Below are 144,179 nucleotides of genomic sequence, written 5' to 3' on the forward strand. Positions count from 1 at the left end.
GGGTGTGTTTAAATATTTGGGTACCATTGTCTACATGGAAAATATTGGATTGGTTAGGCAACAAATTCCAGCTACAGTTTTTAACTAAAGTCATTATCCTAATTATACAGTACAAGACACAGACTTGATGGACCCTGAGTTATAAACTGGTACCTTCAGGTGATTAAATACTGGCAAAGGTTTGAGGACACATCCCCTGGACATTGCCCTAAAACCCTACCCCACTCTGAATACTCGGTTTTTTGGGGTTTTTTTTGCTAGTCTTAACCCCTTTTAAGTACTTCCAAGATGCTGGGAGGCAGATGCAGGCATTTGGATCATGTGACCGCTATGATTGGCTGTCACATGATCGGAAAGCTCCCAATCACAAGTATGCATTGGGAGCTTTCCCGTCTCCATCGGTGACTGTGCTGGGACCATGCAGCGCGCGCACTCTCAGCACAGTTCTGTGTTAAAGCACACCCGCTGAGAGGTCGCATATAGGTGTATGTCTGGTGGGAAGAGGTTAACATAATGGACTTCTTCCCCCTTCGGGGGAAATCACTCCTGGCTTAACTAGTTTATTTTTTTAATTTCACTTCGATCAACTCTATACTGTCTTCATAATACAACAGAAGCGGTGCATCTGAATCGATTAAACCCTGGGAGCTGTATTCCAACCACAAACCGCGAAGACAGCGTGAAATGTTGCTTGAAGTGATGCATCCAGCATGGATGCTCACCTTGGCACCTGGTGCAATGCGTGTAGTTAACATAGGGAGCTATACAGGTCCATCACTATGGAACACAGACCCTGAAGACCCTTTCAGGGGTATACCCACTGTTATAGGCGAAGCCTGTAAGTCAGGGTCACCCTGTTCTGTGACCATTACTGTAGTCACACAGCAAGTATTAGGCATAATACTTCTTGTTGCCTGCTTTACACTATATATATATATATATATATATATATATATATATATATATATATATATATATATATATATATATATATATATATATATATATATATATATATATGTGTGTGTGTGTGTATCCTTTTTCATATGCATTAGAACTATCAGGAACCTAGAGCGGGGGTTGGCAACCAGCTGATTGCGATCTAACGGGTAGATTGTAACCCGACATTCTGATTGCACCTGCCAACTGTAGATACAACAGCCGAGCCGTGCTGCTGCCCTGATCACATCACACACCCCATAGCACACATGCAAAACTGCAGCGGGGTGCCGAGTGCGCTCCTGCACTACTGTGGGAAGTTATACATTCTGACAGGTGATCTCTACAGGCCAGATGATTTCTAGTCCTGGCTTCTGACTGGCTGTCATTCAGAGGCCGGGAGAGGAAGAGAGCGTGGCACTGGCACCCTCAATACAAATATGTTCACTATATCTGATCTCCCACAGTACACAGAACATGGAAATGCAATTATTTTAGTAAATATAAACTGCTAAATATGTTTTCCCATCATAAGTCACAAGACTGCTATATACTGCTATCAGTGTCTGGTTAAAGCTTATAAGAGGAGTTTTCATTCTCCTCTGATTTTCCTATGAGGCTGCGGGGCCCCTCTGTCTGGACAGTGCTGATTGGGCACCAACAATATTCTCCTGCACATTGGTGTGAAAGAACTTTGTAGTCAGAAGTGGATATTACTTTAAAGCCTTGCTGCCCTCTAGGACTGGGGTTGTCCTCAGAACACTGGGGGAAATAGATAAAAACAGAGGCCCCAATGGCCTAGTGCATTATCCAACAACAAATGTAGTGAAGATAAAATATAACTTATCACAAATGTAGGTAGTAAAAGTGTTCATAAAGCCACTATCTGCCTCTAGCTCAAGAATGACCTCACCAGGGTCCTTTCTGGCTTTCTTCTTGCTGCCACTGGCCACTAATGCAGCATAAAGGGGTAATATACACTGCCACTGGTGCCACTATTGCAGCACAAACAGGTTAATTAACCGCAACTGGTCACTAATGCGTCAGTGACCAGTAGCAGCACATTAACCCCTTCATGCTGGATTAGTGGCACCAGTGTCAGTGTTAATAAACCCCTTTATTCTGCAGCATAAGGGTGTTATTAAACATTGCCAGTGGCCACTAATGCAGCATAAAGGGGTGAATAACACTGACACATGCCATTATTATTAAAGTGTTACTATACCTACAACAGAAAAATTAGTCTGTATATGCAGGAAAGCACTGGTGCCACTCATGCAACACAAAGGAGTTAATTACTGCCCCTGCTCACCAATAGGGAGGGTAGTTTGAAATAACACTGGCCATCAGTGCAGAGAGGCATCGCAGAGGGGGAGGGACCCCCTTCCGCCACCTATAAAAGCAATCCAACGGCTAATAAGGCTTGCTTTTCCAAAAAACAGCATTGCCTGCCCAAAAAAAACCATACTGGGTGATGCCTAGAGCTGCAGGCATCATCCCGGTATACCACTTTAAACTGGTAAGCTAAATGTACATTAGCCATCAGTGTTAAAGAATGTTAACCTTTTAGAAAAAAAATTTAAAAATGCAAATTTTTTTGCATGTAAAAAAAAAAATGTGCATTTATTTTTCTTTTGGAGTCTGTAAGGCATTGCATCGGCAATCAGAAGATCGCTGGTGCCATGTAGGTCACCTGCAGGCCTATCAGTATATTTGTATGTCCCTACATCCTGTACTGAACTACAAGCCAACAGCCGCAAAGGATGCCGGGTCGTTCATTCACACAGAGCGGTCTGAATGTATGACGTGGCTGTGTGGGCGGAGGCCTGCACGGCCACACTGATTTTAAAAAGTAACATCTAGTACGGGAAACTTCTTCCTATACTGCTGCCACAGGGAGGGAACATGTGACATGTTCCACCCTAGAAAGGGGTGGAACATGTCACACGTTCCCAAAGGTGAACATGTCCTTTTTAAAGTAGAATTCCAGCCTAAACCCAACTAGCATTAAAGTGATTGTTATAAAAAAAAAAAAAAAAACACACCACACGAGATTTTACAGAGTGGCCCAGGCCCTCCTTCTCGGGTGCCTCTTCAGTGCTCCTGGCCCCTCCCTCCTGCGCACAGCTTCCTACGGGGGCACCCGAGCTGAGTCACAGCTCCCTGTGTGCATTCAGACATGAAGACGCAACCCTGCCCGCCCCCTTTCTCTCCTGATTGGCTGACTGACTGGCTCCCACTGCTGTCAAAATCTCGTCGCACTGCTGTCTTAGCCAATGGGGGGGGGGTCCCAGGCAGCTAAGACACTTCAGCAACATCGCTGGATAAAGATGGGCTCAGGTAAGTATGAGGGGGGCTGCTGTCTAATGTATCAATGCATTAAGATTAAAAAAAAAATTCTGCCTTTAAAACGCCTTTAAAAATGCCCCTTCCCCTCCTAACACCTATGTTGAACCTATTTTCAGGCCACTCCACTGGTCCATGTTATCTTACCTGTGTGATCCAGTGGTGTATGTAGGAGAGAGGAGGGAGTGCCAACAACAGCTGGGACCCTATGGGTGACATCGCTCCAGGTTTTAACAGCCGTTATCGGGCGCTGTCTCCTCTGCAGCCACTGCTGGCTGACATAGGGAAGATCACATGACTGGACTGGGGTAGGCTGACAATAGATAAGTATATACAATTTTTTTTTTTACATTGACATTTGTTTATTTATATTGTTGTATGTTTTCTTTGTGCTGTCCTCTTATTGAGGCCTTCCTAGTTAATATCTTTAAAAAAAAAAGGGTGCTGCACTCTGGTAATCCTTGATCTCTTCCATGTTGCTTAGGTAGATCTCTACTTCTCAAAAGTTGTCTACCCCTGCTTTAAAGTGACTTGTTTTGAAATGTTATACACAGGTTTTAGTGGGAGTGCTGCTAGTAGGCTTCAGCAGGCTTTCAACAACCTTTAAGTAATGCTGAAACCTGCTAGCAGCTTGTTTGAAGAGCCAATCATCACTCTCATTAGCATCTGTGTTCAACATTTACAAAGTGGAGCTGAAGGATGCTTTACGGGCTCTGAGGTGAGCATAGCAGCTGGACCTGATATATATATATATATATATATGTGTGTGTGTGTGTGTGTGTGTGTGTATATGTATGTATGTGTGTGTGTGTGTATATATATATATATATATCTATCTCCAGGAGGCTTGGGACTGAATTTTTTTTCCCCAAGCTTTTCTTTGGGCTTTATAGTATAAGTTCCCTTTACTAAAAAAAAATAATAAATGCACATCTTTTTTTACAGCAGATCGTGAGTGCAATGCCTGGATCCTGCAGATATGTAGCTGTCTGCCCATACCTTATGGTATGGACAGCCAGTTAATGAATGGCAGGAAGAATCAATGGAATATGAGAGCGCTCACCAGCACCCTCGCAGTCCATTGAGAACTACAAGCCATCAGCCGCAATGTCTGATGGTACTTGTAGGCATTCATTTACAGGAAACTGACTGAATGATGGCTGTGTGGGCAAAGTCTTGCACTGCTGCTTGCTTTTTTTTCTCAATTGTGATAGTGCGTGTGGGGAGCAGATCCCCTGCGTGGCATGTCGACTTCTTTCAGCCCGTTATCTAGGTCTATAGCACTCAGAACAGAGGGATCCCGGACAAGCCCTCACATGTAGCGTTAACCCCCTCCCCAGGAGCCACTGAATGGGATGGGTCCTCTGTTCTTTGCATCAACCTTACAAGTACTTCAGCCCCTCTGACACACTAGGTTGCGTGAACAGAGTTTTCAGTATCACAGTTTTTACTGAATGCAATACCAGGCATGCAATTGTCATACTACACCAGGAAGCAGACATCAAACAAATTGGTAGAAGAAAATCATGATACATTGGAACCCAGTATGAATGTCAATGGCAAAGGCATAAAATGAAGCAAGCAATAATAGTTGAACAATCCAGTGGATATAAAAAAGTTATATTTGGTATTCCAATAAGCCCCTGCCACCCATGCAACCAATTGATGTTTCCTTATTTGTTTGCAAGATTTTGCTTGGGGCTGGGTACAGAAGCAATTTCCGAACACATTTCTGTGTCACAAACCAGTGTATAATAAATTCAAGTAAATATTTGATAACATGTATCAGAACCAGCATAAACTATAGCAAAGTCACTTTAAGTACTCTATAGGACAGTAAAGATGTTAGATTTGCTGCATTCAGGAGGCTATACTGCCAAAGTGTATTAAGGGTGACTATGCTAAGCCTGGGCTTACTGAACAGAGGCACCCATTAAATGAGTAGGGGCTAGTAGAATGGCTTTGTAGGGGAAGTCCTTCATGATGTGCTTCTGCTGGCTATAGTTGGGGCCCTTGACAAGAGTCTTGATGGACCAGTGTGCAGTATATGTGTGGTACGAGTACAGTAAAGGGAATCCCATGTTAGGTGTCCTGCTCTCAGCAACTCTGTTCCTGCTAGCCAGTACACAAATGGTGGGCAATCTTCCCTATCACTGGTCCTCACAATGCAACAGTAGAGTTCCTGCTGTAGCTAGGGGCCCTTGTTGTCACAGGTGGTTCCAGCCATCAAGGGAGTGGAGGGTGAATGAATGCTCTGAACTCCCTGCAAGAAGAGCAGCACTGTGTGCCACGGTCCCCACTGCGCCTTCCCTGATGCTGCTGCACTTAAGCCTCAGGCACTGGTCCCCACTGGCTTGGCCTCCTGATGATGTGTGTACCACCATTCCTCTTCCTTCTCAGTGTAATATGGGAACTGTAGTGTGAGGTCCATGAGTTCCTTTTTTTTTTTTTTTTTTTTTTGCTTTTGACAAAATTTTGTTATTTTAACCACTTGCTGACCGCCCTATAGCAGTTTTACTGCTACAGAGCGGCAGCTGTGCGCCAGATCACGTATATACTGTATACATGATCCGGCTCTTCTGGGTAGCGGGAGAAAATGTGTGCCGCTGGCAGCTCACTACCACTATGATTATACCCAGCGGGAGCTGATCAGCGGGAACTGTGGACTCAATGTCTGCCGGCACCTGCGGATAATCCTGCAGAGACGCTGAACAGCGCTCTGCCTATGTAAACAAGGCAGATCGCTGTTCTGACAGGAGGAAAGGCATGGATCTTGTATCTCTGCAAACCAGGGACTAGGATCCATGTCTTCCCCTAGTAAAAGCACCTCCCACACATCGCCCCAGATGTTTACCCCTTCCCAGCCACTGATCACTGTATTGGTGACACTGGTCCCCAAAACAGTGTCAGTTAATGTCTGAATGTTTGCCGCTGTTTCTGTTCGCCTCCATTACTAGGGGAAAAAAAAATATATATATCCCATATTTTGTAGACGCAAGCCAATCAATATACACTTATTTTACCAAAAATATGTATCCGAATACACATTGGCCTAAATTGAAGAAGAAATTAGATTTTTTTTTTTTTTGGCGCTATAACTTTTGTGCAAACTAATCAATGTAGTTTTTTTTTACCAAAAATATGTACAATACATATTGGCCTAAACTAATGAAGAAATTTGTTTTTTGTTTTTTTTGTTTTTTATTATAGCAAAAAGTAAAAAATATTGTTTTCTTTCTCAAAATTGTCGCTCTTCTTTTGTTTATAGCGCACAAAAAAAAAAAAAAAACACAGAGGTGATCAAATACCACCAAAAGAAAGCTCTATTTGTGGGGACATTCATTTTATTTGGGTACAGCATCGCACGACCGCACAATTGTCAGTTAAAGCGACGCAGTGCCGTAACGCAAAAAATGGCCTTGTGATTAAAGGGGCAAATCCTTCCGGCCTGTAAATGGTTAATCAGGGCTTGGCAAGGCAAGTCCCTCTCAGGCTCTCATGTCTCATACAACTTGTGATGTGTGTTTGTACTTAGTCTTGATTTGGACTTCATCATTAGATATGGATTGTCACCTGCCGCACGTTGCGGATTGTCACACGTTGCGGTTTGTCACTTGCCACGTCACCAGCCACATGTTGCGGATTGTCACTTGCCACGTCACCAGTCACACGTTGCGGATTGTCACTTGCCACGTCACCTACTACAGGTGGATTGTCACTTGCCACATCACCTGCCACACGTTGCAGATTGTCCCTTGCTACGTCACCTGCCACACTTTGCGGATTGTCCCTTGCCAAGTCACCTGCCACACGTTGCGAATTGTCACCTGACACGTTGAGGATTTCCATTGCCACAACGTCACCTGCCACATGTTGCGGATTATCACTTGCTGTGTCCCAGAGTGAAGGCAGGCAGCAGAGAGATGATGTAATCCCTCTGCTGCCTGCGGCTGCATAGTGCGGGCAGAACTGCAGTGATGCAGGGTGGGCAGGGAGAAAAGAGGGCATCTCTCTGCTCCCCGCCCGCCGGTGTTTCGTCAGATTAGGCCACCCTTCAGAATGTGTAACGGAAGTGACGATCCGTCGCCGCCATCTTGCTACACCCCACACTCCTCCACAGTAAGGATACACTGAGAAGGGGGAAAGCGAACATCTTGTTACACCCACCGGAGTTTTGCATCTTACATTTATTTTTAACAGTTAAGTGAGTTTATATAGTGAAATACAGTACTTAGAACGCCATCTGACTAGTTAGATGTTGAATTTTAAAAGCAGCGGCAAGCCTGCTCATCTTATAGGTTTGCTAATCTGACAGAAGTTCGCTGCTTTTAAAATTTGAACACTTGATAGCTGTAAACAGTTCAGACTGTGGATGGGAGGTTGCTAAAGGCTGTATCTGTGCAATGATGCACTATATTAGCAAAAGTATTGGGACGCCTGCCTTTACTTGCACATGAACTTGAATAGCATCCCAGTCTTATGCCGCGTACACACGATCGCACATTCCGACACCAAAATTCTTGTTTTTTTCCGACAGATGTTGGCTCAAACTTGTCTTGCATACACACGGTCACACAAATGTTGGAAATTACGAGCGTCAAGAACGCGGTGACGTACGACGGCACTATAAAAGGGAAGTTCAATACCAAGTGCGCCACCCTTTGGGCTCCTTCTGCTAATCTTGTGTTAGTAGAAGTTTGGTGAGAGACGATTCGCGCTTTTCAGCCTCGTGCTTTTCAGATCGTTACTGCTCTTCAGTTTGTGCTTGTATGTTTGTATCTGGTTTTCATTGCGTGTAGTCAGTTCACATTTGTTTTTCATTGCGTATTTTATAATACGTATTTGTGGATATTAGTGGGGGAGATTTTTTTTTTGTTGATCTGAAAATGATCCGAACCGTGACTCCTGATCCGAGGAACGATCCGAACCGTGAGTTTTTTGATCCATTGCACCCCTAGAAGAAACCCTGACGGCGCTTGAAGCTGGCCGTCCTGGCTTGCCCCCCCAAAAAGCCCTGTGAAAGCCAAATTTTGAAGAGTCAAAATGGGGATTTCCCTCCTGATCCCATGCTTAATGTCAATATAAGCTAGCTCCCATCATGGGGGATCAATGGACGTGTTTCGGGGGTGCAACCCCTTCCTCTCAGCTACTTAATTTGCGAGGAAGGGGTTACACCCACAAAACGTGTACATTTATATCCCGTGATGGCAGATAGCACATGTTGACACACTGTGTGCACCTTCAAAATTTGGCTTTTTAATATACTTTAAAAAAGATTCAAAAATGTAAAAAATATCAACAAATGGAAGAATTTAGGTATGTTTTAGTTTCTGTCTAAAACATCAATGATGTCTTCCTGATGTCTGACAAAAGACGCAGGCTGTTGTAAGACCACAGCCTGGGGACAGATATGTCATCTGCTGCTGTTCCTGATCTCTTGTAGTCCTGGACCGGATTGTGCTCACTATTATAAGGACTACTTAGGCCACCAATTTTGACTGTAAAATAATTGATGTCTGCCCTGGGGTACAAAGGCTTCGCAAATTTCACCAGTTTCTCCAGAGTTGCCTTCCTCTTTTATTTTATTATGACCCATAATAAATGGCTATTTATTTTTCACAAATACTTGCCTATGTGCTTTACTTCAAAAAGGACAGTTTGTTTGTGAGTAGGCAGGTACATTTGAAATGTAGCGCTAATAATATGTGCACTGAATATACACACAAGGTGAGTAATCAAATATATATATATATATATATATATATATATATATATATATATATACACAAATCAATCATAATACATGAATATATACAAGTCCAATATGATGATAAAATCCTGTGGAGGAAAAAAAAAACCACATCCAAAAGTCCACAATGTGCATATGATGGTTCACAGATGTAAACGACTGATGGGAGAGAACGTATGGAACCTTCAAGATGGGGAGACATCCATCCATAGAAAAGAATGCATACGCTTACCAGAACCGGTGGACCCGAATGTCAGCGACAACGAGTCATTAGGGCATAGATATTCAAATCGACCAAACGACCAGAACTTTCAGATGATCCAAAGGGTCCGGATGATACGTCCAAATGGGCTAGTAGATAGCAGCTGGACTGAAGAGAGGACAACTAGAGCGGAAGAACCCAAACAGCTCTCATCAAAGGAGTATATGACAAAAAGAGAAGAAGGGGGCTTCCAATGGTGTAGGTCAAAAAGATGAGGTTTTTATTTAAAAACCGGCATACATATGATAAAATAGTGATCACATAAAAGCAATGTAGGGAGCGGAGAAGTGTAGCCCGACGCGTCTCATCCAACTAGGACATCTACAGGGGCATCCATGTAGATGAGCTGATCAGAGATTGGGGTAAAGGGCCAATCACAGTGAGCCCTTTATCACGTGATCAGCTGTCAGCCAATGACAACTGATCACAGAAGTAAGCAGAAGCCGGTTATCGATTCTTTTTTTTCCTCACACTGTCAGTGTAAAGGAAAGAAGAAAGCCGTTAACCATCAGTCCCCTTAGTGCCTACCAGTGCTACTAATTAGTGTCCATGCCACCTATCAGTGCCCATCAGTGCCACCTATCAGTGCCAGTGCATACTTATCAGCGCACATCAGTGAAGGAGAAAAATTACCTGTTTGCAAAATTTTATAACAAAATATGAAAAACTTTTTTTTTTTTTCAAAAGTTTCGGTCTTTTTTTTGTTTAGCAAAAAAAAAAAAAAAAAAAAACTGGTGGTGATTAAATACCACCAAAAGAAAGCTCTATTTGTGTGAAAAAAATTATAAAAATTTAAGTTGGGGAACAGTGTTGCATGACCGCGCAATTTTCGTTCAAAGTGTAAAAGAGCTGAAAGCTGAAAATTGGCCTGGTCAGGAAGGGGGTGAAAGTGCCCAGTAAGCAAGTGGTTAAAACAAACTGTGCAGCTCTGACTAAAGCTGAAAAAAGCCCTTGCTATAAGTGTAGGCCATTTACATACCTTATAAAGCCTGACTGGAATACTCCCAGGACATTGCTAAGTACTCCCAGGACATTGATACGTGAGGCCTAGTCATCACTGCTTACCTCTACCATCACAGGAGTGAGCTCTTTCTCGGATTCAATCCCCTGATACAATAGCACTGAGCTCAGCATTTAAGAGCTCACTCCTGTGATGGTGGAGGTGAGCAGTGATGACTAGGCCTCACTTAGTAACATCCTGGGAGTACTTAGTAACGTCCTGGTAGTACTTAACAACATCCTGGGAGTACCTAGCAATGTCCTGGGAGTATTCCAGTCAGGCTTCATAAGGTATGTAAATGGCCTACACCTTTTGCAAGGGTTTTATTCAACTTTAGTCAGAGATGCACAGTTTGCTTTTATCTACAGAATTCCCTTATCTGGCTGCATAGTCAGTTTTGTGGTAAAGGTGAACAATCCCTTTAAGCATGTTTTACACACATTTGGGTGCACTCACATTGACCTCTAAAAGAACATGTATTTTTATGAAAACACAATAAAGATGCAGAATGCAGAACTTTTGATGTGCTATTATGAAAATGTTTGTTCTAATAGAGTTCAATGGGAGCGTACTTAAACACGCGTTAAAAACACAGAGGCAGAAAAGCCATGTACACATGTGAGCCTGGCCTTACAGCACATTACAGGGTTTACTATTTTTCTTTTTGAACTATATTGAATTGCCACAAATTTACAATTCGTTCAACTCTATGCCCAACAGCGCATTGTGACTGAGTTGACATGTTTTTGTGCTGTGTAGAAATGAAGACATGCTGTATTTATACGCAAAGCACACTAATGCACATGTATGATGTGAACAGGGCACATAGGAAACAATTGTTTTCTATGTGCCTTTGCTTTGCGCCTGCGTTGATCAACGCAACTCGCTGCACCTCATGTGAACGAACCCTTAAAGTCTTTGTTGGGATCTTTGAGGGTCATTACAGAATAAGGTCACATTAACAACAGCTATAGAGTTCAGGGATGGCTTGTTATAAAGCTTTTTTGCTTCTTGTTAATAAAATGTAAATAGTTTATTGGTCATAATCTGATAATCTTACCAGCTCTCTGAGCCCAGGGTGAACAAGCCCCCCCCACGATGTATGGCCAGTATGTGTCAGCAAAGATCCCCCTCCCCATTAATAATCAAGCAGTAATCTGTATATACTAACCCCCTAAGCATAAATTCATCCTCATCCCAGCACAAATCTGCCCCCCTACTGAAATTCCCTTCTTCCCAGCACAAATCTTTGACCCACCCCGCCAGCTAAAATCCTATCTCCACCTATGTCCCCAGCACAAATAACCCCCCACAAATGTCCTCTCTGAGCACCCCCCCACTCCAAATCTCCCCTTAGCACAAGTTCCCCTCCCCCAAATCCCCATCCTAGCACAACCCCCCCCCCCCCCAAAGTTCCCCTCCTAGCATAAATGCCCCCAATCATCCATAATAGCACAAACCCCCCCCCCCCCCAAAACAAAATCCCCACTCATAGCACAATGTCAGAAACCATGAACCAGACTGAGACAGAAGTACAGTAAAATCACACTTGTTTATTAATAAAAATAAAAAGGTAAATAGAGTAATCATAGTCAAAGCATAGCCAGAGTCCAGTAACCGGATCGGGTAGTCAGCCAAGCCAGAGTTCAGTAACCAGATTGGGTAATAAGCCAGGCCAGAAGTCAGGGATCCAAGTAAAGGAACAGCAAGCAGGATAAGGAGCCAGAAGGGATGTCAGCAAAGCCAGTCTTTAACCCCTTCCCGCCGACCGTACGCAGATATGCGTACTCGGCTTTCCGGGGTTATACTGGGATGACGCCCGGGCGATCGGCTACCCGAGTATAACAACCGATGCGGCTAAAAGCCGCTCGGTTGTTATACCGGAGGAGCGGGAGGGGACATCCCCCCCTCCCGCCGCTGTTACCGGGCCTCCCGTGCGATCGGGAGGCCCGGTGTCTAATCGTGTGCCTTCAGCGGCTGGGGGTGGGCTGGAACGAAGCTGTGGGCGGCTTCGTTCCAGCCTTCTCATTGTAAATGCGGAAGCGACGTCACGACGTCACTTCCCGTTTACTCGGCTGCCAATGGCGCCGAATTTAAAAAAGTACACAGTATTCAGAATCGCCGTTTTTGGCGATCTGAATACTTTGAAGTGCAGAGGAGGGATCGGGGGTCTTTTAGACCCCCGATCCCTCCATAAAGAGTACCTGTCACCACCTATTACTGTCACAAGGGATGTTTACATTCCTTGTGACAGCAATAAAAGTAAAAAAAAAAAATTTATAAAGTAAAAAAAAAAATTAAAAAAAAAAAAAAAATTTTAAAGTGCCCCTGACCCCGCGAGCTCGCGCAGCGAAGAAAACGCATACGGAAGTCGCGCCCGCATATGTAAACGGTGTTCAAATCACACATGTGAGGTATCGCCGCGATCGTCAGAGCGAGAGCAATAATTCTAGCCCTAGACCTCCTCTCTAACTCAAACCTGGTAACCGTAAAAAAATTTTAAAACGTCGCCTATGGAAATTCATAGGTACCGTAGTTTGTCGCCATTCCACGAGTGCGTGCAATTATAAAGGGTGACATGTTTGGTATCTATTTACTCGGCGTAACATCATCTTTCACATTATACAAAAAAATTGGGGTAACTTTACTGTTTGGACTTTTTAAAATTCATGAAAGTGTCCCTTTTCCAAAAATTTGCGTTTAAAACACAGCTGCACAAATATCGTGTGATAAAAAATATTGCAACAATCGCCATTTTATTCTCTAGATTCTCTGCTAAAAAAATATAATATTTATATATATATATAATATATATATGTATATATATATATATATATATATATATATATATAAAATATAATGTTTGGGAACTCTAAGTAATTTTCTAGCAAAAAATACGGATTTTAACTTGTAAACACCAAATTTCAAAAATAGGCTTAGTAATGAAAGGGTTTAAACACGAACGCACCAAGGCGAAGGCAGGAATGAAGTGAGCTGGAGGTCTTTAAGTAGGCGGGACTGACGAGCAGATGCACAACATCTGGTTAACTGTGAAGAGAGATGAGAGCTGGCAATTAGCCGACAGCTGAGCGGCCAGCTCAGAGAAGGAAGGGCTGAGCCAGCCCTGACAGTACCCCCCTCCTCAACGACCTCAGGGGACCTCCGGGCTTGAGGGGAAAACGTCTATGGAAATCACGGAGGAGGGCAGGAGCATGTACGTCCGAGGATGAGACCCAGGAGCGTTCCTCCGGACCGTAGCCCTTCCAATGCACCAGGTACTGTATGCGCCCACTGAACCTACGGGAGTCAACAATGGATTGTACCTCATACTCCTCATGGTTCTCAACCTGTATAGGGTGAAGACGTAACACTGAGGTGGTAAAGCGGTTGCAGACCAAAAGTTTCAATAAGGAGACATGAAACACATTAAGATGTGCATACTAAGAGGAAGGTCCAACTCATAAGCCACTGGGTTAATTTCAAGTAAATATTTGATAACATGTATCAGAACCAGCATAAACTATAGCAAAGTCACTTTAAGTACTCTATAGGACAGTAAAGATGTTAGATTTGCTGCATTCAGGAGGCTATACTGCCAAAGTGTATTAAGGGTGACTATGCTAAGCCTGGGCTTACTGAACAGAGGCGCCCATTAAATGAGTAGGGGCTAGTAGAATGGCTTTGTAGGGGAAGTCCTTCATGATGTGCTTCTGCTGGCTATAGTTGGGGCCCTTGACAAGAGTCTTGATGGACCAGTGTGCAGTATATGTGTGGTACGAGTACAGTAAAGGGAATCCCATGTTAGGTGTCCTGCTCTCAGCAACTCTGTTCCTGCTAGCCAGTACACAAATGGTGGGCAATCTTCCCTATCACTGGTCCTCACAATGCAACAGTAGAGTTCCTGCTGTAGCTAGGGGCCCTTGTTGTCACAGGTGGTTCCAGCCATCAAGGGAGTGGAGGGTGAATGAATGCTCTGAACTCCCTGCAAGAAGAGCAGCACTGTGTGCCACGGTCCCCACTGCGCCTTCCCTGATGCTGCTGCACTTAAGCCTCAGGCACTGGTCCCCACTGGCTTGGCCTCCTGATGATGTGTGTACCACCATTCCTCTTCCTTCTCAGTGTAATATGGGAACTGTAGTGTGAGGTCCATGAGTTCCTTTTTTTTTTTTTTTTGCTTTTGACAAAATTTTGTTATTTTAACCACTTGCTGACCGCCCTATAGCAGTTTTACTGCTACAGAGCGGCAGCTGTGCGCCAGATCACGTATATACTGTATACATGATCCGGCTCTTCTGGGTAGCGGGAGAAAATGTGTGCCGCTGGCAGCTCACTACCACTATGATTATACCCAGCGGGAGCTGATCAGCGGGAACTGTGGACTCAATGTCTGCCGGCACCTGCGGATAATCCTGCAGAGACGCTGAACAGCGCTCTGCCTATGTAAACAAGGCAGATCGCTGTTCTGACAGGAGGAAAGGCATGGATCTTGTATCTCTGCAAACCAGGGACTAGGATCCATGTCTTCCCCTAGTAAAAGCACCTCCCACACATCGCCCCAGATGTTTACCCCTTCCCAGCCACTGATCACTGTATTGGTGACACTGGTCCCCAAAACAGTGTCAGTTAATGTCTGAATGTTTGCCGCTGTTTCTGTTCGCCTCCATTACTAGGGAAAAAAAATATATATATATCCCATATTTTGTAGACGCAAGCCAATCAATATACACTTATTTTACCAAAAATATGTATCCGAATACACATTGGCCTAAATTGAAGAAGAAATTAGATTTTTTTTTTTTTTGGCGCTATAACTTTTGTGCAAACTAATCAATGTAGTTTTTTTTTACCAAAAATATGTACAATACATATTGGCCTAAACTAAACTAATGAAGAAATTTGTTTTTTGTTTTTTTTGTTTTTTATTATAGCAAAAAGTAAAAAATATTGTTTTCTTTCTCAAAATTGTCGCTCTTCTTTTGTTTATAGCGCACAAAAAAAAACACAGAGGTGATCAAATACCACCAAAAGAAAGCTCTATTTGTGGGGACATTCATTTTATTTGGGTACAGCATCGCACGACCGCACAATTGTCAGTTAAAGCGACGCAGTGCCGTAACGCAAAAAATGGCCTTGTGATTAAAGGGGCAAATCCTTCCGGCCTGTAAATGGTTAATCAGGGCTTGGCAAGGCAAGTCCCTCTCAGGCTCTCATGTCTCATACAACTTGTGATGTGTGTTTGTACTTAGTCTTGATTTGGACTTCATCATTAGATATGGATTGTCACCTGCCGCACGTTGCGGATTGTCACACGTTGCGGTTTGTCACTTGCCACGTCACCAGCCACATGTTGCGGATTGTCACTTGCCACGTCACCAGTCACACGTTGCGGATTGTCACTTGCCACGTCACCTACTACAGGTGGATTGTCACTTGCCACATCACCTGCCACACGTTGCAGATTGTCCCTTGCTACGTCACCTGCCACACTTTGCGGATTGTCCCTTGCCAAGTCACCTGCCACACGTTGCGAATTGTCACCTGACACGTTGAGGATTTCCATTGCCACAACGTCACCTGCCACATGTTGCGGATTATCACTTGCTGTGTCCCAGAGTGAAGGCAGGCAGCAGAGAGATGATGTAATCCCTCTGCTGCCTGCGGCTGCATAGTGCGGGCAGAACTGCAGTGATGCAGGGTGGGCAGGGAGAAAAGAGGGCATCTCTCTGCTCCCCGCCCGCCGGTGTTTCGTCAGATTAGGCCACCCTTCAGAATGTGTAACGGAAGTGACGATCCGTCGCCGCCATCTTGCTACACCCCACACTCCTCCACAGTAAGGATACACTGAGAAGGGGGAAAGCGAACATCTTGTTACACCCACCGGAGTTTTGCATTTTACATTTATTTTTAACAGTTAAGTGAGTTTATATAGTGAAATACAGTACTTAGAACGCCATCTGACTAGTTAGATGTTGAATTTTAAAAGCAGCGGCAAGCCTGCTCATCTTATAGGTTTGCTAATCTAACAGAAGTTCGCTGCTTTTAAAATTTGAACACTTGATAGCTGTAAACAGTTCAGACTGTGGATGGGAGGTTGCTAAAGGCTGTATCTGTGCAATGATGCACTATATTAGCAAAAGTATTGGGACGCCTGCCTTTACTTGCACATGAACTTGAATAGCATCCCAGTCTTATGCCGCGTACACACGATCGCACATTCCGACACCAAAATTCTTGTTTTTTTCCGACAGATGTTGGCTCAAACTTGTCTTGCATACACACGGTCACACAAATGTTGGAAATTACGAGCGTCAAGAACGCGGTGACGTACGACGGCACTATAAAAGGGAAGTTCAATACCAAGTGCGCCACCCTTTGGGCTCCTTCTGCTAATCTTGTGTTAGTAGAAGTTTGGTGAGAGACGATTCGCGCTTTTCAGCCTCGTGCTTTTCAGATCGTTACTGCTCTTCAGTTTGTGCTTGTATGTTTGTATCTGGTTTTCATTGCGTGTAGTCAGTTCACATTTGTTTTTCATTGCGTATTTTATAATACGTATTTGTGGATATTAGTGGGGGAGATTTTTTTTTTGTTGATCTGAAAATGATCCGAACCGTGACTCCTGATCCGAGGAACGATCCGAACCGTGAGTTTTTTGATCCATTGCACCCCTAGAAGAAACCCTGACGGCGCTTGAAGCTGGCCGTCCTGGCTTGCCCCCTCAAAAAGCCCTGTGAAAGCCAAATTTTGAAGAGTCAAAATGGGGATTTCCCTCCTGATCCCATGCTTAATGTCAATATAAGCTAGCTCCCATCATGGGGGATCAATGGACGTGTTTCGGGGGTGCAACCCCTTCCTCTCAGCTACTTAATTTGCGAGGAAGGGGTTACATCCACAAAACGTGTACATTTATATCCCGTGATGGCAGATAGCACATGTTGACACACTGTGTGCACCTTCAAAATTTGGCTTTTTAATATACTTTAAAAAAGATTAAAAAATGTAAAAAATATCAACAAATGGAAGAATTTAGGTATGTTTTAGTTTCTGTCTAAAACATCAATGATGTCTTCCTGATGTCTGACAAAAGACGCAGGCTGTTGTAAGACCACAGCCTGGGGACAGATATGTCATCTGCTGCTGTTCCTGATCTCTTGTAGTCCTGGACCGGATTGTGCTCACTATTATAAGGACTACTTAGGCCACCAATTTTGACTGTAAAATAATTGATGTCTGCCCTGGGGTACAAAGGCTTCGCAAATTTCACCAGTTTCTCCAGAGTTGCCTTCCTCTTTTATTTTATTATGACCCATAATAAATGGCTATTTATTTTTCACAAATACTTGCCTATGTGCTTTACTTCAAAAAGGACAGTTTGTTTGTGAGTAGGCAGGTACATTTGAAATGTAGCGCTAATAATATGTGCACTGAATATACACACAAGGTGAGTAATCAAATATATATATATATATATATATATATATATATATATACACAAATCAATCATAATACATGAATATATACAAGTCCAATATGATGATAAAATCCTGTGGAGGAAAAAAAAAACCACATCCAAAAGTCCACAATGTGCATATGATGGTTCACAGATGTAAACGACTGATGGGAGAGAACGTATGGAACCTTCAAGATGGGGAGACATCCATCCATAGAAAAGAATGCATACGCTTACCAGAACCGGTGGACCCGAATGTCAGCGACAACGAGTCATTAGGGCATAGATATTCAAATCGACCAAACGACCAGAACTTTCAGATGATCCAAAGGGTCCGGATGATACGTCCAAATGGGCTAGTAGATAGCAGCTGGACTGAAGAGAGGACAACTAGAGCGGAAGAACCCAAACAGCTCTCATCAAAGGAGTATATGACAAAAAGAGAAGAAGGGGGCTTCCAATGGTGTAGGTCAAAAAGATGAGGTTTTTATTTAAAAACCGGCATACATATGATAAAATAGTGATCACATAAAAGCAATGTAGGGAGCGGAGAAGTGTAGCCCGACGCGTCTCATCCAACTAGGACATCTACAGGGGCATCCATGTAGATGAGCTGATCAGAGATTGGGGTAAAGGGCCAATCACAGTGAGCCCTTTATCACGTGATCAGCTGTCAGCCAATGACAACTGATCACAGAAGTAAGCAGAAGCCGGTTATCGATTCTTTTTTTTCCTCACACTGTCAGTGTAAAGGAAAGAAGAAAGCCGTTAACCATCAGTCCCCTTAGTGCCTACCAGTGCTACTAATTAGTGTCCATGCCACCTATCAGTGCCCATCAGTGCCACCTATCAGTGCCAGTGCATACTTATCAGCGCACATCAGTGAAGGAGAAAAATTACCTGTTTGCAAAATTTTATAACAAAATATGAAAAACTTTTTTTTTTTTTCAAAAGTTTCGGTCTTTTTTTTGTTTAGCAAAAAAAAAAAAAAAAAAAAACTGGTGGTGATTAAATACCACCAAAAGAAAGCTCTATTTGTGTGAAAAAAATTATAAAAATTTAAGTTGGGGAACAGTGTTGCATGACCGCGCAATTTTCGTTCAAAGTGTAAAAGAGCTGAAAGCTGAAAATTGGCCTGGTCAGGAAGGGGGTGAAAGTGCCCAGTAAGCAAGTGGTTAAAACAAACTGTGCAGCTCTGACTAAAGCTGAAAAAAGCCCTTGCTATAAGTGTAGGCCATTTACATACCTTATAAAGCCTGACTGGAATACTCCCAGGACATTGCTAAGTACTCCCAGGACATTGATACGTGAGGCCTAGTCATCACTGCTTACCTCTACCATCACAGGAGTGAGCTCTTTCTCGGATTCAATCCCCTGATACAATAGCACTGAGCTCAGCATTTAAGAGCTCACTCCTGTGATGGTGGAGGTGAGCAGTGATGACTAGGCCTCACTTAGTAACATCCTGGGAGTACTTAGTAACGTCCTGGTAGTACTTAACAACATCCTGGGAGTACCTAGCAATGTCCTGGGAGTATTCCAGTCAGGCTTCATAAGGTATGTAAATGGCCTACACCTTTTGCAAGGGTTTTATTCAACTTTAGTCAGAGATGCACAGTTTGCTTTTATCTACAGAATTCCCTTATCTGGCTGCATAGTCAGTTTTGTGGTAAAGGTGAACAATCCCTTTAAGCATGTTTTACACACATTTGGGTGCACTCACATTGACCTCTAAAAGAACATGTATTTTTATGAAAACACAATAAAGATGCAGAATGCAGAACTTTTGATGTGCTATTATGAAAATGTTTGTTCTAATAGAGTTCAATGGGAGCGTACTTAAACACGCGTTAAAAACACAGAGGCAGAAAAGCCATGTACACATGTGAGCCTGGCCTTACAGCACATTACAGGGTTTACTATTTTTCTTTTTGAACTATATTGAATTGCCACAAATTTACAATTCGTTCAACTCTATGCCCAACAGCGCATTGTGACTGAGTTGACATGTTTTTGTGCTGTGTAGAAATGAAGACATGCTGTATTTATACGCAAAGCACACTAATGCACATGTATGATGTGAACAGGGCACATAGGAAACAATTGTTTTCTATGTGCCTTTGCTTTGCGCCTGCGTTGATCAACGCAACTCGCTGCACCTCATGTGAACGAACCCTTAAAGTCTTTGTTGGGATCTTTGAGGGTCATTACAGAATAAGGTCACATTAACAACAGCTATAGAGTTCAGGGATGGCTTGTTATAAAGCTTTTTTGCTTCTTGTTAATAAAATGTAAATAGTTTATTGGTCATAATCTGATAATCTTACCAGCTCTCTGAGCCCAGGGTGAACAAGCCCCCCCCACGATGTATGGCCAGTATGTGTCAGCAAAGATCCCCCTCCCCATTAATAATCAAGCAGTAATCTGTATATACTAACCCCCTAAGCATAAATTCATCCTCATCCCAGCACAAATCTGCCCCCCTACTGAAATTCCCTTCTTCCCAGCACAAATCTTTGACCCACCCCGCCAGCTAAAATCCTATCTCCACCTAAGTCCCCAGCACAAATAACCCCCCACAAATGTCCTCTCTGAGCACCCCCCCACTCCAAATCTCCCCTTAGCACAAGTTCCCCTCCCCCAAATCCCCATCCTAGCACAACCCCCCCCCCCCCCCAAAGTTCCCCTCCTAGCATAAATGCCCCCAATCATCCATAATAGCACAAACCCCCCCCCCCCCCAAAACAAAATCCCCACTCATAGCACAATGTCAGAAACCATGAACCAGACTGAGACAGAAGTACAGTAAAATCACACTTGTTTATTAATAAAAATAAAAAGGTAAATAGAGTAATCATAGTCAAAGCATAGCCAGAGTCCAGTAACCGGATCGGGTAGTCAGCCAAGCCAGAGTTCAGTAACCAGATTGGGTAATAAGCCAGGCCAGAAGTCAGGGATCCAAGTAGAGGAACAGCAAGCAGGATAAGGAGCCAGAAGGGATGTCAGCAAAGCCAGTCTTTAACCCCTTCCCGCCGACCGTACGCAGATATGCGTACTCGGCTTTCCGGGGTTATACTGGGATGACGCCCGGGCGATCGGCTACCCGAGTATAACAACCGATGCGGCTAAAAGCCGCTCGGTTGTTATACCGGAGGAGCGGGAGGGGACATCCCCCCCTCCCGCCGCCTCCCGCCGCTGTTACCGGGCCTCCCGTGCGATCGGGAGGCCCGGTGTCTAATCGTGTGCCTTCAGCGGCTGGGGGTGGGCTGGAACGAAGCTGTGGGCGGCTTCGTTCCAGCCTTCTCATTGTAAATGCGGAAGCGACGTCACGACGTCACTTCCCATTTACTCGGCTGCCAATGGCGCCGAATTTAAAAAAGTACACAGTATTCAGAATCGCCGTTTTTGGCGATCTGAATACTTTGAAGTGCAGAGGAGGGATCGGGGGTCTTTTAGACCCCCGATCCCTCCATAAAGAGTACCTGTCACCACCTATTACTGTCACAAGGGATGTTTACATTCCTTGTGACAGCAATAAAAGTAAAAAAAAAAAAATTTATAAAGTAAAAAAAAAAATTAAAAAAAAAAAAAAAATTTTAAAGTGCCCCTGACCCCGCGAGCTCGCGCAGCGAAGAAAACGCATACGGAAGTCGCGCCCGCATATGTAAACGGTGTTCAAATCACACATGTGAGGTATCGCCGCGATCGTCAGAGCGAGAGCAATAATTCTAGCCCTAGACCTCCTCTGTAACTCAAACCTGGTAACCGTAAAAAAATTTTAAAACGTCGCCTATGGAAATTCATAGGTACCGTAGTTTGTCGCCATTCCACGAGTGCGTGCAATTATAAAGGGTGACATGTTTGGTATCTATTTACTCGGCGTAACATCATCTTTCACATTATACAAAAAAATTGGGGTAACTTTACTGTTTGGACTTTTTAAAATTCATGAAAAAAATTCCAAAAATTTGCGTTTAAAACACAGCTGCACAAATATCGTGTGATAAAAAATATTGCAACAATCGCCATTTTATTCTCTAGATTCTCTGCTAAAAAAATATAATATTTATATATATATATATATATATATATATATATATATATATATATATAAAATATAATGTTTGGGAACTCTAAGTAATTTTCTAGCAAAAAATACGGATTTTAACTTGTAAACACCAAATTTCAAAAATAGGCTTAGTAATGAAAGGGTTTAAACAGGAACGCACCAAGGCGAAGGCAGGAATGAAGTGAGCTGGAGGTCTTTAAGTAGGCGGGACTGACGAGCAGATGCACAACATCTGGTTAACTGTGAAGAGAGATGAGAGCTGGCAATTAGCCGACAGCTGAGCGGCCAGCTCAGAGAAGGAAGGGCTGAGCCAGCCCTGACAGTACCCCCCTCCTCAACGACCTCAGGGGACCTCCGGGCTTGAGGGGAAAACGTCTATGGAAATCACGGAGGAGGGCAGGAGCATGTACGTCCGAGGATGAGACCCAGGAGCGTTCCTCCGGACCGTAGCCCTTCCAATGCACCAGGTACTGTATGCGCCCACTGAACCTACGGGAGTCAACAATGGATTGTACCTCATACTCCTCATGGTTCTCAACCTGTATAGGGTGAAGACGTAACACTGAGGTGGTAAAGCGGTTGCAGACCAAAAGTTTCAATAAGGAGACATGAAACACATTGAGATGTGCATACTAAGAGGAAGGTCCAACTCATAAGCCACTGGGTTAATTCTGCGAAGGATACGGAAAGGCCCAATAAACTGAGGTTCGAACTTCAGTGAGGGAACACGAAGTCAGAGGTTGCGAGATGACAGCCAGACCCTGTCCCCAACCTGGTAGGAAGGCGCAGGCAGGCGTCTGCAGTTAGCATGGAGTCTGTACCTATCATTAGCATGACGCAAAGCCTCCTGGACTTGTGCCCAAGTGGAACGAAGACCACGGAGATGCTCCTCTAGCGCAGGTATACTCTGCGGAACAAATGAGTCAGGTAACATGGAAGGTTGGAAACCATAATTCGCCGTAAATGGAGACAATCGGGAAGCAGAATTCAAGGCACTGTTGTGAGCAAACTCTGCCCATGGTAATAGGTCTGACCAGTTGTTGTGATGGTCAGATATATAGCAACATTAGAATTTCTCCAAGGACTGATTGGCTTGTTCTGCGGCCCCATTAGACTGTGGGTGAGACGCAGAGGAGAAAGCAAGCTGAATTCTAAGCTGTGCACAAAAGGCTCGCCAGAACTGGGACACAAACTGATTACCCCTGTCTCAGACAATCACCTTGGGTAGCCCATGTAAGCGAGAGATCTCCCGAGCAAAAATGGAAGCCAGTTCCTTAGAAGTGGGTAACTTCTTAAGTGGAATACAATGACACATCTTTGAGAACCGGTCAACCACCATAAGGATAACTGTGTTGCCTTGGGAGTTGGGCAACTCCACAATGAAATCCATAGACAGGTGGTTCCAGGGCCTCTCTATTGGGTATGGGTTGTAGGAGGCCCACTGGAAGGTGTCGTGGAATCTTACTCTGAGCACACACGGAACAGGCAGCTACGAAGGCAGTTACATCAGCACGTAGACTAGGCCACCAGAGTTGATTCTTACCAGGGAGGTCAGCTGCCTTGGGAGAATGGTAAGTCTGGAGCATGGCAGTATGGAGACACTCTGGGACAAAGCAATGGTCACAAGGTTTCTCAGGAGGAGCATCGATCTGAGCAGCAAGAATTTTGTCACTCAAAGAAGAAGTAAGACTGGTGAGAACCGTAGCCAGAATACGATCAGCAGCAATCATAGGAACTGGAACCAACTCCAACTTGGAAGTGGAGGAAAATTGTCGTGACAAGGAGTAAAGGGTAAGAATAAGACAATGTAATTTCTTGACAAGAAAAGAGCCCATCGCGCCTTCTGGGAGAGAGGCGTTTAGCCTCAGACAAGAATGTGAGATTCTTATGGTCAGTAAGAATGAGAACCGGCACAGTGGTACCTTCGAGGAGATGTCTCCATTCTTTCAGGGCTAAAATGATAGCTAACAGCTCTCTGTCACCAATCTCGTAATTGCACTCGGCAGGTGAGAATTTCTTGGAAAAGTAGCCACAAGGATGCATAGCACTCTCAGAGGTAGGACGTTGAGACAGAAGAGCGCCAACACCAGTCTCAGAAGCATCAACCTCAAGGATAAAAGGTAAAGTAGGATCAGGATGTGCCAACATAGAAGCAGAAACAAAGGCAGCCTTGAGACTTTCAAAGGCCTTAATCGACTCCGGAGACCAACTCTGTGGGTTATCGTTCTTTCTGGTCATATCGGTCAGGGCCTTGACCAGTGACGAGAAGTTACGAATAAACTTCCGATTATAGTTGGCAAAACCCAGGAAATGCTGCAGAAGACATAACCCCACGGGTCGAGGCCACTGTAGGACTGTCGAAAGTTTCTCTGGGTCCATTGAAAAACCAGCAGTGGAAACGACATAGCCCAGGAATTGAACCTGTTCCCGATGGAACTCACACTTCTCCAGTTTACAATAGAGATTGTTCTCTCTTAATTTCTGAAGCACCCGACAGACATCTGTGTGGTGGCTCTCCAGGGACTTGGAAAATATGAGGATATCATCGAGATAAACCACCACACATAACTGTAACAAATCTCGGATGTTATTGTTAATAAATTCCTGGAAAACTGCTGGGGTGTTACAAAGGCCAAAAGGCGTTACGAGATACTCATAATGGCTTGTTCTGGTATTGAACGCAGTTTTCCACTCATCGCCCTCCTTAATCCTCACGAGATTGTAAGCCCCTCTCAGATCAAGCTTAGTGAAAACCGTTACTTTCTTGAGGCAGTCAAATAACTCTGTAATCAACGGGATCAGGTAGGCACTCTTAATCATGAAACGATTGAGACCCCTATAATCAATACAAGGGGTCTCAGTTCACCGCTCCTCTTCTTCACAAAGAAGAAACCAGCACCAGCAGAAGACGAGGATTTGCGGATGAAACCCAGAGAAATTATGTCTGCAACATACTCCTCCATGGCTTTATCCTCCAAGACCGACAAAGGGTAAACCCGGCCACGTGGAGGAGTGGCACCAGGTTGAAGGTCAATTGCGCAATCATACGGCCGGTGTGGAGGCAAACTACCGGCTTGACCTTTGTCAAAGACATCGCTAAAATCACGGTAGTCCTCTGGCAGGGAGGAGAGTGAAGAGGTACACAGGACCTTGGCTACCTTCCGGAAGCATGTTTCACTGCATTGTGGTGACCAGGAGAGAACCTCAGCATGGAGCCAATCAAAAGAGGGGTTGTGCCTCTGTAACCAAGGATAACCAATAACCAGCGGAAACTTAGGAGAGGAAATCACTTGGAATTGGATTATCTCATGGTGAAGAGCCCCTACGGCCATGAACAACGGAACCGTCTCATGAGTCACATGGGCAGGCTGTAGAGGTCTCCCGTCAAGAGCCTCAATGGCAAGTGGAGTGTCACGCAGCTGCAGTGGAATCGAGTGCTTTGATACAAAGGCAGCATCAATGAACAGGCCTGCAGCCCCAGAGTCGATTAGAGCCTGTATCTCGATAGACGACTTAGCCCAAGAAAGGGTGACCGAAACCAGGGGCTTATCCTTCTGGATAACTGGGGATGACACAACACCACCTAAGGTCTGTCCATGACAGGACCTCAAGGTTCGGGTGTTCCCAGGACGGTTAGGACAAGACTTCAAACAGTGACCTGCCTGGCAACAATAAAGGCACAATCTCTCCCTCCTCCTAAAGGCTCTCTCATCCACAGAGAGATGCATGAAGCCCAAGTGCAGGGGTTCATCTTCACTGGCCGACTCGTACCAGGAGGCATGGGAGGTGAGGGAGGCACGGGTGGGACTGCAAAGCTCGGAGGCAAACGTACAGGAGGCTTCCGCAAGCGATTCTTAAAAGAAAGTCTTTCTCTGAGTCTGGAGTCAATGAGGATGGTAAACGAGATCAAGCTCTCCAGCTCAATGGGTATATCTCGGGCTGCTATCTCATGCTTGATGGAATCTGAGAGACCATGAGAAAAAGCAGCCACGAGGGCCTCATTGTTCCAAGCAACCTCTGCTGCCAGAGTACGGAACTCAATGGCATAGTTGGCAACAGTTCTCGTACTCTGTTTGATGGACATGAGGCACTTGGCAGCAGAAGCGGAGCATGCAGGAACGTCAAATACCCTTTTAAAGGAGGCCACAAACTCAGGGTAACTTAAGACAACAGGTTTTTGCGTCTCCCATAGAGGGTTAGCCCAGGCCAAGGCTCTCTCAGAAAGCAAAGATATCACAAACCCTACTTTGCTTCTGTCCGTGGGAAACGCCTGGGGTAGCATCTCAAAGTATATCTCAACTTGGTTGAGAAACCCTTTACATTGAACTGGATCGCCCCCAAATCGCTGGGGAAGCGGGGCGGAACCAGACATACCTTTTATAGAGGTAATACTCAAGGCGGGTGCCTGCACAGAGACTGGCACAGCAGCAGGGACAGCCTGCAACTCAGGTTGTACCGAAGCAGCCACAATAGGGGATTCCAGGTGAGCCGTGCGACTCAGGAGCATCTGTAACACCATGGCAAACTGATCCATGCGGTGATCTTGCTCATCCAATCTGGAAAAAGTATTACCAACAAGTGGATTGACTGTATCTTCTGAATTCATGGCCTTCGCCTACTGTCAGAAACCATGAACCAGACCGAGACAGAAGTACAGTAAAATCACACTTGTTTATTAATAAAAATAAAAAGGTAAATAGAGTAATCATAGTCAAAGCATAGCCAGAGTCCAGTAACCGGATTGCATAGTCAGCCAAGCCAGAGTTCAGTAACCAGATCGGGTAATCAGCCAAGCCAGAGTTCAGTAACCAGATCGGGTAATAAGCCAGGCCAGAAGTCAGGGATCCAAGTAGAGGAACAGCAAGCAGGATAAGGAGCCAGAAGGGATGTCAGCAAAGCCAGTCTTTAAACAGGAATGCAGGAGATGGTTTCTCGTGATGTGACCAAGGCGAAGGCAGGAATGAAGTGAGCTGGAGATCTTTAAGTAGGCGGGACTGATGAGCAGATACACAACAGCTGGTTAACTGTGGAGAGAGATGAGAGCTGGCAGTTAGCCGACAGCTGAGCGGCCAGCTCAGAGAAGAAAGGGCTGAGCCAGCCCTGACACACAAATCCTGCCCCCCCCCCCAATCTCCTTGTGGTGCCCCGCCCCCACTTCACATGACACCACAGTGCCTAGGGCAATCGCCCCTCCTGCCCACCCCTTGTCCCGGCCCTGGGTACTGTGGCTGCCTGAATACAATGGTGCTGCCAAACAACATCTGATAGGATGCAGTCTCTATTCGGCTGATAATTTTTCTGCCTGGCTCAGCTGATTTTTAACTACTTCCCACCCAGCCACTGTACATAAATGGCCGGGTGGGCGCTCTTTCCTTCTGAGTGGACGTTCAGGAAGGTCCCTCAGAAGGAGAGGGACTGCGCGCGTGCCTGCGCAGTGGCGCGATCCTGATGCGCTTGTGTCACCCGGACACGGCACATCTCCGATCGGCAGGAGGGCTCTGTGATTGGCCCTCCTGATCACTTGATGGCCGTGTCCAATCACAGCCGTCATGTGATGTAAATACAGAGCCGGCTGCTAGGCAATCGGCTCTCCTCTCCTCACACAGAAGTTGTCAGTGAGGAGAGGAGAGCGGATCGCTGCAGCCGGCTGGTGATCAGTGAGTATGAGCTGTTTTTTACAGCTTTTTACTCACTGATCACCAGTCTAGTGTCCCCACAGTGTAAACACACAAAGTTAACACAAATGTCCCCAAAACACATGTCCCCACATAGTAAAAACACCTGTCCCCCACATATGTAACAGTAAAATCACATGTCCCAATGATTATCTGCACACATATGTCCGTGATCACCTGCGCACATCTGTACATGATCATTTGCGTACATCTGTCCGTGATCACACAAACCAATTATTATACACTTAACGGGATTTTTTTTACTAAGAACATGTAGCAGAATACATTTTGGCTTAAATTTATGACATAATTCGATTTTATTGGATTTCTTTTAAAATAGAAAGAAAATATTGTTTTTTTTCCAAATTTCCGCTCTTTTTTCACTTATATCGCAAAAAAATAAAAAACAGAGTCGTGAATAAATACCACCAAAAGAAAGCTCTATTTGTGTGAACAAAATGATATAAATTTCATTTGGGTACAGCAAATTGCGAGAGAAATTGCGAGAGCACTGAAAATTGGTCTGGGAAGGAAGAGGGTGAAAGTGCCCAGTATTGATGTGGTTAAATTGCATAGAAACATGGAAAAGTGATGGCAGAAAAAGACTGAGTAGTCCATCGAGTCTGCCATATATATTTTTTATGTTTTTTTTCGTTTGTATGAGTATAGATCAATGTTTGTCCCAAGCTTGTTTCAAACCACTTACTGTTGACTGGCTCACTACCTCTGCTGGAAGTTTATTCGAAGCATAAACTACAACTACCCTTTTAGTAAAACAATACTGTAACGGAACGTCCCACACTCCGCTTGAGTGCTTCTGTCATATACTACTTCCTCCAGTCTGACTATAGATATTAGATATTATAGCCGCATATTACAACCAGGAACTAGGCAGGACTCGTTTGGCTGCAGAGCTGGAACTGTTTATTGGAACAAGAATACAGGCTTTTATACACTTGAGAAGGAGGTCACTCACCACATTAACAATGACCCAAATATTTACCCAAAACATCACACAATGGTTTAGCTAACGAGGTACAGCTGACTCATGGCTAATCCCATCACAGAGGATCCTTAATTAACCACCTGGATGACTCAGATGTCTCATTGCAGGTCAGACTTGCCGGCTCCAAGGTCAGAAGGTACAATACACATTATCATAAGTATAAACACAGAACACCTTCAGACAATAGCTGAGTTAATTAGCACAAATAACAATGGATGAAAGACCCTTAGGAGACACACTAGATCACTGAAGAAATGACACTTTGCTTCAATGTAAAGTAGTGAGTGTACAGCTTGTATAACAGTGTAAATTTGCTGTCCCCTCAAAATAACTCAACACACAGCCATTAATGTCTAAACCACTGGCATCAAAAGTGAGTACACCCCTAAGTCAAAATGTCTAAATTGGGCCCAATTAGCCATTTTCTCCTTCCCGATCCCATGTGACTTGTTAGTGTTACAAGATCTCAGGTGTCAATGGGGAACAGGTGTGTTAAACTTGGTGTTATCGCTCTCACTCTCTCATACTTGTCACTGGAAGTTTAACATGGCTATAAGAAGTTTGCCAAGACCCTTAAATTGAGCTGCAGCACGGTGGCCAAGACCATACAGCGGTTTAAGAGGACAGGTTCTTCTCAGAATAGGCCTTGCCATGGTCGACCAAAGAAGTTGAGTGCGCGTGCTCAGAGTCATATCCAGAGGTTGTCTTTGGGAAAAGACATATGAGTGCTGCCAGCATTGCTGCAGAGGTTGAAGGGGTGGGGGTCAACCTGTCAGTGCTCAGACCATACGCTGCACACTGCATTAAATTGGTCTGCATGGCTTTTGTCCCAGAAGGAAGCATCTTCTAAAGATGATGCACAAGAAAGCCTGCAAACAGTTTGCTGAAGACAAGCAGACTAAGGACATGGATTACTGGAACCATGTCCTGTGGTCTGATGAGACCAAGATAAACTTATTTGGTTCAGATGGTGTCAAGCGTGTGTGTGGCGGCAACCAGGTGAGGAGTACAAAGAGAAGTGTGTCTTGCCTACAGTCAAGCACGGTGGTGGAAGTGTTATGGTCTGGGACTGCATGAGTGCTGCTGGCACCGGGGAGCTACAGTTCCTTGAGGGAACCATAAATGCCAACATGTACTGTGACATACTGAAGCAGAGCTTGATCTCCTCCCTTTGGAGACTGGGCCACAGGGCAGTATTCCAACATAATAACAACCCCAAACACACCTCCAAGATGACCACTGCCTTGCTAAAGAAGCTCAGGGTAAAGGTGATGGACTTGCCAAGCATGTCTCCAGACCTAAACCCTTTTGAGCATCTGTGTGGCATTCTCAAATGGAAGGTAGAAGAGCACAAGGTCTCTAACATCCACCAGCTCTGTGATATCGTCATGAAGGAGTGGAAGAGGACCCTAGAGGGTTAAGGCAGTGCTGGAAAGTAATGGTGGCCACACAAAATATTGACACTTTGGGCTCAATTTGGACATTTTCGCTTAGGTGTGTACTCACCTTTGTTGCCAGCGGTTTAGACATTAATGGCTGTGTGTTGAGTTATTTTGAGGGGACAGCAAATTTACACTGTTATATAAGTTGTACACTCACTACTTTACATTGAAGCAAAGTGTCATTTCTTCAGCGTTGTCACATGAAAAGATATAATAAAATATTTACAAAAATGTGAGGGGTGTACTCACTTTTGTGAGATACTGTATGTAAGGGTTTACAACCACCTAAAAGTAGATATATGTTTTTTATTTATATGTATTTGTTTTTTTCCATCTTTCCTTTCTTGCATCTCAGAAATTCTGATTTACCACAGCTTCTTTGCAGCCACTTCCTACATGCATTTACTTCTGCAATGGCTCTAAGGGCCAGGTCACAACAGAATTGCACAGAAACGTGTTCCCCTGCTGTGTGATTTAGCAGCCCATTCATTTGAATGCACAAAAAAGTAGTGCATGCTATACTTTAAAAAACACACTGCACATGCTGTGGTACCATGCGATCTTGTGCCCACAAACACACTGGGGTGCCATTAACAATGTATTGGCACACTCAGCAGATTGCAAAGGCAGTTGCAACATGGTGCCAGAACCGTGCCTTTCCCGCACTGTGTTCTGGTGTGAACCGGCACTAAGGCAGTTCTCAGAGAAGGTGTCCTGATGGTGATTATAGTGGACCATGCCTGCGTAACGTGTGTTAGCAGGCCACTTGTAGACTCCATTGAAACCTTGTGTGACAGGGTGACAACCCAGGAGCACAACTGGAAGACAGCAAACCTCCAGGGGAAAGAGAGATACAATGTAGTCACACCTCTACCACACCCCAATAAAAACAAATGCAATAAATTAGGTTTTGGATGAAAAGTTTATTGCAGTATAATACTTTGGTAAGTAGTACATTTTTAATAGAGGTCTATACATAGGACCAAAAAGAGGGACAATTAAGGAGGAAAGAGGGACTTGGGTCCAAAGCATAGACAGTCCTTCCAAATGATAGACAATTTGGAGCTATAAGACCAGTACAGAGATGGAGTCCAACTGAAATATTATTCCTCCATTTCATACATAGCCTACCGAAATACTATGTGCAGGCAGCCCATGGAAAATTATTAGGTATGCATGGGCTGTGTGGAATCACCAACACATCTAAGTTTAATAGGTACACAGGAATGGGTGCATGGACCTGGATGAAAAGGCTCTGCGTCTGGGTTCATGCACCGCCAAAGTGCAACAGCCCTTATAGATTCACTCCTGCATTTATGCAACCCTGTAGCTAGCAAATTATCGTCTTGGCACAAGAGGGATCATAATGATGAAAGCAATCCAATATATAGTATCTAGACGAAGGAAAATAGAGAGGCATTAGAAAGGAAATGCCTTCTTCTGGAACAAAGGGTACTACATACAGCATAGTATATGGCATTTAATATACGGTGTATATAGGGGTCATACATTATTGTGGCACAACATAGAGCACTGTTTCTCAACCAGGGTTCCTCCTATGATTGCTAGGGTTTCCTTGAGCAATCAGTAATGTTGGATTGATCTCCCACCTACACAGATCACCAATATTAGGGTAAGCTTTAGAGTGGGTATTGAGGAGTGCCCAGTACAAAGGTTCATATCACTCAGAAATCAAAACCATTTATTGGTTAAGCCTGACAAGTAATGCATTTCAGAGGAAAAGCCACCACCTTCCTCAGGGTCAATGTACAATACCCACCTTATGAAGCATACTGACCTCAAATGGGTATACTGCTACTTGTCTCGAGTCCTATTTCCTACTAAGCGCAAGCAACCAGGCACATGGTAGCTTCCCAGTCTCTCCACATAAGAACCAGGCAGAAAGTATTTTTTTCAGATGTATTGCTTATTAAACTTTGCTAGGGTGCAGGATGAGACTTTGAATGCTCCATAAATAGTACAAAATGTAATGGAGGAAACTTTCTAACTGCACTGTCTCTTTAGGGTGCAGCCACCCTCTTGAAGTTAGTGACTAATGAACCACAGCTCAGGGGACTCTATTGAGAAAGTAAAGCCTGAGCTGGCAACTTGAATATACTTTCCCAAAGGTTAAGAAGGACAGTTTCTAGGATCTTTTCAGGCTGGTACTCACTGTGTCCTGGGTCCTTGAATGCTTTTCTGCAGTACCAGCCAGTTTCTGTACTGTGCGCCTCCAGGTTAGATCCTCTGTGGACTTCCATTGCTTTCAGGAACTCTGAATGTGGGTCCCCTAGCTCTAGCAGGAGCTGGGACCCAGATGGCCTCTTCTAAACTTCAGCTATGTGCTGGGTCTGCTGTTCCAGGCTCCTGTCTATTTATACACACCTTAGCTGCATACTGGCCATTCTTCTTACCAGGGATTGGCCGAGGCTGTATAAATATGCACGTGAGGGTCTGCTTCCTCCACCCACTAATTTCTGGAACCAACCAGAATTCAGGGCAAAGCAGTAGAGCCTGCATCAGCAAAATCCTGAACAGCCAAAAGCAATCAAACATCACTTCACTGGCTACAGGGTAACCAAAAACAAAATTTGCCTTAAACTGTTAGCAACCTAGCTAGGAGGATGCTACACTTAGAACTTGTTATCTGCTGAGTGTTCTTTTGGTTGTTGTCAGAGAGTCAGCAGCCTGATACCGGAATAGGGTCCATCTATGCTGAACCTTTACTGTGTTTAAGCCCCTTTAAAGGAGAACTTACCTCCTTGTGCATTTACCAGTAGCAAACCTCACCCCTATTTGTCCAGCGCTATCATAAACACACATCAGACACCAATATTAGGGGTAACTTCTACATTGGGTGCGATCTTTCTAATGACCATGGATAGAATGGGGTCCCTCTCCCACTGACCAGTGATGTAAAGGGACCACTACAATGAACCACCAATTTAAGGGGACAATTGTTCACTTCAATGGGGCTATACAGTTTTCATTGCCTTTGTATGTTTTGTCCATTATTATTATTTTATTTCATGATTTTTACCATCATTAGTTTTGTCTTATAGAGCAGAAGGTGTTACAAAATGGCTCGCTCTGGGTGTCAAATACGGTAGATATCCCACATTCATAATTCCTTTTTTTATTATTATATTTACATCATTATTATCATGCTAATACACCGTGAGCTGTACATGTAACAGTTTAGCAGGGTTCCCCAAGACTTTTTCGGTCATACCTTTTCGACAGAAGCCAGCCCGTCTACAGGACACATGGGCCAAATATCGTCCGGTTTCTATTGAACCGGCTGATGCCACCCGACATTCAGCCCGTGCGTACATGGCTTAAGCGTGGTAACACAGGTGCCACACCCAGAACTTAAGTCTGTACATTACATCCAATAGCGCACTCAGATTTTAACTGCACCATGCATAGCCCAACTTAACTCTACTTTTTAAAAGATACTGTATATTCTTTAGTTGTACTGCTGGTGTGAACGAACCCTGAAAATTCTGAATTATAGCCAAAGTCCGGCCCCAAGAAAAAATTTTTTGCAGTGCCCCCCTGCAAGAGTTAAATGCTTGTTAAGCCTATGGGTTGCAGAAGAGAATGCATTACTTACCTGACTCCTCACTCCAGCCAGCTCCAGTGCTTTCCTTTCTCCCTGAAGCCCTATGGGTGGAGCCTCAGCGTCATCAAGGACAGTGCAGGGCTATCAACCCTGTATTGTATATGGTGCAGGCAGGAATGTGACTGCAGCCAGGAGCAGCTTACAGAGGAAGCTGCAAGGGAACGGTTGCAGGGTTTGAGGGAGCGGGGAGTCAGGTATGTAATATCTCTTCTGCAACCCCCTAGACTTAAAGATAAACGTTACTCCCTTCCTACCTGGTATGGTGGGTGAGCTGAAATAGCATGCTCACCTGCCCACACTCCGGCTCCTGTGCCGCTATCTTCTTTGTGATGTCATCCGGAGGCTGGATGTCTCTTCCATATCCTAGGAGCTGGCTTCTTGATGACACAGTGGAGTCTCTTCTGTATCCTAGGAGCTGGCCTCTTGATGACACAGTGGAGTCTCTTCTGTATCCTAGGAGCTGGCCTCTTGATGATGACACAGTGGAGTTGATTTACTAAAGGCAAATAGACTGTGCACGTTGCAAAGTGCAATTGCTCAAGAGCTTAGTTAATGAAGGTAAAGCTTCACTTTGCAAAGAGAACCCAATCACATGCAAGGAAAATAAATAAAACAGGATTTTTGCTTGCACATGATTGGATGATGTCAACAGAGCTTCTACTCATAAGCTCTGGAGCAACCGCACTTTGTAACATGCACAGTCTATTTACCTTTAGTAAATCAACCCCAGTGAGTTTTACACAACCCAGAATATTCCTCAGATCTATGACATGGGTATCCCAGGAGGCTGTGAGTAGGGTGAGGGGGGTTGTCACAATCTCCACCTTGTCCATTCAGAAAATGTCTTACATTCATTGAGAAAAATGCAAAGTTTCTGTGAAGGGCGCTCATGCTGAGTGATCGACCCGCTGTGTTCACTATGAGCAGCAGGGCAGCCACACAGCAATGGCCCCAGAAGACCGCAGCAATCACTGTATGAGATGTAACTACTACCGGGATTCTCCACTTATACAGCTATCCCACAGGTATGGAAACATGTTATACTTACATTGATCCAAGTGGGACCAATGTAACTATGCAATACATGGAATTCATCTCTAACAAGCATATAACCCGAGGGGAACCCCCACTGCAGGGGTAAATGTCTTTGTCATGCCCGGAGTTGGGCTTTAAAGATGAATTCCAGGCATGGCTATACTATGACATAGTTACATTGGTCTAGCTTGGACCAATATAACTACAGTATATATATGACATACCTGGCAATGCCCCTGGAAGCTGGAAATCACTGAAGTAGACACCACTACTCCAGTGATCTTCACTTGCTTCCAAGTCCTGTGCTGAGCAGTTGCCCTCCTGAATTCTGAACACGGGAGGTCCAGCAAAGCACAGACACCATTCAGAAAATGCTTTGTATTTACTGAATGAATGCAAAGCATTCTCTGATTAGACAACGTGGAGAGGCTTGGCTGTGATGTCACACTTACCACAATTTGATGCATCTCCCTCTCTGCTGCTGTCACCTTTTATAGAGCCAACTTTTGCCCCCCCCTCTTCTCCAAGCATGGCAGTGTAGTACCGGAGGCATCCTGCAGCAGGGGGGCAATGTGTTACATCTACCTCCCTGCTGCTGTCACCATTTAAAGGGCCAGCCTGCAGCTCCAGGTGCCATTCACACACCTCGCCCCCCCCCCCCCCTATCATTCTCCAAGCCTGGCAAAGTAGCGCCAGAGGCGTTTTGCTGGGCAGTGTGATGCCCTCCTTACTGCTATCACCCTTTTAAAGGGCCAAACTGCAGCTCTGGATGACATTGCCCCCCCCCCCCACAACCCCCCATGCTCCTCCAACCATGGCTATGTAGTACCAGAAGGGTCCTGCAGGGGCAGTGTGATGCATCTACCTCCCTACTGCCACTATACTTTTAAAGGGCCACCCTGCAGCTCTGGATGACATTGGCCCCCCCCCCCCCCATCCTCATTAAAGCATGGCTATGTAGCACAAGAAGCGTCCTGCGGAGGGAGTGTTTTGCATCTTCCCCCCTGCTTTTATAAATTTATTAAAGGGCCAACCTGCAGCTCTGCATGACATTGCCCGCCCCCCCCCCCCCCCAACAACCCCCCCATCCTCCTCCAAGCATGGCTATGTAGTATCAGAAGCATCCTGCGGGGGCAGTGTGATGCATCTACCTCCCTACTGCCACCATCCTTTTTAAAGAGCCACCCTCCAGCTCTGGATGACATTCACCCCCCCCCCCCCCCCAATCCTCATTAAAGCATGGCTGTGTGGCACAAGAAGCGTCCTGCGGAGGCAGTGTTTTGCATCTGCCCCCTGCTTCTATGATCTATTAAAGGGTCAACCTGCAGCTCTGGATGACATTGCCCCTCCAACCTCCTCCAAGCATGGCTATGTAGTACCAGAAGCGTCCTGCGGGGGCAGTGTGATGCATCTACCTCCCTACTGGCACCATCCTTTTAAAGAGCCACCCAGCAGCTCATGGATGACACCCCCCCCATCCTCATTCAAGCATGGTTGTGTAGTACCAGAAGCTTCCTGCGGGGGGCAGTGTTTTGCATCTGCCCCCTGCTTCTACCATCTATTAAAGGTCCAACCTGCAGCTCTGGATGATATTTAACCCCCAGCACCCCCCATCTTTCTCTAAGCATGATAGTGTAGTACTAGGGGGCGTCCTGCGGGGGGCAGTGTGATGCACCTACCTTCCGGCTCCTGCCACCTTTTTAAAGGGCCAACCTGCAGCTCTGGGTGGCAATCTGACCCCCCCCCCCCCCCCCCCCTAAATATTGCACTTCGGGTTTCCGTGCCCCCAGTCCAATGTTTAAACCCCCTACTTGCCCACCCCCCTGCCACACGTTGCAGCATCCACATGCAGTATGCAGCCATGCATCAGCTCTGCTCCTTCTATATCCTGAGAAACAGGTGCAATCACCGAGGCTGCCGAGCACTAGGACCGTGCAGCCTCCACCTCGATCGCCCCCCCCCCCCCCCCTTCTATTTCATTGCACCCCCTATTCCGTGCACCCCACTATCCCCGGGCACTGGGAGCAGCCAGGCCCCTCTGATCCCCATCAGCAGCAGCTCAGCCTCCAGGTGCAGCAGCAGCAGCAGCACAGACACAGCCCAGGAGGCAGAGAGGAGGGGGTGGTGGTAGGGTGGGGGGGAGGAGGAGGGAGGGATGGGGGTGATCTGAGATGTTGTTACCTGGAAGATGGCTGCTCCTCCAACAGCCACATCATGATGCCCAGGAAAAAATGGAGAAAAAGAGGAAAAAACAGAGGAGATGAGAAATAACACCCTGCTGCCAGCTATTGCATTGTGCCACCATAGACATTCCCCTGGCAAGACAGGATCACAGCATACAGGAGGCATCCCTTCTTGGATTCTCTATCAGCTATGGACAGAGAGTGAGTTCTGCCTTTTTTTTTGTTTTTAATAATTGCACCCTTTGCCTTGACCCCCCCCCCTCCTTCTTAATCTGACAGGTACCCCATTGATTGTTGCAGCAGGCAGGGCCATTCATCCCAGCATTAATCCCCCATCCCTCTCTGTTATCATTCCCTCCTGTCATCCTGCATGGCTGCTGCTGCTGTTCCCATTTGCCTAAATCTGGCATTTCTTCCTCCCCCCCCCACATCTCCTGTCCTGAAAATAGCTGCAGGGAGGGAAGGCAATGGGGGTGCGGGGGAGGGTGGAGGGGGGCAACTGCCATTTCTGGTCCTCATTCAAGATGGGGAAGAGGACGGGGCAGATTTTTGTGAATCAACCCTATTTGCATCTGGATTCATTCATAAAAAAGGGCTGTGATCAGTTTGAGGAACCATGATAGCTGCTTCCCCTCCCCACCCTCCTCCCCCTCCCCCTTGGTGTATGTGTGTGTATATATATATGTGTGTGTGTGTGTGTATATATATATATGTGTGTGTGCCTCTGCAGATGTGATCCCCGGTGCCTAGGCCAGACCCATCACTCTGGTCCACAGCACTGCTAGAAGGGGGATTTAGGGACCCTTGTCACACTCTCACCTGCCAGCACAAAGAACCTCTGGTCACGTGACCAGCCATTCACAAAAATTCTTCTTCATTCACTGATGCTTCTTGGTTTCGTGCAAGGGGGGATCAGCTGCTCCATACCTTCCCTAGGGCCCCTTGCTGGATCATGCTGGGATCCCCCAGCATGGAAAGACACCCCCCCCCCCATTAATCCTAAATCTCTTCTCTCTCTGGATTAGGAAGGAAAGGGGACATTTTAAAATGATGAAAGGAATCAGCTGTCCTGTTTTTTTTCTTTTTTTTAAGTATCATTTTTTTTTTAACATTTGATTTTTTTTTCTTTCTTGTTTTCCACTTACATTGTATAACATTGGATACAATATGTTCCACTTTGATACAGTTTCTTCTTTACAATCAGTCTATAGCAGGGGTAGGCAACCTTTTGAGCACAGTGTGCCGAAAAATATTTTTAAAGAAATTGAGCGTGCCGATTTTATAATTAAAAAAATGTCAACTTCACACTCTCAATCACGAAAAAGATTTTGATAAAGTAAATGCTGTAAACTGCTTGTGTAGTAGTGAGAAATGAACATCCTGCACTCTCATGCCTCAGATCAGCCCCAATTCCTGCAACTCCACACCTCAGATCACTCTCCCCCCTGCACATCTGCCCACCACTGTAACCCCCCTGCTCATCTGTCCCACCACTGTAACCCCTGCTCATCTGTCCCACCCTGTACCACCCTGCACATCTGCCCCGTCACTGTACCACCCTGCACATCTGCCCCACCAATGTAACCCCCTGCACATCTGCCCCGCCAATGTAACCCCTGCTCATCTGCCCCACCACTGTAACCCCCCCCTGCACATCTACCCCGCCAATGTAACCCCCTGCTCATCTGCCCCACCACTGTACCACCCCTGCACATCTGCCCCACCTCTGTACCCTCCTACTCATTTGTCCCCACCTCTGAACCCCTTTCTGCTCATTTTCCCCACTGCTGTACCCTAGTACTCATCTGTACCACCGCTGTACCCTCTTCTCATCTATGATATGTGTGATATGCAGAGTGGTGAAAGGAAGCAGAGATGAGACACATATACATGTCCTGGAATACTCATGCTGCTGATCCACCTCTCATTGCTTGTATGGGATGTATGGGATGTATGGGATGTATGGGATGTGTGTGATGTATGGGATGTGCGTGATGTATGGGATGTGCGTGATGTACAGTATGGGATGTGCGTGATGTATGGGATGTGTGTGATGTATGGGATGTATGTGATGTGTGTGATGTATGGGATGTATGTGATGTCATATACAAGGATCTGGAATGGATGCGCAATGATGAGCTCAGGTCAGGAGCATTTTCTGAAAGCAGTGGGCCTGTGTGCAGGATCATAAGTTGGGCCCCCCCAGCTGAGGAAAAGTGTGGCGCGAAGCGCCGCAGCAAAAGTTGGGTGTGATTTTCATTGCGCTGAATACTGACTGTGGCTTAAAGGGACACAGAGTGCCGGGGTTCAGTAGTAAGTGACGCAAAGGTTCAGGAATAATTTCAACAAAGTTCCCAGAAGCTCAACAGTAATTCCACAAACTGTCACCTAATTGTGGTTTTCTCAATCACAATGAAATCCCTTCTTTCTGAGATTGGTAGTGACAACCAAGTGAGTCATCTTCCTCCAGATGGTGGGCGGGGCTAACAGGACTGTAATTGGCTTTAGCAGTGGCCAATGACTGCCCCCCCCCCCCCCCCCCCCAGCAGAACTGCACCCGATCTCTTCCCTATCACAAAAGCTGACGATCGTAGCTACAGCAAAGTTAGAGAACCAAAAATGTTGTGGAATTCTGAAATTGGAATGCATTAGTGCCTTACTGACACTTCCCTGCGCTGCTCTGCTGATGGGGAGGGAGTCGAGTGCCGGCAAAAGAGGCTTCGAGTACCTCTTGCGGCACCAGTGCCGGGGGTTGCCCACCCCTGGTCTATAGTTTGGATGCTTTACAATCACTGTTTCTATGTAAGGACATGCAGTGAAAGAATAACATAAATAACAATACATTTTAATAAATATAGAAGAACAGCATAATAATAAATGTAGAAGAATGCCATAAATAATACATATAGAAGAATAACGTAATAATAACCCATAGAAAAATACTATAAATAATAATAAATATAGAAGAATAGCGTAATAATAAACATAGAAGAATACCATAAATAATTATATACAAGGATAACATAGAAGAATGACATAAATAATAATAAATATAGAAGAATAACATAATGATAAACAGAGAATACCAGTTCTAATAATAAATCTAGCAGATTACCATAAATAACAATAATATACTGTATATAAAAACATAACCTAAATAAGAAATAACATAAATAACAATATGTAGAGAGAAATACCATAAATAATAATACAGAAAGATAACGTAAAGAAAGAAAGGAAAAAAAAAAAAAAAATATATATATATATATATATATATATATATATATATATATATATATATATATTCATATATATATATATATATATAATTCAAATATGTGAACTAAAATGACAGAACTCATGTACCACCAGGAGGAGGATATGGGTATTAGCTGTCCTTTTCTTCAACCCTATCTCTGGTAGAGGGGCATCCGTGTCTCCCATGTTACCTGTTGTTCTTTTGTCCCTACCCCAATGTATATGACACCTGATTTACATAGCTTGGCATTTAAATCATATATTGATGTCTTATTATAATGTTAGGTATGATATATATCGGATTGAAACAGGTATCCAGCCTCTATAGAGTTACCTATTTTACATTAATAATTTGTAAGATTACTGATTGATATCATGGACTGCCTTACCTGTTGTATGTTGTATTTAAATTATTTATTTCCTTTACAATGTAAATACTGTCTATGCATTTTTCTGTAATTTCATTTGTTAAAGTGGAACTCAAGGAGGTTTGTCCCCCCCCCCCCCAAAAAAAAATGGAGCCACTGGCAGCTATGTAATTGTTAATACATCGTTACATTTTATTTTTTAAAGGCAAGCATTTTAAGTGTGTTTGACCTGTACAGCAGGACTGGCAGGTGCTGACAAGAAGCATGTTGATAGAAGGAGAAAGCAGGGTGACAAAGAGATAGACTCACCACTGTGCTGTTTTTCCTTTCACTGTCCAGTCTCAGGATAGAGGTGGGTCCAGAATGACCTGGGCTCAAAGAAAATGGGTTGAATTATGCTGGCTGTCAGACTGAGGAAATCTTGTGGCAGAAAAAATGTAGTGCGGGGGAGAGCTCTGCATTAAATATTGGGACATAGCCTGTTTATTTATCTTTTGATGGACTTTTCATTTTTGTTTTGTTTTTTTGTTGTTTCTGGCTGGACTTCTGCTTTAATGCAGTTTATTATATGTGGCAAGAAAATCAGAAATCAAATATGAATGTATTAAGCTTGGGTATAATGTGGAACAGTCAAACAGAAATGTAATACACATTCATACAGCATTATCCTGCTGGAAGGAGCCATCAGAAGATGAGTACACTGTAGTCATAAAGGGATGGACATGGTCAGCAACAATACTCAGGCGGGCCGTGGCTTTTAAACAATGCTCAATTGGTACTAAGGGGCCCAAAGTGTGCCCAAAGAAAATATCCCCCACACCATTACACCACCACCACCAGCCTGAACCATTGATACAAGGCAGGATGGATCCATGCTTTCATGTTCTGACCCTACCATCTAAATGTTGCAGATGAAATTGAGACTCATCAGACCAGGCAACATTTTTCCAATCTTCTATTGCCCGATTTTGGTGATCCTGGGTGAATTGTAGCCTCAGTTTCCTGTTCTTAGCTGACAGGAGTGGCACCCGGTGTGGTCTTCCGCTGCAGGGGATCAAATCATTATTTTCCCCACTGTGTGTGTATATGTATGTGTATATATATATATATATATATATATATATATATATACGTATATATGTCTGATTTATACCCCTGGTGCCCAACCTGTGGCCTGGGGCCGAATGCAGCCCTTTGGTACTTTTTGTGTGGCCCTCAGGGCCCCTGCAGACACTATTCTGTGTGCCTCTATTGCCCAGTTGAAGCAGTCTCATGTAATATGTTTGCAGTCCATAACTTTCTCCTGAAGCATGTCTCCAGTCTCCAACAACTCCTATAGCATGCTCACCAGGAGCATGTACGCTGACAGTCTCCTGCAGCATGTCTGCAGTCTCTGACCATCTCCTGTACCATGTCCGCAGTCTCTGACCATCTCCTGTATCATGTCCGCAGTCTCTGACCATCTCCTGTACCATGTCTGCAGTCTCTGACCATCTCCTGTACCATGTCTGCAGTCTCTGACCATCTCCTGTACCATGTCTGCAGTCTCTGACCATCCCCTGTATCATGTCTGCAGTCTCTGACCATCTCCTGTATCATGTCCGCAGTCTCTGACCATCTCCTGTAATATGTCCGCAGTCTCTGACCATCTCCTGTACCATGTCCGCAGTCTCTGACCATCTCCTGTACCATGTCTGCAGTCTCTGACCATCTCCTGTATCATGTCCGCAGTCTCTGACCATCTCCTGTATCATGTCCGCCGTCTCTGACCATCTCCTGTATCGTGTCCGCAGTCTCTGACCATCTCCTGTACCATGTCTGCAGTCTCTGACCATCTCCTGTACCATGTCTGCAGTCTCTGACCATCTCCTGTATCATGTCCGCAGTCTCTGACCATCTCCTGTACCATGTCTGCAGTCTCTGACCATCTCCTGTACCATGTCTGCAGTCTCTGACCATCTCCTGTACCATGTCCGCAGTCTCTGACCATCTCCTGTATCATGTCCGCAGTCTCTGACCATCTCCTGTACCATGTCTGCAGTCTCTGACCATCTCCTGTACCATGTCTGCAGTCTCTGACCATCTCCTGTACCATGTCTGCAGTCTCTGACCATCCCCTGTATCATGTCTGCAGTCTCTGACCATCTCCTGTATCATGTCCGCAGTCTCTGACCATCTCCTGTATCATGTCCGCCGTCTCTGACCATCTCCTGTATCATGTCTGCAGTCCCTGAACATCTCCTTTACCGTATCCAAGGTCTCTGACCATCTCTTGTATTATGTCCATAGTCTTTGACTATATCCTGTTAGTCTGCTGTCAGAAATGTCAGATATGTGTGGCCTTTTGGTAATATCAGGGGCTGGATGTGAGACCCCCCATATTAGAAAAGTTGACCACAACTGGCTTATACTGTATATAGTTATTTATATTGTGTTTTATCACTTGAAAGAAAATATAATTTACTTGCTAAAATCGGTCAAAATGTAAGGTTAGGTTCACACTTATGGGGTGCAGGTAACGCCATGTTGCTGTCGCACTGCCCTTGCAATCTGCTGCAGGTGTCAATGCACAATTAATGACACCCCAAGCACAGTACATTTGCCTACACCTGGTTGCACCAGATTACATGCCACAAACCAACCATGCGATCCGGTTCAGTGTGGCTCCATAAAAGGTGCATGCACGTCTTTGGTTCAATGTGGTGCGATTTGAGCCCATTCAAAATGAATGGGCTCAAATCGCAATGCACGGAATCGCATGTGAATTGCACAGGAATGTGGTGCGGTTCCTGTGCGTTTCATGTGCGGTTTACAGTGTAAACTGAGCATTAATAAAATAAGGTAGAGCAGACATGTTTTATTACATAGTACTTTTTGTATATATAGAATCTACATATGTTATTAAGAATAATTATTAAACTTTCTGCCTGCAAGAAAAAAAATTCAGATAATCTGAGAAATAAGACATGTGAGAGGTGAACTGTGGGGTTTTTAGAATCAAATTTGCAAAATTATAACTCATAGCAACCAATCGGATCCCATCTGTCACTTATCTGACTAAAGCTTGCCACACACATTGCAGTCTGATTGTATAATGTTTTAGGCCCCGTTCACACTTGTGCAATTTCAGATGTGAAAATCTCATGACAGTCGAAATCACATTATTTTCAGTGTTGCCCATTCACATTAATGCAACTCAGCACAGCGTGATTTTGGAAAAGGGTCCTCTACTACTTTGGTGCAATTCCAGCGCAATTGTGGCCCCATAGAATATGCAAACTGCATCCAAGCTGCATCACATAATTGCACTGGAAATCGAATCAAATTTGGTTCGCAGTTATTGAACCCAGCCTACGATTTATCAACAATTGTACAGTGCCTACTCAACAAAATATAATTTGAAGGGATTGTTTGGTAGGCACACACACTTTATAGATGCTGGTAAATATTAAAGAAATTATATAAAGATTGTACATTCAGATTGTAATGTGTTGAAGACCAGGCCTTTTCTGGCACTTTTTGTTTACAAGATTAAATCAGTATTTTTTTCCTAGAAATTTACTAATAATCCCCAAACATTCTCTCTCTTGTGTGTGTGTGTGTATCTATATATCTATATATCTATATATATATATATATATATATATTTTAGGGAAAGTGGCAATTTTTGCAATTTTTATGTCACACGATATTTGCGCAGCGTTTTTTTAAATGCAATTTTTTTGGAAATGATTTTTTAACTAGTTAAAAAACAAAACGCAATATATACCCCCAGTTTTTTGTATAATATGAAGGATGATGTTACGCAGAGTAAATATATACCTAACATGTCACGCTTTAAAATTGCGCACACTCGTGGAATGGCAACAAACTACGGTACTTAAAAATCTCCATAGGCGGCATTTTAAACACCTTTACAGTTTTTTATTTTTTTGGGGTTTTTTTGATCCCTCTTATACCTATTCCAAGGAATGTAAACATCCCTTAACCACTTCAATACCAGGCACTTTTGCACCTTCCTGCCCAATTTTCAGCTTGCAGCGCTGTCACACTTTGAATGACAATTGCGCGGTCATGCTACACTGTACCCAAACAAATTTTTTATAATTTTGTTCCCATTAATAGAACTTTCTTTTGGTGGTATTTGATCACCTCTGCGATTTTTAATTTTGCAGAACAAATAAAAAAAGACAGAAAATTTAGAACAAAAAAAAAAGTTTTTCTTTGTTTCTGTTAATTTTTTTTGTAAATAAGTAAGTTTTCTTCTTCAATGATGAGCAATGATGATGGGCACTGATGGGCACTGATAGGTGGCGCTGATAGGCACTGATAGGCGGCACTGGTATGCGGCACTAATGAAAACTCATAGGTGGCACTGATGGGCACTTATGGGTGGCACTGATAGGTGGCACAGATGGGCACTAATGGTCACTGATGGTCACTGAGAGGTGGCACTGATGGACACTGATGGGTGGCACTGATGACACTGGTGGGTGGCATTGCTGGGCATCACTTGTTTGATCTGGACCATAATGTTGCCAGTCATTGCCCATTTGTGGGCGCTGATTAGCATCTATTGTGCATATTTTTTCATATGTGGATGGCCATGGGGTACATACCTGGCCATCCACATGTTGCCCCCTTCCCTGGTGGTCCTGGCGGCTTCCCTGGTGGTCCAGTGTGGGCATCCGCGGGGGGGCTGTGCTGATAAACAATCAGCGCAGACCCCCCCGTCAGGAGAGCCCCCGATTGGCTCTCCTCTACTCGTGTCTGACAGACGTGACTTAAGAAAAGCCGTTCAACGGCTCTTCCTGTTTACATCGTGATCAGCCATGATTGGACACGGCTGATCACGTGGTAAAGAGCCTCCATCAGAGGCTCTTTACTGAGATCGGTGTAGCGGTGTGTCAGACTGACACACTGCACCACCGATCGCCGCGATGAGCGCCCCCAGGAGGCTGTTATCCTGCTGGATATCATATGGCGCCCAGTCAGGATAACTGAACCACCGCCCGGCCGTCATTTTGCTATAGGCCAGGCGGGAAGTGGTTAAAATAGAAATAAGGGTGACAGGTCCTCTTTATGAGGAGATCTGGGGTCAAAAAGACCCCAAATCTCTTTTTTACCCTTCTTCCAAATCAGGGACAGTTCCTCGAAATCAGGGACAGTTGGGAACTACAAAAAAAAAAAAAAGGGACTTCTCCTGCGCTCAGGTGTCCATGAACTGGATATGTGGTGCAGCCACCTATAGAAGTAATGCCTAGCGTCTTGCAGCCCTCATTTGAACAATGGGTATTCAAGCTAAAAAAACAGAAAAGAAAGAGGGCGCACCAACCAAGATTAAAATTTTATATTTATGATTTTATATTTATATTTATATTTAATTTTTAATCTTTTTGTACTATTATTATTATTATGATTCTTATAGCAGATAACATAGAGAGATGTTTGCCCTCTATATTTTGGCTACAAATGGGGAATCACACTCAGAGGGATGGGTTAGGGAGGGTTAACCCGAATGGGTGGGTGGTGCCCAATATCTGTGGGAGGGGGCGTTGCCATTAATTGGGTGGGGTAGACACAGATACATATATACATTTATTGAGAGAGCAATTCGAGAGACCAACCATTGCCCGCTTAGGCTCTGAAGAAAGGGGTGCTCCCCCGAAACTCGTAAGCCATCAGCCATTTGCGCTGGTCTGATCCTCTCGGCAACAGGTCCTGGGGTGTTGATCCACAGAAACAGCGTTTTTGCGCCCTTTTGAAAGCTATCTTTATTAGCTCGTTTGTGAGTATAAATTTTTACTGTTTTTATGCTGCATTAAAGTTTATCAGTGGTAATGCACTAGGTTGGTGCGCCCTCTTTCTTTTCTGTTTTTTTACAGTTGGGAACTATACATTAGTAGCAACATTTATCTGCCATTATAAAACCAAACTTTGAATGGTGCCTCAATGTACCTAGGCTGCACACTTGCTTTTAGGCCCCCTTCACAACAAGTCACTGGATAATGCGCATTTTGCACATTGGAGCATTCTGAATGCCTCCCCAATGCACCTTGTCAAGTCAAGTGCGTTGCAGTGCACCACAATGCATGATAGCGCACTAGTGTACATTGTAATGTGCTGCGTTACAGAAAATAGTGCATACACCTTTTTGGTGAATTTTGGTCCCTCAAGTAGCCCCTTCAAGGAAACGTGCTGCCTTAATGCATCACACGTTTACACATGGCATATTAAGTGTATGCTACTGCATTGCAGCTGTGTGAATGGGCCCTTAAAGTAGTTGTAAACCTCTGAAATGAAACTTGAACAAAGCATATCTCTCTATAGCAAGGGTCTTCAAACTATGGCCCTCTAGTTGTTCAAGAACTACAATTCCCATCATGCCTAGCCATGTCTGTGAATGTCAGAGTTTTACAATGCCTCATGGGATGTGTAGTTCCGCAACAGCTGGAGGGCCGTAGTTTGAGGATCCCTGCTCTATAGTATGTTCTTGCCCCAGTCCAAAGGACCTGGCGTGGATCCTGTGGTCATTCTACCCTCGTCATTTTGAAGGCCTCACGCACATTGAACGTTAGGCTTTCTTCACACTTGTGCAACTTGTCATGCGACTTTGGACACATAAAATCATGACAATTCGCAGCCCATTGATTTAAATGAAACCCCCGTCTAATCTATGCGACTTAAAGTCGCAGCAACTTTAAAAAGATTCCTGCACTACTTAGATGCAGCTTTCTTGCGAATTAAGTGCCAGAGAGTGTAAAAGTCGCATTTGAAATTGCGTGACTTAGTTGCACTAGTGTAAATGGAGCCTAAAAAATCCTGCTTAGGGGCTTCTGGCATTTTTTTTTTCCTGCCTCTAGACGCCCCTCCATGTTAGCTCATGTGTCCATGCACACATAGATGTTAAGATGCAGAAAAAAAAACCCACTGCCAGCACGTCCAGGAGCAGCAGTGTTTTGTCAGAAAAAAAAAAATTGACCCGTCTAAACGCACGTTAATGTTAGGCGCGTCAAGTGCTTGAGCACTTATTATTCTGCCCATATGAATGAATTAACGCCCAAACAATTGATGCGCCTAAACGTGCCTAGATGCGTTTGTGGAGAGGTACAGCGTGGTGCGGAAGCAGTAAACACTCCGAGACCACTTGCAGAAAACAGAACTTGTATTAAAGTTCAGCAATTCACAACAAGCATGGCGGGAAGACGCCCGACCAGAAACGCTCACAGAATGCAACGGCGGTGTGTAGCAGAGCCAGTCTTGGGTATGCCAACAGCATCTTTCTTAACCACTTCAACCCCGGAAGGATTTACCCCCTTAATGACCAGGCCATTTTTTGCGATAGAGCACTGCGTCGCTCTAACCGACATTTGCGCGGTCGCATGACACTGTACCCAAATAGAATTGATGTCCTTTTTTCCCCACAAATAGAGCTTTCTTTTGGTTTTATTTGATCACCTCTGTGGTTTTTGTTTTTTTTTTGCGCTATAAACAAAAAAGACTAACAATTTTGAAAAAAAAAAATACATTTTTTTTACTTTCTGCTATAAAACATATCCAAAAAAATATATAAAATAACAAATTTCTTCATCAGTTTAGGCCAATATGTATTCTGCTACATATTTTTGGTAAAAAAATTGCAATAAGCGTATATTGATTGGTTTGCGCAAAAGTTATAGCGTCTACAAAATAGGGGATAGATTCAGGGACTTTTGTTTTTACTGGTAATGGCGCCGATCTGTGATTTTAAGTGGGACTGCGACAAATCTGACCCCAAGTCACACTTTTTGGGGACCAGTGACATTATTACATTGATCAGTGCTAAAAAAAATGCACTGATCAATATATAAATGACACTGGGGGGGAAGGGGTTAACACTAGGGGGCGATCAAGGGGTTAACTGTGTTCCCTGGGTGTGTTCTAACTGTGTGTGGGGGATGGGCTTGCTGGGACAACACTGAGATCGCTGTTCCTGATCACTAGGAACAGCAGATCTCAGTGCTATCCCCTATCAGAACGGGGATCCGCCTTGTTTACATTCTGCCTCTCCCGCGGCGCGCAGCAGGCGCATGCCCACAATATTACATGCACAAACCGATGTACAGGTACGTCGGTTTGCACAGCCAAGCCACCTTGCCGCAGTATATATGTGGAAGGCAAGGGGTTTAGGGGCGGAATGCCAGTTCCTGCTCAAATGGGTAGGTATTCAGGAAGGATGGTGTGTCCCTATCCTTTCCCTACTCTCTCTGCCACTAATCATAATAACTCCCAACTGTCCCTAATTATGAGGGACTGTCCCTGATTTGGAACAAAATCCCTCTTTCCTATTCATTTGTCCCTCATTTTGGTAAACCTTTCATCCAATTTCTAAATTGCTGCATTTGCAAATTTCAAAAGTCAATATAAAGGAATAGTAGTGGTAAAAAATGCACTTATGGGTTTAACTAGTCTTTTTTTTTTTTTTTCTTTTATAATTCTCCTTTAAGGGGGAGTGGCAGGAGGTGTGTCCTAATCCTTCATACTTTTGCTTATAGGTGTCCCTCATTCCCATCTCAAGAAGTTGGGATGTAGGAACCACTGACTCTGTCAGGCGTTAACCACTTGCCTACCGGGCACTTTCACCCCCCTCCTGCCCAGGTCAATTGTCAGGTTTCAGCGCTGTCGCACTTTGAACAACAATTGCGCGATTATGCAACACTGTACTCATATGAAATTGTTATTATTTTTTTTGAGACAAATAGAGTTTTCTTTTGGCGGTATTTAATCACCGCTGGGCTTTTCTTAAATTTTGCTAAACAAACGAAGACTGAAAATTTTGAAAACAAAATACGTTTTTGTTCGTTTCTGTTATAGAATTTTGTAAATAAGTCATTTTTTCTCCTTCACTGATGGGCACTGATAGGCAGCACTGATGGGAATTGATAGGCGGCAATGATGGGCGATGACAAGCATCACTGATGGTCACTGATTGGCAGCACTGATTGGCACTGTTGGGGCTGCATTGATAACCAGGAAACTGATGATCAGTGCCCTGATTATGAGTGAAGATGTCCCCTGTGTGGATTGCCACTTACCAGCTCTCTTCTCGCGCTGTCAGCATGAGGAGAGGAATGCCGATAACTGGCAAATCCTGTTTACACTGTGCTCAGCTGTGATTGGACACAGCTGATCACATGGTAAAGATTCGCTGTGATTGACTTTTGACCCCGATTTAGTGATCAGCTGTGTCCGAAGGACATTGCAATCACAGAGTGCTCCCAATACGTGCCCTGGGGGTGTGCAAGGAGGCAGGGTTCTGGGAGGAGTCAATAGACTTCCTCCCGGTAATGTGCGACCGCGCTGTGACCGTCATTCAGCTATAGCACAGTCAGGAAGAGTTTAACTACTTAAGGACCAGAGGGATTTGCCCCCTTAATGACCAGGCCATTTTTTGCGATATGGCACTGCGTCCCTTTAACTGACAATTGCGCAGTCATGCCACGTTGTACACAAACAAAATTTATGTTCTTTTTTTCCCACAAATAGAGCTTTCTTTTGGTGATATTTGTTTACCTCTGCGCTTTTTATTTTTTGTGTTATATTTAGAAAAAAAAACAATATTTTTTACTTTTTGCTATAATAAATATCCAAAAAAACAAAACAAAAACAAATTTCTTCATCAGTTTAGGGCAAGTAGTATTCTACATAGTATTGGTAAATAAAAACGCAATAAGCGTATATTGATTAGTTTGCACAAACGTAATAGTGTCTACAAAATAGGGGATAGATTTATCGCATTTTTCATTATACATTTAATTTTTTACTAGTAATGGCGGTGATCAGCATTTTTTGCGACATTGCGGCAGACAATTCTGACACTTTTGGCGCTTTTTTGGGACCACTGACATTTATACGGCAATCACAGCTAAAAATAGCCACTGATTACTGTCTAAATATCACTGTCAGGGAAGGTTAACACTAGGGGGCGATCAGGGGGTTAAGTGTTCCCTAGGGAGGTGTTTCTAACTGTGGGGGGAGTGTAGTGACTGGAGGAGGAGAGAGATTGCTGTTCCTGATCACTAGGAACAGCAGATCTCGCTCTATTCCCCTGTCAGAACGGGGATTTGTCTTTTTACATTGACAGATCCCTGAGGAGCGATCGCGGGTCGGACATCGTGACTGCCGGCCACACGCATCGGCTCCGGCATCATGCCGCGGGCACGCCCCCTAGAGCTCTTAAAGCAGCCGACATACAACTACAGCGTTTCGCACAGCCGTGCCAACCTGCCACAGTATAATGATGGCGGCTGGTCAGCATGTGGTTAAATAGGCTCTACCTGACCCAAGATGGCTGCCAAAGTCACATGGGTGCCTCAGCATCCAATCAGATAAGCTCCCCAATTACCCAGAAAACCATAGAGCAACCATGTTCATCTTGACTTCCCCTCCAATTGCAATGCCTCTGTGGTCAAGCGCCACCTACAGTGGAGAAAATAGACTGCATCTGCCTACACATTTACATACATTTACACGCATTAAGCTATTTTTATGATGTAGCGGTGTAGCTGCCACTAGTAACAATCATCCACCAAATCACCCCGCTACCAGACTCCCATACACCACTTACAGAGACAACGAACAGTCTTTTGCTGGTTTTGTTTTTGTTTATTGGGAGGTACAACTTGGTTGGGGAAAAGTGTATATGGGATGCCCATAGAATAGTTCATTTGCCATCATATTTTAAAGCTTTGACACACTAGCACATAGTTAGAGCCAGAAAAGATGATGTGCATATATTACTTGCTAAAATCTTCCTCCTGCATCACCATGCAGACTGTTGCTCCTCCTCTGCTTAACTCCCGCAGACTATTGTTTCCAGGCATTCCTCATACGTTATCCTGTAAGGGACGAGGACATCACTTTTGACTGTGTAACGATGATGTTCCCAGAACTCCGCTCCTCCTGCACAAAGCTTATCCTAAAGTAAACTAATGACACATCTTCTTCTGTAAGCAAGAGGGACCCACTCTGAATGAATCCCCAAGCTGGCTCTGATTGCTCGCTGCTACTAGGCCAGAGGCCTGCAGCACCTCTCGCCAGAGGCCTAGTAGTTTAAAAGCACATGTTGGATGACGGACTACTGTTCCCAGCCAGCCCAGCTTGCAAATCTTGTGCCCTCAGGCCACATCGATTTGACACATATCCCCACAGTCTCTCCATTGATCCAAAACTCCCCATCATTGACCTTGTAATGATGAAGACTTTGCTGATGACCGTGTAAAAGCAAAGTTCCCTCACAGACTTGCTGGCACATCCAGCCCTCCACTGTGGTACACTCACCAACCTTCCTCTGCCCTGAGTCCTTGACGGAGAACATGACCAGACCATACGTTCCGACAGCTTCACCTGCCCCTCTGCTCCAGGAGTTCTTTACCAATGACCTTGTAATGGTAAAGACATTGCCAATGACTATGTAATGGCAAAGTTCCTTCACAGCTCTCCCCGGGCCTCCTCCTGCTATCGGCTCACAACCCTTGATGTGGGTGCCCTCCTGCTGCTGTCTAGTATTCCATCCTCCACTTCACTCAGCCGGCAACTCCTCCCAGTGGCAAGTTACCTCAGCTTATATAGGAGGCCTGCCCCCTGTCAATACCAGATGGGGATTGGTCAGGGCTCCCAGCAGTCCCAGGCCCTGCCCCTCTTTCAGAACATTCTCCCTGGAAGCAGGGGAGGCACAGAAGGTGATTAACATCCTCAGCTGTGCATGTTTACCTATGATATTTGTGGGAAGGAGTGTGTGCTTTCCCTCCACTCAGGTCTCAGGTTACACTCATCTATGTACTGTATGCTGTACAGTGTGTGAGGTCAGATCCTCACCTTCTGCCTGCTAGAGCTCAGAAATGCTATGTAAGATCTGTGTTGTATAGGGCTGTGAAGGAGAGGTGGCCGTAGGTAAACAGGTACAACAAGGAGGACTTGCTTCATCTCTGTGTATCACCTGAGGCCAGTCACTTCACCGGGTATATGTGAGTGTTTACAACTGGTTTAGGCACAATGCTGCACACAGATGTGACCCATGTGTGCATTGTGGTACACTGTGTTGTCTGTTAAAGTATCTATTGCCAGCCAGTTTCCATAGCATGTTACCTATGAAGTATCATCATATTTGAAAAATCCCAGTTAAATCCTCCAGGGGACCAAGTGCATGTAGCACCTTTTTGAAGAGTTAGGCAGCTCCTTCAAGTAAGTGTGTTACGTTAGCGCAACGCAGGTATACACGTGCCATAATGAGCGCGTGCTACCGCAGCACAACTGTTGGAATCCCAAAAATCCCAGTTAAATCCCAGAGGGGAAGCAGATTACAACGGTTTACTCCAGTAAAGTGACTATAACGCCTGATTCATACCTTTGAATTGCAGTAAGGCACAAATTGTATGAAACACGGTGCGTTGTGGTGCCATTATTTTGAACAGCACTCTAATTGACTTGCATTTAGTGTACCACAACGCACCCCCTTTAAGGCCTCATTCACACAGGCATACTACAGCCTACTCCAGTGCTAGGGCTGTGTTTGCCTGCACAGGGATGCACTGGTGTTGGATGCATCCCCATGCAGGCATTCCAATTCATGTCAATTGGAGTGAAACAGATGCACAGGCACAGCCTCTGCTCCCAATTCCAATCCATGGGGTGCACAGTGCTGAACGCAGACAGTGCGCTTTAGGGGTCCTGCGCCCATATGGATGTCAAATTGGGAGCAGTGGCTGTGTCCGTTGCACCCCATTTGACATGAATTGGATTGCCTGCATGGGGATGCACGCAACACCTGTGCATTCCAGTGTGGGTTAACATGGCCTTTGCACAGGTGTACACTGTTGTACAAGGCCTTAAAGGGGTTGTAAACCCTCATGTTTTTTTAACCTTGATGCATCCTATGCATTAAGGTGAAAAAACGTCTGGCAGTCACTGACCCCCCCCCCCCCCTCCCCCCGTTAGGCCCCCCGTTTTACTCTCCTGAGCCCCGTAATTCCCACGCCGGACACGCGTTGTCCCTCTCTGCATGCGGTCACCGCTCTTGATTGGATAGATTGATAGCAGCGCAGCCATTGGCTCCCGCTGCTGTCAATCAAATCCAATGATGCAGGGGGCGGAGCCGAGTCCGGCATTTGTGTCTGTGGACGCAAATGCTGGACTCGGTCCGCGCCCGCAAGGTAACCCCCCGGGGCCACTCTGTGCAAAACGAGCTGCACAGTAGAGGTAAGTATGACATGTTTGTTATTTAAAAAAAAAAACGAGCCTTTACAATCACTTTAAGCCCAACTCCAGGAATTTGTAAAAATCACACATATCTCCAAACATGTGTAGTACCCTCCTAGGTGGATGCTAGGATTGGATAGATAAATTAGATTTTGTGAAGCTGTACTTTGATCGGTAAAGTTAGTTGCCTCACTGTAATCACTGAGGCTGTAATTGGTTTGGTAAGATAAATTTAGTTTGCTCATTATAAGGCCCCTTTCACACGGGATGGATCCATGTTGATCCGACCCGTGAACATCCGCTGCTCAGCGGGGATCACTCCGTTTTCCCCAGCTGAGCCGGTGGATGACAGGGCGGGACCTGCACACTGTGCAGGGACCGCCCTGTCAGATCTCCGCTCTCCCCTATGGGGGATCGGAGGAACGTGGACCGTCTGTCCGTGTTCATCCGATCCGCTCTGCAGACGGATAGAAAAATAGGATTTTCTTCCGTCTGCAGAATCGGATGAGAGCGGAGCCGGATGACATCGGGTGTTAGCGGATGTACATCCGCTGACACCCGCTATCCCATAGGGATGCATGTATGTCCGTATTTCATCTGAAAACGGATGGATGAAATACGGACATACGGTCCGCATGTGTGAAAGGGGCCTAATCAGTACAGCTGCATTCTGCTAGTCAGGGCTGCTCGGTGTGCTCAGCTGCTGCCAGTCTGATAGCTCCCTCTGTAGTCACAGAGTTTGAGAAGTTTCTGGATGATACTGTAGGTGTGGAGCTATGCAGATGGCAGCATGAATATTGATACAGCCCTGGCCTATCCCAGAGAGGCAGGCTCTGAAGGCATGCTGGAAGACTATATATTCTGTGAGCACACTGAGCCCCGGGACTTTTTTCCCAGAGAGGACTAGTTCAGCCTGGAGGCATACAGCCCTTCCAGGCAATGCTGCTTTATGTCTGCTGTCGTGAGGCCTCAGGTGGGGGACCTGAGGGCCTTGGATGCTGAGACCACGAGAGCTGACCAAGGGGGCTAAATATCTGGTATTACTGGACGGTGTCGCTTGGAAGTTGGAAGGAGGCAACCAGCTATCCTTGGGCCCAATGAGTATAGACTGCTGAGAGATCTTGGAGACTTTTGGGCTGCTGCCACCCCACCCCCTGGTATAGAGAGTCAGCTGTGGGTCTAGTTAAAGGGGACACCGAATGCTATCCCGAAGAGCTTTGTCCATCTAATCTTCTACTTAAAGGGACTCTTGTCTTGTGGCTCTAAGAAAGGAGTTTATGGTTAACTACTACTACAACCTTAAAGCTGAAGTCTACTGTTTGCTAAAAGCACGGACCTCAATATAGCTTGTCCAGAAAGAATACTTCTTAAGTCCTCAAGTTGTACATACTGTACTTCCTGTTTTTGAAGTATCCCACCTAATTCCCTCAACTTTATCCAAGTTCTCCAAAAATAAAAACAACACCCCTAGACTGGTTATTGAAGAAATTTGTGAATGAGCCTGTGTGCCTAGCTGCAGGGCAAGTATTTGGGGAAGCCCTGGGACAGTATACCTGCGGCTCCTACAGGAGTAGCGCTACACATGGAACTTTTTTTTTTTCAAAGCGCAAAGGTATAAGAAAGTATAACCAGACAAGTAATGGTGAGATGGCAATGTTAAATGAACCAAAAATCTCCACTATACTGGTGCAAAACAAATTAGAGCCTTCTTAAAAAAGAATTTACTGTAGGCCACGTTCACATATAACAATGCGTGTTTCTGCTCTGGATTTTTCTTTTGAGCGATTAACACGCATTTCTGTGTATCACGCATAGGGCAGCCAGTTCACATGAATGGGCTGCTCTAAGTGCAATTGTCACCACAGAGAATCTGTGGTCCTGAGCCAGGCGCATTTCTACATTTTGCCGCATGTTTTGTCGCGTGACAATCCAAACAAAATCACACAGCGTTTGGAGCGCCATTAAGAATGAATGGCACTCAAATGCTCGTTGTGTATTTTGCTGCAAAAGTAGCACGATTCGGAATAGGAGCGATTCTGCCCTTGATTCCAAATCGCTAAGTGTCAATGGGGCCTTATAGTCATGACCCACTTTCATCACAAATACCAAAATGAAGGGGTTTTGCCTCATTTTAGGATAGTAGAGGAAACTGTGCAAACCATCCTTTTATACCCCTAGGCCAAATGTGCGTCTAGAACTGCTGGTTTACAGCGCAGACCCAGCCTGACATCATACAGCCATTTATGCCAACCTGCACACAGCTGTTTTTTTAGGCTCGTTGACGATCATCATGGCAGTGCATGGAAACAATAGCTTCTATGGAGTAGGGCCTGGGCAGCAAGAAGAAAGTATAAACTTCCAGTTAGGTGGAAAGGTAAAGTTGAGTAGTTAGACCTTACCTTTTTCACACACAGCTCATACTCTAAGGCTCCATTCACACCTAGGTGATTTGAATCATGAGTGAAATCGCCACAATTCTGCCCATGATTCCAAAACAAGGGACTTAATGTCATTACTTCTTACTTTTAATAGGTTTTTATTGACATTGGTAAAAGTAACAATCATACAAAAAAGCGGTTGCAACTGATGAAAACAATTATGAGCAACCAGGCAACATATGAAATACAAGGGTTCATAATTAAATATCAAAAAATTTGTCATGACCGAGAGCAATTATAAGGTACTTAGAACACAAAAATCCCGAATTAGACTCTCTCCGTAACAATGAACTCTTTTTTAAATCCTCTAAAGAAGAAATGTCTGTTGCAAAACATGGTGTTGGGAAATCCCAAGCCCCTTGTGAGTCAAAACCTGGGCTCAAAGGGCCACCGAAGTGCCTAGCCCATTCTGAATCGCAATGGGGTTAGGTCCCAAAATAAGACCAACTGATGGCCTTGTTTGTAGATCAAAAGAGAAAAGGAAAGCGACAGAGAAGCCTGAAATGAAAAAAATGAAGGAAACAAACAAGGGAAATTGACAAGAGGAGTAAGGAAAAGGTAGGGAGACTTGGAGGAAAGAGAAGAAAAGTCCAGGAGAGAAAGACTAGTGACCCAAATGGAACGGTCCAACCCTAAGGAAGAGTTGTCAGAGGATCCTATGGAAACATTGATATGTGCATGTACGTAGCCCATGGTTCCCAAATAGCTTCCCAAATAACATCTTCTCTTGGGCCATAATCCAGGAGATTTTCCCCTTCGCTCTATTAAAGGAAACAAAAGATTGCTTCCAAGCACTGGCAATGGTTAGTTTGGCCTCGGTGAAGATAAAGAGAATAAGACGTTGCAAGCTTTTAGAAACTGCATCTACAGGGAAGTTAAGTAGAGCAATACGTGGGGATTTTTGGTAATCGAAAGACCAGAGATCTTCCGGAGCATATTAAAATCTTTGTTCCAGAAGCTACTATATTTGGTGCAATCCCACCAGAAATACAGCATACAGCATACCTCCTATATGTTCACAGCCTCGGAAACAGAGCGGAGGCAGAAGGGTAAGCCTAGTCAATTTAGCAGGAACCAAGTATCATCATAACCTTTAAAGCCATCACTTTTTAATGGCACCCCAATCGTGGTGCGATTTTGCCGCGATAAATTTTGCTGCAAAATCACAACCAGCGGAGCTTCCTTTGGGCTAAAGCATCGCTCGTTGCGATTGCAGCACGATTTATTGCACGACAATCGCGTTGAATTTGCACCGCGATTGGGGTGTTATTAAGAAGTACTGGCATTGCAAACGCATTCCCGCATTTTGCTGTGATTTGGAATCGCAGGCAGAATCGCGGCGATTCCACCCATGATTCAAATCGCCTAGGTGTGAACGGACCCTAAGGCTCCGTTCCCACCTGATCATGGGCAGAATCGCCATGATTCCACCCATGATTTTAAATCGCTGCAAAACGCGGGACGACTTTGAGTGCCTAATGGCACTCCAATCGCGCAGCGAACACAATTCCCATCATAACGCACAACACTTGTTGCTCAAAAAGAAACATGAGCTACTCTTGAGCGACAGCGGCGCGCGTTGCAATTTGCAATGATTGCATCGAGATTTACTGTGCGACAATGGCAGCAAAATTGGGGTGCCATTAAGCAGTAATGACATCACAAACGTGTCCTGCGCTTTGCAGCTATTTGACTCTGTCCAGATATCCCACACCTTGGAGAATTTTTAGGGCATCCCCTAGATTTGTGTGTGAATTTATATAATGGGAACTTTTTATTGACAACAGACTTCCAATAATCCAAAGTAGGGGCCTCTGAAGATTTCCATTTTGCTATTTAAGGAATATAGACTTGTGTGCATAAAACAATAAAAGGCCTATCAGAGTTCTCATAGCCCTAGAGGTAGGTAATAAACTAAATAAACCCAAAATACACACATCAATAGATTATGGTACGGAAATGGTAACTGTACAGATACACTGAGAAATCTCGGACCAGAATAGCTTTATACCCAGACACTCCCAAAACACATGTAAAAACGTGGCAGGATCTGCCGTACAGTGCCAGCATTGAGAGGAGTTTGAGGAATAAATCTTATGTAGAACCTTAAATTGTAATAGCCTGTCTCTACCTGAGACCAAGCATTGCATGGGATAATCCCAAACATCCTCCCAATCCTCCGAATCCAGCTCTGGGACTTCCACACACCAACAGGACAAAAGCTTTGCAAGACTACCATGTATAGTGGGTTGAAGGGTCTCATGAATGGAGGAGAGGAGTTTCTCTAGGCTATCTCCTCGTACTATAGAGACTCAGGTTTTGATAATGTGATGGTTACAGGTAGATTACCAAATTGCACCTGAAAGGCATGTCGCACAGTGTTGCCAACCGTCAGTATTTTTACTGGCAGCCAGTAAAAAACGGGCACTTTTCTCCTGCCAGTAAGAGGAAAAGGTTGGCAGTAAAAAATATGGCTGTGACGCTTTGCTCGGAACTGGGCATGTGCAACTCGGGTCTGGAGCCAGCCAGGACCATCCAAGTGCCTGAATGGAGGAGTTACACCTGGGTCAGTGTCAGCCTGAGCGGTGGAAATATTTTCTTTGCTTGTCTGCATCCAAGTGCCTGCTACAGTGTGTTCGGGTGGTACCGGTGGGGGGGCAGGTCTGGCGGAGACGGTGCCTGAGCATGTCGTGTGAGGTCATGGTGTAATGGAGCCAAGTGGAGCCGCCAGAGCCTTTTGTGCGGGTCTGTAGGACGGGAGCAAGGCAAGCCAGGAGCGGGACTGTCAAGGCTGTTTGGACTGGAGGGGACTGAGAGGACCACCTGGCATGGATAGAGACTGTCACTGTGACTCAGGATGGGACATGTCAGTGATCTGTGCTGCTGCACACTGCTATCAGTGTCATTGTGAGAGTCCATTTCATGTGCGTGTGTCACCCATTCTAATTTCCTGCCCCTGAGTCCTGTCCCTGAGCCACTTACTATATTGAAAATAAAATAAGAAATATGCTTTTTGCCTTAATATCTACCTTAAATCACATTGCTAATTGCATATTGTACTTATTTGTAGCCTAAATACTGAAATTTGCACTTACAACTGTAATTTTGTAACTTTTGGAAATACCAGTAAAAACTTGGCTGTGCCAGTAAATTTTGGGTGTCGTGTCAGTACATTTTAATCTGGTAGGTTGGCAACACTGATGTCGCAACTGGAGATATCTGAGCAAGTATGAATTAGGGAGAACATATTTCAATTTAAGGGTGTCAAATGTCTGAAGAGCACCCCCATCACAAATTTGACTAAGATATTTTATCCCCTTAGAAGCCTACACAATAGGGTCAGGGAACAAGGAAAATTGCTTGAGAGAGGGATTGTGCCACAGCGGTGTATGGGGTGAAAAAGTATTAGAGGACACCGAATGTAGCAATTGCCACGCCTTAATAACTGCTCTCATGGATTGAGTAATTGGAAATAGGGTTGATGGGTCTCTATATGGCAGATTACGTAGGGCTTCGTAAGAACCCAGCTGCGCTGCCTCAAGCACTACAGCAGCATTGGTCTCATCTGCTATCAACCAGTTGTGTGCTTGAGCAAGTAAAGCGGCTCTTTAGATCTGTCAAGGGAGAATACAAGGAAAGCAGGGCTAGAGCTTCCTTAAGGGAAGGCCCGGGGGTCATTAAAAAAAGATCATGTCATCGGTGTATCGTGACACTTTTTTAGTGATAGTGCATACCGGCATACCTTTAATAAGGGTAGAATTATGTATGGCTTGGGTTATTGGTTCCATCATTAGACAATGGGTACCCTTGTCTGGTCCCCCTGCCAATGGACAACGATTCAGACAACTTGCCTCCCAATTTAATCTGTGCCAGGAGAGCCTTATAAAGGATATTGATCCAGTTACGGAAACGTGGCCCAAAACCCAGTACCTCCAGCACAGCCGACATGTAGACCCAATCCACTAAGTCTAAAATGCTTTTTCTACATCAAGCATAATCAGGACCCTGGAAGCTGACTCCTCAGGGGGAGCTGCAATTGTGTCAATACTCTACGCAGGTTAATGTCTGTCGATTTCCCTGGGACAAAGCCAGTTTGGTCAATACTAACCAAGGATGGTAAAAATGTTGTCAATCTCATGGCTAATACCTTACTCAGGACTTTAAAATCATAATTCAAAAGGGAAATTGGTCTATATGATGCACAGCACTTGGGGTCTTTTCCTGGCTTAGGTAATAGTATAATGTGCGCCTGGTACAAAGATGGGGATAATGACTGAGTCTCATAGCTCTCTGAAAACACCTTGCAAAGCCTTGGAGCCAGCTCTGGCTAGGGTATATTATCGGATCCCACACTGCGGACATCAAATGTGGCAAAGTAGCTCATGCACCTTTTTTTCTGTCGAACTTAAAAACTGGACCTATTTTGGCGCCCGGGAGTCACAGGCGCCCAAGTTTGTGTACAGCTGCTGTGGATTTCAGCCTGTCCTTGATTTTAACAGGGTGCTGGCAGCAGGCTGTTTGCACCACCTGTCACTCCTGAGTGCCCAAATACTCTTTTTTTTTTTTTTTTTTTTTTTTTTCCTGTACAGGCAAATGCGCTTGTGTGCATGAATCCTAAAACACATGTGGCTAGTTTCGTTTTGTAGGGGCACTGAAGGGTGGTACTTTGCTTTGTTGCAATGCAAAGCACTGTTTACTTATTACTTTTAACCACTTGACGCACAGTTATGTACATGCACGTCACTATGTTCAAGCAGTTATACTAGGGCCACGGCTGCCAGTGACGCCCTACACTGTAAAAGCAATCCCAGTGCCTAATTAGCCACTGGATCGTATTTTCAAGCGGTGGGAGGGGTCTCCGATCCTTTTCAGGGCTCTTTCGTCCCACCAGAGAGGCCAGAATCTGATCCTGTAGGTGTAGCCAATGACCATACAGGTGATTATCTCTATGAGGAACTTCCCCGATCATCTCTATGGTCTAGGAGATCAGAAGCGGCAAGCATTTCCTCACTTCTGGTTAGGGAAAATGTAAACAGAGCCATTTTTTTTGGAAAGCATGAGATCCATTTTTTTATGAGACCCCAGATGTCTCCATAAAGGGGACCTGTCAGAATTTATTGCTATCACAAGGGATGTTTGTATGTCTTGTGACAGCAATAAACGTGATTAAAAAAAAATGAAAAGGACAGTGTAAAAATATTGTTTTTTAATTAAAATAAATAATAATAAAACATTTTGATCACATATCTAGCGATTAAACTCTTGTCTCATCTATCCAACATCTACATGCTGAACTACGTGCCCATCCTCCATGACATTCAACGAGATCTCCAATCATGAAATAGAGGACTATTTTCTTGGTTTGGAAGAGCAGCCATCATAAAAATTAACATCTTACCCTGTATACTGTACACCATGCAGGTGATCCCAATCAGGCTTCCAGAGACCTTTTTCAAGACATACCAGAAAATATGTACACGCTTTATTTGGGGGCTGAAATGACCTAGAATTAGTTATGAAACCCTCACTATGAAAGGTGGCATAGGTCTACCCAACATCTTTAAATACTACCTGGCATGCCACCTAACCAGACTTGTGGATTGGGGTGCTCACAGTGCAACAAAGGCATAGGTTCAAAAAAACTTGCAAACAGAAGTACCGCTACACCTGGCCCTTGGCTACCCACCCACCACACTCCCCGGGAACTCAAAAAGCACACCCTTATAAGTCCCTCAGTCCACTGCTTCCAATTTACGTATTTATTTAATTCCTCTTCCCCAGTACCACTCATCCCCCTTCAGCATAACCCGGTCTTTGCCCCTGGCTTGTCTCCTCAATTTTTAGCAACATATTGGCCACATATACAAATTTGTGTAGAGCACTTTTTCCACAAGGGCTCACTCATTATCCTGTGAGAGGCTCAAATGCCAAATGCATAATCATTCCTTTCTCTTTTGGACATACGTTCAACTTAGACATTTCTTCCACCACTTTGGTACCTTGGGGGCATGGTCTAGAACTCATACCCTGTTTGAAGCTCCCTGTTCCAGATCCACACCACAGTGACACACAAAATCCACGCTATACACCTTTCCTTTTCTTCAAAAACACATCAAAGTCCAGTAGACAGAGACACAAATTAGAACAACTCTCTCTAGATCTCTCTGACGAGGAATGGGGAAAAAATTTTCACCCATCTCCATAAAGGCACAGTGAATGTGTCCATACAAGAAACAGGATACATGCTATTTTCTGGCTGGTTTAGGACTCCTGTCCAGCTCCACAAATTCTCCCCCTCTTCATCACCGCTATGTTGGAGATGTGCATCAGAACCCGGCAGCATACTACATATTTGGTGGTTGTGCACAAAGGTACAATCATTCTGGAAAGACGCACCGACTAAATTTACTCACACCTGGGCAAGCTGGTTTCAGTTGCAGGACTCATTAGAATATTCACGACTCCAATCTAACCCTATATGAGCGGCGTACCAAGCCCCATTTGTGATAAGGACTGTATAGATTTTGCAGGAGGCGAAGGACATTCATCCACCCCCAACACACAAACTCTTAATCCTTCCCTCTATTTGTCCCTCTCCTCTCCCTTCTCTGTTACCTCCCCTTAAACCCATCCCCACCTCTATTCTACTCCTTATTCCCTACTCCCTCATTTCCCCTCTCACCCCCCCCCACCCCGTCTCCAATGACCCCCATTACAGTGCTGTAATCAGTCTCCGTAGGTCCCTTACACAGACCAACGACACTTTAGAATTAGACAAGGCGCAACCTATACCGTTACCCACAACCTGGTTAAAATGTTACACTCACAGTTAGATATTTCATAGGAAGACTTCATATGTAATCCTACTTATCCTACTCAGTTGATTTGTATGTACGATTGTTATATAAACTTAAGTAGTCTGCTTAGTCCTCCTCTCGGGAAAAAGCCTTACGGATGGGCTGAGATGCTCCGGCTATTAGTTAAAGTGGAGTTCCACCCAAAAGTGGAACTTCCGCTTATCTGCTTTCTCCCACCCTCCAGTGCCACATTTGGCACCTTTCAGGGGGGAGGGGGGGAAAGGGGAACCTGTTTTTGACAGGTACCTTTCCCCACTTCCAGGATGTTTGGCCCCCCACCTCCTTCCTCCACCACTAGGCCAGTTAGAGAGCACAGCGCGCTTCACACATGCGCAGTAGGATAGTGGCCGTGAAGCTGAAAGGCTTCACTGCCGGTTTCCCTTACCAGGAATGGCCACGGCAGCACCCGAGAGCCGATCTGAAGATTGGCTGGGATGCCAACATCCTGAGCTCCCTGGACAGGTAAGTGTCCATATATTAAAAGTTAGCTGCTACAGTATTTGTGGTTGCTGACTTTTAGTTTTTCCCCAGGCTGGAATGCCTCTTTAATACTGTTGAGTATTTGTAATCTACATATATTACTCTTGCATTATCTTATCTTTTTTTTTATAATTGTAAACTCACGTGAGGCTTAAGCCTCCTACACATGGGCCAAATGCCGGGAGACTTCGGCCGGTTAAAAAAAAAAATCAGCTGACATTCAGCCTGTGTGTATGCCACCCTGTTCGATAGAAGCCGGCCTTCTGTTGGACAAGCATGCTGGAAAACCAGCAGCTGACCAAATCCCAATCGGCTCTCTCAGCCAATAGCGAAGAGCGCTGATCGGAGTGTTCTACCTCGGGGGCATTCCCCTGTCAGAACACAACAGATCTATTATTACTACAATTGTTTATGTCATGTCTTCCCTCTGTAACATCATTCATGTAAAAACGTAATAACATACTTGGAAAAGAAAATGCAAACACGCCCACTGCACATGTATAATGTGAACAGGGCACATAGAAAGCAATTGTTTTCTGTGCGCTCTGGCATTGAGCCTGCCTTGATCTATGCAGATCAACACAGCTCAACTGACATGCAATGAATAAGCCCTGAAAGAAACATGTTATTACAAAAATATATACAACTGTGATTTGCAGGAATAACCCATTGCTGTATATCAGAGGTAGGCAACCCCCGGCACTGGTGCCGCAAGCGGCACACAAAGCCTCTTTCGCCGGCACTTGACTCCCTCCCCATCAGCAGAGCAGCGCAGGGAAGTGTCAGTGAGACACTAATGCATTCCAATTTCAGAATTCCCCACACCGCACCTGCACTGAGGGGAAGGCACTGTGCCACCACACATTGTAAAAGATGGGAAACATTGTTTGGTTCTCTAACTTTGCTGTAGCTGCGATTGTTAGCTTTGGTGATGGGGAAGAGATCGGGTGCAGTTCTACTGGGGGGGGGGGCAGTCCCTGTTTCCAGGAGGAGGAGGACTGTCATTGGCCACTGCTAAAGCCAATCACAGTCCTGCTAGCCCCGTTCACCATCTGGAGGAATATGAATCGCTTGGTTGCCACAACCAATCTCAGAAAGAAGGGATTTCACTGTGATTGAGAAAACCCCAATCAGGTGACAGTTTGTGGAATTACTGTTGAGCTTCTGCAAACTTTGTTGAAATTATTCTTGAACCTTTGCGTCCCCTACTACTTACCCCTGCACTCTGTGTCCCTTTAAGCCACAGTCAGTATTCAGCGCAATGGAAATCACACCCAACTTTTGTTGCGGCGTAGAACGCTGCGCTTTTTCTCAGCTGCGGGGGGCTCAACTTATGATCCTGCACACAGGCCCACTGATTTCAGAAAATACCTGAGCTTGTTATTGCGCATACATTTCATCCATCACATACATCACATACAAGCACATGGCCTGGATGCGAGAGGTGGATTAGCAGCATGAGTGTGCCAGGACAGGTAGATGTGTCTCATCTCTGCTTCCTTTCACCACTCTGCATATCATAGATGAGAAGAGGGTACAGCGGTGGGGAAAATGAGCTGGAGGGGTTCAGGGATGGGACAGAAGAGCAGGAGGTACAGCGATGGGGCAGATGTGCAGGGAGGTACAGTGGTAGAAGAGATGAGAAGGGGGTTCAGCAGTGGGACAGAAGAGCAGGGGGGGTACAGTGATGGGGCAGATGAGCAGGGGGGTTCAGTGTTGGGCCAGATGAGAAGTGGGTTACAGTGGTGGGATAGATGAGCAGGGGGGTTCAGTGTTGGGGCAGATGAGAAAGGGGTTCAGTGGAGGGACAGAAAAGCAGGGGGGTAGAGCAGTGGGGCAGGTTTGCAGGGGGGACAGTGATCTGAAATGTGGAGTTGCAGGAATCGGGGCTGATCTGAGGCGTGAGAGTGCAGGATGTTACTTTCTCACTACTACACAAGTAGTTTACAGCATCTACTTTATAAAAAATCCTTTTCGTGATTGAGAGTGTGAAGTTGACATTTTTTTTATTATAAAATCGGCACTCTCAATATCTTTGAAAACATTTTTTGGCACACTGTGCTCAAAAGGTTGCCTACCCCTGCTATATAGTGACATTTAAAAAAGGGAATACTACAGTCTAGCTTTTGCCAAAATGTTTTTATTATAATCCTACAGTACAGGTCACAGGTATATGTTGCTACCTTCAGATGATTGGCAAAAAAACTACCAATTACCATGTATGTAAACATATCAATGTAGCAACATACAAATAAATAAGAATAAAGTGAAATAAAAAGTACAATTAAAAAAACAAAAACCTTTTATTTTATTTTAGTTTTTAAATATAGTTTTAATTTTTTATGTACTTTTTCTTTCACTTTATTCCTATTTATTTGTACTCTGCTATTTTAAAATGCTTACATACAAGGTAATTAGTACAATTTATTTATAGTTTGTTTCATTGATCTTGAGCAAGTAGTAGTAGATGCACAGGTTGGCAATCGAGCGAAGGTTTGCAATGATATAGAGCTCTGACCCGGCCGTCCCCTTGATATCCACTATGATATCTTGGTGTTTGAGCAGGGCTGTAGTGAGCTGTATCAATCTATGTGGATGTGGCAGCTTCCCGCCCCATTCTGGTTGCACTTTGTGATTTGTTTACATGTGTGCTGGTGTTCCCGAATGGTGCATCCCAGTTTGCGAGGTGGTGCATCCGTTGGGAGGATTCGGCATGAAGAGCTTTCTCCACACTGTCTAGCCAACTTTCCTTAAAGAGGTCAGAGTTACGAAACGTGTATGCCATGGCTTGTTTACATAAGGCAGCAATCCTGGAGAGAGAGCTGGAAGCTGGCTGGCTAAGCTGTTCAAAGCTGTAGTGGAGATAGCCTCTCATACCTGCAGCAGTGTTTGTGTGATTTTTAAAGATATTCCATTGACCCATGTGAGTGTTTTTTTTTTTTTCTTCCCATTGTAATAAATATGTTGCAGTGAGCACTATGCCAGTTTTATTTTTATTTGAGTAAAAAATGTATCCCACATAACCTGGATACTTGACTCTTGCTATGATGAACAAGTGATGAATCTGGAAAGGAGAGATTCCTGAGAACTATTCAAGAGGCCTGGATTATATTAAAAGCACTTTGACCCCTTTTACACTAGGGTGCTTTGCAGGCACTACAGTGCTAAAAATAGTGCCTGCAAAGCATCCTGAAAGAGCCGCTCCTGTCTCTCCAATGTGAAAGCCTGAGGGCTTTCACACAGGAGCGGTAAGCTGGCAGGACGCTAAAAAAGTCTTGCTAGCAGCATCTTTAAAGTGGTGAAGAAGCGGTGTGTATACCGCTCCTTCAGCACTCCTGCCCATTGAAATCAATGGGCAACATGGCTATACTGCCGGTAAAGCGCTGCTGCGGGTGGTTTTCACCCTTCCTAGGTAAAAGATTTACCCCCGTTAGCGGGCGAATAGCACAGCGAAATTGACGGTAAATCGGTAAAACAAACCCACCGCCCCAGTGTGAAAGGGGCCTTTATGATCTTTGTTGTGGGGTCATTTTTGGAAGGTGAGAGTGTGCCTAAACAAAGAAATCACGGTGGAGGCCATTTCATGAGATTCAGAAAAAACCTTTGCTGAATTGTTGTTCATGTATTATTGCACACAGTGATTTTTCTTTTACTTTCCATAACATTTTATTGGGATCATTCGGAAATACAAGAATTAGTACATAGAAATTAGAAATTACATGGGCCCAGTGGCGCTTGCCTCCTATCTGACCCTGCTCTTCGACCCGTCCATCCTCGGTTATCCCGGTAGCTTGACGGTGTAAGGTTATCAAGAGAGTAGGGTTATTGAGTCAGTTCAGTTGGTGTTGTGAGAGTGTTGTTTGGATGTATTCAGTGGTAGTTTTAAAGTGTTACCAGCAAGCCCATTGGGCAGTGTGTTTGGAGATGTGGTCATGGGAGATGGCTATAAGCTCCTCCATTTCGGTGATTTTATTGATTCTCTGATACCATTCTTTAATTGAGGGAGCACGTGTCTTGCCCCACAAAACCGGGATGCATAGCTTGGCTGCGTTTAGCATGTGCATAGCTAGGGATCTGTAGTATGAATGTCTGGGCAATGTGGTGTGGTGTAAGAAGTTGGGCGGGGAAAAATTCCAAAGCTGGGGTGGAGACTCTTGAGGTTATGTCATGGACTTCATTCCAGAACCGTTGGATGATGGGGCATGACCGCCAGATGTGTATAAGGGAACCTGGTTCAGAGATGCATCTCCAGCTTGGTTGGATACTGATGGTGCGAATTTATGGATAGTGTTTGGGACTCTGTACCATCGAGTAAGAACCTTATAACTGTTCTCTTGAGTTGCCATGTTTGTCGTCCCCATAAGGATGTTTTCAAATATGTTCTCCCATTGTGTTTCTGTGAGGTCTAGGGAGAGTTTTTTCTCCCAGAATTGACATGTCTTGTTTTGCATGGGGTGTTTGGCAAAAAGTAATTTGTAGATGGTGGAGACAAGATGTCTTTCTGGGGTATTTTCCGAGCATAGTGTTTATATGGGGGTAAGTTGTCAGGTCCAATGTAATTTGTAATTTGGACCTTGGAGAAAGTGTCGGATTTGAAGGTATGACCGCAATGGGAACTTGCCGTCTGTCATTTGTGAAGCAAGATCTTCCTGTGTCCTAAATATGCCTTTTTGGAAAAAGTGTTTGGCTAGGACATGTTAATCACAGTGACTTATTTTATACAATTTTCATTTTTGTAATAACATGGTGGGTATTAGTATTTTTGGACTTTATCTTGTGAATTGCATCACGCTTTTGAAATTTTCTGACTCATCACATATGTCAAAAGTATTGAGACCTCAAACTCGCTCATCCATGTCTTTATGGACCTTGCTTTGTGCACTGGTGCGCAGTCATGTTGGAACAGGAAGGGGCCATCCCCAAACTGTTCCCACAAAGTTGGAAGCATGAAATTGTTCAAAATGTCTTGGTATGCTGATGCCTTAAGAGTTCCCTTCACTGAACTAAGGGGCCAAGCCCAACCCCTGAAAAACAACCCCACACTGTAATCCCCCCTCTACCAAATGATTTGGACCAGTGCACAAAGCAAGGTCCATAAAGACATGGATGAGCAAGTTTGGGGTGGAGGAGTCCTGACCTCAACCCGATAGAACACCTTTGGGATGAATTAGGGTGGAGACTGCAAGCCAGGCCTTCTTGTCCAACATCAATGCCCAATCTCAAAAATGCACTTCTGGAAGAATGGTCAAACATTCCCATAGACACACTCCTAAATCTTATGGACAGCCTTCCCAAAAGAGTTGAAGCTGTTATAGCTACAAAGGGTGGGCAGACTCCATATTGAACCCTACAGACTAAGACTGGCATTAAAGTTCATGTGCGTGTAAAGGCAGGCATCCTATTACTTTTGACAATATAGTGTATGCACAGTATGCAGTTGATGTATTAACATAATCATTTTTTATTTATTTTTATTTATTTTTTGTGATAAACTAAGCATACAGTCGTATGCAAAAAGTTTAGGAACCCCCTGACAATTTCCCTGATTGTCATTTATAAATATTTGGGTGTTTGGATCAGCAATTTCACTTTGATCTATCAAATAACTGAAGGACACAGTAATATTTCAGTAGTGAAATGAGGTTTAATGGATTAACAGAAAATGCGCAATATGCATCAAAACGAAATTAGACAGGTGCATAAATTTGGGCACCCCAACAGAAAATTCACATCAATATTTACTAGAGCCTCCTTTAGCAGAAATAACAGCCTCTAGATGCTTCCTATAGCCTGTAATGAGTGTCTGGTATCTGGATGAATGTATTTTGGACCATTCCTCCATAAAAAACATCTCCAGTTTAGTTAGGTTTGACGGTTGCCGAGCATGGACAGCCCACTTCAAATTACCCCACAGATGTTCAATGATATTCAGGTCTGGGGACTGGGATGGCCATTCCAGAACATTGTACTTGTTCCTCTGCATAAATGCCCGAGTAGATTTTGAGCAGTGTTTTGGGTCGCTTGTTGAAATATCCAGCCCCGGTGTAACTTAAACTTTGTGACTAACTCCTCAACATTATTCTCAAGGATCTGCTGATATTGAGTGGAATCCATGCCACCCTCAACTTTAACCAGATTCCCAGTACCGGCACTGGCCACACAGCCCCACAGCATGATGGAACCTCCACCAAATTTTACTGTGGGTAGCAAGTGTTTTTCTTGGAATGCTGTGTTCTTTTGTCGCCATGCATAATGCCCGTTGTTATGCGCAAATAACTCAATCTTTGTTTCATCAGTCCACAGCACCTTATTCCAGAATTAAGCTGGCTTATCCAAATATGCGTTTGCATACCTCCGTTTGTGGCAGAAAAGGCTTCTTTCGCATCACTCTCACATACAGCTTCTCCCTGTTCTCAAATTTTCCGACAACAAGACTTGTCGGAAATTCCGAGCGTGTGTACACAATTCCGACGCACAAAAGTCCACGCATGCTCGGAATCAAGCAGAAGAGTCGCACTGGCTATTGAACTTCATTTTTCTCGGCTCGTCGTACGTGTTGTACGTCACCGCGTTCTTGACGTTCAGAATTTCCGACAACATTTGTGTGACCGTGTGTATGCAAGACAAGTTTGAGCCAACATCCTTTGGAAAAAAATCCACAAATTTGTTGTCGGAAAATCCTATCGTGTGTACATAGCATAAAAAGACTTTACCATGGGGCACAGACTGTGCACTTAAGGATTGGCTTTGACCTGATTTTTACTCCTCCTAAACGTTTGGCTGCTATTTATGCTATTGAAAAAGATTTAAAAAATAAAATATCTATTCCAGTAGGGGAACCTGCAAATTCTTCCTCTTTTAAGAATTCTGTTGATAGTTGTTTTGAAGCCCTCTTAAATGCCTTATTTTCTCCTGCAGGTCCAGCCCTTGGGCCAGTAATTGCTGCCTTGTCTTTTTTGCCAGACTATTGCTAACTGGTCAAGACACATGAACAGAGACCAGAAACCTGTCTTTTAAGACCCTGCTTTCCTAGCACAATTATAGTGTGTGCCTTCAGCCCTATTGTTTTGTGTTGATACTCTTGAGACTGTCATTCGACAAGTCTCAAGAATCTCTCTTATCTTTGTGCACATGTGCAGGATTATGTGGCTAAAAACATGGCCTGCGGAACATGCTTGTAAGAAATATCTTCTACTCATAACTTTAAAGGTGAACGCCTTTTGGGGTATTCCTTGACATATTTGTCAAGGAAGCCACTGGGGGATGCTCCTACCCAGGACTGCTGTTGGAAATTATGGAGCCCTGTACAGTCTACCTGATGGGGGTCCCAACCCTGCCCCTGACCCCACCCCCTGTGGGGGGGGGAGTGGTCAGGGGAGGGAAAGGGAAGTGAGAAAGGGAGGGAGTGAGAGAGAGAGGGATAAGGGGAAAAGAGGGGGGAAGGTGAAAGAGGGGGTGAGAGGGAGGGAGAGATAGTGGGGTTGAGAGAAAGGGGGTGAGAGAGAGGGGGAGATGAGGAAAAGGGGGGTGAGAGAGAGAGGGGGGTGAGTATGTCTGCTACTTACAGTTATTGCCAAAGGCTGCTATTTTGTAGGCTCAGGCAGCTGAGGGGGGGAGAGGTGGGGGGAGGGAGAGGGAGGTGAGAAAGGGGGGAGGTGAGAAGAGGAGGTGAGAGAGAGAGAGAGAGGGGGTAAGGTAAAGAAAGGGGGTGAGAGGGAGGAGGGTGAGAGATAGAGAGGGGGGTGAGAGAGTGGGGGCGTGAGAAGGGGATAGGGGTGAGAGAGAGGTAAGGGAGAGGGGGGGTGAGAGGGAGGAAGAGAGAGAGAGGGGGTGAGAGAGAGAGGGGGTCAGTATGTCTGTAATTCACGGTTATGGCCCCAGGCTGCTATCTTGTAGGCTCAGGCGGCTGGGATCTAGAGCTGCTGCTTTGTGCTGTATATTGAAATCTTCCACCTCCATAGCCCCTTTCACAGGAGTGTGTGAAGATCATCCTAAATCCACACACTGGATCATCTCTGGATCTTCCCAGCCAGGGACACGGCAGAATCAATGGGGGATCAGGGCTTCAGAGACGGGGCAGTGATCCCGGTGGACGGTGAGTGGCACTGGCCACTGGCCTGAATACGGAGAAGCGGCAGGGCTTGACACACATGGCTCTGCCGGAGGGGGTGTTTCCTGTTCTGTGACCAGGCTGTCCACTGTCTCAGTCCTGTCCTGTACTCATGTAAGGGAGTCCGTGTGTGTGGGGAGGATGAGGGGACCGATCACATATCTAGGAAATTGGACTGATAGGAAATTGGACTGCCTAGGAGAGCACCATGAACAGAGACCGCTCTGCAGGAAAACTTAATGGTGTATGATTGGTGCTCCACAAAAAGTAGAGGTGCAGTGACAGAGCCATTCATGGGGCCCCCTACAGGAGGCCTGGTCGTACCCGTACCCCCTTATCGGTGCCTTGCTCCTACTTCACAAGAAAAGGCTTACGATTACAACTTTTATGGCTTCTACGTCCACTCAAAGAAAGGGTCCTTTTCCTTCTCTCTATATGTCAACCTCTAAACAAAAGCTTAAGACTTCCTTTCATTGCGAGCCCTGGCCTACAAAGCCTTAATTAATTCATAACAGCTTTGTTGACATTGTGATCATGGGATTGCATAGCAATCCCATGATCCCCTGGCTGACCAAAGCAGTTGAGTATCATTCACTATGCCAGGTCACAGGAGTGGTGCGCTGTGCACCCCAGGTGGTGCGCTCTGACATGATCCTGCCTGGCCATGCCGCCCGGCTGCAGTAAATATACTGTGGTTGGCAAGAGGTTAAACTGAATGGGTTGTTTTACAAGGTGATCATTTACAATCGCTATAAACAGATTTCCTTGTATACCAAAATTCACAATGGAGTCCTGCCGGCCCTCTACATGCGGTCCGCAGGCACCGGTCAGGTTTCTGAGTGGCAGCGGGCTGCCGGGTGCTGGTACGTTCTGTAAGTTTCAACACTCGGCACTGAAAGAGAGAGGCTTTGCTGTGAAAGGAAACAAAATAAGTGTAGCGCTAAAAAAGTTTAAGATGTCTAACATGAAGACAAAAATGATCCAAAAGTTCTAGGTGTAAATTAGAGGAAGATCCTCCATATATGTATGGATCCTAGTAATAGGCAATCCTCAGAAGTTATGTGACTTCATGCAAGGAGCAAATCAATAGGTGCATAGCATCTGGAGTGAAGACAGACACACCACCACCGACAATGAAGAGGCTTACCGGATCTAATGGACCCAAAGAGACATACGCCAAGTTGGGTCAAAACAGGCTTAGGTGGTAAGTGGCTGTAGGTGATCCAGAGGGATGGTGATCTTGGGATGAACCATGGACTGGTATGTCCCTCGGAGTGATGTTAGAAACCAAGTGGCGGTGATGATGAATGGGGAGGAAGAAGGAAAGGCCACATAGTGAAAATCTATAAAACAGATGTAACATTTATTAAAAAATGAGAAATACACTCACATGTAAATCTTTTAAAACCAGCGCTGTGAAAATATGGCGGCAGTGGGGTCCTACCCCAAATGAAATTATCTCCGCCCTCAGTACAAGTAAAGTCCTGGCCTGGGGAGAGAGAGATTATTATTGTGACCACTGATACCAACAATGGGGGTTATTGTACTCCAAATGTGTGCATTGCAATACACTGCAAAAAAATGTTGGACTGAATTTTTTGGGTGTTGAGGTGCGCAAATGCGCTGCCTTTGTGAAGCCCAATGGACATGTGGGGGGCTGCACTTAAGGCCCTCAATAATTTTCCAGTTGACCACCACTGTTTTAGGCAATGGAGACAGCTGGGAATAAACAAATATATTTGCTGCCTGTTTGGTGGATAAGGGGTGGCTCGGGCCAATACAATACTTTTTAGATGCTCATGTTGGTTCATGGCAAACTGCACAATGCATAAATCTGAATTCCGAGAATCTGAGCAAGACAGACAGAGGGTCATTTTATCTTATTCATTTGTATAGCTACTAATACAGTACAGTCTGGGTCTGATAATAATATCCAGACAGGAAATCTTTCTTTATTATATACACTCAGATCTCTGTTTATGTTCAAATTCAAATATGCCTTGAGACTTTCTTTCTGTATTAGATACACCACTTTCTGTATTAGATACACTGGCCAATCCTGAACAGTTTATCATATCCAATCAAATCTCTGTACAGTATACCTCTTTATTAGCCATTTCTATGCAGCTTTCTGTGTAATATATAAACCAACAAATAAGCAGTGCTTCCTTGTAATACGTGTAGCGCTACCCCCGCATGAGCCGCTTGAATATTGTTGGTTCCTTACTCTGCCTCTTCAACCCCAAGAACAGACTCAACCTCACTGGCACACCTGGCAACAATGTAGTGTAAATACCACAGTAAATGGACACAGGTTATAGTGCACACAGAAAGTATCTTTATTGTGAACTTGCTTAATCAAAAATGAAACAAACAATAACAGTAATGTAGAGTAGTAAGCAAATGGGTATTGGTAGAACAAAGAGCAAAAGCAACTGAAGAAATCTATGATATCAAATCTGTCTGCTTTCAGGGGACACCTTTAAGTGAAATAACCTCGGGAGCAGAGTTAAACACATGAGAATAACAGATCAAAATGGGATGTTACTTCAATAAATTATGTGCCAACTCTACTTAAATTGGGCTATATGAGTCCAGGCAGGAGGAGGGCAGAGGAATGACCTTGTTCTATTTGTCAGTTCTCTCCCTTCTTCACCCCAGCACCACAGTCCCAACAGGCCCGTTCAAACACAACTCCTAATTCAGTGCACTGAATTAACCTACAACTTGAACCATCTTTTATAATGACTAGAGTACTGAGTATAGATGGAGATTTTAAGACTTTGAATGACTTTAAGGTGGTGCACTTGTTGACTTTCTTTAGTGGAGTGAAACGAAGTACATCCAAAGAGACTTGGTAAACAGCAGGACTCTAATGTCCTAATGGTGTTGGTAATCTTCAGTTATATATGGCAGGTACTATCACTGCCAGGCAGAGTGTAACAGCATCACTGATTCTCCTAATTAAGTGAGGCAGAGTAACAGCAGCAGTTCAGTGTTCTGGCTAGGGAGGGTTGGGCAAGTCACCGAATCCTGTGTCCAGAGGCCCCAAGGGGGGATATTGTGGGACCGATTCTTACGGTTGCCCGATTGGCCACCTCCCCACGGAAACACCACATGCTGACAGGGGGGCCTGGAGATGCACTTTAGCTCTGGATGTCCGCCGCCGACCTCAGAGCTGTAGCAGGAACGATTACACAGGCCCAGGACCGCAGCGCCCTTCTCCAGCATCCAGTCTTCCTCACACTTCGTGGTAACTCTCCTTTCTCCCAGAAAGCCTCTATGGTAAGATCCCTTCTCCCTAGAAATGGCTGCTGGGATATGTGTAGTTCTCCCTGTATGGATTAAAATGAAGCAGCCTGTGTTGAGGACTCCATCTCCCAGAGTTCCTTGCCACTCCTGCAGTCCTCCCTTGATTGGCTAGCTTCCCACTGCCAATGAAGAAGCAGGAGAAAGAGATAAGTGGGCAGCCCTGCCTGTGAATATGTTTCTGACTCATTCCACAGTGAGAAGAAAAAAAGGAGGGGGGAAATCCCTCCTGCAGAACTGACAGGCTGTGTCTCTCCCTTCAGTAAGAGACCCGGCCAGCTTGACAAGATAGTGGGGATGCTAAGCAGCCGCTACATACATATCCATTACGTGTAGTGAATAGAAGAAGAAAACCTGCAAATACATTTTAAAAAGTCCTTATAAAACATAAAATGTCCAGATGTATTGTATAAATTGTATGTAGCAAAGTCTTTAGCCTCTTCCAGTCTAATGAGGCATAGTGGGTGCAAGGTGTAAATTATTGGGCGCCAGACACTTCTTGGGTGTAAAAGAGGTTTTATTTCTCTTAACAGTCCATTTTATATTTTTGGAGGAAAGAGGGTTAGGGCAAGGACACCCTTAAGTAGTGGTAGATTCAGTTGGCAGATTCAGAGACTTCAATAGGAGGACAGCCGTGCAGGGAAAGGCCCCAGCAAGGAGCCACATCTGCACATGCAGGAATGCTGTCTCCTATGGTAACAGTCTTTAAGAGTTCCTAACTCAAACGTAACAGTTCCTTCAGCTTCACTACAACTGCCTTCTGTAGTTCTTCAACACTGAGCTCCCGGTCTTTCACTAGACCCTCTAATTCACTGACTCTGAATCCCTTGAGCTCCTCCAATCTTTGCGGTGGTATCTCCCTCAAGCTTCACCCACGCTTCTCTGCTGGGTCCCTAGCTTGGCACTCAAGATATTTCTAAAGCTTCACTCATGCTGACCGGCTTGGTCCCTGGCTTGACTCACATGGCTGCTCTGCAAACGTCACCTCCGCTGGTTGGGTCCCTGACTTGATCACCGCCTGAAGTTTCCCGATTCTCCACCGTGCCTGTTCTGTGAGAATGATGCTCCGGTACTTGCTTCAGTTACTCACTGTGGTCCCTGGTAATAAGGTGGTTGGTCCCTTTGTGGCGTCAAATTCCATTCTACCTCCGACCACTGACAGGTTCTCCAGCCGGCAGAACCGTCACTTCTGGTTGGACTGCCAGCCGCAATCCCAACCCTGCGCTGCTCTCTCACTTCTGGATAGGCCTTCATAAGCCTAGCAGCCAGATGCCCCCAGGATATCCCCAATCTCCCGCCTAGCAGCCCGGGGCATGCGACACACGTCCACCCAGACAGCCGTCCAGGTGACACAGAACATAGATCACCTGACTCCACCCAAATATATAGGTTCTACCAGCAGGCCAAGGGATTCAAGAAAACCCCTGCCCTTTGGCTGAGATACCCCACATACCCATAACTTGACCTTGGGTTACCCTTCTCGTGTCTAGTACTACCAAGTACCCGGCCACCTAGTGGTAGAAGAGAAAAGTGCAACAAGGCCAAACTTAGGGAGAAATCAATAGATCTCTATCAATCAACCAGGATAACTACTCCTTGTAAGTAAATTTATGAGGAGCTCCGTGCCTAAACTACAGGGTGCTACATGTATGTGTAAGTTAGAAGTGGTCAATTTCTTCTTTAAGTAATAATCAGCATTTATGCCGTCACCTCATTAGAATCACTCACCAGATAGCATGACCTCCAAGTTAAATGTGGTGAGATCTAGATTCCTGGAGATTTCTGTACATCTTTCAGTTGGTCCAATCAACTATATATGTCCCAACCGTTAGATCCTCATATCATAAAACTGATGTATCCGTCTTAATTCATGAAGTTGTAACAGATACCCAATAAGAGGAACGATAACACACAGAGTAGTAATGTTTAAAAAAAAAAAAAAAAAGGCTATAAAACCCCCAAAAAATAAAATAAGCTTCACTGTACTCTCACAAGCATCAAACTAAAACCACTGAGTAGCCTTAAAATGGCTAATGTTATGTGGGGGAGTAGGTAATAGAGTCTTATTGACTACCATCCAAAAACATCATAGGACTCAACAGCCAGGCTCCTGGTACTTTCAGTATATCTTCTGATTGGTCCAATTGACTATATATGTCTTAGAAGTTAGATCCCTAAATCATAAGACTGATATATTCGTCTTAACTTATGAAGTTGGAATGAATACCCAAAAAGAGAAAAAAATGCTTCCCATAGAATACTTGTAGTAACATTTATTAAAAGACATGATACCAAAGGAGAACAGCTCACATTTTAAAAGTGCATAAGTAGCATTACACTCTTACAAGCATCAAGATATAGCTGCTGGTTACCCTCCAAATAGATAATGATATGTGGGGGAAATAAGTAATGAATTCTCACCTACCACCATCAAAAAATGTCAAAGAAGGATCTCCACAGTTAGCCATGTACAGTATGTGCCTGATTGACACGTGGCAAGGTCTTGATACATGTGGTATACTTTGATACAAGTATAGTGCTGCTTATGTACTCTTAAAATGTGAGCTTTTTTGGGGGGGTGGGGGGGAGGGTTTACAGCATCTCTTTGAAACATTACTTCTCTATAGGAAGCTGGCTTTTTCTCTTTCTGGGTATCTATTACTACTTCATGAATTACAACAGATATACAGTACACCCCTCATATTTTTGTAAATATTTTATTATATCTTTTCATGTGACAACACTGAAGAAATGACGCTTTGCTACAATGTAAAGTAGTGAGTGTACAGCTTGTATAACAGTGTAAATTTGCTCTACATAAAGATGGGCTAGGCTATAAGAAGATTCCCAAGACCCTAAAACTGAGCTGCAGCACGGTGGCCAAGACCATACAGCAGTTTAACAGGACAGGTTCCACTCAGAACAGGCCTTGGCATGGTCGACCAAAGTAGTTGAGTGAACGTGCTCAGCGTCATATACAGAGGTTGTCTTTGGGAAATAGACATTTGAGTGCTGCCAGCATTTCTGCAGAGGTTGAAGGGGTGGAGGGTCAGCCTGTCAGTGCTCAGACCATACGCCACACACTGCATCAAACTGGTCTGCATGGCTGTAGTCCCAGAAGGAAGCCTCTTCTAAAGATGATGCACAAGAAAGCCCGCAATCAGTTTGCTGAAGACAAGCAGACTAAGGACATGGAATACTGGAACCATGTTCTGTGGTCTGATGAGACCAAGATAAACCTATTCGGTTCACATGGGGTCAAGCATATGTGGCGGCAACTGGATGAGGAGTACAAAGACAAGTGTGTCTTTCCTACAGTCAAGCATGGTGGTGGAAGTGTCGTGGTCTGGGGCTGCATGAGTGCTGCCGGCACTGGGGAGCTACAGTTCATTGAGGGAACCATGAATGCCAACATGTACTGTGACATACTGAAGCAGAGCATGATCCCCTCCCTTCGGAGACTGGGCCGCAGGGCAGTATTCCAACATGATAACTACCCCAAACATACTTCCAAGATGACCACTGCCTTGCCAAAGAAGCTGAGGGTAAAGGTGATAGACTGGCCAAGCATGTCTCCAGACCTAAACCTTAGTGAGCATCTGTGGGGCATCCTCAAATAGAAGGTGGAGGAGTGCAAGGTCTCTAGCATCCACCAGCTCCGTGATGTCTTCATGGAGCAGTGGCATTCTGTGAAGCTCTGGTGAACTCCATGCCCAAGAGGGTTAAGGCAGTGCTGGAAAATAATGGTGGCCACACAAATATTGACATTTTGGGCCCAATTTGGACATTTTCACCTAGGGGTGTACTCACTTATGTTGCCAGCGGTTTAGACATTAATGGCTGTGTGTTGAGTTATTTTGAGGGGACAGCAAATTTACACTGTTACATTTTAGCAAAGTGTAATTTCTTCAGTGTTGTCACATGAAAAGATATAATAAGATATTTACAAAAATGTGAGAGGTGTACTCACTTTTGTGAGATACTGTATCTTATGATATGAGTCAGTCAAAAACACACCTAACAATAATCATCCATCAAAAAAACACCTAACATTAATCATCCTTCAAAAACAAACACAACAATAATCATCCACCCATCCTTATGACATGAGGATCTAGTGCAGTTTTTCTCAATCCCAGTCCTCAAGGCGCACCAACAGGTCATGTTTTCAGGCTCCCCATTATTTTGCACAGGTGATTTGATCGGTTTCACTGCCTTAGTAATTACCACTGCTGTTTCATCTGAGGGAAATCCTGAAAACATGACCTGTTGGTGCACCTTGAGGACTGGAATGGAGAAACACTGATCCAGCGGTCAGACCAATTGGAAGATATACAGGAATCTCTAGGAGTCTAGATATCACCACATGCATTATTTGACCTTCTGATAATTTGGAGGTCATGTTTTCAGGTGAGTGTGATTCTAATTAATTTTTAAAGAAGAAATTGAGCTCTTCAAATTCCACATACAATTTATTTTGATAATTTGAGGTTTTATATGAACTTTTATTATTGTATTTTTTTCTTCTTCTATTCATTACATTTGATGGACACCTACTACAATGAAGCACTGCTTTTTTTGTTGGTTTATTTAATGCATGAAATTTCTTGAAGTAGAAGCTTTTAGGTGATTTATTATTATTTTGATCCTTGTGCGCAGTGTTACCACAATTATGTTCTATATTATATCTTAGTATAAACAGCATAATCTGAGATCAGACTGTATTGTGTCAACCTAGTAATACGGGTTTTATTTCACCCAACAAAGGAAGTCCACCTAACTTAACCCAAACCCTGCCTATTTTCAGAAGCACCCTTGTGTTAACACAGAAACTTTTTTATTTAAAGCCTAAGTTTCGGCTGAAAAAGAAATTAGTTTTATCTTTATAACTGACTAAACTGGTACATTACGTTAGTATAAGCCAAGGAAGAAAAAAAACAGCTGCAAGGTATAACGTACAGGCACCAGCATGGCTAGTTTGGACACATCCAGGTAGTATCACAGTTTTCTGCTACTTCTCAGCTCCCACACATTTCTATTGACCCATCACTATGCTAATAGATGCCATACTGTGTATACAGTAGGATGTGTGATGTAATATAAAGAACAGGAGTACACAGGTGGCAGGAAGAGGGAGGTGAGCTTCAGCACCTTCATAAGAAAAGAAAAACATGGACCCCCCCAAAAAATCTATACCAGGCCATTATCTGAGCATGCAGCCTTGCTGGCCTGTCCATGTGCCCTCAACATGATGGGGGGGGCACCTAACTGGTAAAGCACCTTGTCCTCATGAGGGCAAGAGCCTCTTCACCACAAAACTGGCCCTGTGGCAGTGGGGATCTGCAGGCGAAGGCTTAACGAATCCTGGAAGCCCCCTTTAAAAACAAATGGCCTCAGATAGCATGCATATTTGGTCAATGATGTCACCCAGGAGACTCTGCCCCTTTGTTTACATGTTATGGTGGAGACAAGGACTGTCATTTGAGGTGAGCAGTTGATGGGAGCGAATTGTGTCTCAGCTCAGTGAACATCATTCATTGTGGTTGACCAGGATCTGCTGGGGGATTTACATTGTGGAACTTTTTTTTTTTAATCAAGGACTTGTCAAAAAGTGTGTTTTTATTTTATTATATCAATTATTTTTTGTGAATGAGTATCAGTACCATGCACTCCTTAGTCATTCACGTGGGGTAAGAGGGTGATATCTGGGGCCATATTCAGATAAGCCCCCTACCCACAAACCTCCACAACTACCAGGCCAGGGTTGTAGGAAAGAGGCCATTGTCCTCATAAACACGAGGGCATGGTGTTCCTTGGCTAGGTACCCTCCAATACTGAGAGCACCTGGCCTGGTATGATCCTGGAGGAAGTGGTGTATACTCATCCCTCCTTTCTTGGCCAGCCAGGCTGCATACTCGGATTTTGAAGGGGAGACCTATGCTTTTTTAATTTATTTAGTTGCATGAGGTCCCTCTTAAAATCCAAACCAGACCTCAAGGGTCTTATATGATTTTTTGGGGGAACCCCATGCTCTTCTTTTTTTTAAATTTTTTTACACAGTCCCGTACGCTGTCAGGCTGACAGCTGAATGTGTGGGGCAGGGATGATTACTGGTTGTTAGTATGCTGGCGGGTGCTGGCTCCAGGAGCCCCAAGCAGAAAGCTGTCACGTCCTCTGCTGCAGCTGGAGGTTCAGCCATTCGCCAATGGCTTGTGAACAACAAACAAACCTACAACTTATCCCTAGAGAGCACAGGAATCCCTATACACTTTGTATACAGTGCAGAGGCCTCCCCTAATTCCTTTCCTCGTCAAGTGTTCTTTGCCTATAGTGATATTTTCTCTATTTGTCAAATGTTCTTTAAATCTTCTTATCGTAAGGCTATTTTCTCTTAGAGCCCTTTCACACTGCCAACACGGGGGTGTCGGTGGTAAAGCGCCGCTCGTTTTTGTGGCGCTTTACCGTCATTTTTGTGGTGCTTTTCGGGCGCTAGCAGGGCGCTTTTAACCCCCACAAGCGGCCAAATAAAGGGTTAAAAGCTGCCCCGACCATTAAAATCAATGGCGCTTTAGGAGCGGTGTATACATACATAAAGCGCCTCAAAGAAGCTGCTTGCAGGACTTTTCTTGCCAGCGCAGCACCCCAGTGTGAAAGCACTCTGGCTTTCACACTGGGATTGCAGATGAGGATTTTTTCAGGCGCTTTAGAGGCGCTATTCTTAGCGTTAAAGCGCCTGAAAAACGCCTTCAGTGTGAAAGGGGTCTCAGGATTAACCCTCTTTTGAAAAATGTAGCAATCCTCAAGATCAGGAAACCAGATGGGACCTGTACCCAAAACCCCCAGATAGTACTTAAGAAATTTTATTTTTATTTTTCACTGCTATATTCGGCTACAACTCCTCCTAGGGAACAAGATTTTGAAGAATCCTTTTCTCAAATATCCCTTCCTTGCTTGTCATTGGAGCAGAGGCAGAGAGATATTATCGTTAAGGCAATCTCATCGGCGGAAGTTCAAATCCTCAAAGGCCCCTGGGCCTGAGTGCTTCACAGCTTTATATTATAAACAATTTACCCAGCACCTGGTCGCTCATTGGGTGGAATATTTTAATGTGATTAGGCAAGGGACTCCATTAGACGCAGATTCCAATAGAGCCTATATCTGTTTGTTGCCTAAACTGAGCAAAGACCCTAGCGTTGTATCTAGTTATAGGCTGATTTCACTAATCAATTGTGATCTTAAATTGCTTACTAAAAAATATGCGACCAGATTTAATCGTTTAGAAAAGTATATAAGCATAGAACAGGTAGACTTTATACCAAACAGGAAGGCAGACTAAACCAGGAGAGCATTAGATTTAATTTCCTTACTGAAACTTGGATGGTGGTGGGTGAAGGACGGGCATGCTCCTTTCATTTAACCTACATAAGGCCTTTGATACAGTGTCGTGGCCCTACCTACTTTAGACTTATTGTCTAAATTGAATTTTGGCCCTAATTTTTTCACCTTTTTGCTGACTTTGTACTCGATTTATTTGGCTCAAATTCTAATGAAAGCTTATAAATTGAACCCTATTAACACTGCATCAGGCACTAGGCAAGGGTGTTCGCTATCGCCACTTTTAACTATCATGGTGTTAGAAACTTTGGCTATTGCGATTCGCAGCAACCGCATATTAGTTATTGAAAGTGGGGGCAGGCACCATAAATGTGCTCTTATTGCTGATGATTTGCTTCTGTTCGTTACCTCTCCTTACACCACTCTTCCTAATTTAATGGAATTGCTGCGTCGCTTTGAAGTTATAATGATTGTAGAGACTTGTATGGCATACAAGAACAATCAGTACTCTAGAAAACAGTGAAAATAGGAACAGTCTGTTAAGTTCATGGCAGACAGGAAACTGATTAAGTAAATGGATGCACACAATACGGCAGTTACTTGTGAGTAGACCTGGGAGGAATCCCTCATAGACATGCAAAGGAAGAACAGCAGGGCGCCAGATTAGTGTATGATAAAAACAACACTTTATTATAAGGCACACTTACATTTGAGAAACTTGTAACCTACTCTCGTGGCCAATATGGATGGTGCACAAACAGCTCACAGCAGTCTGGATGGACAGATGATCAGCTGCAAAGCACAAGCAAGGACCCGCTGTGAGATGCAAGACTGGCGGCGTCTGTAACCCTCGCTCGCACTACTGACTGGAATGGGAACAGTTACAGACAGGAGGGGGCGGGCTGCTACACGTTTCCGAAGTCCCACTGCCCTTTTCAAGCTGGCCCGCCAGGAGGGAAAAGGGGAAAATTTGAGTTGTCAAGCCAGCTTGTCCTAACCAAAGAGATGAGATGGAGGCAGGTCTATCTATCATGCCTTAAGGTTAACGTAGACAAGTCAGAGGTCCTTAATGTTACCTTAGATTATCGATATGGGAGTTCCAGGGCTCAATATCCCTTTTCTTGGAAACAGCTTTCTATACCTTATTTGGGCATCAAACAAATCTCTCAAGTCAACACCTTACATAGTACGAATTATCCTCCATTAATTGCCAAACTTTTGAAGGAGGTGGAGATGTGATCAACAAGGACCCTTTCCTGGCTTGGCAAATTGCAATGTTAAAAATGGTGGTATTGTCTAAGGTTTTATATTATTTTTTAATTTTGCTTGTTCGATCCCTATAACTGATCTCTAGAAATTTCAATCCCGAGTACTAAAATGTATCTGGGGTTTGTATCTGGCATGCATTATACACTTAAGGACTCTGGTGGTGTAGGGGTTCTGGATTTTTCGCAAACAATATAGTGTAGCCCAACTAACCCAATTATACCAATTGTACTCCTTTTCTTATCAACAGAACTGGATCTCACTGGAAGCACAAGCTTGTGGACCTCTCCCTATTGACCTTTTGATGTGGATACCTTTTAAGAGTTGTCGGCCATCTTATACCCCTCTTTATCACATTCACTGCATTTATGGGATTCCTCATGCCAATTATTTCCCCTATCACACACTAGTAGCCCCATTTTTTAACAACCCAAAGTTCCCTCCTGGACTACAGCCTCTTCAGTTTCAATGGTGGATAAGAGATGACCCAGAGAGGCGGAATATCGCCACTACTGTATATAAATATGTTTGTTAGCACACCTTGCAAGCTTTCATATAGGCTGACTTGGGAAAGAGATCTGGACAATGAGAACACAGGGAGGGATTGGAATACTTGGACTTACAGAACCCATAAAGGCATTTTGAACAACCAGTTAATAGAGGTTAATTATAAGGTCACGTCTTGATGGTACCTAGTCCCAAACTATTTAAAATGTGCCCTGAAGCTTCCTCTAGGTGCTTTGGAGGTTGTGGCCAGGTGGGCTCGATGTACAATTCCTGGTGGACCTGTAACAAGGTCAGGCACTTCTGGACGAGGGTGCACACTGTAATTTTCTCAGTAACAATGATTATTATCCTAAAAAAAGCACCAGTAGCTCTCCTAAATGAACCTATAGATAAAATTGCCAAACACACACAAACAGTGATTTTTTTACATGTTCTTGTCAGCTGAAATATCTATTGGGACTGCCTGGAAGACCCCGGTTGTAGATATATCTATTATGAAGTGTAAACTCGCTTGGATTATGTTAAACAAAATATTGGTCAGTATACTACTGGACAAACAACACATTTGAGAGAGTTTCAAATCAGTGGGTTCACTACGTACAAGCCCCATCTTCATAAGCTCTGGTTAGTGAGTGGGGTAGGGGAATTCTAGTCGGTTTTCTTGTCCTAATTCCTTTTTGTTTGTTTCCTTTCTGTGTTTTCTAATTTTGTGTACTGCATATGTAATATGCTCCAAACTGCCCATTTGGGCCGTCGTTTTTGGATTGAATGGTAATAAGTAATGGATAAGATAGCAACACTGGTAACAGCTCTGTACCTCAATTTCTGAGAGAATAATTTGGTTTCTGTGCAAACATTTTTCTTTAAATACCGTGGACCCTTGGTGGGTTCCTTTTTTGAAACACATTATTATTTGTCTGCTATGTTATAGAATGAATCCTGTTGCTTGTCCAATGCTCTCGTGTGACCTTTTTATATGTTTTGTATTCGCCATATATACTGACGCCCCAGGGGCGATGTGTAAGACATGTTCTATACCTACGATTGTACTCTTAATGTAAAAATTGAATGTTAGGGTTGTTACATTCGTCTCCGTGTAAAATGCAGCAAATAGAAACTGACATTTTACACATATTACAAACATTATGGGTAAAATTTGTGACTTTTGTATAAATACTGAGACATTCACAAAGCAAATTTTTTTTATACATAGAGCCCCAAGTGTATACTCCCTGTATGTTTACCCAGCTGGAGAGTGGGAGGCTGGCATGGGACATCTACTAAAGCTGAAGTGTAATCTGCATCTATTTTACCTTCCCTGGTTCCATCTTTGCCCTCTCATCATAAAATGGCATTTTTAAATTAAAACTTTTCATTGTTATTTCATAACTTATTTTAGATCCAGTAAGAACATCACTTAGTCTTTGTGTTTCTCTATGCAATCTAGGCAGATCACGGCTGGTCGCAGGTGAGCAATATAAAATTAATGGGGTTGTAAAGAAAAAAAAATGCTGGGAGGAGAGCACAGTCTTGTGTTTTGTCAAAGTCACATCACAGGCTATCTTTGAATCTCAGATCTCTCTCTGCTTTGTTAAGGAGAGGACTGCAGGCTTAATACTGCAGCCTACACTTTATGAATGGGCCACAAAATGTAGGCTGCAGTAAGAAGCGATACTGTTGTGTATAACAGAGAGCGGATAGATCCATTCTCAGTTATAAATCAGCTGCTTTGTTTGAGAGAGAACTTATCCTTTAAAGCAGGGTTTCTCAACCATGGTTCCATGGAACCCTAGGGTTCCTCCAGAGTTTGCTAGGGGTTCCTTGAGTAATGAGCAATGTCTGCCTCTCAGATAAGTTCCCACTGATATCTGAGTTGTAGATATAATCATTTTTACCAGGGGTTCCCTGATACCGGAAAGATTTTTTAAGGGTTCCTTTGTGTTGACAAGGTTGAGAAAGGCTGCTTTAAAGTATATTTACTTGCCAAAATTTTTCTTTAGTTTTTGATAGAATAAGGAAGGTTTAGAACCCTGGGGCCCAATCTGAACCCCAGGGGCCATATGCGTCACTTTGGCACTTTTTGTGTGGTCCTTGGGGCCTCTGCAAATAGTATTCCGTATTTCCCAATTGGTCTGTTATAGTAGTGATTTTAGACAGCCTTATGTGTAATATGTCTTCTGAAGCATGTCTGCATGTCCACAGTCTCCAACAACTTCTATAGTATGTTTGCAGACTCTGACAGTCACCTGGAGCACTTCTGCAGTTTCTGACCATCCTGTATTATGTCTAATCTCTGACCATCTCTTGTATCATGCTCATAGTCTTTGACTATACCTTGTTGTGTGTCTCCTGGCTCCGATAATGAATATTCACTGAATTTTATGTGCAGCTCTTTGGTGATGTTGAGTGCTGCACTTGTGGACCCCCATATGATGAAGGTTGGGCACCAATGGTTTAGAACTTGTCTGTGTTCTCGCTGTGGATATTCAAATTCCCTGTTTTTCCCGGTGACCACTGACAGTGGACAGTAATGGCAAATCCAAAATGTTACAGTTGTCACAGGTATGGAGGAGAAAGCTTTAAGAGGGGGATACTTGATTTGGTGACTCCTATTGATTGCTTCCTTTATCTAATTGGGGTTCTTGCATGTAATCAGGGGTAGCCCCATTGGCAAGTGTGTATGGGGCTTTAATGGTTTGCAACACCCAGGTAGCATAGATATGTCAGCAGCAGTGTGTGTGTGTGTGTGTGTGTGTGTGTGTGGGGGGGGGGTAAAAACAATGTGTGTAAATATGACAAGTCGACTGTCAGATCTGCCTGATTGATTCTGCCCAACCCCAGCACATAGTTACAACCAAGCACTTAAAAGCCAGTCACAAAAAAGGTTTTACCCCCACAGCCCCAAATGCATACGCAAAACACAAAGGTTGCAGACACCTAGATACGAAACTGTTGATTGTGATATTCGTTACACATCGCCGTGCACCCCAGAATGAGAGTAATAATTCTAGGACCATTATTCTCCACAATTTTATTTTTCAGGGTTGCTGCTTTTAGAAACGATATACTGTTTGGGTGTTTTAAGTAATCTTCAGGCATAAAATGTTTTCTAAAACATAGGTGTGAAGAAAACCCAAAAATGGTTCAGGTAGTAAAAGGGTTATCCAATCTATACATTATCGAAAACTACAAAATAGCTGCACCTTTAGCTATGTCTAACCCTTCTATTATAAAAAAGTCTAACAAAGTTATTGAGAGAAGAACTGCCCCTCTATTAATTTTTGTCTTTTTTTCTTTGCTGTTGTAGTTACATCGTGAGAGTTCGAGCAGTCGTGATGTCCAGAGACGACTCTAGTGGGGGCTGGGTGCCAATGGGAGGAGGAGGTCTCAGCCATGTAATGATCTGCAAGGTTCGGCGACCAGACACCTCTCACCAACGAGACTACCTTATCCGAGGGGAAAGGCTGCGAGACCAGGCTGTACGTATACTCATTATATACAATGAATGGCTGTTAAACATGTTATTTATGCAACTTTAGCCTTAATGTGATATTAAACCCTTAGTTTTGTAAGCACCTTCAACAGCTGGTTTAAGGTGGTTCTAAAGTTCACCGAATTTACTTTATGGTTGCTAAATTAACTGATATTTATCAGTCTCTTGCTTTAACCCAGCTCATTTTTCATTGATCTTCTGGCATTCATTTTTAGTTCAACAATTTTGGATGGGTGTCACTCAACTTATTTGGAAGGTTACGACTCTTCTTGTCACCTTGTCCATCCTGGTCTGCCTTTTGGGCCTTGTGGAGGGACTGGCCATCATGGTGGCACATAGAACCCTGCTGAGAGTACTTTTATTCTATGCTCGTAAAGCAATTGTACTTCATTGGAGAAAAACCCATACCCCTAATCCTGCAGTTCTGGAAAGGACTGGTGAACTCTGCTTTACCATTCTATAAGGCCACGTATTTGAATCAGGGTTATCCCTGATGAAAAAGGTTTGGGGTAACTGTACATCTATGGTTAGTACTAATGAGTAAGCCCCATTATTACTGTAGGATGATCAGGTTGAACATTACTATCCATCTGAATCTTTGCCTTGAATGTGAGGTTATGTATATTCCTGGGACTGGGATACTCATTGCGTTCTTGTCTTTATTCATTCGATGATGTTTGACATTGTTGGCATGTGTCCTATTACGGGTCTTGTAGGTTTCCACCCTGGTTTATTGGTCACAAACAATTATCTTCCCATATAGGGTATGTGACTTTTCCTGGAATGATGGAAGAGTATTGAACAGAGTAAGGTTGAGGAGTGGGAGAGGGTGGGTTTTTGTTGGGATTTTCTGGTCTTGCATGACTGTGTTTTTTGGTGCCAATTTGGTGGCTTTTATAATTTTCTATTCTTTTTTTTTATTTGTTATTTGTAAATTTTTCTCAAAATTCTTAACAAGCAAAGAAATAAAAAAAGTGTTTCTAAAGTATTTATTTTTTTTATGTTAATACATTCTCTGCATTAAGGTAACAAAACTCCTTACTATCTTTCCTACCCCTCCCCTTCTCCATCCCCAAACACTGAAGCCTGGTACACACTACAGAGTTTTTTTTTTTGTGCAAAAAACCTGACAGCTCCAGTTGAGGGCCGCTGTACTAACCATGTGAGATTAGTCCAGCTGTCTTTCCCGCTGAACTGTTGTGTTCTGACCAGGGGCCTATCATGAAATGGGTGGGCCCATGTGCAAGATAAAAAGTGGGCCCCAGGCATCGATGAAATAAAATGCATTGGGCGTGGCTTAAATTGTGTGAAATATTGGGCGTGGCTTAAAGTGGTATAGTTTAATAGAGTCTGAGATTACTTAAATAACACAGAATGTGGTAATGTTAAATAGGGAATGTACAGTGCAGAGTGTAAGGTGGTGGGTAGTATGTGCAGGAGAGGGGTGTGGAGTGTATGGCGGTGGGTAGTATGTGCAGGAGAGGAGTGCGGATTGAATGGAGGTGGGTAGTATGTGTAAGAGAGGAGTGCAGAGTGTATGGTGGTGGGTAGTATGTGCAGGAGAGGGGTGTGGAGTGTATGGCGGTGGGTAGTATGTGCAGGAGAGGAGTGCGGATTGAATGGAGGTGGGTAGTATGTGTAAGAGAGGAGTGCAGAGTGTATGGTGGTGGGTAGTATGTGCAGAAGAGGAGTGTGGAGTGTATAGTGATGGGTAGTATGTGCAGGAGAGGAGCGTAGAGTGTATGGAGGTGGGTAGTATGTGCAGAAGATGAACATGAAGAGTATGGAGGTCGGTATTATGTGTAGGAGAGGAGTGCGGAGTATATAGCGGTGGGTAGTATGTGCAGTAGAGGAGTGCTGAGTGTATGGAGGTTGGTAGTATGTGCAGGAGAGGAGTATTCAGTGTATGGAGGTGGGTATTATGTGCAGGAGAGGAGTTTGGAGTATACGGCGGTGGATAGTATGTGCAGAATGGTGTCAGTAGGACAGTGGACAGTGTCAGTAGTTCTTTAATTTTTTTTTTTTTTTTTTTTTTTTTTTTTTTACAATTTATTTATTTTTTTCAATGTTTTTTTGGAGGCCACTGGATGGTGTCAGTAGAACAATGGACAGTGTCAGATTTGTTTTATTTTTATTATTCTTTAAAATGTATTTTTTCACAATGATTGTGTGTGTGTGTGTGGGGGGGGGGGGGGGTACCAGTGGCAGTAGGGCAGTGGACGGTCTCAGCAGTTTTTGTTTTTATTATTTTATTATCTATTATTTTTTACAATTTTTTAAAAAAATGTTTAAATCTTTTTTTATATATATTTTCACACTGCTTCTGGGGAAGGGGGTGGGAGGGGGGGGGGGGGGGGGGTTATGGGACATTGGACTGTGTCAGTAGGGCAGTGGACAGTGTTAGTAGAGCAGTGGATGGTGTCAGTAATTTTTTCATTTTTATGTTTTTGGGTTTTTTTTACAAGTTAATTTGTTTTTCATTTTTTTTTCACAATGCTTTTTTGGGGGAGGGGGTTGGGACTGTGGACAGTGTTTGATATTATTTTTTTACCTTTTCTTTACCCATTGAAATTTTTTAGCATTTCTTTACAATTTTTTTTGTAATGTTTATTGGATTTTTTATTTTTTTTATATCAGTTCGGGCACTTTGGTGACATGTCAGGTCACAGTATCCCCTTTCCCTTTCTCAGCATTGAAGATGAATGGACAGAATACAGCGGTTCCTGTTCATTCATAAACTGAAGCAGAATAACACACAGGTTACTCTGCTCAGTCATTACAGGACATAGAGAGCGTTCGGTAGTGATCGTTCTCTATGTCCAATTCGAAAAAGGAAGGAGCCGGTAAATTACATATTTACCAACCCCTTCCTCCACTCTCAATCCTGACATTCCCAACAGCAGCCGGGAAAGGAGAGGAGGGAGCCGACTGCAGGGGAACGAGGGGGGCAGAGGAGGAGGAGGACAGGGGGCCAGAGAGGGGTGGCTGGAGGAGAAGGAGGAGGACACAACGGTCTGAGGAAGAGGACAGGGGTGTGAAGAACACAGGGCTAGAGCAGAACGACACGGTGGACATTGGGGGGATGATTGGTGTGGCAGAGGGACAGTTGCAAGCACCGATCTCCCTGTATGGCATTTCAGCTGACAGCTGCAGAAGGAGAGGAGGAGAGGCTGCTGTCTGAAAAGCCATGCAGGGAAATCGGTGCTTGCAACTGTCCCCCCGCCACACCGATCATCATCCCGATCAAGGAACAATCATCCATGTGTGCAGTGTGGGTCACAGTGGGCCCCCCCCGTCTCGGGGGCCCGTGTGCAGTGAACACCCTGCACACACGGATGATATGCCACTGGTTCTGACAGGGGGGCGCCCCAGCCCCTGCCAAAACCCTCCCAGCAGCATTCTCTGCCATTGGCTAAGAGCGCTGATCAGGAGTCTGTCGGCTACTGGTTTTTCAGCATGCACGTCCGACATACACATGGGCAGAATTTCGGCTGGTATTTTTTGTACAGGGAAACTGTCTGCTGACATTTCGCCTATGTGTATGGGGCTTTACATGACTCCTGTCACAGTTCGAGTTCTATCTCAGCTGCAACACCGCTTCTCACACTTCCTGGTTTTACAGAAGACACTGAGAGATTTCTTCAAATGTTTTCAAATTTCTGTGAGGAGGGAGTAGTGACGTGGCTTACTGACGCTGTGTGTGTGTGTGTGTGTGTGTGTGTTTGTATGGATGTGCAGAGCCAGGCTTGGGAGCACATGCACACAGGTGCTCCCATAGCACTTGGTTTGCTGGTCCCTACAAGCCTCTTGATGACATCTCCTAAGACAAAACGCCCCTGGGGCACTATTCCTCCCACTGATCTGAAACACTATGGGGCTGGTTCACTAAAACTGGAGAGTGAAGAATCTGGTGCAGCTCTGCATAGAAACCAATCATCTTCCAGATTTTTTTTTTTTTTTTTTTGTCAACGCTAAATTGAACAACCTGAAGTTAGAAGCTTATTGGCTACCATGCACAGCTGCACCAGATTTTGCACTCTCCAGTTTTAGTAAATCAACCCCTATGCCTCCCCCTGACACCAATGATATAGCACTATTCCACCCACTAATACCAATGATGGGGCACTATTCCTCCTCCTGTTCACCACAGGTGCTATGGTATGTAATGTGTTACCACCAAGCCTGAAACTCCCACATTGATGCAGGGGAATTTTTTTACTCCCACAGTCTACAGTCCGGCACCCTAAAGTATGCAGGACAACTAATTGTCCCTTTGTTCAGGAAGTTTGGTCTAGAGAATAAATGTAGAAAAGTGAGTGTGAACTTAGTTTTTGTCCATGTTTCCTTTTTTCCAGACTATCCTCGAGTGTGTTCTGAAGAAGGGCCTAGTGTACAATAAAGCCAACCCCATCTTCCATCATTGGAAAGTCGAGGAGAACAAGTTTGGGCTGACCTTTCAGAGTCCGGCGGATGCTGTAACATTTGAGAGGAGTGTGCAAGCTGCCATGGAGGAACTCGTAGAAGGTTGGTTATAAAGTCAAGGAAAAATTTAAAAGAACCTCAGTCCATATGACTTTATTATATTCACAATGGTCCCATCAATGTTGGTGCCATGCAGTCAGGGTAAAATAGATACACAAGAGCTGACATCTAGGTGTTAAACAATATTTAGTGAAACAAATATGATAAAGGTATTCTTCATTTAGATGTAAAAAAGGACCCTTAAAATAGATATAAGGTACTGCCTACTTCTACAGCACTTCTAATATTTACCCACCCAATTTTCTGCACCAGGCTGCCCTACACTTTAGATGGTTGCTGATAGCTGCTGAAATTTTGCACAACAGGGATGCCTACATTTTTTATTCTGTACAAAGGGGTGACGGATATCTTAAATAACACACTAAATCCATTTATTGTGATTATTATTTCTATGAAATCATTATATACCCCCACTCCAGTTTCTTGCACTTGGTGCAGGAAGGTAGCATAGCATAAATTGAGGGACAAGAGGCTTTAATCCTGCCAGAAGGTACTCAGAAAATGCAGTTCAAACAGGCTGGAAGGGAAACATGGGAAATATATTCCGAATATAATTAAGGGATTTTGTATTGAAAGCAGATCAGAATTGCCTTACCATAAAGAGGGGGCTGAAACATTACCTAATAGATCTACCTGGCAGCAGATGTGAATATGAGTAGTGTCTTGAAGGGGGCCATCCAAGGACCAGAGGACATCTATACAGGCCTCAAACTGGGCCTAGCTTATCTGTCAATTCACATCCAAAAGTCAACTTGTGATAAATCTATCTTCTCTCACCATAGGCTCTCTGTCACATTCAACATCCTCATCATCATCCTCTACCTCTCGGGAAGAAGCGCAAGCTTTGGAGGATGTCATGCCAGTAAGTATATAAGAAAGTACCATAAAGATTAATAAAACTAGTTTCTATTGCCAAATAATAACATTGACAGCCACCCTCAACCACGGTGCCTGGTTTTGTGTCTCAGGGAACATTTACATATCCACGTTATCCCAGCTATTGAATAAAAGATGCTTAAAGGTACACTACATACCAAAAAAAGCAACCCTTGCAATGATATCACCACCAGAACTATGCTGATACTGTTGAGAAACAGATCCCTCCACCGACAGTACCACCATAGATCTAGAGCTGGAAATTGGAATGTGTGTTCATGGCTTCCTAGTCCAGTTCTGTGCAGAAACCATCAGGCAGAATACCAATAAAGTTCCACTTTAAGTCAGTGTTTGCATCAAGTCAAAAATGTTATTCCTTTAGATAATTAGCAAAGCAGGATACCCATTTGGCATAGAACTTATTTTTCAAAAAAAGCTGACTACATTTGTTATAATTGACTGTATAATCTCTTTTAAATTTACCATCATTTATATAGTCCAGCTTCTGACCTGAATGGATATGAATTAAAGCCAGGCAAAACGTTTTTTTTTTTTCTTATTCATTCATTGAAGGACACCAGATTCAGAGACAACTGGGTTATACTCATAGGTAAGGTGAAGTCGGCAACAAGGCGAGTATTAATAAAATCAATCTTTATTCAATTCAAAGGAGTACATGCGTTCCAAAATGGAGCCAACTGACATGTTTCAACCCACCAGGGAATTTAGAAAGTATGCACTCCTTTGGATTGAATAAAGATTGATTTTATTAATACTCACTTTGTTGCCGACTTTACCTAACCTTGGAGGACTTTTGTGTGCAGACTGGAGACCTCTTGTCAGGCACAGTGAGTGAAGAGTGCTCTTGCCCTTATTATATCTGCAATTGGGTTGTAGTGCCAGCAGTTAACTTAATTACTTGTGTTATACTCATACCTACAAGTGGACTAGGACAGTGGCAAAAAAAAAAAAATTAGTGACCAGCCCTGTATAACTCCTCCCAGTCCCAGCAAGCCTCAGTTTATTTGCTATTGTCCTAAGAGGATGGGTGTCTTTTTATTAATGAAAACATTTAGCCGTTTTTAATAGCCATAGCCATAGCCATTTTTAATTTTTTCCCAATTGTTTTTTTTCTTCAGTCAACATTTCCCTACACATTGTCTCTCTACACAGCTATGCTGATTGTGTATTCTAACCACTAGCTTTGCAGGCTATACTTAGACACTGCTGGACTGGACAATTGTTGGGTAGCCTGGAATGTGTCTTAGGGCACTGGGCTCTGCATTGGGGGCCCTTTCCATACCTCAGTGTACTGTGTTGGTTAGCCAACGAACTCTCAGCACAGAAACATTGGCCGCCCAGTGACGCATATATGCCTGCCCTTTTGCTGCCTCACAAATGAGTTTTGCAGGCAACAGGTTATGCAGCTGTTTCTCAGATTTGGAAGGCTGCCACCAGGTCTTCAGCCCCAAGTTGTCCAAGTTTTATTAGGTGTTCATGCCTTATCTGATGCAAGCTTTGGGCATAAGGTCATTCAGGCAGCCTCTAGTTCTGTTTTTGTTGTTATGGGCCTGTTAGTGTTTTCGTTGCCCACCCTTCAATTGGACTGCTTTTGGGTGTGTCAGTTGTCTTTGAATCTTGGATCCCTCAATACATGAGAAAGAAATGTGGATTTTTGTACTTCCTGTAAAATCCATTTCTTAGAATTCATCGAGGGACATAGGTTTCACCTCTCTTTGTCTGTGATCTTACTTTGGCATTACTTTTCTACAAAACTGAGGCATACTGTGAATGGAAAGGGTTATACTGGGTTGGTCACTGTTTTTTATAACCCAATTGTGTCTGAAGAATCCTGTGTCCCTCAATAAACTCCAAGAAATGTATGTTACAGTACAAAAAACTTTTTTTTTTTTTTTTTTAGTTTTAAATAGAGTGAGCAAGGTTCAGGACCCCTGTCAGGTTTTACTCATATCTGGGGCTCCATTAGTGGGATTTTTCCTTACTTACTACTTACTTAATGGGGACAGTAGTTCCCTACATAGAAAGTGAGATACACTCTCCAACAGCAGGTCAAAATAAAAAATGTTTTTTTTTTTTAGTAGAGTAGTATGATAGAACCTCATCTGCTGCCATCTCTTATCAAAGGCAATAGACTCTACAGAGTCTCCAATGATGTGAAGCATCACAATGCTCCTGTTAACCAGAGACCACATGATCTAGGCTGCCAAAGATGTAGATCTCATGATGGAGCAGCATCTTTATTTATTGCAAAAAAGAGGTGCTATTTAAAATAAGATTTGGAAGTGATGACATTCATGTTGTTGATTCATGTGAAGTGGAAATTTTAATAACATGTCCACTCTAGTTTTACCGCCCAAACAAATACATCTATGCAAGAGCAATAGAAAATAAGGTTCCTTATATAATTCACAAGTACTAAGTTAATACATTTTTGTTAGTTTTGAATAGAGTGGGGAAGCCTTAGACCCCATCAGCATTCATCACTGTATCCCTTCTGGAGAGATTCACTCTCTCTGTTTGTCCCAAAAACTATTTTCAGTGGAACAGAAAGTAATGGTAAGCCCACATTAGTAAAAACATTACCAAATCCACTGCACTGCTCCAGACCCCTACCTGCTATCACCTCCTAACAATCCAGGTTTCGGCTCCTGTAACCTGTCTCCGCTCAACATTCCAAGATGGAAGAATATAAGAGTCGCACTCTATACTCCAATACGCTCGTCCTAGTATTTTATTCTGTTTTCAGCAAAACTACTGAATACATGATGTCTCCACCCAAGAAAAACACAATTTCTTAATATGTTTCACCACCATGGTACATACCTTACCTTATCCTTGTGAGCAAGCTCTCATGGTGCAGCGTGTTAAAGAGTGGAGTGGGGAGTATTTTGAGTAAAGACATCATATACAGTAGTTTTGCTGACAACAGAATAAAATACTGACACAAGTGTATACTGAACTGTGACTCTTATCTTCTCACATCTTGGAAGCCCAAAATGGTATGGTTGTCACTGGAACAGAGGAGGTCAGGGGAAACCCTTTAGCAATGATACCTGTGGTGGTTGAATCTGTCTTAGAGGGGATTTTCCCTCACTTTGAGGAGATTTTCTCTCACTGTTGTGTCTTCAGAATAGTAAATGAAGTTAAATCTCCTCAACAGGATACAGACATCAAAGGAAAAAATAACCTGACAGGTTCTAACACATCACATTTTCAATAAATCACAGTCAAATCTATGAAATATAGCTCAATGTCACTACTCTTCTGTCCTCTACTGATATATTTACCTCTTGTTTCTTGACCTCCACTTTACCAGCTCCATACAGACAGTGAATCATCTTCTAACAGCCGGAAGGAAATGTTACCAAAACATATCACCATTGTCACTAGCGAGTCCTCTTCCAGCTGCTATGTGAGATCGCCTGTTTCTGAAGAGTTCGGTTTTACCTCTGGTCCATCAGTTAGTCCCACAACACAGGTATGTCTCTGCGCAGATTGTTATGCCAGTGCAGACTTAAGCAAGCCATACATAATTCATTTTCTTTTATTCAACCTGCAGATTGAACAAAAGAAAATAAATAATCTCGCCCATCCACATGTTTGATGTTGATATGGGAATCCCTCCTGCTAAACTATTATATTCCGACAGCAGGGAAGCTTCCCCCACCATGTCATGACATTAACTGACATTTTAAAGCAGAACCATATGTTTTTCATATTTTAGATAAGGTAGTGTAGGGTCTTATCCTGTGTTTGTAAATTTGCTCTGTCTACCAAAGTATACTATGTACATATAGGTATTTGGCATTTTACTGGTATAGTAGGGACTGGCTAGAGAGGATCATTTTGATACAGCTGAGCAGCTTGAACATGTATTGCAATATAACAAACCAAGAATCCCTGTTTTTTATGCAAAGTTTGCTAGAAGTGCATAAGGCTGCATAACCACATGCAGATGGTTAATTGATATTAGGCGTGATACAGTACACATAATTAGGCCAATATTAAAGAGACACTGTTACTTTGCCCATTTACAGTGTCTGTGTAAAGCCTACCCCTCAACCACTTGATACTCACCTCTACAGCACTGCCACAATACCATAACCTGCATTATAGCCACTGCCAAAATATCAGGTGCCAGCTGTTGTCAGAGCTCAGAGGGTGCAATCATGTCACATGAGGCTCAAGCATTGCATCATGGGAAGAGGTCATATGTTCCCTCATACCCGGAAGTACCAAGTATTTTTCAGTGCCTACCACAGAAGAAGGAACAATGGGAAAACGCTGGAGAGTTGAGTATAAAGTGGTCAGGAGTGTACTTTATAAACATTTTACCATTACTGGACCAGTACTTTATCTCTTTAAAGGGTTAGTTCACCGTTTCACAAAATTGACCCCTACACCCTTCCCAACCCCCTGGTCCCCACTGTACTTACAGTACCTCCGTGGATGATGAACTGTCAATGCTCACACAGCCACTACAGCTGTCCAGGGATCTGAAATCCCCACTCTTTTCCCTCTTCATTCTGTAGCGCTTCCAGGACGCACTTTTATTTTTTTCTGAAAAGGTGAACTTACACTTTAAGGTTAAAAAAAGGTTGTATTTCCTGGGAATGGAAAGGTTTACTTTAAGTACGATTTTTTTTTTCACGTTATATAGTGTCACATTATAACATTTCCAATCTTTCACAGTCACAGCCTCTGCAGCGCCTGTCGTTCCATGACGAGGAAGAGCTGGAGAGCATCAACCCTTGCAAAGACCTGTGGGTGTCGAAGGGGTACGAAGATTACAGACGTGCGGCTCTTCAGCGGCCTGAGCAGCCCAAGTCTGACCTGCGCGTCCACTTCCAAAAAGCCAGCGGGAGCAAAGCCAAGGATAGGCATTTTCCAGCAGTGGTGGGCACAACGACAGCGGAAAGTGAGGGGCCTTTGAAGGACCCTAGAGCCTCTCCTTCCTGTAGGATTCATGGCACTCCATCTCCTAAGTCTAAAGAACACTCTCACATGGCAGGAGAGGAGGACACAGCCACTGCCCGCTGCGTGTATTGCAGGGACGTGTTCAGCAGCGAAGAGAATGGTAGAGGGCAGTGCCAGGACGCTCCAGACCCCATAGGGCGTTGTGTCTACCAGCTTTCCTGCATGTGGTGTGCTGAGAGCTTACTGTACCACTGCATGTCAGACTCAGAAGGCGAGTATTCGGACCCCTGCTCCTGCGACCCAGGGCACCCCCACTTTTGCATACGCTGGGCTGCCCTGGTAGCCTTGTCCCTCGTGGTCCCCTGCATGTGCTGCTACATCCCACTACGGGCATGCCACTGGTGCGGGGAACACTGTGGCTGCTGTGGGGGTAAGCATAAGGCAGTGCGGTGAGGGGAGGAGAACAGGGTGCAAGGAGGAAAATTTAATGTTCTGTCTCTAACCTCCTGAGAGCCAGCAACTATGTATATGGTGAGATCTGCCACCATGTTTGTGAGTGAGCAGGTCTTGCGTCTGGCCGGAGATTTGTGTTTTATTCAGACAGGCTGCAAAGGCAATGACCTACCAAATAGAGGCAGGAAAGAATTCTGTTAAACGGTAGTTACAGCAATTACAATTCAGCCTAACAATATACCAGTCTGTTATTTATTACAGGTCGGGGTTTAGATTCCAAAGAAGACCAAAATGAGATAAGGTCAGTTTGGAACTCACTGGGACTAATTTAGGAAAACTGGAGTAAAATTGGAGATGATGACCGCAGAGGCCAATACAATACACTTGGGCTGAGTTATGAAAAGAGGAAACGTTGGCTACAGCAACCAATTCGGTTTCACCTGTCAGATTAAAACCTAACTACAGACAAAACACTGGAAATTTTCAGGTCTTTCAAGCTGGCCTGATTGAGGAAATCCCCCTTACTTCATGTCCTAGTAAAAAAACTTTAAGAAGTGAGGGGAAATCCCCCCTAGTGGAAAAACAGACCCCAATAAAAAATATAAAATTAGTTTAAACACTTCCTAACTCAATCCAGAAGTAATAATTTGTGCCAAGTAGGAAAAAAATAGAAAAACTGTGGAAAACAGCTCAATTATTCTCTGCTAAAGTTTTAACAATAAGGTCCCATTGCTCATTTGAAAGATAAAATGTTACTGCTTGCTATGGACAGCAGCTCTGCTTTTGCTCCAGTTTTAATGAATCAGCCCCAAATTCCAGGAAGCTGCATCTTAGAAGGAAGTTTGAGGCTTTGTTGGTTTCCATTGTCTCTAAGAGGAATTCATTTGGCTGATATATTTATTTTACCTACTACTTGATTGTTGTAATACTTTTATGTTGTAATTTCTTGGTTAATATATACCTAACAATGGTTCTACAAAATCAAAGCACTTGAAGATCAGCCCGATTTGCCCCCAGCTCCATCCATTTTGCCCAAGATACCTATATTTGGGCATACCACACCTATTTTTCCTAAACCTCAAAAAAATTGTACTCAAATCGGGACAAAGGTATGGTTAACATTCAGAACTAGGCCAAAATGATATATTTTGCCATTGAAAGGGTATAATTTATTTCAGTACTATGTTATGTAATTAATGTAAAATAGTTATAATGTCAGATTAATACTTTTTTTATTCCCAACTTTATTTATTATAGTTTAATCAGTCTCACCCCATCATATTACAATTCATGACACTTTGGCCTTATTTAATAAGGCCAAAGAGCAGTATACAGAAGCCCAAGCATCCAATCAGAAATAATCTTTTCATTAGCTTTGCTACACTAAGTAGTTAGAACCTAAATGTCTGATTAATTGCCATAGGATATTGTACATCACTGCTGTTTTCACCACTTGAGAAATGTTATATGGCAGTGCAGAGGTCAGCAATGATGTACAAGGGATATTTGCTCACAGCAACCAATGAGATTTCAGTTTACAGTGGTCAGATTGGAGAATGATCAATTCTGATTGGTCGCTATAGGTTATTGCACTTTGCTCAGTACTTTTGTCCTTATTAAATAAGCCCCTATATTATTAAAAAAAAACCCTGTTGAGGTACAGAGCTTCATAATGAATTAGTATAGTTGATAGACATCTCAGAGCCTGGGAAACTAAATCTACAATGATTGCAGCTGAACTATGTTTGGATATTTCAACTAGTAACAGTCAATTTGAAGTCAGAAAACAGACAGTACTATGACTCTAGGAATGTCTTGAAAGCAATCTGATTTAGACATCAAAGTAATAACTTATAAGATTACTCCACCCTAGTATTTTAGTTGGACTTTTTTTAATGCTGGCATACCTGTAACAGCTTTTATTGCTCCCTCAATGCCTAAATGCGAGGCTATTCTAATTTCCATGTAGAGTCAAAGCTCGGTTGCTTCTGTCACCCCTATATGATCTTATTGAACCCATCACTATGATGGGCTGCTTCTCTGGACAACAAAAATGTGTGTGTTTTTGAAGGGGTGGTTGTGGTAAAACTCTGTCGCTACCTGAAAGTGCAGAATGCCCAGCATTTGGACATATAGGCAGCAATAAAAGGTGCTTGATGGCTGTACCTGCAGGCATATTTTTTTTTAAGTGACAGAGCTTTTTAAATCTTAAGGGAACACCTGTAGCAAGAGTATCTATCTTTGCCCTTCATGGAATCTTGCAAACGTTGAAACTCAATTCCAGAGATCTTGTCATGAAGTAATTGAGACCATTGGGCCTTACTTGAATGAAGAACTATATTGCTCATGGCAACCAGTCAGATCCTCCCTTTCATTTATGAAAACAACAAGAGGACCTTACACTACGACCACATAAAAACACTAGCTGTTACTAAAATAGCATTTCTGCTTAATATTATCATGTACCAGATTTACTAGTGTCACTGTCCAGTGCACAAATGGCCTGCTTTCTCTCTGCGTGCATTCTGAAGCTGCCATACTTGCCTTTAGAGAGAGAGATTACTTCCCAGTTTTATCTTCCCCTCACTGCCTCTGAGGATATCTGGGCTGGTTAGGATGGAATTTGCTGACATCACATATCACATGACCAGCAATCCCATCTAAACCATGTTATCAGCTTGGCACAGTGCCTTGCCAGGTCTCAAACAGCAAAGTGCCAGATGTTTTATTGCAGAACATAAAACAAGTAAAGTTTTACACAAATGTGCACTTATGTACTTTACAAAGTTAGGGGAGCAATGCCGATTTACAGTTAAAATGTATTTGTGTTTCACAGAAGGGCCACTTTCAATGCTATTTGCAAAATCAATGATTTCCCCATACAACTTACAAAATCTTGTCAGTTGGATCTGCACTTTAAATTAAAGGTAAAGCTAAACAGTAGGTGATTCGAGCCTTTTAAAAGTTATCTTTTGTGAAATTGAACTCCCATGTTATACATAATGTTTTCCAGAAGCTTGCAGGTACCGCAATGGGGTCTAACAGATGGCCAAGAATGGAGTTAAACATTAGATTTCATGCACTTAGAGCCTCTATAACTAGAAAAGTGAATATGGTTGGATCTGAAGATTTCAAAACATCACAGTGTAAAGAAAATCTCAGTTTATGGTTGGCCGGATGATGGTCAGACAATCCTTGGCTAAGTCCTATTGGACAGAACCACCCATACGCCCATTAATTCCCATTGGTGCCCTTGTAACCCAGTTCTGTTCTTTGGTGTCCTCTGTATTCTTTTACATTTGCATTTATGCCAGTGACTGGTTAAGAACACGTTTCAAGGATAAAAATGTTGAACTAAAACAGCTATACAGAGGAAGCCAAATGGAATTTTTATAATAAAAAGAAAGGATCCAAAATGTGTTACTTTATTATAGCTGTTTAAAAATTAAAAAAATCATGCACTTGATGTGACAGACAATGAAGGATGGGAGAGTTCTATGACTTTTTATGCCAGAGACAATGGTAATAATTGATAAAGTATTAAAATGACTGAGTTTATACCTGAGACCTAAATGATTTGTTAAATTGAGTACCAATTCATGAGTTTGTTCTGTATGAGTTTTGTGAATTTAACAGACTGTTCTTTACTAAGTAGCACAATGCAAATAGCATGATTGTGCAGTTTACATATGGCAGCCAATTACAGCATTTTAATGTACTGCCTTCCCAGTCAGTGCTTGTCTTGCTATCAGTAAATTCATCAGTACAGTTTAGGGTTTTAGCCAATTATAAATATACAAAAAGGATATTTGGCCTGTACAGTCTAATATGTGCTATTTTAAGTCCATCAAAACCCAAAACCAAAAATGTAATATATTGCAATTTACCAATCCTTCAATGTGTTGGCTGCATTTGTTTTCTTTTTTTTAGGTTTTCTTCCCTCTGTTTTCACCTGGTGATCTGGCCAGTAACCACGTCCTGTATTAGAGTGCCTCCACTTTGGAGGAAGGAGCAACAGGGACACCTTTTGGACAGCAACATTGTTAATCTGGGGGATCAGGTGTAGTAGATAGACTAGCAAATTTACATACACTAACAAATTGAAGACAAACTCCAGCTAACACTTTTTAAGCCGACATAGCAACAGTATTTATTTATTTATTTTTTGGATAAAGGTTTTACATAAATAAAAAAACTGATCATTGTAAGCATCTCTGTCAGTGGTAAATGATTTGTCTCAACCCTCCAACTGCTATATCTGCAGGACAGTTTGTTCTGTTGAAAAACAACAGACTTACTAGCTGGATTACCAGGTAAAATTAAAGGAAAGAAAGCCTACAAAAAAAAAAAAAATGCAGGTATCACATCTCAGAATTCATAATCTGCAGCATAATAAATGTTTGCTTTTGGGTTTATTACTGCTTTAAAGCGGAAGTGAATCCATAGATTTACCCGTTTAAAAACCAGTTACATTTCCGGCACGTGTCGGGAATGTAACTGTCACATTGGTTGTGCTCTCAACCAAATTGTCAAACCATCCAGTGGCTGGTGTCATAACTAATCACATGTGCAGCATCATGGCAGTTGAAGATCAAACAGAGGCCAAGATGGCGGCTTTCGTAGTTGAAAACTATAGGAGGGTTTTACTTCCACTTTAAAGTGACCGTGTGCTTTGTCCATGTAGAACAAAATAATACTTATAGTAACTTTCTCCCTCCCCCCGCAATATAGACCCACTACTTTATTTAGCTGCCAGAAGATAAAAAAAATTGCACTTCCCAGTATATAAAAGCATGTGATTCCTTCCCCTTCTCCCTCATGACTGTGCTGATGCTTACTGATCGGCCCTGCAGTGCCTCATGGGGGTGGGGAAAAAATCCTGCCCCTGGGCAAGGTCTGGCTCTGTTGGTAAAGTAAAGATGGGTATGTACTGCTAGGACAAAGAGGAAAATAAGGGACCGGTTGCTTAGCCCTGCATGGGTATACCTCCCAACATTTTGAGATGGGAATGAGGGACACCTACTAGCAAAAGTATGAAGGCTTAGGACACAGACCCCTGCCACACCCCCTTAAAGGAGAATTAACCCAAAAAAAGGTTAATTAAATCCACAAGGGCTTTTTTTTACCACTACTATTCGTTTATATTGGCCTTTGGCCATTCACAAATGCAGCAATTTAGAAATGTAATGAACGGTTTAGCACTGGGAATTACTTTTTGAAAGATAAAAAGTGCATTTTATATAAAACTATATAGATCAGACCAAAATAAGGGACAAATGAGGAGGAATGAGGGACAGAGGGACATTGCTCCAAATCAGGGACAGTCCCTCAAAATCAGGGACAGTTGGGAGCTATGTGGGCACCGCACTGGATCATTTTAAGGAAACATGCTTACTGCATGTCTTACTAGTTATGATTTTTTTTCATGGACTTAATGATACACATTTAAAGCTGAACTCCAGGCAAACGGCTACAGTAAATACACAATTGAACCACATACTGTACAGTATATATGAACTGTTTTCATTGGCAAGATTTCAAATTCTGTATATCTAGTCTTGTGATCCATACACAAGACTAGCTAAACAGAATACAAAATGTGTTAGTTAAATAGAATAAGAGTCTTCTTTGGGAGGTAAAGCAGTTCACAGGTAGGAGGTCCTGGATCTGCATAAACTGTATTTAACTAATGCAGCCTGGTTCAGGACATTCCCTGGTCTGTTGAACAAGGAAGGAGCAGCAGCAAACCATTGATGACATCATCCCTGCGCCCCTCATACAGGCATGTTCACAGACCTAACTATTTAAACCAATAGAACCTGATCGGCTCAAAATGCTGTTCCCCTCTCCAAGTCTGAGCACCATCGTGCAGGGGATTACAGGAAGTCAGTATCAAGTCAGATTCCGGTAATTACACTAGTTGCATTTTAAAATACATTTAATGATTGTTAATGAATACATATCTGAAAAAATTGGTATTTATTTACTGTATATGCCTGGCGTTTAGCTTTAATCCTGCTGTGCCCTATGTAATAATGTACTGAATGATTACTGAATAATAAGATAAAATTTTGTTTTATATCTACCTGGAGTTTGGCTTTGAGAACACCAAGGCTCCTTGATGTGTCCCCTGGGGATCTCCTGGTTTAAAGTGTAATTGAATCTTTGGTTGAAGCTCCCTCTCCCTGCAGCATGCATTGCAAGACTTTTATTCACCTATCTCAATTCATCATTATATTGCCTACAAGGTTGCAGAGCTGCTTGTCAAAATCTTCTGAGCCAGGCCCATGCATATACTGCCTATTCAATCCAGTAGAGAATCCTCTGCTGCAGCACTGAGTACAATTTCTCCATAGGATGGAGAGTGTAAAGCATATGTGCTGGCCTGGCTATGAGAATTTTGATACATGGCTTGATAGTTTTATTGGCAATATCTTGGTGGTTCGGGGACAAAGCTGCAGATACATTTTAATACTAGTATTTCCTTCTCATGCTTTTCAGTGATGCACTAGGTTACATTTTGCAGAGATTTCATGAGACCCCACAGCCACATCCTACCATGTTTTCTATGCCAAACAGACCACATTTGCTACTTTTTTTTTATTCATAACTTTTAATATATTTTTGGCAAACATTTATTCATTAGAGGGTACTAGGAACAAATGAACTCACATCAAAGGGGTGGTTCAAGTTTAGTGGAAGTACTTGGTAAAGACCAGCTTTCATAAATGGGTACATGCATTCATAAAATGGAGAACTGCTGATTTAGTGTAGTCAGAAAAGCACTATGCTCTTAGCTCCTTGACTTACTAGATAAGGGCCATTGTATTACTTTAACTTTAATGCAATTCCTTTGACATGCTGAGTATACTTGGTGTATTTTAAGAAACTCGTATTGCCCTCAAATAATGTAAAGTATAAGGCTACAGATCTATTCTAGGTACTCTATAAGTGTTGTACCTTTGCCTTTACTCTGACAGTTTGCTCCTGAAAACTGCCAAGGCTTTCACAAGTACTGCAATATGGCCTTTCTGAAAATCAGTATATGCATAGGCATGCCCAAAACATGGCATATCTTGATCACTCAAGCACTGGAAACTGCATTATGGCAGGCAGAAGAGGGTGCACTTATGCTTCACAAACCTGGAGGTTCTGGTCCTCTAGGGCAGGAAATATTGGCTGACACGAATGTGGTCCCTGGTACCAAAAAGGTTGGGGACCACTGCTCTAGGGAGAAGCTACATCTGTGGTCTGCGGGGTTGGGACAAGCTGTCAGAGTAACCTTATGTTCTCTGCTATTTAAAGTGGTTGTAAAGCCTCAAGGTTTTTTACCTTAATGCATTGTATGCATTAAGGTAAAAAACCTTCTCTGCTTCAGGATCCCCCCAGCCCCCCTTATTCTTTGAGCTTGATCTGATCCAGCAGCATGCATGAGAGTAGTGGTTCTTGCCGCTGTCTCCCTCCTCATTGGGCAGATTGATAGCAGCGGGAGTTATTGGCTCCTGCTCCTGTTAACCAACTCCAGTGACAAGGGAGCGGGGCCGAGTCCTCCTGTATGTGTCAATGGACGCAGCAGCGGCGCTTGGGAGCGAACACACATAAGTGCCCCCATGGGAAGCGGCTTCCCATAGGGGCACTGGACAGATAGAAGGTGCCAGGAGCACCTGCGGGGCACCTGAGAAGAGGAGGTTTGGGGCTGCTAGCAGGTAAGTATGGAGATGTGTGTAATTAAAAAAAAAAAAATTCTTGAAGCTGGGTTCCAATATGTGCAAATTAATGCAGTTTTCACCGCATTGTAACACTTAAAGAAAGATCCTCGAGATACTAGCTGTTAAAACTTAATGTGTATATATATATTTATATAGATATATATATATCTATATAAATATATATATACACATTAAGTTTTAACAGGTAGTATCTCGAGGATCTTTCTTTAAGTGTTACAATGCGGTGAAAACTGCATTAATTTGCACATATTGGAACCCAGCTTCAAGAATTTTTTTTTTTTAATTACACACATCTCCATACTTACCTGCTAGCAGCCCCAAACCTCCTCTTCTCAGGTGCCCCGCAGGTGCTTCTGGCACCTTCTATCTGTCCAGTGCCCCTATGGGAAGCCGCTTCCCAGGGGGGCACTTATGTGTGTTCGCTCCCAAGCGCCGCTGCTGCGTCCATATAGATATATATAGATATATACACATCAATATATCAAAAAGAAAAGTTTGGGAGGGATGGGAGCATATTGGCAAAACAATAGTATCAAAACCTAACACTTAAAAACCTGATTTGGCTCAACCATCAACCTAGTAATATGTATGCTAGAAATATATGTAAATACAGTATCTGCCAGCATGCTGGATCAATTAAGATCAATTTTATTAATCAAAATATAACAACATTAAAATGGTACCACAAACAAATCCACACTTAAAATCAAAAGAAATCTCTATCCACTCCACATTTGCAATGCATCAATTCTTCTTAGACCCGCTGGAAATAATCAGATGAAATGTAATTTCCCACACTCCTTTACAGGAAATTGCCGTTTCTTCATGAATGGTCTAACAGCAAAGACCTAACCATATAGTCTGTGGTAGACATAAATTAGCTGTAAAGTCTACTTGGTTTCTTGTAGACAGCATAAGTTCCAAACACAGGCATGGATCAGATCTGTGCCTGACTTTTTTTTTCGCCGATCCTCATCTGCTGCATCAGAGGCTTAGCATAGAGTTGGCTTAGCATAGAGTTGGAGATCACACTCTATGCTAAGCCTCTGATGCAGCCGACGAGGATCTGCAAAACCGGTCAGGCACGGATCTGATCCATCCACCTCCAATCCCTGACCCACATGAGATTCTTCTAAAGTTGGAAAAAAACTCATATTGGACGATTTCTATATGGACTGAGGATACTTCATGGATAATGAAATCCGATAAGTATACTATACCATTGGATTTACAATCTCTGTGTTTGGAAGTTATGCTATCTACAAGGAACTAAGTACACTTTACAGCTAATTTATGTCTAGCATTGACTATATGGTTAGGTCTTTGCTGTTAGACCATTCATTTGGATTTGATGTGGCAGTGCGAAGGAGTTTTCTAGGCCTAAAAAATTGTGGACAACTACATAACCCAAAAGGGAATTACTATTCAACAAGCCTGGGTGTGTACCTCCTCTGGACCGCTGCCTGTTTTGCTCTGACCTTCCATTCCTACAACCATATGATGTGTTGCAGACTGTAGACATATAGAATGTGGGGTGGATGGATATTTTCTTTGATTTTAAGTGTGGATTGATCCAGCGTGCTGGCAGATATTTACATATATATACATATTACTAGGTTGATGGTTGCACCAAATCAGGTTTTAAAGTGTTAGGTTTTGAGTTTTAACCGCATCCAATTCACGTGACATGTGAGTGTGACTGGCTCTCAATGGAGCTGGTTCATACATGTCTGTAGCAGCCGCGGTGTGAATTCCGAGAGGGTCCTGTGCATTTTTGGGTCCCGTACAGGTACAAATTCAGGCAAAATTTTGGACCAGAATTGCACCTGAACTGGTGAACAGAAACGCACCAGACCCCAGGCTGGAAACTGTGGCCACACATATGTAAACCCGGCCTTACAATTGCTTTAAATGCAGTCTTGACTTTTATTACTTGAGGCTGTCTAAGATTAACTTAAAGGCTAGGTGCAATGGATGGCACCCACTGTGCCATTGAAATTTTACTCCAGTTGTCTAATGTGCCAACAGTTTTCTATAGTTTGAATACAACAACATGATTGGTATACATCTATGTGGTCTTGAAGAATTAAAGTTTAGTTTCACCGGCATACATTTCATGTGATGAGCATGCAGGGTACAAAATATCAAAAAAATGTCTCCTATACTGGGGAGGGGAGGTGTTAAGGTAGCATCTGCAAATTAAAAATTACTTTTAGGATTAGTAACAAAGTAAAAAATATGTTATCGCAGAGGTACCCATTAGTAATAGTTTCTTCGACGAGTAAAGCTGGACAAAAATGGGCCAGTGGGCTGATTGTAAAAAATGACAAGTTCCCCTGTCCACACAAGTGAGGTGTATGGAGGTATCCTCCCCATCATGCTATTTTATTCTGACAGAAGGGACTTCTCTGCTGATAGAATACATTGATCAGCACTGCAACCTAATGGCTGCAGCAGCTGATGGAACAAAATTTTCCAACATTCCTGTTCAATAGAAGTTGTTTGTTAGGAATGGCCATACATGGATCAAAATTCAGTCTGTCCCTCCTGAACCAGCCAAATTTCGATCTATCTATGGCCAGCTTTACACCAGTTATTATAGGATAACAGAGTGGTTTCAGAATTGTGGCAAAATTTTGTATGCCAATACTTCTGGTAAAATCCCTGTGCCAAAACAAACCAAGCCAATTTTTAGATGCCGAAAACTACAGTAAAAAAAAAAAAAAGAAGTGATGGTGCATAGTGGAACATGTCCAGACCTTTTTTTAAGTGTGGAATGCACTTTTTCCTGTCTTTTCCAATCAAATCAAAAATTGATTGAATGGTATATTACAGAGACAGGATTTTCCACGGGATCAATTAATTTGTTTAGAGACTTTGATTATAAATGAAGTTGAATTTTAAAAAGTGCAGAAACACGAGAATTACAGAAAAATTAAATCCCATGTCAGAATAAACATTTTTAATAAATTGATGACTGTGTGGCTAGGACTACACAGGTTATGAAGTTACTCATCAAAAATGAACTTTAGGCAAGCAGGCAAATACATATGAAAATGCATATATGGGAACTGTCTTACCTGTCAAAGGATTTGTAATTCGGTGCAGCCGGTATTGTGATTCAGGCACCCCTGCTAGACACCACAGTTAGATTGTCATCCTACAGAGCATCAGCACTACAGGTTGCTGAAGACCACCAGTCAATACACTCCCGACCTGTTGATTGAACAAAGGAACAACAGCACAGTACTGGACATTGAAGTTTCTACATATTCCTTACAAGTGGAAACTGAGATTTAAATCAAGCTCTCACTGATCTCAGTAGCTGCAGGCACAGTAGAGCAATTCATCCTCAAGGTTCATAGCAGAGGCACTAAAGTAGTTCAAGTGATTCAAAAAGCTCAGCTCCCCTTCTACCACTCCCAGTAGGAAATCAGCAGCTCAGATACCCCTGCTCTCCCTCCCAGTAGTGGCCCGGCAACTCAGCTCCACCTCCGAGCAAGGACTCCGTCCTAGCAGCTCATCTCACCTTGTTCCCCTGCCAGCAGTGACTTAGCAGCCCCCTAAATTCCAAATCTCTAATTTATACATACAAACAGAGCATCAAATAAATTCTAATGACATCTTTTTTTTTTAAGTTTACGAGTTTAAAAAGCCATGTGGATTTTTAATTATTGGTATAAAATGTATACAGTATATACCAAATAAACAATTCTTACAGGGTGCATCCATGACACTCTGGTTGCAAAACATGCTGTTTTTTTTTTTTTTTTAAAGAGTGGGCCTGACAGCATGCTTGTTGGTAGCCTGTGAACCCTTGACTTTTTTAAATATTCTATCTCTGCTTGGGAGGTGTTGAGATGTCCCTAATCTGTTTTAGCAAAACAGCTTCAGAAAGAGTCTGTAAAAAGTTAATGTGAAATAAAAAAGGTCAATATAAAATATTAATGTATAATATTTAATTTTTAAAAAGAAATACATTTTTATAAACATTATATTTTGTACTGACTTAACTACAAATTAAAATATATAAAACACTATAAAAACACTGCGTACTACCTAATAATAATAGTGGAAAGCAGGCTGCCCCCTAGCTCCCCTTCATCTGTGAAAGTGTACACATGGGACTGTCCCTACAAAAACTGCTAAAAAAAATGGTTCACAAATTGGTTTTAAAATTAGACCTCTGAGGTTATTTTGTAGTCTTACATTGTGAAAGAACTGCAGTAAAAATTAAAATAGAACCCTGCTAAGCGCTATTTGCATTTAAACAAATATTACAGGAGAGCAATTTAAGAAAGCCAAAAATCCTTTTTGTAAAAATAATGTCATTGTTCAGGGGCTCTCCAAACCTTAAATAATTGTCCATGTACAAAAATTAGGACCTGTATGTGGCCAATCCTCTTGCCTAGCATGTCATAGCTGAGCAGGTCAGAATCTAAAACAATATAACATTTCCTGCACAGTGATGTAACAGTGGAGATATAGACATATGCAGTATAAGTCTCAAATATCTTAAAGGGTCAGTCCACCCAAAATTGATCTTAGTTTTTGGTAAATGTTGGAAATCACAGGACAATTTCTTAAATCTCTTATTGAGAAATCTCTGCGCTAGAACTCCTGGATTTGCACACCTGCTGTCGCTATTATAAAGGAGTCCCACTCTTATATTGGATTTCAAGAACAGAGTTGGAAATTATGGCACAGAGGTCTCATGGTTAAGTATGTAAAATCTTCAAGAATATAGGGGTGAATCAGCCCATCACACTCCATCTATCAATAAAATACTGGGTTTGGGTGGATTAATTCCTTAGAGAGGAAGACCAAAATATTTTAGATGTGTCATTTTCATCAACCAAGCAAAAAAATATCCACCTTGGTAATTTAATAGAGTCATTTTATTTATTTTGGATAGAACATGGCAGGGTTATAACCCCTTCAGATTTTTTTGCCATATGTGTCCCATTGGGGAGATTTCTCGTCGCTTTCTGTCCCAAAGCAAAACAAGATGAGGAAATCCTTTCAAAGTGATTGAAATCCCTGGTAGTCACCAGGATCAACAAAACTAGTGTTCCCACTGGAAGTTTACCCTGCTATATCTGATCTGGTGATCATTCAAAATTTGGGGTTTTCTTTCACTTTCCCTCTCCATGATAATGGTAAGCAGGACATACAGAGTGGGTGAATCTCTGCAACAGCGGCACAGACAGCAATATAAACCTATTATAAACCTGATAGATGTTAAAATACCTCTCTATTCTGTCCAAAACAAAAAAAAAATGCCTTTTGTTATACCTTAAATTGTGTACATGTTCCGTCCTGTAAAACAAGATCCGAACTAAGCTAATCATTTATATTAAACCAATCCTTAGAGTAAAGCCCAACAGCAGCCAAAACATTTTATTTTGCTTTGGATAGAGCAAGGGTAAGAGGCTCGTTTGTGCGTCTTTGCAGCCTGCAGTGACTATAGATAAGATTTTCTTCTTGTCAGGACAAGAGGTGATGGGAGAGTTCTTTAATGGGAACCCCAACAAAATAGGAAAACACATTATTAGTAAGTGAGGTAAGGTTAGCGATTCTGACAATGTTTTTATTGCAAGAAGAAAAAGGCGGCCATTAAAAAAATCAATGTGGGTGTAACTTTATTGTTCCAGACACACAAATGCGAGACTCAAACATTGTCTCTACAATTAAGCCCAGTCTTTCAGGTGAAACACGTTAGAAGGGGAGATCCCAAGCAGGAACTCTGTGTTTGTTTCTAAAGAATAATAATGTTATACCCACTTTAAATTTTAATAGTGTGTTCTGTCTTTTTCTTATTGGAATCATTGGTTGTTCATGGCATAGGACGAACCCCTAGCTGGCTTTTGGCACCTAGTTTGCCTGGAGGATGGCCATATCATTATGGGCTTGTGAGAAGTGAATATATCTCTTCATCAATGTTTTTATGGGGTCTGTGCATTCCTTTTCCAGGGAAGTGATAGAAAATCCCTCCATTGGGGTCACAGGCAAAAATAAAGACTTGGCAGAGATTGTAACTCCTCCGTACTCTATCCGTAACCATAAAAACTTTTGTCTGAAGTTTGACTTTATTTCCACAAAACTAATTAGTCAAAAGCAGGTGCCTCCAGCTCTGACATCCCCCTAACCTTGCAACCAATAGGGAGGAATCCATTTTAAGGGGCGTGCCAAAGCACTGACTTTCCAATTAGGAAGTCAGCGTTTGGCTCAGGAGCTCCCAGAGTGTTCTGTAAGATAAGTAAAGGTATGTGCAGGTGCATCCCCATAGCTGCTTTTTGGGTACAGTTGATAGTCTCTAGTGATAGCACATTATGCCCAGTGATTGGGTCTTATCTATACTCCCATCCCACACTTTCCTGGATCACAAGGCTCATCAGTAATGGGTGCTATAGCGACTACCAGCTGGATACTGGATACAACAGGGATCAATGCACATATTTGCCAGCACACCATAGATCTTCAAATGTAGTCCAAAGCTTTTATTGCAGAATGATCTCATCACTAAAGAACAAGTGCAATTTTTCAGAGCCACGCAGGACCCCTTCATCAGGCAAGTTGTGAAGACATCACATGCCTGACGAAGGGGTCCTCAGAAACGATGCACTGCAGTTGGAACATCTGCACTGCTGCTGTGTTCTATCGCAGCTGCGTGTCTGAATGTACCCCCATTTTAAATTTCTGTTTTTAAAATTATTTTTTTTTTTACTCTTATGAATGGATTTGTGTTTGGTAGCAAATCCATTCATAATTCTGATCTCTGAAGTGAGTACAGTGTTAAGTCACCATTGTCCTCAGCTTTCTACATTCACATAAATGGCTTTACCTTCAAACCAATTCATACACCATCAATGGGCCATACATAACCAAAACCATTCATACCCTCAGAGGCTGCTGTCAGTTCTGGGCAGCACTGGGAACAGTGCTGCCGGCTTGTATATACAGGTACACAGTCAGCTTGGGACTTGGGTTGTGTTCTCTATCCCCCTCCTCCTTCCTGCCAGTGCAGTGCTCCTGTGTGTCTGTGAACACCACTGCCAGCTTGTTAATACAGGAAAGCTGCACAACCTGCTTCTCCTCCCAGCTCTCTCATCACCAACTCTGGACTGACAGGAGTAGTGATGCTGCTGTCACTACTCCTGTCAGGCTTGTAACAGAATGAGCTCCCCACACGGCATCCCCATCCCTACAGTAAACCACTGCACCCAGGGCATCTTGCCCTCCTGTCCACCCCTTGCCCTGGCCCTGCTTGTATCAGAGTTTACTGCACATGCATTATATTATCAATTTTCGTTGTATTCTGTATGTTTAAGAGGATTATCATAGGTGTTTTTTTGTGTTAAGGAGACCCCGTCTCCACCTGCTATAATGACAAGTACACACAAGCAGGGAACCAGTGTTAGCAGTACCTACAGCCCTACCTGCTTTGGCCCTCCTAACAAAAGATATCAGAGATGCAATTCTAGAAATTCTAGACTTCCTGGAGTGTTAGCAGACTAACTGCAGCCCTACCCCAACAGTGGGCCGGCTATGCAGCAGCTTTCAATGCTGTCAAACACTAATGACAGACAGGCAAGGGGAGGGTTGCCTGGAAGCCTCTTGATCTGGCACATCTGGTAGTGTCAATTTTTAGAACAGAACTGCAGCACTGATATTTTTCATTGGGAGTGTCAAAATATTACAACAAGCAGTGCTGTAAGTAGCCTGAAAACAGATTCCCCAACTGTTTATTTGTCAGGGTAATAGGTGGTGACAGAGTCTCTTTAAAATACCCCTATCCTTTGGCTGCCAGAAGAAGTCAGCTGAAGGGTTGAAATCAGGATTACTTAGCTAAGAAAAAGTAAAAATAAAAGCATTTAGTGGTAACAATACATTTTTTAAATCAAAATAACAGTTGTACATCCATGCAATTTTTATTTTTGTAAAATTAACATTTTGGTGAGAAAATATCAGTTACAAACAAAGGTAAAATAATTCCTATAGGTTGGTGAATTGACATTTCAAGAAGTAGTAAAACAATTAGGCTGATACATTTATTTTGTGAAGTTTTGCACAAACTGTTGGTGCTATATAAGTCCTAACGACAAAAAAAGTAAACGTTGACCAGTCTCCATTCTTTCCAAAACTAGAAACCCTGTCCATTTGCCCATTAGGCCACAATGGCCAAAATGAGTTTCTTAAGGGCCGTCTTGGGTGGATGCATTGTGGTGCTGTTCATTTTGAATAGACAAAAACACATGCTTTGCAACCTGGTAACCTGCCAATGTGTTGCGGTACATTGCAGGAAACACTTTGTGTGGCCGATCTTTGGGTTGTTTGGGTAAGTTGGAAGTCTGTCGGTTTGAATATGCTGCCTTAATGCAACACACGTTGACACATGACATTAACGCACTTCACATATGTAAATGGACCATTAAAGCCCAACCCACTAAAGCCCTGTACACACGGGCCGAATACCGGGCCAGATCGGCCAGTTTAATAAAACTCGGCCAACAATCGGCCAGTGTGGAAAACCAGCAGCTGACCAGCTCCCGATCAGCTCTCTCAGCCAATGGCCATCCCCTTGTCAGAACACAAAAGCTCAGCGGGGGAGATCATTTTACTAATGTCAGATCGTTAGTACAGCAACTCTGACTAGAGGTGACAGGTTTTTTTTGTTCAACCCGTTGGGTTATATGGAAAAAACTCCTAGTGTGTACCAGGCTTTACACTACCCTTCTCTTACAGTACTAACGCTATGAACAGTCCCCTACCACCCTTCACCTACTGTACTAACCCTATGTACTATCCTCTACCACCCTTCACCTACTGTACTATCCCTATGTACTGTTCCCTACCACCCTTCCCCTACTGTACTAACCCTATGTACTGTCTTCTACTACCCTTCCCCTACTGTAATACCCTTATGTACTGTCCCCTACCACCCCTCCCCTACTGTTATAACCCTATGAACTGTATTCTACTGTCCTTCCCCTACTGTACTAACCCTATGTACTGTCCCCTCCCATCCTTCCTCTACTGTACTAACCCTATGTACTGTCCCCTACCACCTTTCACCTACTGCACCTACTGTACTAACCCTATGTACTGTCCCCTACTACCCTTCCCCTACTGTACTAACCCTATGTACTGTCTTCTACTACCCTTCTACTGTAATAATCTTATGTACTGTCCCCTACCACCCTCTGCTACTATTCTAACCCTATGTACTGTCCCCTACTACCCTTCCCCTACTGTACTAACCCTATGTACTGTCTTCTACTACCCTTCTACTGTAATAATCTTATGTACTGTCCCCTACCACCCTCTGCTACTATTCTAACCCTATTTACTGTATTCTACTGTCCTTCCCCTACTGTATTAACCCTATGTACTGTCCCCTCCCATCCTTCCTCTACTGTACTAACCCTATGTACTGTCCCCTACCACCCTTCACCTACTGCACTTACTGTACTAACCCTATGTACTATCCTCTGCTACCCTTCAACCAACTGTACTAACCCTATGAACTGTACTCTACTGCTCTTCCCCTACTGTACTAACCCTATGTACTGTGCCCTCCCATCCTTCTTCTACTATACTAACCCTATGTACTGTCCCTTACCGCCCTTCATCTACTGCACCTACTGTCTGATCCAATGTACTGTCCTCTACTGCCCTTCCCCTACTGTATTAACCCTATGTGCTGTCCCTTAGCACCCTTCCTCTACTGATCTAACCCTATGTACTGTCTTCTATTACCCTTCCTCTACTGTACTAACCCTATGTACTGTCCCCTACCATCTTTTCCCTACTGTACTTACCTTTTGTATTGTCCTCTACTACACTTCCTCTACTGTACTAACCCTGTAAAAGCTGGGTGTCAGAACTTATACAAGATGCATGATGTGACCTCTGCCTCACATGACAATGCTTGGCCCGGGTGAAGGGCTGCTAAGTCTGAGCACTGTAATGGGGAGGAAATCACATGGGCTGGGTATTTTGCAGGTGCTCCAACAACCAACTGGGACAGGGTTGGGATGATGTAGGTGAGTATAGGTTGGTCTTGTAGTGGGCTTTAAAGAGACCCTGTTACAACTTTACCCTAATCAAAACGACAGAGATATTTAAAAAATTGTATTTTAAGATCTCCCTAAACTCCTACTATTACATACAATTTTTGTAACTCTTCTTATTGTATTTGCATACCCGCTAAGCACCTTTTTATCAACCACCTAACTAATTTTAAGGATAAAAAAATTTTGACAGATTTGTTTGATGAGCATAGTAACCAAATTGATCTTTTTTTTTTTTTCCGTCTGGGAGCTGAAACCTTTTTTGGTTGTTGAGGATAGCCGCTTCACTTTTGCGTTACTTTCCTTTGTTCTGTTCTCCAATTGAAACAAAGCGGTTGCCGAATTAGTGACAAGGCCTCATTATGAAACCGTTAAGGGTCGTGCAAGTTTGTAAGCTTGGACACGGTCACATCCAAACACTGCGGACAGAGATGCCAATCCGCATCTTACACAACCAACACACACACAAGCCTGTAAAGTTTGCACTAGCTGTGCAGTGTTCTGTATATTGCTGGAATGTTTTATTGCTATTTTGTATCAAACAAAAAAAAGGTTGCTATTAAACAATTTTTTTGTGGTTGGAGCAATTTTATTTTTTTATTTTTTGAAACAATTTTTTTTTTTTTTTATTCTTTTGTACAGAGGAATGGGAGGCAAAACCACCCCCTATTGTTACCTGTCTTTAACTCCAAGAGGCTTTTTAAAGGGAACTCATTGTCATCTCAGCAGCCATTTTGTGTATTCGGTCAATTTTTAGCTGATCTGTTCACTGACAACGAGCGAAACAATGGAGGCACTCATGCTTTAACATGGCTGCTTGCACAGTGTGTAAAGGACTGGTTTAAATAAAACTACAATATTTAATGGTGCGTAAAATGGGTTGGCTAAAATTAAATTTTATTAAACCTTGCTATTTATTTCTTTAGGAAAAAAAATGTACATGATATTTTTAAATGTGTTTTATATTTTCCACAAATTCCCGTATTCTGTACTGAAACAGATTGCAAAGTTTAATTGCATTTGATTTTCCATTACAACTTGAAAATGTTATACTGATCACAAGTCTTTAAATTTCTTTATTGTAATTCTGCAGAATAAATCACGTCATTCCCTCTGATAGTTCAGTGTTTTGAAATATGGTTAATCATTAAACATGTTTATTTTTTAATGAACAAGAATGTATCTTACCTTGTTAAAATTGCTGGTGTGATAAGTGTTATTGGTGACACCTGTGTATGGGGTCATAGGAATATTTCCCCGAGTACATTAAATTCCACACTTGCCCAGCCCCTTTGCCTGGGCTATTGCGCCCAGGGGTGGGAAGGTTGGCCCAATCACACAACCACTGTGATTGCCTTAAAACATCCCAAATCCACAGCACTGCTTTAGACCTGCTCACTGTCTTCAGACACCCAGGGTGCCGGCTCAAAAGCCCATCTCTGCACACCATTGAAAGGTACAAAAGGTACAAATGAATGAAAGCCTCACTCCAGTATCTACTGTCTAGGCACTTTTATTCTGCTGTCATCAGTACAACTGCATCCATGATGTCCCCACCCAGGGACTGCCCCTTCACCCAGGAACTGCCCCAACCATCAAATCAAGCCAACTGTGGTGAAATGCATTAAGGAGGGATCATCCCAGGATGGGGACCCCATGAATGCTATTGTACCCTGACAGCCGGCATCTGCAGCTGTCAGAATACCCAAACAGAGACTTCAGATGCCTGGCTGCAGTCACTGTTTAGACAATGTTTTTCTGCCCGCTTTTTTCATTTCTCAATCGAAGTTTGTTGACTTGGGTGGTATCGGTGGGGCCACCCACAGCTTGAATTTCAGCCAATTCATATGAATCCACCAAATTTTAAGTCATGTTTGGTTTAGAAGGCAATATGAGGTGCCACATTGTACCTTTAATTTGGTAGTTCCTCGTCCCAAGAGTGCCAATGGCCCTCCCAGAAAACTTGAATGTATATGTTTAGGTAAAATAGGCAACCCTGCACTTGAGTTCCACAATGCACTACTTTGCTTTAGTGATGTATTTCCATACCTGACAATTTATTATAAGGAAACCTGCACCCTGCATAAGATACAGTATGCATTGATCATGTAGTTTCATGGTGTCATTTGTTGCCCTGTACACACAGCCTATAGTAGAGTAAATCTTTACATTCCTGTGTCAGAAGTTTCTGTTTGTGTTCAAACATGAAGCATACAGCATGACACTGCATGGGATAATTCATGACTCTTGTCTGTAGTCTAAGAACTAACACTTCCTATAAAGAAAGAACATATACCACAATCCCTGGGCCTCTCAAGCAAGTGTTCTGCAGGTGAAGGCTGTGTTGAGTTTTAAGTATTGTTAACTTGCTGCACATTTTCACTGGTAAGCTGTACACTTGCAGAGCACTTGAAGCACAAGTTTTAGTTGACACTTTTCCAAATTCAGCCACAGTGACCCCTGTGGTGGGATGACTATTGCACAACATAACTGAGCCAGAACTCGCAGCAGACTTGCAGAATGTTTGAAAAGAAAGTTGATCTGGAGTCATGCAATGCAGACTTGCTGCAATTATGCAACAAACTTGTGAAGCTTGGCAAGTCTAGCAATAGCTTAGCAAGTCATTTTCAAACTTGCAGCTCAATTGCTTGCTATCTGGGATTACCAGAGAGATTACCATCCTGGAAGAGATGTGTTTTCATCACATCAGCACTCCCACATTTGTGATGCAACACAGAGGAAATGTTGAGGTGTGGATTGGGCAGTGCATGATCTGGAAGTTCCATGTCTCTTTAGCAAATAGGGACAAGCCAACTGAAAGAATACATGGACGTAGGGGAATCCATTAGCCATGATCCAACAAACTGCAGCCACAACATGTGAACCCACCATTATGTAGCACCCTCTAGTGTGGGCTAGTTGATAGTGTAGGTTTGTTAATGTAGGAAACTTTAGTTTGGCTCAGGGATAAGCCTGAGCTGTGAATCTGGGTCAGGGTTCAATGAGTCAGGGCATAGGGCTCTGAAGAAACGTCACAGGTGCAAGTTTAGGAGATATTTACAATACCTATAGGTAAGCCTTATTATAGGTACAAACAAACCAGGGAAGTTTACTTCTTCTTTAACCACTTCAGCCCCGGAAGGTTTTACCCCCTTCCTGACCAGAGCACTTTTTACAATTCGGCACTGCGTCGCTTTAACTGCTAATTGCGCGGTCATGCAATGCTGTACCCAAACGAAATTTGCGTCCTTTTCTTCCCACAAATAGAGCTTTCTTGAGGTGCTAAAATGGCAGGGCAGTACAAAACCCCCACAAATGACCCCATTTTGGAAAGTAGACACCCCAAGGAATTTGCTGAGAGGCATGTTGAGCCCATTGAATATTCATTTTTTTTGTCCCAAGTGATTGAATAATGACAAAAAAAAAAAAAAAATTACAAAAAGTTGTCACTAAATGATATATTGCTCACACAGGCCATGGGCATATGTGGAATTGCACCCCAAAATACATTTAGCTGCTTCTCCTGAGTATGGGGATACCACATGTGTGGGACTTTTTGGGAGCCTAACCGCGTACGGGGCCCCGAAAACCAATCACTGCCTTCAGGATTTCTAAGGGCGTACATTTTTGATTTTACTCCTCACTACCTATCACAGTTTTGAAGGCCATAAAATGCCCAGATGGCATAAAACCCCCCCAAATGACCCCATTTTGGAAAGTAGACACCCCAAGCTATTTGCTTTGAGGCATGTTGAGTCCATGGAATGTTTTATATTTTGACACAAGTTGCGGGAAAGTGACAATTTTTTTTTTTTTTTGCACAAAGTTGTCACTAAATGATATATTGCTCACACAGGCCATGGGCATATGTGGAATTGCACCCCAAAATACATTTAGTTGCTTCTCCTGAGTACGGGGATACCACATGTGTGGGACTTTTTGAGAGCCTAGCCGCGTACGGGGCCCCGAAAACCAATCACTGCCTTCAGGATTTCTAAGGGCGTACATTTTTGATTTTACTCCTCACTACCTATCACAGTTTCGGAGGCCATGGAATGCCCAGGTGGCACAAACCCCCCCCAAATGACCCCATTTTGGAAAGTAGACACCCCAAGCTATTTGCTGAGAGGCATGGTGAGTATTTTGCAGCTCTCATTTGTTTTTGAAAATAAAGAAAGACGAGAAAAAAAAATTTTTTTTTTCTTTTTTCAATTTTCAAAACTTTGTGACAAAAAGTGAGGTCTGCAAAATACTCACTATACCTCTCATCAAATAGCTTGGGGTGTCTACTTTCCAAAATGGGGTCATTTGGGGGGTTTTTTTGCCACCTGGGCATTCCATGGCCTCCGAAACTGTGATAGGCAGTGAAGAGTGAAATCAAAAATTTACGGCCTTAGAAAGCCTAAAGGCGCTGCTTGGTTTTCGGGGTCCCGTGCGCGGCTAGGCTCCCAAAAAGTCTCACACATGTGGTATCCCCGTACTCAGGAGAAGCAACAGAATGTATTTTGGGGTGTAATTTCACATATTCCCATGGCATGTTTGAGCAATATATCATTTAGTGACAACTTTGCGCAAAAAAAAATAAAAAAAATAAAAAATTGTCTCTTTCCCGCAACTTGTGTCACAATATAAAATATTCCATGGACTCGACATGCCTCTCAGCAAATAGCTTGGGGTGTCTACTTTCCAAAATGGGGTAATTTGGGGGGGTTTTGAACTGTCCTGGCATTTTATGCACAACATCTAGAAGCTTATGTCACACATCACCCACTCTTCTAACCACTTGAAGACAAAGCCCTTTCTGACACTTTTTGATTACATAAAAAAATAATTTTTTTTTGCAAGAAAATTACTTTGAACCCCCAAACATTATATATTTTTTTAAAGCAAATGCCCTACAGATTAAAATGGTGGGTGTTTCATTTTTTTTTTTCACACAGTATTTGCGCAGCGATTTTTCAAACGCATTTTTTGGGGAAAAAACACACTTTTTTAAATTTTAATGCACTAAAACACACTATATTGCACAAATGTTTGATGAAATAAAAAAGATGATCTTAGGCCGAGTACATGGATACCAAACATGACATGCTTTAAAATTGCGCACAAACGTGCAGTGGCGACAAACTAAATACATTTTTAAAAGCCTTTAAAAGCCTTTACAGGTTACCACTTTAGATTTACAGAGGAGGTCTACTGCTAAAATTACTGCCCTCGATCTGACGTTCGCGGTGATACCTCACATGCATGGTGCAATTGCTGTTTACATTTGACGCCAGACCGACGCTTGCGTTCGCCTTAGCGCGAGAGCAGGGGGGACAGGGGTGCTTTTTTTTTTTTTTTTTTTCTTTATTATTATTATTTTTTTATCTTATTTTTAAACTGTTCCTTTCATTTTTTTTTTTTTAAATCATTTTTATTGTTATCTCAGGGAATGTAAATATCCCCTATCATAGCAATAGGTAGTGACAGGTACTCTTTTTTGCAAAAATTGGGGTCTATTAGACCCTAGATTTCTCCTCAAAGCATCTGACCACACCAAGATCGGTGTGATAAAATGCTTCCCCAATTTCCCAATGGCGCTGTTTACATCCAGCGAAATCTAAGTCATAAAATGCTCGTAGCTTCCGGTTTCTTAGGCCATAGAGATGTTTGGAGCCACTCTGGTCTCTGATCAGCTCTATGGTCAGCTGGCTGAATCACCGGCTGCATTCTCAGGTTCCCTGTTGAGACAGGAGAGCCAGAGAAAAACACGGAAGACGTTGGGGGGGGGGCATTCCCTCCCACTGCTTGTAAAAGCAGTCTAGAGGCTAATTAGCTGCTAGGATTGCTTTTACATGAAAGCCGATCGCTGGCTGAAAAGAATGATACCAAGATGATACCTAAACCTGCAGGCATCATTCTGGTATAACCACTCAAAGTCGTGAATGGCGTACCTGAAGACAAAAAAATGGTTAACAATAAAGCACAGTAAACGGTAGGGTATAAAAAATTGCATACCTGAAAAACAAACGTGATAAAACATAATAACAATAAAACATTGCAGAATAGAATACAGTAAAAAAGAGCAGAACAAGAGAGAGAGAGAATAGAGAGAGAGAGAACAATAAAACGACAACTATTTTTTTTTTATTTTATATTTTTGTATGGGGTTTTTTTTTTTTTTTTACACTTTTTTTTGTAACTAACTTTTATAACTGTAACCGGTTCCAGGTTCGGGTCTCTCAAAATGCGATGGCATCTTGGGAGACCCTGTGAAAGTGTGCCTAGTCTGTGCAATGCTGTACCCTACGCTAATACTCAACTAGTGAATGGTAGCGTTCAAAACATTCACCAATGCAAAGACCAGGATTGTCAGGACAGGAGGGACAATAATAGCGGGTGTCACGCCTATATCCGCGCTTGCTGCAGACACGACATCTTTTTTGGGGGGGTTCGTTGGGTAGGGGTACTCGGGAGGACATAAAGAAAATGCCTCTCATGCAGCCGACTGCATTTGGTTCGGGATGTGAATGGGGGAAGTACGGGCGCTGCAGAAGCGGTGGGTTCCCAATTAGGATTGGCGAATGCAGCAGGAAGGGCACTATGGGCACGACGGGCCTGTGTTTGTCTTTTTGGTGGCAGTGGGACACTACTTGTGCTTGCCACCTCACCAGCTTGAACTGCACTTATGGGACTCGCCACGTCACCAAGTGTTACTGCGGTGCTGGTTTGACTACGACCGAGGTGTACTAGGCCACTGGTGCTTGCCAGTTCACCAAAACGCTACAAAAAAAACTGTTAGCGATCGCAGGGATCAGGCCTGACTCTGCGAACGCTGCAGTTATGCGTTTAGTGTTTTGTAAGTGACAGTGATCGATCGATACTGCACTTGGGTGGGCTGGGCTGGGCTGGGCCGGGCGGAGGGGCAAAACGCAGATGCTAGCAGGTATCTGGGCTGATCCCGCTAACACTGCGTTTGTGGGAACCCTAAACTGTTGGGGACGCTAGTATAGATCTGATCAGATCAGATATTGATCCGATCAGATACTATACCACTAAGGGAGGTGTACGGTGCGTGCGTGGGTGTTAGCGGTACTGGCGCTAACCTGACGCTGCCTGGGGCTGGTGCTTGCCAGTTCACCAAAACGCTACCAAAAAAACTGTTAGCGATCGCAGGGATCAGGCCTGACTCTGCGAACGCTGCAGTTATGCGTTTAGTGTTTTGTAAGTGACAGTGATCGATCGATACTGCACTTGGGTGGGCTGGGCTGGGCTGGGCCGGGCGGAGGGGCAAAACGCAGGTGCTAGCAGGTATCTGGGCTGATCCCGCTAACACTGCGTTTGTGGGAACCCTAAACTGCTGGGGACGCTAGTATAGATCTGATCAGATCAGATATTGATCCGATCAGATACTATACCACTAAGGGAGGTGTACGGTGCGTGCGTGGGTGTTAGCGGTACTGGCGCTAACCTGACGCTGCCTGGGGCTGGTGCTTGCCAGTTCACCAAAACGCTACCAAAAAAACTGTTAGCGATCGCAGGGATCAGGCCTGACTCTGCAAACGCTGCAGTTATGCGTTTAGTGTTTTGTAAGTGACAGTGATCGATCGATACTGCACTTGGGTGGGCTGGGCCGGGCGGAGGGGCAAAACGCAGGTGCTAGCAGGTATCTGGGCTGATCCCGCTAACACTGCGTGTTTGGGAACCCTAAACTGCTGGGGACGCTAGTATAGATCTGATCGGATCAGATATTGATCCGTTCAGATACTATACCACTAAGGGAGGTGTACGCTGCGTGCGTGGGTGTTAGCGGTACTGGCGCTAACCTGACGCTGCCTGGGGCTGGTGCTTGCCAGTTCACCAAAACGCTACCAAGAAAACTGTTAGCGATCGCAGGGATCAGGCCTGACTCTGCGAACGCTGCAGTTATGCGTTTAGTGTTTTGTAAGTGACAGTGATCGATCGATACTGCACTTGGGTGGGCTGGGCAGAGGGGAAAAACGCAGGTGCTAGCGGGTATCTGGGCTGATCCCGCTAACACTGCGTTTTTGGGAACCCTAAACTGCTGGGGACACTAGTATAGATCTGATCGGATCAGATATTGATCCGTTCTGATGCTATACCACTAAGGGAGGCGTATGCTGCGTGCGTGGGTGTTAGCGGTACTGGCGCTAATCTGACGCTGCCTGGGGCGACGCATATCACCGCCGGGCGATCAGGGGGCTAAACCTTTATTCGGTAAAAAACGGCGGGTGCCCTGACACTATAAAAAATAAACGAACTAACCAGCGTCACCCGTAACGGTTATACGGTGATCAGTGGTGAAAGGGTTAACTAGGGGGCAATCAAGGGGTTAAAACATTTATTAGATAGTATATGGGGGTCCCTGTCGCTATAAAACGCTGACAGCGAACCTAAATATTTACCTCCCTAACTAGCGTCACCAGCGACACTAATACAGCGATCAGAAAAATGATCGCTTAGTGACACTGGTGACAGGGGGTGATCAAGGGGTTAAAACTTTATTAGGGGGGGTTAGGGGGGTATCCTAGACCTAAAGGGGGGTAATACTCACTGCCCTAACACTGTAACTGTCACAAACTGACACCATGCAGTAATCAGAAAAAAAAAAAAATACTGCTTGCTGTCAGTTTGTGACGGGGGGGGGTGATTGGGGGGGGATCGGGGGGCGATCGGGGGGGGATCGGGGGTGTAAAGTATGCCTGGCATGTTCTACTGTGTGTGTGTGTTTGTGTTGTGTGCACTTACATGTCTTCTCTCCTCGGCGCTGGAACGGAGACTGCCGAGCCGAGGAGAGATGACATCACATCCTCTGCCTGTGTGAAACTACACACAGGCAGGGGAGGATTCCGATTGGCTGGGAGCGATCGCGAGGGGGGGGCCACGATCGGATGGTCTCCCCCTCGCCTCCCGACGCTCCCAGTCAAATGCCGACCGCCGCTGGCACCGGGGGGGGGTCCGATCGGACCCCCCGCCCGCGGGAGGCAGATCACGTACGGGTACGTGATTCTGCCTGCCCGTGCCATTCTGCCGCCGTATATGTGCGTTAGGCGGTCGGCAAGTGGTTAAAGTGGAAGTAAATTCTGGTGTCTTTATAATAAGGCTTACCTGTAGGTACAGTAAAAAATCTCCTAAACGTGCACCATTTAGGAGATATTTACTTGTACAGCACCCGTTGATGTCACGGAACATGTGCACTGCGTTCTCAACGGAGGGCATGCTGTACATTGAGAGAGCTGTACCGGCGGCTGTGACTTCCGCGCATGTGCACGGGAGTGACTTCATTGCGGCCCAGCCACTCTAGTGGCAGAGCCCGCGGACCCGGAAAGAAGACCAGGTAAAGATGGAAGCCCTGTCAGCGGTGACAGCATGCCGCTGGAGTACTTCTTTGTAAGGTAAGTCTTTCATAATGTGATAGTATGCGATCCATACTAGCACATTATGCTCTTAACTTAAAGGGTGAAGATTTTTGGGGTTTTTTTGCAATTTACTAACACTTTAAAGATGTGCTTCTATTTTTAATATTTTTTAGCATAAGCTTTCAAACTTTAATTTTCTCTTAGCATTATGAGAGGACGGGACACCTAAAACTGATAATTTAGCATCAGGTCAGCTGAGACACCTACTGACTTCTTAAAGCTTTCTGGGACTCAATTGGTGAGATCCCTTCCAACATACAGTACACTATATGGCAACTTGACTATCACAACTATGTATTGGACTTGGACATCTTATTCTTATTATGTGACTATTAGTCTGAAGCCACCTCCCCTTTACAATTATAACAGCTTCTACTCTTGTTGGAACAAATTTGCCAAGATTTTGGAGTCTGATTTCTTTCCCATTTATCCCAATGATCATTTGTGAGGCCAGGTATGAGAAGACCTGGCTCACAGTCAGCATTCCAATTATTCCCAAAGGTATTCTGTTGAGTTAAACTGGCCACTGAAATTTCCACACATCAAGCACATGAAACCATATCTTATCGGAGCTGGCTTTGTGTAGTCATGATGGATCAAAAAATAACCTTTCCCAAATTGTTGCCACAAGGTTGGAAGCACACAATTGTCTAACATATCTTTGTACGCTGTGGCGTTAACAGTACCCTTCATTGGAAACACTAAATTATTTGAAGACACATTCACATACTTTTGGCTAAATAGTATATGTGTTTCCTGGATGTCATCCTCATTATTCTTGGAGTTTTGTTTTTATCCTACAGACAGAGAGGATCCCCTTGTAAAATGTGTATACACACCAGTGACCTTAAAAACAAAAGATCCCACTAATGGCATTCCCAATGGTGATGAGACAAAGCTAGGTGGCCTAATTCTCCAGCATCAGCCACGGCGTTTTGGGTAGACTGTTAATATATGTAGCACCCTGATGTTTAGGCAGGGTTGCCATTAAATTTATTTGCCAAGTGATAGTTGCCTTAGCCAATTGATAGGAGGTCAATTGATTTCACCCTATTTCTGGAATTGCTGCACTTCTCTTTTCCGTCACTAGGTATCTGGTGGCATTAGCTAAGACAAGGGCATTGCAAGGACAGATTAGGAATGAATGGGGTGTCAGTCAATGAGCAGGGATTTTCTTGGGTCCCTTGGCCTGCTGGGAGAGCCTATTTATTTGAGTCAGGTGATTGGGGTTCTGTGCTTCTGTGCCACCTGGACGGCTGTCTGGGTGGACGTGTATTGTATTGCCCCGGGCTGCTAGGCCATAAGCCTTGGGCCTATCCTGGGGACATCTAGCTGCTAGGCTGTCTGAGGGCCTATCCAGAAGCAAGAAAGCAACCTAGGGTTGGGACTACGGCTTGCAGTCCAACCAGAAGCAACAGTTCTGCCAGCCGGAGAACCAGCTGTGGTCGGAGGTGGAGGGGGAAGCTGTCGCCACTAAGGGAGCATCCACTTTGCTACCGGAGACCACTGTGAGTAGCTGAAGCAAGTACTTGAGCAGTATTCTCACCAGCTGGGGACAGTGAAGAATTGGGAAAACTTCAGCAGGTGCCAAGCCAGGGACCAAGCAGGCCAGTGGGGTGACGCTTGAGGAATATCTGTGAGTGCCAAGCTAGGGACCCAGCAGGGATCCGAGGGTGACACTTGAAGAAGATACTGAGTGAGAAGATTGGAGGAGCCCAGAAGATCTAGCAGCGAGTGGGTCTGTTAGTCTAGTGAAAGACTGGGAGCTCAGCTGAGTGAAGTTCTACAATAAGAGATTGTAGAAGAAGTGGAGGCGTTCATTAAAACTGTTGTTAGAAACTGTTATGCCTCGTACACACGAGCGGACTTTTCGAGCGGACTGGTTCGACGGTCTATCCGATGGATTTTCGGCGGACTTCCGACGGACTTTACGAACAAACGGACTTGCCTTAACACGATCACACCAAAGTCCGACGGATTCGTACGTGATGATCCCTAGAAGGATTTACCCCTTAATGACCAGGCCATTTTTTGCGATACTACACTGCGTCGCTTTAACCGACAATTGCGCGGTCGTGCGACGTTGTACACAAACAAAATTTATGTCCTTTTTTTCCCCACAAATAGAGCTTTCTTTTGGTGGTATTTGATCACCTCTGTGGTTTTTATTTTTTGCGCTATAAACAAAAAAAGACAGACAATTTTGAAAAAATAAATAATTTTTTACTTTTTGCTATAATTAAATATCCCCCCCCCCCCCCAAAAAAAATTCTTCCTCGGTTTAAGCTGATATGTATTCTTCTACATATTTTTGCTAAAAAAAATTGCAGTAAGTGTATATATTGATTGGTTTGCGCAAAAGTTATAGCGTCTATAAAATAGGGGATATATTTATGGCATTTTTATTAATTTTTTTTACTAGTAATGGCAGTAATCAGTTGATTTTTAGCGGGACTGCAACATTGTGGCGGACAGATTGGACACTTTTTTGGGACCAGTGACAATTATCCAACGATCAGTGCTAAAAATAGCCACTGATTACTGTATAAATGACACTGGCAGGGAAGGGTTTAACACTAGGGGGTGATCAAGGGGTTAAGTGTTCCCTAGGGAGGTGTTTCTAACTGTGGGGAGGAGTGTACTGACTGGAGGAGTAGAGAGATCGCTGTTCCTAATCACTAGGAACAGCAGATATCTCTATCCTCCCCTGTCAGAACGGGGATCTGTTTGTTTACATTGACAGATCCCCGTTCTGGCCCTTTGTGGAGCGATCGTGGGTGGCCGGAGGACATTGCGGCCACGCGCATTGGCTCAGATATCGCGGGCGTGTGGCCCCTATCGCTTTCAAAGTAGGCAACTTACACCTAAGGCGATTTGCGCAGCCTTGCCACCCTGCTGCAGTATAATGATGGCTGCTGGTCCTTAACTGGTTAAAGCAGAATTAAACCCTTATTATATATCCTTTTAGAGCCAAGAAAGCTGCCATCTTGGCCTCTGTTGATCTGCAACTGCCATGGTGCTGCACCTGTGATCAGTTATGACACCAGACATGTGATGGTTTGACAGTTTGGTTGGGAGAACAAGCAACTATGACAGTTATATTCTTGGCATGCCTGGAATGTGTTTTTTGAAACTGGTAAATCGATGGGTTTAGTTCCACTTTAACTGAACAAGCTGAAGATAGAAGCTGATTGGTTGCCATGCACAGCTGCTCCAGATTCTGTCTGTTCCAGTTTTGGTAAATTCCTTCCACTGTGTCTGCATTTTACTCGCCATTCATTAATTGCTGATACTAGCAGTGAAAATAGTGTGGAGTGATCTCTGCATAATGCTACTAATGAATTATTGGATTGCTTTGACAGGTCATGTGACCAGGCTCTCCTTTTTTCTCATTGATTCATTCATTTTCTTCAAGTACTTGCACCAGTTTGCAATACCAGTTCATATATTTCACATTTTACAGGTCTTTTTTTTTCATCCTGACCTCTTTAACATTAAACAAAATCTTGGAGACTTTAGCCTCTCTTTAATAAAATGACAAGGCTATCCTCCCTCCTATCCCTGGACCTATGACAGTCCTCCAACCATTGTATGCTGCTGTCCCTGCTCAGAATAAGAGAGGAAGCCAGCCACATATCTATCTCCTCCCCCTGTGTGTACAGGGGGAGGAGCCAGGACGTACATCAACTCTACTCCTGCTAGGGAACACGGCACCGCCTCCTGATTGGCCGTGGCTCCCGGTGACGTGTATTTCGTGAGTCGGCGCCGGTTACTAGGAGACAAGGCGGAAGTGATCGGCTGACAGAAGTGTGACAGAAAGATGGAGTCCCAGAGAGAGGAGGAAGAGCCCGGATACCGGGGGATATTACTGACACAGGCGGCGGGGCTGCTCAGGGAGCTCGGGTGAGTGTGACAGCCTGCTCTCCTGTACACCATGTGTGTGTGTGTGAGGATATATATGTACACAGTGATGGGTGTGAGTGTATATGAGTGTGTGTGTGCAATTGAACAGGTGTACCTAATAAAGTGTGTGTGTGTGTGTATATATATATATATATATATATATATATATATATATATATATATATATATACACACACTTTTATTAGGTACACCTGTTTCTTGTTTATGATCAGCCAATCACTTGGCAGCAACTCAATGCATTTAGGCATCTAGACGTGGTGAAGACGACTTGCTGAAATTCAACCCGAGCATCGGAATGGGGAAGAAAAGGGATTGAAGTGACTTTGAACGTGGCATGGTTGTTGGTGCCAGATGGGCTGGTCTGAGTATTTCAAAAACTGCTCATCTACTGGGATTTTCACGCACAACCATCTCTAGGGAGAATGGTCCTAAAAAGAGAAAATATCCAGTGAGCGGCAGTTGTGTGGAGGAAAATGCCTTGTTGATGTCACAGGAGAATGGGCAGACTGGTTCAAGATAGAAAGGCAACAGTAACTCAAATAACCACTTGTTACAACCAAGGTATGCAGAATACCATCTCTGAACACACAACACATCGAACCTTGAAGCAGATGGGCTACAGCAGCAGAAGACCACACCGGGTGCCACTCCTGTCAGCTAAGAACAGGAAACTGAGGCTACAATTCACCCAGGATCACCAAAATTGGACAATAGAAGATTAGAAAAACATTGCCTGGTCTGATGATTTTGGATTTCAGCTAAGACAATCAGATGGTGGGGCCAGAATTTTGTGTAAACAACATGAAAGTATGGATCCATCCTGTCTTGTATCACCGGTTCAGGCTGGTGGTGTAATGGTGTGGGGGATATTTTCTTGGCACACTTTGGGCCCCTCAGTACCAACTGAGTATCGTTTAAACCCCACACCCTACCTGAGTATTGTTGCTGACCATGTCCATCCCTTTATGACTACAGTGTACTCATCTTCTGATGGCTCCTTCCAGCAGGATAATGCACCATGTCACAAAGATCAAATCATCTCACCACTGGTTTCTTGAACATGACAATGAGATCACTGTACTCCAATGTCCTCCACACTCACCAGATCTCATCCAATAGAGCACCTTTGGGATGTGGTGGAACAGGAGATTCGCATCATAGATGTGCAGCCAACAAATCTGCAGCAACTGCGTGATGCTTTCATGTCAATGTGGACCAAAATCTCTGAGGAATGTTTTCAACACCTTATTGAATCTATTCCATGAAGAATGAAGGCAGTTCTGAAGGCTAAAGGGGTTGTACCTAATAAAGTGGCCGGTGAGTGTATGCATATGCGGCAGCTACAGCCGCACGATTCTGGCCAAAATGAGAATCACAATTTTTTTGCTTAGAATAAAAAGATCACGATTCTCGCGACGTAAAATCTTTCAAATTATGCAAAAAAAATGGGCTAACTTTACTGGTTAGTTTTTGTTTTGTTTTGTTTCGTTTTGTTTTGTTTTTTTTTTATCGTTAAAGTAATTTTTTCACAAAAAAAATTGCATTTGATGAAAGACCACTGCGCAAATACAGTTTGACATAAAATATCGCAACAACCACCATTTTATTCTCTAGGGTGTCTACTAAAATATATATTATATATTGTTTGGGGGTTCTAAGTAATTTTCTAGCAAAAAAAAAATGATTTTAACTTGAAACCAACAAATGTTAGAAAAAGGTTTAGGCTCGGTTCACACTAGGACGACTTGTACACATGCCATGCATGGCTGCAGCCTGAAAAACATCAGACATTCATATGAATGGAGCTGTGCTGCAATGACTATGCACATGGATGAACCTGTTGAATTTTTATCCTTGTATGGCTGGCTTTAGGCCTCATTTAGACGCACTTTGAAATTTGACTGCCCAATAACCTGATGTTAAAGCTTCGTTCTTAATAAAAAATATTATTATATAATTTTTTTTTTTTTTTATATAAATAAACAAGTTATACTTTCCTGCTCTGTGTAATGGTTTTGCACAGAGCAGCCCCGAACCTCTTCTTCTCAGGTCCCCTGACCACGCTCCGGACTCCTCTTCAGGGCTCGCTCCTAAGCTGCCCTGTCTGTGTCTATTGACACAGACAGAGCAGCTGTCTGCCCCTCCTCCCTTACCGCAGACAATGATTGGCAATGGCTCCCACTGCTATCAGTCTGCCCTATGAGGATGGAGAGAGCTGCTGTTCTCATACAGTGCTGGATGGAGAATGGCCTCAGGTTGGTGGAGGGGATTCTGCATAGAATGCATTAAGGTAAAAATACCTTTTAGGCTCTAGAACCACTTTAATGCACCTCTTGTGTAAAGATGCATTTATGACACATTTTTAACATGTTTTTGTTGCATTAAATAATGCTTTCCAGACTTCTCCTGTATTGTATGGATTCTTGTACTATTATCTTGGCTACTAACTCCTTTCTAAAAGCATTTCAAATGCACTGTAATGTTTGTGACAGGTTTGCAGTGCGTTTACATTGACATCAATGGAGGCATTTGGGGAACGATAAAGCCAGCCAAACACAGGTCAGATCAATGTTGGCACAACGCAAACCCGACCATGTGAACAAAACTGGTTGCTGCGATTCACACTTCAAATTTTGACAGGCATTTGTGAGGCTTCAAAATACACATGAAACCCCTGCTTGTAACACTAGGCTGTGAAGCAAATCTGAATAGCCAATACCAGGCCTATTCTGGCACTTCTCTCCTACATGTAAAAATCATAATTTTTTTTTTTTTTTTTTTGCTAATAAATTACTCAGAACCCCCAAACATATTATATATGTTTTTTTTAGCAGACACCCTAGGGAATAAAATGGCGCTCATTGCAACTTTTTATCTCCCACGGTATTTGCGCAATAATTTTTCAAACGCCTTTTTTTGGATTTCATGAATTAAAAAAATAACAAAACAGTAAAGTTAGCCCAATTTTTTTGTATAATGTGAAAGATGATGTTACGCCGAGTAAATAGATACCTAACATGTCACGCTTTAAAATTGCGCACAATCATGGAATGGTGCCAAACTTCATAACTTAAAAATCTCCATAGGCAACGCTTTAAAATTTTTTACAGGTTACCAGTTTAGCGTTACAGAGGAGGTCTAGTGCTAGAATTGTTGCACATGCTCTAACGCACGCGGCGATACCTCACATGTGTGGTTTGAGCGGCGTTTACATATGTAGGCGGGACTTGCGTGTGCGTTCGCTTCTGAGCACAAGCTACTGGGGACAGGGGCGTTTTTACATTTTTTTTTTTTTTTTTTTTTTTATTTTACTTAATTTTTTTAATTGTATTTTTGCACTTCTTTTTTTTTTTTTTTTACTTTTATTCCTATTACAAGGAATGTAAACATCCCTCTATCATCCTCATCCGGCGCTGGCCGATTCTTTCTCCGGGCCCCCGATGGCACGGGAGAGCCCAGAGAAGCATCAGATGGCGGCAGGAGTGGGACGTCCCCTCCCGTCGCCTATAAGAACGATCAAGTAGCGGAACTGCCACTATGATCATTCTTATCGTGCACAGAATCGCTGGCTGAAAAGAGTAATATCTGAATGATATTGCCCCACAAAGACAAGGACGTTTTATATACAGTGGCCATTTTTGAAGTGGATAGAAAAACGTGAGTGATGCTTTTACTAACCTAATTCAGGGCTTGACAAATTTGCTTTGAATCTAGAAGCCAGCTAAAAAAAGTTGGAAGACAGTGTGATTTTGTGTTTTTTTTTTTTTTTTTTTTTTTTTTTTTTTGTTAGATTTGTTAAGTTAAAAGAAAAAACGGGTGGTACATGTAACATGTTCCTGAAGGTTAACTTATCCTTTAACCCTTTTCACTGGCAGAGTCGTTTGTGTGTTTTGCACGGGCTTAACCACTTTGGGACCGAGCCTCTTTCTGAGATTCGTTGTTTACAAGTTAAACAGTTTTTTTTTTTTTTTTTTTTTTTTTTTGTCACACTGTATTTGCGCAGCGCACTTTTTTGGAAAAAAAAAATTTAATTAAAAAAATAAAACGGTAAAGTTAACACAATTATCTTTTTTTTTTTTTTTTTTTATTATTAAAAATGTTACGCCAAGTAAATTGATACCCAACATGTCACGCTTCAAAATTGTGCACGCTCGTGGAATGGCGACAAACTTTTACCCTTAAAAATCTCCATAGGCGATGTTTAAAAAAATTCTACAGGTTGCATATTTTGAATTACAGAGAATTTTGGCTCTCACTCTACCAATTCCGGCGATACCTCGTGTGTGTGTGTGTAGTTTGAACATCGTTTTCATATGCGGGCGCTACTCACGTATGTGTTCGCTTCTGCGCACAAGCTCGGCGGGACGGGGCACGTTTAAAAAAATGTTGTGGTTTTTTTTTTTTTTTTTTTTGTTCTTATTTATTTTACCTTTTTTATTTTTGAACTGTTCTTTTTAAAAAAATTAAAATTAAATTGTGTCACTTTTATTCCTATTAGAAGGAATGTAAACATCCCTTCTAATAGAAAAAAAGCATGACAGGACCTCTTAAATATGAGATCTGGGGTCAAAAAATGGCCCTTTTAAGAGCTATGGGCAGAAGTGACGTTTTGACGGTATGGAGATGGGTGGAGGACTTCTTCCCCTCACTGGTCTCCATACCCAGGAGAAGAAGGATCCGACTGCTCTGGTAAGTGGCGGAGGGCACCGGAGACCGCCGCAGAGACCACTATTATCAGAAACAGGACCGCTGAAGAAGAGGATACTGGGGTTATGGCAGCTAGGTGCTGCCATAACAAATATATCCCTCTTCAAAGAGAGGACGTATATCGACGTGCTGTGGTCCGGAAGTGGTTCAAACATCATTTTAGGCCTGAAGATTACATAAAACCCCCAAACATTTATATATTTTCTGAAAGCATACCCTCAGAAAATAAAATGGTGGTAGTTCCAATTTTTTTATGTCGCACGATATTAATGAAAATTTTCAGTTAAAAACAAAAAACAAAAAAACACATAAGTTAATGGCGCAAAAAATGTAATAAATTGCCAAATTTTGTTTGGTAAAATATGAAAGCCGAGGTTGCACTGAGTTAAATGCGTACCCAACATGTTAAACCTTAACATGTCAGTACCCTATATTTTTCCCTAGGTGATGCTTTAAAAGCCCCCTAAAGATCATCAGTTTGGGGGGGGGGGGAGCTTTGTGCTTTGGTGTAACAACAATTTTTTAAATAAAATTTTTTTTTTTTTTTTTTTTTTTTTTGTGTGTGTGTGTGTGTGACAGGTTCTCTTTAATATGACATCCAGGTTCATTACATTCTTGGCTGGCTCTGATGGCCAGGGAAACTGTTAACAGGGACCCAGAAGTGATGTCAACAACTAGAAGGGGAGGAGAGCGAATGTGTGTCCACTTTCTTCCCCTCCCCTCTATCCGACGGCACCCACTATGCTGGTCCTGGGCCTGCAGATGGGCAAGCCAACAGGTGGGTGCTCTCACAGGGTGTGGGGAGCATTTGGGTGGCAGCCCAGGTGCCAGGATGAAACTTCTTGCCACCATGGCAACCTGGCGCCTGGGGTTTGTCGATCCCTGACCTAATTGTGAAACTTATATTTGCTGACTTTGGCTATATTACTTTCAGAGTTAGCCCCTCTTCCTCACTGGCCTGGACTCCATTTTGCTCAGCAGGTGTATCTGTCTGCCCCCCCCCCCGTACTGAGCAGAACAGGTGAATGCAGCAATTGAAGTCAAATTCCTGATCTGCGTAGTGTTCTAAGCCAGCAATGATGGTCCCCTTGGTATCTAGGGATCATAACCTGATACATATGTCTTGTAGAGATCCTGGGGTTTATTCCATCAGTGCCAGCCCTGTATTTAGCGGTGCCCGTTAGCAGGTCATGTTTCTGCAATTTCCTTCATCTTGCCCCCGTGTTTTAAAGCCCATCTCCAGGAAACCTAATTTTCCTTTGCAATGGGGCTCTTAGACTTCTGGGGGGGGAGATGCTGCAGAAGGATTGGATAATTAGATCTTCGTCCTACCTTTTGACCCCTAGACCTTAAACAAGCAATTAACCCTTAATGTTCAGGAACAACACATCTGCAAGGGATCATTTTAAGACTGGGTTCACACTGTGCGGCCGCGGGATACAGCTGGGTTTCCGTTGTGTCCCTGTTCACTGTTTCAGGTCCGAATTTTTGGCTGAATTCCGACCTGAAATGCAGCCAAAGACACACAGGAACCCTGTGCAATGCACTCCGTGGCCTCCCCGGTGATGTTTGAACACTCTCCTGTAATGCGACTTGGATGCGGATAAAACCTGCATCCAATTCGCAATAGTGTGAACCCAGCCCTAAAGTTTCCCGGATTTGGGCTTTAAAATCTAACTTCAACTTTCAGAACATGTTACACCTCTTGTTCCTTTTTACATTAAAAAAAAAAAAAAAAAAGTTCCAGCTCCTGCCCCCTAACCACTTCCCCTGTAACATTGGGTACGGTTCCTCACCCCTGCAGAGCTGTCACATTTTACAATAGACATGGTTGTGCAGGGCTCTGCCTGCCCAGCTGCACCATTAATTTACAGCAATCTGTGAATGGAGAAACTACAGGTCCGGTCTTCTACTGCAGCAGATGACTTGAACTTTTCATAGTCCTTTGACATCTCCTACAACTTTGAAACTGACAGCACATACATAGGTATGGGCACATAGCTGTAGGCTGTGTCTGCAGCAGCCTGACATTGCACAAGTGATCCACAAGTGTGCAATGCTCTGCAGGCTCTTTTGAAAAAAAAAAAAATGCCCCCCCCAATAAATTTATATTTATTTTATTATATGACAAACTTAGCCTTTTAACTAGCAGCAAGTGGCAGCACTTGTGTTGGGCACCAGATGCTTCCCTGACATATATAGGCTGCCACAAAGAAGGCAGGGATAGAGGGTGTGCTTGTTAGGCTGCTTTCACACTAGGGCGGTAGGGGGCGTCGGCGGTAAAACAGCGCTATTTTTAGCGCTGTTTTACCGTGGTATTCGGCTGCTAGCGGTGCGGTTTAAACCCCCCGCTGGCGGCCGAAAAAGGGTTAAAACCACTCGTATAGCGCGGCTATAGCCGCGCTGTCCCATTGATTTCAATGGGCAGGAGTGGTTTAGGAGCGGTGAATAGACCTTCACCGCTCCAAAGATGCGGCTGGCAGGAGAATTTTTCTTCTCCTGCCAGCGCACCGCTTCAGTGTGAAAGCCCTCGGGCTTTCACACTGAACAAACAGCGGAAGCTGTTTTGGGGCAGTTTGCAGGTGGTATGTTTAGCGCAATAACGCCTGCAAACCGCCCCAGTGTGAAAGGGGCCTTACAGTCCCCTTACAAAAGAGAAGCATCACCCAGATTGGTGCTCTCGCAGCAACGCTTCTGGACCGTCAGTGCTGTGGGGGTGTTTTAATGGACCCTGCCCATGAAGCCTCCTGGGAATGGAATGCACAGCACATATTCCAGGAGGCTTCAAATTCTACACCGCATTCTGCACCACATCTGCCTGAAACAGAAAGAGAAGACTGGCCCCCAATAACATCAGAGGAAGATGGCACCAGCAGTTTAAAGCTGGATTCGCTGGGCAGCTGAATGGGGTGTTCTTTTTTTGTGTTTTGGTTTTTTTTGTTTTTTTAATTCACACAAAAGCACTGTTCTGGGGTTTTTTTTTCATCTCCTTATTAAATAATCTAAGAAAATTTCACATTTCTGCAATGGACTTGTTTATTCAGCATTAACTTTCGTTGTTACTCTACTTGTCATTATTTAAACTGGCAGCATAATCTTTGTAATGTTTTTTAATGGCATAGAAGACTTTCTTTTTTGGGATATTCTTTTCTTTGGAAAAAATGACCTTTTTGTTCAAAAAAAAAAAGTAAGGAACTGCGATATTTTTTTTTTTTTTTCCCTATTTCTGAACAGTTTTTGTTAGTGTAGAATACAAATTTGTTACTGTAGAATGAAAGTATACCTTTTTTATTCTATGTGTCCTGTTTAAAATTATACTAAAGTTATGATTCTGGTAGAAAGCATTGCTAAAGCAGACTTCCACCGAAAAAATTTAAAAGTCAGCAGCTACAAAAAGTGTAGCTGTTGACTTTTAATAATTAGACGCTCACCTGTCCCATGGTCCAGCTATGTGTGTGTGCGTACGAAGCCCCGCTCCTCTCCACGGCGCTAGCATTCTTACTGTGGGCACCTGGCTGTGGCTTCACAGCCGGGCACACACTGCGCATGTGCGAGCCACGCTGCGCACTGTGAATGGCCGGGCAATCTTCTGGTTTGATTGCAGGGAGGTGGAGGTGAACTTCCTTCCAGCGCCGTGGAGCCTCGGGAGGAAGTAGGAGCTGGATGCCTCTAAAAAGAGGGTATGCGCTCCCCCCCCCCCCCCAAAAAAAAAATTACATGCAAACACGAATGTGGCATGTCGGGGGGTCACCATCACTTTCATTTTTTTTGGGTGGAACTCCGCTCTAAGTTGCTTGCAAAACCCCTTTTTTTTTTTTTTTTTTTTTTTCCTGTTGTCAGCAGGACTGGAAATAAGGGTAAATCTCTTCAGCAGAGCCCCAAATGGCAGTAAACACCTGACTGGCATTTTAATCTTTCCCACTCTTTTTTTTTTTTTTTTTTTTTTTAGTTCGGATACGCTTTGAAGTAATATATAGACACTAAATATAACTAAAACATTATAGTATATGTGCCTAGCACTACCACCATCCCCAGTTTCAGAGCATAGTCTATAACCATCATCAGCAGAAATCCACTGCATTATGGTCGACTTGTTTACTCCATAATCTCTGCCCTATCTATGTAATAAGGCTATGACTCAGCTTCTAAAGCACACACTGTCTCGTGGTACCAGTAGGAGAAGAGCACTGATACAAACCCATACTAAAATAACTGCCATTGCAAACCCTTTAGATGTTTTTGCTGTGCATTAAACTTGATTATTCACTAAATGCAACTGTGTGCTATAAGAGGTGTGCTCTTATTTTTTACTTTCGTACCCAAGCATCTGTATGCGTAAATATATTCATATACTCGCACACCAAGCATCCCTGTACTCTATTAAAAGCAACCCGGTCACTACAGTAAAAAAATCTCCTACACTAGCAGCCATGTTTAATAATATTAACATTTTCCAGCAGGCAGTAAGTAAAGTCTTTGCTCTTTTGAAGAGCAACAAATGCCACAGGGTGTGTTTGATAGTTTGACCCCAACCATGCCCTGTAGTGACTTGGCTTCATTTGTTGCCTGACCAATATAAGCTTTCTTGTGTGTGTGTGTGGTGTTTTTTTTTTTTTTTTCTAACAAATGTGTACTTGTTTTGAAAAGGGGTAGGCACAGGTTTCTCTAGACCTCTTCAAAACATTTTAGGGCAGCTTTAGATGGTGTTCCTCCCATAACTAATATAACTTTCTGCACAATCTACCAAGTTAGTGGTATTACACTACCACCATAACTCTAGAGGTAAGGGGAATTAATTTTTAAACAGTGAAGCTCTTGGCTGGCCCAAAAAATATCTCAACCCAGCATATTCAGAATATCTAAATTCTCGTTTTGTCTAGGAGGATGTAATACAAATAGTCGTCCTCTTCTCTCCAGTGCTGGAATGTGAGTGGGTCCTCAACATCATCGTGTGAAATACAGTACTGGCAGTGGCTGCTGGTCCTGCATTTTATGTGATGTGAGCAAGTGGGGTGATGTCACAACCAATCAGATGGCCATAAAGACACATTCTGGGGAGTACGATCATTACGCCTGTAACTAGCGGGCAGAAAGACTGCATGATTAAAATAAGTAGTCCTCTGTATTGGCCCCCAGACGAAACCTATTCTGCATATTTTTTTGAAGGGGCCCTGATCTTTTGCCCAAAATGGCAGTGTCTCCTGTTGGCTCACCTCAGCAGGAAGGCTCTCTTGCCACCTCCCCACTGCAGCTGTCCATCCTGGGTAAGCTGGGTGGTGTCACAGCCTCCCTCACGAGAAACTGGTGATTATGGCAGCACAGTGGCTATGCGGTTAGAACTTCTGCCTAGCAGCACTAGGGTTGTCGGTTTGAATCCCAACCACAGCACAAACTGCCTGGAGTTTGCATGTACTCCTTGTGCCTGTGTGGGTTTCCTTGGAGTATTCCTCCTACACTCCAAAGATCTGCTGGTAGGTTAATTGGCTCCCGTCTAAATTTGGCCCTAGTATGTGTATGTTTGAATGTGAGTTAGGGACCTTTAGATTGTAAGCTCCTTGTGGGCAGGGTCTGATGTGAATGTACAATATATATATGTAAAGCGCTGTGATAATTTTGACATCGCTATATAAGTACCGGTAAGAAGTATAATTAAAGAAAAAAAAAAAAAAAAAAAATAGCCGCTCAAGTTCTGGCACATGGAGGTCACATGCTCCCCCATACCTGGAGGTGGATCACAGGTCAGAGTATATCTTGCTGGGGGTAGACCTTGAAAACAGAATTATTACTAACAATGAGCATTTCTGGTGGACAGATAAATTCTCCTTTTTAAATACTGCAATTTTATCATTTTATTTATTTTTTTTCCCTGCATTTTTCTTTATTTTAGATACTCTGGGCCTTTGTCTGAGGAAGATGCTCTGCTGGATTCCTGTGAGTTAGGAGCTGCATGTCAGCAGTTTACCGCACTGTGTGTGTGGCTGGTGTCTGAGCTGAAATCTGTGTCGTATCTGGTGGAAAATGTCAGCCCTACTGAAGGTGAGAGCCAGCTATATATATCAATAATGTCTCAATTATAACTTTGTGTCGCCTCCTAACTAGCAGCTAAAGAAAATGAATAGCCAAAACCTTTTTTCTTTTTTTTTCCATTTTGATTTGCGTAAGGAATGATTATAAGAGTGGATGTATGCTGCTGAATTCCCTGAAGCTTTTCTTTTTATCTCTAAATAGGGGAGGTTGTTTGGGTGTACGGTGTTTAGATAATAGGCAGTCAAGGGCTCACTCTACATACTTAAGGGCTTCCCCAAATACCAGGAATTGTGACTGGATAAAGGTTACCTTGACCTGAAGCTCCACACCATGATCTTAAAGTCCAGATACAATATTATTATTTTTTATTTATTTTTTTTTTATGTAAAATAAAAACCATTCAAACAACCAATGTGCTTCAGTGACTAAGGCCCGTTTTACGCTGGCAGTGTCAAACCTGTGTTCATTTGTATTTTAAAAGACATTTCTAACTGCATACGCAGGTAAATGGTGCCATTTTCCTGCGTGTTGGTGCAGTCCGTTTAGCTGTGTTTAGAGAAAATAGAATTCTGTGCATCCAGGATCCGATTAGAAATTCTAAACCTGCTTTAGGCTGATCTTGGTGTTTTCATTTAACCTTAAATAGTTCATTTGGACCACGCTGGTCCAGATTAAAGTGGCGTTCCACCCACTTTTACAACTCTTTAGCATCCCTCACTAAACTGTGCACTGTAAACGAATTGGATATTTTTTAATTTTTTTTTTTTTCTCAGCACCTACTGTATATCTGCTGTATTCATTTTTCACTTCCTCCTCCCTGGCCGTGGCCATCGCATAATTTCCTGTTTGCAATGCCTTCTGAGGGGGCGGCAACTTCCTCTGACACTGCCGTTGCTATGGAAACCTGACCTGAAACCTATTACACTGTTTGTGCTGCACTGAGCATGTGCGAGATCTGCAAGGATGAGATCCAGGAAGAAATACAGCCTAGCCTCAGATGCCCACACTTAAGATGGCCACGGCCTGCTGTAAGTTTAAAAATAACAAACTACTGCTATAAACTAACAAAACAGAGTTTTGTTTACAGACTAACTTTACTATAATACATTAAACTTGTGTATTATAGGGGTATTTTTTTTCAAAAAGTATAATTTCGGCCGGAAAACCACTTTAAGTATTTATCTCACTAACAGTTGTAGCAGTCTGTATAGCCTGAGCTACATAAAGTATACTGTGCTGCATTCTGGCAGTAGAATGAGAACTTCTCGTCCCGCTCCCAGAACAAAATTTGAATTAGGCTGCGCACTGCTCTTCCACTCAGAGGATGCGTTGTATGCTATGAATGAATACAAGGCTTTCTCTAATTGGCTGAGGTGGTGTTCTTGACATCATTAGCTTGCCTCTCTGCCTCAGTTGATCAGAGGAAGTGTGGTACTCATAGAATACAAAGCTTCCTCTGAATGGCTTAGAAGGGCTCAGCCCGACTTGATTTTGTTCAGGAAGAGGATGTTCTTATTTCACTGCTGGAACACAGAGCTGTATAACGTATGTAGCTGAGGCCACGTACAGTTTATATAGAGCACACAGCTGCTACAGCTGTTAGCGAGGTAAATAGTTTGTTTGAACCAACTGGGTTAAAGAAACTAAAGTTAAATGAACCATGGAGATCAGCTTTAAAGCACAAACTTCTAAATGCAGAGAAAACGTGATCTGGGAAGCATAAGCATGACTTACCAGTTTACTTCTCCTCCTGCATTTAGTGCTACTAAACCTGCCAAAAATGATAAAGGCATCTGAACTGCATATATTAACCACAGTTACAACATAAGGTAATGACATTTATGTGTTGTGTTTTTTTTTTTTTTGAAGAAGAAATGTGACTAAAGTGCATTTATTTTATTTAAAGCATGGCGTTCTATATACACAAATCCTGTGTATGGGATTATTAGCTCAGGATGAAACAGAGAATTCACAGGGTTTTCTTTTTTCTTCTCTCTCTAATACAGTCCATTACCTCCCCAGGCCCGGCCGATGCAGAGACATTTCAGCTGGAAATGAGTGGTGTGATGAACGAGCTCCACTGTCCATACTCATCTCTGACCACTGGAAATGTTACCTCCAGACTTTACAGCCCTTCAAATTGCCTGCAACTTCTTGGTAAGAATGGCTATTGTTTAGAATGTATTTGTAATTTTTAAAAGATGTTCCTTTGTCTTAAAAGTACATACACCTTTGGCATGAAAAGCTGGTTCTGCCCTCTTATACAAAATGCCTACAAGTAGTCCCCCCCCCCCCTTCTTTTTCTTTTCTTTTTTTTTTTTTATTTGAATTGCCCACCAGTCTCTGACTTTGTCTCAGTGAAAAATGTTTTTAATAGAATACAAATCAGGTCTCTGACTTGGACAGTCCAAAACTGTCCATTTCTTAATTTGAACCATTTCCTTGGTTGATTTGGCAATGTGCTTTGCATGATTACATGATTATTGTGTTTGAAAGATCCTTTTCCAATTCACCTTCAGGTTTTGAACAGATGGCTTCACATTTTCCACTTTATGATGCAGAATTCACCCAGTCTAGTCTCTTTGCCCATATGTTCAATGGTTGAATTGGTGTAGTGGTTGAATTGGCACCCCCACTCATCTCAAACTGTAGCGAATTTGCTGCTGTGGAAACCTCAGGTAAATTGCATGGACCAAAAGCACCATGACATTTTCCCAGCCACTGTTTCCAAAATGGTGCATGTACCTTCTTCTTCTTCTTTTTTTTTTTTTTTTTCTGTGAGAGACGCAGGCATGACAGCCCATTCAAATGAATGGGCTGCCATGTCCACACAAACGCGGGTCAGAAACCCGCAATAGTGTGAACCAGGCCTGATACCAACTGTTGTAAGAGTTGTCTGCAGACTCAGCAAATAAAAAAAAAAAAAATCGTTTGAAATCTCTGTGCACTCCACTGAAGCTGTTGGAGTACAAATTGTGCTCCATTAGCATTTCTCCATCCACAGCAGCCAGGAAAAGTTACAAAATCCTTGTCACTTCCAGGTCTTACTAGCTAGGGGAGATCAACGAACAGAGGCTCGCTGGTCTTCCTTCCCTCTGACTGGCAACACCACCCTGTGAGTCCCTGGATTCATAGTGGGGGGAAGGAGGGGTGTCGCATAGGTTCCGTGGTCCATGGAAGCGCTTACTTTTATCTGAAAATTGACATTTGGCTTGTAACATTTGCATGCATTCGCAGCCAGGATTATTTGTGTAAAACCTCCCGCTGCTGATGAAATATGAGATATATCAGTTGCAGCAAAAGGGTTAAAAAAAAAACAGGTTCCACCTGCATACTCCCAAGGTGGGTTCTAAATTCTAATCCTTCACCCCTAATCTGGAACACCTAATTCTAGATTTCCTTGATTTGAAGGTGGTTAATGTGTGTGTGTGGGGGGGGGGGGTTACTTGCTTTTTTACAGTGATAAATCAGATTAGTTTTTTTGTTTGTTTTTTCATTAAATTTAAGAATAAATACACCATGTGGAATGTGTGTATTATTTGTTCAAATACATTGCCTTTGACCATAGGCATATGAATATGTAAAAGTCTGAATTTTTTTCCTCCTCCCTTTTCCTCCTCCTTTTCCTCCTCCTTTTCCTCCTCCTTTTCCTCCTCCTTTTCCTCCTCCTTTTCCTCCTCCTTTTCCTCCTCCTTTTCCTCCTCCTTTTCCTCCTCCTTTTCCTCCTCCTTTTCCTCCTCCTTTTCCTCTTTTCCTTTTTTTGTCGGCAGTCTTATGTCCCCATTTTTACGACTTCCTCTCTATTCATGTTCTGGTGCCGACTGTAAAATTTTGGATTGCAGGATTTATTTATTTAAAAATCATTTTGGCTATAGATACTTTAAGAAAATATTAATTCAAACAGTTTTGTGTGGGTTGCAATTATGACTATACATGCAGTAAACTGATATAATAAAGGTTGAGTTCACATAAGCGGTCCATTAATGTAAGATACAGCTTTGTTTTATATGATTTGACCTGAAGACTAATCTTCTTTTTTTTTTTTTTTTTTT

General features: G+C 43.4%; 2 protein-coding genes across 4 annotated transcripts in view; both read left to right on the top strand.

The window, feature by feature from the left end:
* Positions 1–36,742: 36,742 nt before the first annotated feature.
* On the top strand, positions 36,743–101,187 carry LOC141107765 (sprouty-related, EVH1 domain-containing protein 2-like). Its single transcript, XM_073598704.1, has 6 exons — positions 36,743–36,979; positions 87,250–87,421; positions 91,791–91,959; positions 92,760–92,839; positions 96,191–96,352; positions 97,567–101,187. Exons 1-6 carry the CDS (start codon positions 36,969–36,971, stop codon positions 98,242–98,244), a joined length of 1,272 nt encoding a protein of 423 aa, XP_073454805.1. The 5' UTR covers positions 36,743–36,968; the 3' UTR covers positions 98,245–101,187.
* Positions 101,188–129,225: 28,038 nt separating this feature from the next.
* Positions 129,226–144,179, top strand: part of FAM98C (family with sequence similarity 98 member C) — a 38,329-nt gene continuing 23,375 nt past the window's right edge. For 2 of the 3 annotated variants that reach the window (XM_073598710.1, XM_073598708.1), the window contains exons 1-3: positions 129,226–129,372; positions 139,988–140,136; positions 142,150–142,284. In XM_073598710.1, coding sequence (XP_073454811.1) covers positions 129,290–129,372; positions 139,988–140,136; positions 142,150–142,284 — 367 coding nt within the window. In that variant the 5' untranslated portion in view covers positions 129,226–129,289. Of the gene's footprint in view, positions 129,373–139,987; positions 140,137–142,133; positions 142,285–144,179 lie in introns of those variants that run through there. The other variant, XM_073598711.1, reaches the window with a different exon arrangement.

Source organism: Aquarana catesbeiana, linkage group LG09 (assembly GCF_042186555.1).
Source record: "Aquarana catesbeiana isolate 2022-GZ linkage group LG09, ASM4218655v1, whole genome shotgun sequence".
NCBI classification, from domain to species: domain Eukaryota; kingdom Metazoa; phylum Chordata; class Amphibia; order Anura; family Ranidae; genus Aquarana; species Aquarana catesbeiana.

Excerpts from the sequence above, each read along its gene's own strand:
- LOC141107765 (XM_073598704.1), top strand. Across the intron at positions 91,960-92,759 it reads CATGGAGGAACTCGTAGAAG|GCTCTCTGTCACATTCAACA; the intron begins GTTGGTTATAAA and ends CTCTCACCATAG. Across the intron at positions 92,840-96,190 it reads CTTTGGAGGATGTCATGCCA|CTCCATACAGACAGTGAATC; the intron begins GTAAGTATATAA and ends CCACTTTACCAG.